This window comes from Phyllobates terribilis, unplaced genomic scaffold (assembly GCF_046119375.1).
Source record: "Phyllobates terribilis strain yellow unplaced genomic scaffold, ASM4611937v1 Scaffold_7__3_contigs__length_470593459, whole genome shotgun sequence".
NCBI lineage: Eukaryota > Metazoa > Chordata > Amphibia > Anura > Dendrobatidae > Phyllobates > Phyllobates terribilis.
In genome coordinates this window covers 61,991,911-62,136,089 of record NW_027362767.1, presented here as the reverse complement: position 1 = coordinate 62,136,089, position 144,179 = coordinate 61,991,911, and the positions used below count along the sequence as shown (strand labels likewise).

Genomic DNA, 144,179 nt, shown 5'->3' with positions numbered 1-144,179 from the left:
GAAACATCACTGTTAATAGAAGAGAGCTCTAAAACTGAAGAGGACGTCAAATTTGCCACCAAAGAAGATGTTAAAATAACGCTATCTGTCAGTCATGAACCATTAGTTGTCACCACAGAAGATACAGAGGTTGACCAAGTGGACATTTCTGTGAAAAGAGAAGAAACAGTAGAAACATCACTGACTCTAGAAGATACTTCTAAAACTGAAGAGAAAGTGAAAACTGACAGTACAGAGGAGGCTGTAATAACGCTATCTGTCAGTCAGAAACAAATAGTTGCCACCACACAACATACTGAGGTTGACCAAGTGGACATTTCTGAGAAAACAGAAGAAACAGTAGAAACATCACTGTCTCTAGAAGATACTTCTAAAACTGAAGAGGAAGTGAAAATTGCCAGTACAGAGGAGGCTGTAATAACGCCATTTGTCAGCCAGGAACAAATAGTTGCCACCACACAACATACAGAGGTTGACCAAGTGGACATTTCTGAGACAACAGAAGAGACAGTAGAAACATCACTACCTGTAGGAGATACTTCTAAAACTGAAGAGGAAGTGAAAAGTGCCACCAAGGAAGATGCTGAAGTAACGCTAATTGTCAGTCAGGAACCATTAGTTGTCACCACAGAAGATACAGAGATTGACCACGTGGACATTTCTGTGAAAACAGAAGAAAGTTTAGAAACATCACTGTCTGTAGAAGATAGCTCTATAACGGAAGAGGAAGTGAAAATTGACACTGCAGAGGAAGCTGTAATAACGCTATCTGTCAGTCAGGAACAAATAGTTGCCACCACACAACATACTGAGGTTGACCAAGTGGACATTTCTGAGAAAACAGAAGAATCAGTAGAAACATCACTGTCTGTAGAAGATAGCTCTAAAACTGAAGAGGAAGTGAAAATTGCCAGTACAGAAGAGGCTGTAATAACGCTATTTGTCAGCCAGGAACAAATAGTTGCCACCACACAACACACAGAGGTTGACCAAGTAGACATTTCAGAGGAAACAGAAGAAACAGTAGAAACATCACTGTCTGTAGAGGATACTTCTAAAACTGAAGAGGAAGTGAAAAGTGCCTCCAAGGAAGATGCTGAAATAACTCTATTTGTCAGTCAGGAACCATTAGTTGTCACCACACAACATACCGAGGTTGACCAAGTGGACATTTCTGTGAAAACAGAAGAAACAGTAGAAACATCACTGTCTGTAGAGGATAGCTCTAAAACGGAAGAGGAGGTGAAAATTGACACTACAGAGGAAGCTGTAATAATGCTATCTGTCAGTCAGGAACAAATAATTGTTACAACACAACACACAGAGGTTGATCAAGTAGACATTTCAGAGGAAACAGAAGAGACAGTAGAAACACCACTATCTGTTGATGATAGCTCTAAAATGGAAGAGGAAGTAAAAATTGTCACCACAGAAGATGCAGAAATAAAACTATCTGTCCTAGAGGAAGAAAGATTTGTTACCAAACAATATACAGCTATTAGCCAGGCTGACATTTCAGTGAAAACAGAAGAAACAGTAGAAACATCAGCGTCTGAAAGTGATATCTCTAAGACTGAAGAGGAAGTGAAAACAGACACCAAAGACGATGCTGTAATAACGATATCTGTCAGTCAGGAACCATTAGTTGTCACCACAGAAGATACAGAGATTGACCACGTGGACATTTCTGTGAAAACAGAAGAAACTTTAGAAACATCACTGTCTGTAGAAGATAGCTCTATAACTGAAGAGGAAGTGAAAATTGACACTACAGAGGAAGCTGTAATAACGCTATCTGTCAGTCTGGAACAAATAGTTGCCACCACACAACATACTGAGGTTGACCATGTGGACATTTCTGAGAAAACAGAAGAAACAGTAGAAACATCACTGTCTCTAGAAGATACTTCTAAAACTGAAGAGGAAGTGAAAATTGCCAGTACAGAGGAAGCTGTAATAATGCTATTTGTCAGCCAGGAACAAATAGTTGCCACCACACAACATACAGAGGTTGACCAGGTGGACATTTCTGAGACAGTAGAAACATCACTACCTGTAGAAGATACTTCTAAAACTGAAGAGAAAGTGGAAAGTGCCACCAAGGAAGATGCTGAAATAACGCTATTTGTCAGTCAGGAACCATTAGTTGTCACCACAGAAGATACAGAGGTTGAGCAAGTGGACATTTCTGTGAAAACAGAAGAAACTGTAGAAACATCGCTGTCTGTAGAAGATAGCTCTATAACGGAAGAGGAAGTGAAAATTTCCAGTACAGAGGAGATTGTAATAACGCTACCTGTCAGTAAGCAACAAATAGATGTCACCACACAACATACCGAGGTTGACCAAGTGGACATTTCTGTGAAAACAGAAGAAACAGTAGAAACATCACTGTCTGTAGAAGATAGCTCTAAAACGGAAGAGGAAGTGAAAATTACCACTAAAGAAGATGCAGAAATAAAAGTATCTGTCCTACAGGAAGAAAAAGTTGTTACCAAACAACATTCAGTTATTAGTGAAGCGGACATTTCAGTGAAAACAAAAGAAACAGTAGAAACATCATTCTCTGAAGAAGATATCTCTAAAACTGAAGAGGAAGTGATAACCGCCACCAAAGAAGATGCTGTAATAACCATATCTGTCAGTCAGGAACAAATAGTTGACACCACACAACATATAGAAGATACTTCGAAAACTGAAGAGGAAGTGAAAAGTGGCACCAAGGAAGATGCTGAAATAACGCTATTGGTCAGTCAGGACCCATTAGTTGTCACCACTGAAGATACAGAAGTTGACCAAGTGGACATTTCTGTGAAAACAGAAGAAACTGTAGAAACATCACTGTCTCTAGAAGATACTTCTAAAACTGAAGAGGAAGTGAAAATTGCCACCACAGAAGATGCTGTAATAAAACTATCTGTCAGTCAGGAACAATTAGTTGTCACCACAGAAGTTACAGAGGTTGACCAAGTGGACATTTCTGAGAAAACAGAAGAGACAGTAGAAACATCACTACCTGTAGAAGATAGCTCTAAAATGGAAGAAGAAGTGAAAATTGCCGACACAGAAGATGATGAAATAAAAGTATCTGTCCTACAGGAGGAAAGAGTTTTCACCACACAATATACAGATATTAGTCGAGCGGTTATTTCTGTCAAAACAGAAGAGACAGTAGAAACATTACTATCTGTAGCAGATGTCTCTAAGACTAAAGGAGAAGTCAGAATTTCAACCACAGAAGATGCTGAAAGAAAAGTATATGTCCAAAGGAGTGATTTGCAATTAGAGTCTCTATTGGAAAAACCATCAGAAAAGTTAGAGTCTGTGCACATCGATGTGACCCTCATTTTACCCACAGAAAGAATCAAACTTGAGACTGCAGAAGAGCTTGTTGAAGAAGTAAATAGTCCAGAAGAGAAACTCATTCTGCCTGAAAAGCAGCCATCAGTTGAAGTAGATGATGATGAAAAAGAACTAAGGGTTGAAATGACAAGTGACATAACAGAGGTTACTAAGGTTAATAAACAAATACCTACAGAAGAAGGTGTTCAAATAAGGAGTAAAGCTAGAAAGCAAAGGAAAAAGATCACAAAGATGGAGAGAACAATTAGGACTCTAACAAGTTCAGAAACAGATACAGTAATTTCATCAATAGAATCCGATTCATCAGTCTTTCAATCCAAGAGTGTACCTGTAGAAAGTCAAATCAAAGAAATATCTCCAGATGCTGAAATAAAGGTATCTCTCCAACAGGAAAAAATTATTGTAACCACACAAGATATAGATGGTGGTCAAGTAGACACTTCTGTGAAAACAAAAGAGACAATAGAAACATCACTATCTGTTGAAGACAGCTCAAAGACACAAGAGGAAGAGAAATTTGTCAAAGAACATGGTGAAAAGTCCTTACCCACTTTCCAAATTCCACTGTTGAGTGGATCAGAAGTTAAAACCGAGACTTCTACACAAGAAAGCAGTGAAGTTACTACACATTTGGAACTCACCACCAAAACTGCAACAGTATACCATGAAATAAAAGAGTCTCAAACCACGGAAGCAGTTCTCGAAGATAGAGAAAAAAGAACACAGACCAAACTTGATATATCACTATCAGAGGTTGAGGGACTAAAAGTCAAAGAAGAAGAAAATGTACAAGAAGAACCAAATTTCAGTTTCAAGATGGAACTGCAAAGTTTCCAAGTCCCTATCCTCAGATCAGTTGAAGACACTTTAGATGTAGTTTCTCAAACAATTTCTGTCTCAAAGGAGATTGAAAGGAGTGAATTGCAATTAGAGTCTCTATCGGAAAAACCATCAGAAAAGTTAGAGTCTGTGCACATAGATGTAACCCTAATTTTACCAACAGAAAAAATCAAACTTGAGACTGCAGAAGAGCTTGTTGAAGAAGTAAAAAGTCCAGAAGAGAAACTCCTTCAGCCTGAAGATCAGCCTTCAGTTGAAGAAGATGATCATGAAAAAGAACTAAGGGTTGAAATGACAAGTTTGATAACAGAGGTTACTAAGGTTGATAAACAATTACCTACAGAAGAAGGTGTTCAAGTAAAGCGCAAGCTCAGAAAGCAAAGGAAAAAGAAAACAAAAGTGGAGAAAACAATTAGGACTCTATCAAGTTCAGAAACAGATACAGTAATTGCATCATTAGAATCTGACTCATCAGTCTTTCAAACCAAGAATGTACCTATAGAGAGTCAAATGAAAAAAATACCTCCAGATGCTGAAATAAAGGTATCTGTCCAACAGGAAGAAATTATTGTCACCACACAAAATATAGATGGTGGTCAAGTAGACACTTCTGTGAAAACAGAAGAGACAGTAGAAACATCTCTGTCCGTAGAAGATAGCTCTAAAACGGAAGAGGAAGAGAAAATTGCCACTACAGAGGAGGCTGTAATAACGCTATCTGTCAGTCAGGAACAAATAGTTGTCACCACACAACATACCGAAGTTGACCAAGTGGACATTTCTGTGAAAACAGAAGAGACAGTAGAAACATCACTGTCTGTAGAGGATAGCTCTAAGACTGAAGAAGTGAAAATTGCCACTACCGAGGATGTTGTAATAACGGTATCTATCCATCAAGACAAAGAAGTTGTCACTACACACGATAAAGAGGTTGACCAAGTGGACATTTCTGTGAAAACAGAAGACACAGTAGAAACTTCACTGTCAGTAGAAGATAGCTCTAAACCTGAGGAGGAAGTGAAAATTACAACCACAGAAGATGCTGAAATAAAAGTATCTGTCCAACAGGAGGAAAAAATAGTCACAACACAATATACAACTATTAGCCAAGTGGACATTTCTGTGAAAACGGAAGAGACAGTAGAAACATCTCTAAATGTAGCAGACTTTTCTAATGCTGAAGAGGAAGTAAAAATTGTCACCACAGAAGATGCTGAAATAAAGTTATCTGTCCAACAGGAAGAAATAGCTGTCACCACACAAGATATAGATGTTGGCCAAGTTGACATTTCTGTGAATACAGAAGAAACAGTACAAACATCGCAATTTGTAGCAGACTTCTCGGAAACTGAAGAGGAAGTGAAAATTTCCACCACAGAAGATGCTGAAATAAAACTATTTGTCCAACAGGAGGAAATAGTTGTCACCACACAAGATACAAATTTTGGTCAAGCGGACATTTTTGCCAAAACAGAAGAGACAGTAGAAACAACGCTATCTGTAGAAGATGTCTCTAAGACTAGAGGAGAAGTGAAAATTTCCACCACAGAAGATGCTGAAATTAAAGTATCTATCAAACAGGAGGAAATAGTTGTCAGCACCACAGATGTTGGTGGAGTGGACATTTCTGTAAAAACAGAAGAGACAGTAGAAACATCACTGTCTGAAAAAGACAGCTCTAAGACAGAAGAGGAAGAGAAATTTGTCGAAGAACATGGAGAAAAGTCCTTACCCACTTTCCAAATTCCACTATTTAGTGGAACAAAAGTTAAAACCGAGACTTCTACACAAGAATGCTGTGAAATCACCACACAAAGCAATGTTGTTCTTACACATGTGGAACTCACCACCAAAACTACATTAGGTTATGCAATAAAAGAGACTCAAACCACTAAAGCAGTTCTTGAAGATAGTGAAAGAGGAACACAGACCAAAGTTAATATTTCACCGTCAGAGGTTGAAGAGCAAAAAGCAGATACAAAAACAGAGTCATCAGGATGGAGACCGACATGGTTCAGGCTCCCCAAGTTCTCACTATTTAGCTCATCTGAAGATAAGTCGAGAATTGATTCTGTTATAACATCCCAAGAAGTAGACACTGTCACAAAAACTGATCAAGTAACCGCTGAAGTTTTAACAACCAAAATTGACAAAGTTGATTTTACAGAGCATACAGTAAGATCTAAGAAAGATTTAGATACAACAGAGGTTCTGCTAAAAAGTGTGACAGTCAAAGATGGAGAAGAAACTTTACAAGAAGAAACAGATTTAAGTTTCAAAATTAAACTACAAGGTTTCCAAGTCCCTCTCCTCAGACCAGTTGAAGAGACAGTAGATGTTGTTTCTCAATCAATTTCAGTCACAAAGGAGATAGAAGGGAGAGAGTTGCAATTGGAGTCTCTATCGGAAAAGCCATCAGAAAAGCTAGCATCTGAGCAAATAGATGAGACCTTCATTTTACCAAAACATTCAGTGAGCTCTATAACAGTTAAAGCCAAACTTGAGACTGCAGAAAAGGTAGTGGAAGAAGTAAAAAGTCCAGATGAGGAAGTCATTTTGGCCGAAGAGCAGGCATCAGATGAAGCAGAAGACTATGAAAATCTAAAGGTTGAATTGACAAATATCATAACAGAGGTTACTAAGGTTGATAGACAATTACCTACTGAAGAAAATGATCAAGTAAAGAGCAAAACTGAAAAGCAAAGGAAAAATATCACAGAGGTGGAGAAAACAATTAGAACTCTAACAAGTTTTGAAACAGATACAGTAATTGCATCAATAGAATCTGATTCATCAGTCGCTCAAAGCAAGAGTGTAAGTACTGAGAGTGAAATCAAAGAAATATTTCAAGATGGTGAAATAAAGGTATATGTCCATCAGGAAGAAATAGCTGTCACCACTCAAGATACAGATATAGTGGACATTTCTGTCAAAACAGAAGAGACAGTAGAAACATCTCTGTTTGCAGAAGACAGCTCTAAGACTGAAGAGCAACTGAATATTGCCACCACAGAAGATGCTGAAATAAAGGTATCTGTCAATCAGGAAAATATAGCTGTCACTACAGATGTCGACCAAGTGGACATTTCTGTCAAAACAGAAGAGACAGTAGAAAGAATGTCTGTAGAAGACAGCTCTAAATCTGAAGAGAAAGTGAAAATTACCTCCACAAAAGATGCTGAAATAAAAGTTTCAGTCCATCACAAGGAAATAGTTGTCACCACACAAGATACAGATGTTGTCGAAGCGGACATTTCTGTGAAAACAGAAGAGGCAGTAGAAACATTGCTGTCTGTAGAAGACACCTTTAAGACAGAAGAAGTGATAATTCCTGCCGAAGATGATGGTGAAAAATCCTTACCCACTTTCCAAATTGCACTGTTGAGTGGAACAGAAGTTAAAACCGAGACTTCTACACAAGAAAGCAATGAACCCATTTCACAAACCAATGTTGTTCTTGCACATGCGGAACTCATCTCTAAACATGCAATATTAGACCATGAAATAAAAGAGTCTCAATTCACTGAAGCAGTTCTCGAAGACCGTGAAAGAGGTATACAGGCCAAAGTTGATATTTCACTGCCAGAGGTTGAAGAGCAGAAAGATGTAGACACAGTAACAAAAGTAGACACCATCAGAAAAACTGAGTGGGTGACCACTGAAATTATAACCAGCAAAACTGACCAAGTTGATTTGACTGAGTATGCAACAAGAGCAAAGAGAGATTTCGATACAACAGAGGCTACGCTACAATGTGTGACAGTCAAAGATGAAGAAACTTTACAAGAAGAAGCAGATTTAGGTTTCAAGATACAACTAGAAAATTTACAAGTTTCTATCCTCAGATCAGTTGATGAGACAGTAGATGTTTCTCAAACAATTTCTGCCTCAAAGGACGTTGAAAGGAGTGAGTTGCAATTGGAGTCTCTATCGGAAAAGCCATCAGAAAAGTCAGATTCTCTGGATGTCACAGACTTTGTGGAAGAAGTAAAAAGTCCAGGTGAGCAACTAATTATTTCTGAGGTGCAGCCATCAGTTGAGGAAGATGACTTTACTCAAGCACTAGAGGTTGATACTTCAAAAGTAATAACTGAGGTTACGAAGTTTGATAAAAAATTACCTTCCAAAGAAAGCGTTAAAGGAAAAGGCAAAGTTAGAAAGCAAAGGAAAAAGATCACAAAGATAGAAAAAACAATTAGGACTACAACAATTTCTGACTTAGATACAATATTTCCTTTAAAAGATTCTGATTCATCAGTCTCTCAAACAAAAAGTGTAGTTTTAGAGAATCAAGTCAAAGAAATGTCACCAGATGATGAAATAAAGTTATCTGTCCATCAAGAGGATGTAGAAGTCATCAAACCAGATACAGATAGTTGCCAGCTAGACTTTTCTGTCAGAACAGAAGAGACAGTAGAAACATCACTGTCTGTAGAAGACAGTTCCAAAACTGAAGAAGTAAAAATTGTTGCTGCAGAGAACGTAGAAAAGTCCTTATCTACTTTTGAAATTCCGCTGTTGAGTGGAACAGAAGCTAAAACCGAGACTTCTGCACGTGAACTCGGTGAAACCACAACACAAACCAATGTTGCCCTTAAACACGAGGAAACTAGCACCCTAATAAAAGAATCTGAAGAGGTTGTTTTACAAACTTTCAGCGTAAAGGAGTTCCAAAGGAGTGAGTTTCAATTGGAGTCTCTGTCTGAAAAGCCAGCAGAAAAGTCTGATTCTGTGCTCTTGGATGTGACCCTTATATTACCAACACACTCTGAGAGCTCTATAATAGAAGAAACCAAGTTTGATACTGCAGATGAGCTTGTGGAAAAAGGAAAACTAAACACCCAGACTATCATATCAGATGATGAAAGAAAGGAGTCTGAAACTTATTCTACAGGTCTTAAAGTCAATGATAGCAGATCTCATACTACATTTGATATTTCCCTGGAGGTTGAGGAGAAAACAATTGACACAGAAGGAGATTCGTTAAGAATCACAAATAAAAAATTAGAAGTATTTGAAGAGAATGAGGATAAAAAAGTTATTTCCATTGAAGAGATTTCTAGCAAAAAATTAATTTTCTCTGCAGACAGTAAATCTTCTCAATCGGATGTTGTATCTTCCGATAGACCACGCAGAGTCTTGATATCTCAGCAATCAATCCCAGGAGTCGGTGTAACTGTTCATCAGGAAAGTATTTCTATTGCTGATGATGATGTACCTCCAATTGAAATGTGGTTAATGGACAAATCTGTGGATGTTTCTAAGGATGTTTTGAATAAAACATTACAAAAAGATTTGTTACCTGAAAAAGATGTGCTAGAAGATGACACAACACTTACCATTAAGACATCTGAAAAATATGTCCTTGAGACATCTGCTGAAGAATCAGAATCAACACAAGTTATAATTCAGGATCCCAATATTTCCATTCAGTCTCCTACGTCACCAAGATCTGGAATAGTTTTCCCTAAGTTTTCAACACGAAAACTCAGTATTTCTGTTATTGAAGAAAGCATTAATATTGGAGCTGATGAGAATATAAAATCTTATGTTGATGAAAATGCTTCAGTAGAAGTTGTAGCAGAGCAAGAGTTGAAGACTACTAAAGAAAGTACTGAATCTCAAGGATGGAAATTCCAAATTCCAGGACTAAAAGGTCTATTAAAAAGTAAATCTGAGAAAAAATCCAGCACTACTGCAGATTGTAAGGAAATCATTCCTGCTAATGAGGACAATGTGTTGAAGATATCTAAAGAAGACATTTTAGCAAACACGGACAGAGAAACCACATTTGTGACTGAAGAAAAACCTAGAAATCCATTTAAGTTACCATCTTTTAAACTTCCTTCTATCAGTTTGACTACAAAGAAAGAAAAATGCATTGATTATAGTGTTACGGATTCATCAACTATAGGAAATGAAGTGGAAGCTAATAAAATGTCTTCCCAAGGTGAGATGTCTATTGAAATAAAAAGAGACAGTGATGTTCGTAAATTAAAAGCTGATGTTATTAGCAGTGACAATGAATTTGAAGTTAAAAAGGAAAAGTCAGGGTTATTCAGCATAAAAGATCAGTCAAAGATTAAATTTCCTAAACTGGAACTTTCTAAGCCTTCAATGAAAAGTTTACCAGACAATAGTAGCCTCACAGTTGACTCTTCTAACCTTGAGCTATCTCAATCTAATGAAAACAAGACTCTAGAAATTATTATGGAACAGAGAACGACTAAGTTGCTTTCATTTGATACTACAGTTGACTTTCAGAGAAAAGATATTTGTGATGGAAAGGAAACTTCTTTTGAAGAAGAAATCAAGATCAAATTTCCTTATTTTAAAACACCTGCGATTTCTGCTATTACTCCACAAGAAGTCTGCGCTGATGCTGAAGCCACAGAACAGGACTTACATCCAACGGTAGAGGCAACAGAAGATGTTTATGAACAGGTTACTATGAAAAGTTCTAAAGTAACGCTCATTAAAGCAAAAAATGTGGACATAAGTAAAAATTTGGAGCGTACACAACATGACACAGTTGTCTCTGAAATAAAACTTGATTTCCCTATTTCCCCTACACTAAAGAGCCCCGAGTCAATAAGCAAACTGTCAAGAAAAGGTTTTAAAATATCCCTCCCAAAAGTTAAGATGCCAGTTTTGGCACTGTCTTCCTCCAAAGATGAAAAACAGAATTTTGATATCACTGCCATTCATGATGGGTCTGGCTTCACTCTTCCTGAGTATGATCTATCTGGTGATACAGACTTGGGAGGTGTGGATATTAGCTGTGTTGCTAATAAGTCAGTTCAGGACATAACCGAAGCTGTAGACCAAACAGACTCATTAAGTGACCAAATTATTGATGTAACTAAACAATCTGTTTCAACATCATCATCTGAAAATACTGGAATTATTGGCAATGTACACACCCAGGCCACTGAAATTAAGGAAAACATCAGTACTACAACCAGTTTAGAATCACATGTAGAAAACATTTTGATAACATCTAACCTTGAAAGTCAGAAGAAAATAATCAGAGAAATTCAAGAGACTGACATGTCGCTTAAGGAACATGGAAATAAAGACATAGAGGATACACAAACAGTCAAATTGTCCCATATTAGCTACGTCAGTTTTCCATCACCAGATGCAACAATAGAGACAATAATTCAAAGTGATAAGGAATTATATTCAGACAGCAGTTCAGTAGAGATTCCAAGTGAATATGATAATGTGTCACCAGAAATAATCAAGACAGTTGAAAAGGCTACATTTTCTTCTGGAATTGTGAAAGAATATGAGATATCATCTGAAATACAAACTCCATCTTATGGTTTTGCACTTCTCAAGACCAACTTACCAGAGGTAAGCACTACCATTAGCACTCATAGTTCAACAAGTCAGAAAGGAGAAGAAAAAGGTGACCAACCAGTCATTTCTGAACAACATTTCCAGTCCACACAAACCAGGTTAGATGAAACCATTAATGAACCTCATACAAGTGAACATGTTATGGTTTCTAAGGTCCATGTATCACAGGTTAAGACATTTACATTAAAGTCACCCAGCCAATCAACAGTTATTCATTTCCCTCTACATTTAAAAGATTCAGAAGTCGCGAAGACTACAAAAGAAGATCCAAATTCGACAGAGGAACTAAAAATTACACAAGAAAAAGAAGTAAATCAGAAATCACCGACCAGGTTCAAGTTCCGGATTCCAAATATTGGTTTTTCATCTTCAGGAGATGAGACTGAAAGCGATAGACTTAACCAGGGAGAGGAAAAACAGATCGATAGCAAGTCAGAAAGAGACTCAACAGCTAAAGACAAAGGTTCTTGGTTTAAATTTCCCAAACTTGGATTCTCTACTGAAAAGCAAAAATCTGTTGAGAAAGAAGTAACAGAGAAATCAGAGCTTGTAACAGTTACCGTAAAAACAGAAAATAAAGATACAGAAGAAACCTCAGCAGAAAAGGCAAAGGCACCTTTGGCAGAACCTGAGATCTTCAATATAGATGACAAACACCCTGGTGAAAGTTCTGCCAAGTGATCTAAGAAACTGTGAGATAAATGTTGTAATTTTTGCTTTAATGTTTCCTTTATTGTTCAAATGTTTTGACATAAAACAGACATATACAGGGTTTATGTAAATCACAATACTATGAAAAAAAAATCTATTTTGCTGACAAAATAAAAACAAGTCATAATTAATCATAAAAAAATTAACCTACATGACTGGCTGCTAGAGCCATTAATAATAATAATAATAATAATAATAATAATACTCGGCTGTAACTTCTTAAGGAACGTAGCAGCAAGTGTTAAATTCCCTTACAAATTCCACAATCTGCATTCTGGCTCATAGCTGGCTCTTAAGTAGTCTCAAATAGGAAATATGGAAATAGAGTTCTTAAAAAAGGACAATCTGGATGTCCGTATTGCAGGCCGTAAATGGACCAACATATGATAAGCAAATGAAAAAGGTTGCCCCAAAATTTATTTAGATAATATATTTATATAAACTTAAAAAAAAATCCTGTGTTTTAGTTGTACAAAATGGATTACATAAAAATGGGATTGATGCAAATTTTTGGCACTTAACTTGATCTTTTTTGCATATATAGCTATGTATACAGAGAGAGAGAGAACAACAGAATGAAAACATGGAATCTTTGCATCCTCAAAAAGCCCCACAGGAGTTTTTATAACTAACACCTGCAAAAAAAATTGGTGGATTTATTACTTACAGACCTAATAATTGCTTACAGACCTAATATCCCCTAATAATTGAGCCATGATCTTATGATTCTTACCTTTCCTTATCATCTCTGTCTGGGATTTTAAGTCCTATTTCATGTGTCCTCTTCACATACAGAGTACTTTGCGAAGGAGAGAACAGTCCTGTAGCCTTCCATCACTCTTTGCAGTATCCTACTGTGGCACTATGAGGGTTTGGATGTATGTATGATGGTATGCGTGGCACGATATGGTCTCTATGCTTTTTTTTTTTTACAACTTGTGGTGGATTCTATGAAGATGGGTTCATTGTTCCTGCTCGGGATGATTGTTCCTATCACAATACCTCCCACCATTGTTAAGTAAAGGTCTCCTTGGACATTCTCGTGCTGTGTGTCATGTTTGGATGCTTCCCTCTACTTACGCCACCGGCAGACCTGCTTTTGGTCAGTAGTGACTTATATCTATCTCAGGAGGTTTTCTTACATTAGCACTACTCTGTATTGTAAGATGACGCGTCCATTGGGTTTCTGAATTCGTTTTTACCTCTTTTTTTCATCTTTTCCAATTCCTGCATATTTTTTTTGCACATTTTTCTCTTATATTCAGTCGTTTGAATGAATATAGTTCTTTTCATCCCTTACCATGTGTGGATGTTCCTCGGTTTAAGTAAATCCTTACATTATAGCAATGAAAGGGAGGAAAACGTAGCAGAATTGTCCAAATTCATTGCGAGCCACACAAGGCATTTTTCCGCAAAAAAATACCCTTTTAAGATTGTGCATAAGGGCCAGCAATGTCACTAATCTACTGCTCCTTGTGAGCAACCAAATATGACTTTGGAGTCCTATCCTAACAGATCCACTATTGTCTATACCGGTGTTTCCCAACTCCGGTCTTCAAGAGCCACCAACAGGTCATGTTTTCTGGATTTCCTTAGTATGGCCCAGGTGATGGCAAGAACTCCATCACCTGGGCAATACTAAGGAAATCCTGAAAACATGACCTGTTGTTGGCTCTTGAGAACTGGAGTTGGATAACACTGATCTATATAAATTACATCTTAGAATTTGACTTTCGAGAAGTCATAGTCACACCAGAACTTTCTTTAGGTCTGCACTAGATATTTGTCCATCTTCTCTCTCTCTGTGTATATATACACATATAAATTACTGTGAGAATTTAAGAAAAAAAATAGTAAAGCAAAAAAACAAAACAAAACAAAAAAAACACAACCAAGACTTATATATGGAAAAATATCCAGCCGGAAGCTTTCTTTTGACAATAATTGCAACAATGACATCAACAGATTAAAAGGTTGTATAAATAGTACAAGAAACACAAGTAAACATAATAAAAATTGATAATGTGTTTCTATGAAAAGTTGACATTATTTTGAAGAGAAAGCTGTAAATATATACAATGCACAACGTTTCAATTGACTGGGGTGTGGAAATCTGAATATCTTTAATTATTTCTTTATGCAGGGCAAGTAGAACAACTTAACATGTAGGACACAACGTTGAAGGGATTGTCCACTTTAAAAAAAAATAAAAAATCTGGAGTAATCTTTTATATATCTTACTGATATACTTGTATTAGAAAAGCTTTACCGATGGGATGGTAATCGCAGTAATGATGTGCAGTTTTTCTCTACATTGTCAGGCACAGAGCTGGAAGTAAATATCCTGGGATCAGCAAAAAAAAAAAGTGTCGCTTTAGTAATATAAGTGCCTTAGTAAGTAATATATAAGTACACCTGACACACATATTTTTTGTAAAGTAGACAATCTCCTTAAACTTGTGCAGCTAGATGTAAACTTTCCATTCAATGTGAATATAAATCTACCTCTCAAGTTATGGTGGAATGTAAAATTTCGCCAAATCATACCAAAGATATTTAGCAAAGCAAGGGTAACAATCGACAGTGCTCATGGTGCATTTCTTCCAGACTTCCATTTCCTTTAGGTACTGATGAGACATAGGATGACTATCGTCTTCTGGCATCAGATGGTAGTCTATGAGTGCCACCGCGCAATCCCATATCAACGACATGGGTGGGATTCAGCACCTGCTGGACTTTTTTGGCCACTCGTTATTGTTTTCCCCTTATATTAGCCCTAAACGTATTTCCAGCATACGTATGGAAGGTTTATTGAATAGATATGTCATCAGTGTCTGGTTGGCAGGAGTCTGACTGCTAAAACGAAGAACCAGCAACTCTTGATAAAACCAGATTCACACATCATGGCCTGTGTCGCGGCCATGGGTCTCCTGGCCCGAATTTGACAGGGTCATATATACCTATTAGGCAGTTGAGTTCAGGTCAGGAGACCCGCGGCTGGTCCGTGCGTCACACACAGATGTGTGAATGTAGTAGCTTTAAAGAAGTTGTTCACTACTTATACACTTATGCCCTATCCATAGGATAGGACATCAATGTCTGATTGGCCAGGGTTCGACACCTGGGACCCCCGCCAATCAGCTGCCATCGGTGTTGGCGGCCGCCGGGCGGAAATACTTACCTGCTGAGCTTGGCCGTCTAGTTATAGTGGCCGGGGCTGGGTACTGCACATCTGCTACCTATTCAATTCAATGGGAGGCAGATGTGCAATACCCCTCGGTGGCCACTACAACTCAGCAAGTAAGTACTTCAGGCCGGCGGCCGCCACCGATAACAGCTGATCGGCGGGGGTGCCAAGTGTCGGACCTCGGCTTATTAGACATTGATGCCCTATCCTACTGATGTGGCATCAGTGTATAAGTAGTGGACAACTTCTTTAAGCATAGGTGGCTTTTCTACATTTTTCCTAAACAGCAGCATATATATCTCAGTACCCAATTATGCGATTCCCAAAAATTCACTGCGTCAGCAGTGGCACTACAGTCCACTGTTTTCTTTTTTTACAGACCTACTGCAATCAGACATTGATGTCATATCTAATTAGTATATGATCAATGCAGCCACATCATCAGGAATATGCCATCACTTTATGATTGGTGGAAACTCAGCAATCCAGAGAATTAAAGGCATGCTCCTCTTGTAAGTTTTTGCAGACTGCTCTCCTTGCCATCCAGCTGTGCAGAGAATTAGTAGCTCCTCCCGATTCATACAAATGCATTTCCGTGCAGAGGGGGCGGCTTGTGTGCAACCTCTTCAACCACAATGGAAGTCTTGGCCACATGTAATATGCTTTTTTGTTACCTGTCAATGGGATTATGAGAAATGTCTTCCAAAAGAGTGTTGTATATGGCAATAAAGACAGCATACCTATATCTCAAGTGTCTATTACAAGATGACAAGGCACCCTGTGCTGCCGCTTGCCTATAAAATGTGAATGGTGAATGTTTTATGTTTGCCCTGTACGGCTCCAATTCTTTTCCTTTATTTAACCAAAGATATTATAATCCGATAAAATGGGCTGTGCCTAAGCTGTGACCTGTTATCTGAGCTTATCAAACAAAATATTCTGTATATACAAGCTTTAGGGAAGGTGTCAATGTTCTTGTTTCAATATTCTGTATGTCTTCAATATGAAATATTCTATCACTATATTAAAATAAAAAGCATATGTTTTATATTATTTGCTGTGCTTTGTCATTTGTTCATCACTGTGCTTTTATATTTAAAAAAAAAATGACGTTATCCCCTAGCAATAAGAAAAGGCTTAAAGGGGTTATCCGGTCCAAATAGCTCGGTGTGCAGTTACTCTGTGTGACTACAAACTTATGAATCCCCCCAGAGTGCGCTCTGAGTGCTGCGAGCATTCGCCAGTTTCTGAGCTGGGACCGGAGGGTATGTATGAGTTATACATACTCCCAGCCAGAACCCGTGCAATAGGTGCAGCCTCGCTCCATACACTTGAATGGAGCGAGGCTTCGCCCTCTAGTCGGTTACGCCCACTGGACGGCTGCGTCACTAGTCGGGGCATGGCCTCACTTAATACAAGTGTATGGAGCGAGGCTGCGTCCACTGGACGGGTTCTGGCTGGGAGTATGTATAACTCATACATACCCTCCGTTCCGGCTCAGAAACCGGCGAATCCCCACAGTTCACAGTGCATGCGCTGGGGGGATCCATAGGTCTAAAGTCACACAGAGAAACTGCAGACTTATCGATTTGGACAGGACAACCCCTTTAATAGAACCTGCAAAAAGCAGGCACTTTCCAATAAAAACACTGCAAAAAAAAATCTTCAAAACCTCTTCAGAGCTGCTTCAGAAAAAGAAAAAACTACCCCAAAAATTAGTGTCGTCTGGCTGAAAAAAAATGTGTGAACATAGCCTAAGGGCTTGCTCACACTTGCGAATAAATTGGATAAAAAAAAAAAATCAGATTGCATTCGGACCAATGTTATTCTATGATTGTGTGCTCATCTGCAGGGTTTTTTTCAGCTCTTATTGGATCGAGATCGGACTGAAAAAAAAACTGCAGCATGCTGCAATTGCATGCAAAATTTGGAACGCATGCACCCCTTCCAGTCTATAGGTTCACCCATACAAGTCTACGGGTGCGTGTGAAACATCGCACTGCACTCGGATGTCACCTGAGTGCAGTGTGATTCCTAAGAATGCCAGCAATGGGGAAGATGGAGAAATTACTTTCTCCATCTCCACCGCACCTGTGCTCCCATTCTCTGATGCGACGGGATCGGGTTTCAGAGCACTAACACTCGGCTCACGCTCGCAGTGGAATTTGAGCCAAGTGTCATTAGTATATCGCATCTGACGCTCTTCCATGCTTTACACTAGTGTGACTCCGGCCTTACGGTAACTTTACAAGTAAATGATCACCATTCACCAACACTGACCAAACTGAGACATTTACATACCATTTCTGCACTGCCCCAAAACATAGAGGATGCCCATTTTTCAGGATTGTCCTTACAAAATCAGGAAGTTAGCAAGCCTGCACGTTGCTGCAGTTGTGTAGAAGAAACCTCAAGCTCATTTTTTTTTTCATGCAACGCTACCAGCACAGTAACAACATGAAATAAACCACAATGCAAAGAGTGTGAATGGGATTTTTACCAAATCATGCAGCTGTGTTCCAGGATGATGTCTGTCCTCCATGCCTTGCTGCCCAGGCTCCGCAGGGCAGGTCCAGACATAACAGATTTGCTATACGGATTCCACAATTTCCATTACAATGCAAGTGGATGGTGGAGCGTGAAAAATCAGCATGAAAATCAAAACCTGCTGCAGATTATCACATCACTAGTCAATTATTGTCATATATTTTCATGGCGGATATCACTCTTTGGCATGTTTTGCATTGCGTTTGGGCAAAATCAGCTGCCAAAATTTAGACGAAACCCACGTGTTGCAATTGAGCATTTTTCCACAGATTTGGAGAAAATTTGTGGCCAATTCCGCATCACAAATGATCACACATTTGGATATTAATATACAGACACATTTTGATGTCTGTATTATGCTGTGGGCTACATTGCTGCAACACAAGTCGTGCCCCCAAACAATGCTGTATGCCGCTGGCACGTCACAGCATGGTGCAAGTGAATAGGGTCATATTGCGACCTGCAAGGTACCGCGACAAGCAAGTCACACAAAAATTGTTTGCAACTTACTTGTCACGGTCAGGATACCTTATGGGACTCCATTAACTTGCACTATGTTGCGATGTAGCAGCGGCATACAGCAATCTGTGGTGGCAGGATCTGTGTTGACGCATATCCCCAGCCATATTGATACATGATCCCGCTCCCTTTGGTTCTTTATAGATCTTAGGGGGCCCGTACTGTTATAATATGGCGCCTGAAACCGGCCCAAGTCATGATGGATCAAAACATGAAATATTATGTCCTAATTAGTGATGAGCGAGCACTAAAATGCTCGGGTACTCGTTGCTTGACCCGAGCAACGAGCCCAATGTAAGTCTATGGGAAACTCGAGCATTTTTCTGGCTGTCCCCCCCGGCGGTCTGCAGAGGGCCTAAAAATTGCCCAAATCGATGGGAACAGTGCTCAAATGACATGGGAACAGCATGGGGAAGACCCCTGGAAGCATCTCTGACTCCCAGATCACTGCTGTCAGCAACGTGGTCAGAGTATTACACCACATTTACGGACTCACAATAAAAAAAACAAAAACAAAATGGATTTTCCTGGGAAATATGTTAAGGAACATCCTTTCCAGGGTAATGACTTGTATAGAAGGCAAAATAAATAGCCAAAAACAAAAATACTCCTCCACACCTTGGGCTATGTTCACACGTTGCGTTTTTTATGTGTTTTTGCACTTTTGAATTGCTTTCAACCAAGACAAATGCATTCACCAGGAAATGTAATTTTAACATTTTACAACCTTATCTAGCCATGTGGTATGTGACACATCATTAGACACATGCATACAGTGCTGAAAATACATGGGAACAGCATGGGGAAGACCTCTGGAAGCTTCTCTGACTCCCTGGTCACTGCCTAAAAGTGGGCCCATCATAAGTGATCCTGACCGCATGCGAAGATGCCTCCCGCCATGCACCTGTCTTTGCAGACTTGCAACAATCACCATCCACGTCCTTGTCCCACTGCAGCGTTCAGTTGTCCCTACCCCATTCCTTGGAATGCAAGCGCAAGTATGCAGCCCCCCACCCACCCACAGGCTGCAATACTATACTGCCAAATTTTTTACACCTGCTTGCACTTGAAATGTGGCCTATTAAGCTCGTGGAGGCGGAAGCTTTTCACAACCTCATGCCGGCGGCGGCCGGTTGTCCATACTCGGTCCCCAGCCTCCACTATATTTCCCGGTATCGCCTCCGCCTTCCACAAGCATGGGTCGCATAACATTACCCGTGCCCTCCCCAGTACACTTACTGGGAAGGACCGCCTAACCGCAAACACGTGGACAGGTGAATGTGGCCAGGGACGGTACGGAGCCAGTCCACAACTTTTTTTGCTGACAGTTGTATATAGCTCGGTGAAAGGACTGGCATAGAGGGAAACCCTATCTAGCCTGCATGTCATTTCTCACAGGAAGTCCTGTAATGCAGCTTGTTGCAGAAGCAATGGCAGCCCGTCCAACATCAACTCGCCCTTGTCAGTGGTGCTTTGACACACACACATCTTTCTTTGCGCATTTAATTTCTTGAATACAGAGTTGGACAATGGCCTGATCTGTAATGCGGTTTGAGAAATAACATGCATAAGTATGGCCGATCCACATTAAAAAAGCAGCCATAGAGTGTCCGGGAACCTTCCCCCACAATTTTCTTAGCCAGGGCTGCTTTTCGGCAGGGTTGGACGGGCCCACCAGAGAACCGGAGACTCCTCCGGCGGGCCCTGGCTTCTCCTTCAGGAGACTTCATAGTGCCGAAGTGAGGCCATGATGATAATAGAGGCCACCATCTGCTTAGTTTCTGTTACTTGGAATGCAAGTGCAAGTATGCAGCCACCCACCCACCCACAGGCCGTAACACTAAACTGCTAGATTTCTGGGCAGCTTTTTGCACTTGAAATACGGCCTTTTAAGCTCGTGGAGGCGGAAGCTTTTCACAACCTCATGCCGGCGGCAGCCGGGTGTCCTTACTCAGTCCCCAGCCGCCATTATATTTCCCCGTATCGCCTCCGCCTTCCACAAGCACGGGTCCCACAAAATTACCCGTGCCCTCCCCAGTGCACTTACTGGGAAGGACCGCCTAACCACAAACACGTGGAAAAGTGAATGTGGCCAGCGACGGTACGGAGCCAGTCCACAACTTTTTTTGCTGACAGTTGTATTTAGCTTGGTGAAAGGACTGGCATAGAGGGAAACTCTATCTAGCCTGCATGTCATTTCTCACAGGAAGTCCTGGAAAGCTGCTTGCACTTGAAATGTGGCCTTTTAGGCTCGTGGAGGCGGAAGCTTTTCACAACCACATGCCTCATGTCTCGTGTCCATACTCAGTCCCCAGCCGTCACTATTTCTCCTGGTGTTGTCTCCGTCTTCTACAAGCGCAGGTCCCTGAACATTACTGCTGGTACTTTTCTGTGGGAATTTGCTTGCCTCCTACCAGCCTGGAATATTTCCAGCAAATTATGGTAGGACGCCATGGTATTAGCACTGCCCCCAGTACCAGAAGCGAAGCCATCCCCAATTTCCTTCTCAGGAATTTTATTTGGTAGACTGAGTGGCTGCCCAAATACATTTTCTCACAAAGGAGCTGAAGATAGAGTGGCAGCAGGTGCAAGTTTCTCCAGCCTGTTAGATACTAGAGGATGAACGGCAGCACATTGGATCAGTGGTTAGCACTGAAGCCTTGCAGCGCTGGGATCCTGGGTTCAAATCCCAGCAAGGACAACATCTGCAAGGACTTTGTATGTTCTCCCCGTGTTTGCGTGGGTTTCCACCTCAGTGAAAAAGCAGCCATAGCGTGTCCGGGAACCTTTCCACACACTTTTCTTAGCCAGGACTGCTTCTCGGCAGGGTTGGACGGTCCCACCAGAGAATCCTCTGGTGTGCGTTGGCTTCTACCTCAGGAGAGTTCATGATAGCGCTAACTTTGCAGCTGCTATTGGGCTCTTGAGCGGGGGAGAAAGGTTAGCCCTCAGAATCGAATCAAATCCTCTGGTGGGCACAATGTTTTTCAATCTGAAACAGCTTCTCAGTGGGAGTTGTATTTCACCACATATCCAGCGGATCGTCGATAAAATATAGCTTTTATTTAGGACATATAAAAGCAGCCATGTCACAAGGACAAAACACGGGATACAAATCCACAGAACATGATAGTCCCAACTCGTTTCAGCTATATGTTAGCCTTAATCATGCGATAAAGTCACTGTGAAACATAGTAAAATATATAGCTATGCATACAATAGTGGCTCCACCTAGGCACAGGTGGTAAGTGACTAATTGATAGGAAGGAGTAAATTTAAAAGTAACAGACTAATATAACAAGATATATAAGTAAAACCACTATATTGCACTATCATAGCAAAGAAAACAATTGTAAAAAGTATATGTGCATGAGTCATGAAACAGAAAAGTTAGAAGAATATGAGAAAAATACCCTATATAGATGAAATTTCTTTAGGAGATCTGGTTTTTAATTTCTGCTAAGATATTATCTATTCTTAGTGAGAATTTATTTAAGTAATCTCTCTGTAAAGGTAGTTTTTTTTTAATAGATTAAATTGCAGATGTATAAATTTTCTTGGTTAGAGGAGTGTCTCTTTATCTCAATAGATTCTCCCTCAGGGATATTTATTATTATATGTATAGAATGGCAGGAAGAAACTTGCAAAATAGTATTCCTAACCGTTGATTTATGTGTATTGTAGTATTAGGTCTTGTCTGATATTCAGACCTTGCGGTATTCTAGAAGCTAATCTGAAAATCCAAAAGGATTCTCTATTGAGAATTTTTCTCTTATATTCCCCTCCTCTAAAGGGTTTATATACTTTTTCTATGGCTCTAAATTTAAAACCAGACACATCTCCACCATGTATGCACTGAAAATGTCTTGATAAAGATGAACAATTAACGATTTTTTGGTTACTAGCATCTGATAGATGCCTCCTGATGCGTTTTTTCAGTGGCCCACTAGTACAACCAACATATTGCAATTTGGAAAGAAAACACTCTGCAAGATAGATAACATTGTCAGTATTACAATTCATGAAGGAATTAATGTTATAGATCTGGTTAGTGATGTAGGACTGAAAAGATGTGCTTTTCTGGGCATAGCCACATGAAATGCAACGTGTGTGACCACAACCATAAAAACCTTTTAATGTTAACCAGGTGTCAGAAAGATGATTTTTTTTCTGACAAAAAAAGGCTAGGGGACAAAATTGTACCTAAGGTGGCTGCTTTACGAGCTACAAACTGAATATTGGAGGTCTCCAAGATTTTGCAGAGTGTCTGATCTTGGTATAAAACAGGTAGATATTTTTTCACAATGTTGGTAATATCCTGATACTGTGGACTATATTGAGTGCAAAAACAATTTTATTGTCCGGAGTCTGATTTTTTACCCTTATTTTTCTAGTAGGATTTTTTAGAAGATCTGATCTATTAATTTGTGCTACAATATTATCTGCTCTACATAAGAGTTTATTGGGATAACCTCTATATGAGAGTCGTTTTTTAGCAGATTGAACTGCAGTAGTGTAGATCTCTTGATTAGAAGAGTGTCTCTTCATCCTAATGAATTCTCCCACAGGGATATTTTTTATTATATGTTTTGGATGACAAGAAGAAGCTTGCAAAATAGTATTCCCAGCTGTTGGTTTTCTGAAAGGAAGTATTGTGATTTTCTGGGTGTATTCATCACCAGTTAGAATAATATCTAAATAGTTAATAGTATATTTTTGAAGGCAGAAGGTAAATTTCAAATTGTAGTCATTCTCATTAAGATAATCCACAAACAATGGAACTTTGGAAACAGAACCCTTCCAAATAAACAGAGACTGCCTGGAACCAAGGCTATTCCGCTGTCGGATCAACCTATACAGAGCCTCCAGCTGCTAACCACCGGGTGAGCTGATTTCGTCCCCCTTCTCCCTTTCCTTTTTTTCAAGACTATTGTATTTCACCACAGCCATATTCTTTAGCTCGGTGAAAGGACAGGCATAGAGGGAAACCGTATCTACCCCGGCTGTCATTTCTCCGTCACCAGGTTCCGCCCATTGTCACACACGACCCTGCCTGGCTGTATGTTCAGCGGTGAGAGCCACAGATCAGGCAACAACTCTGCAGCGCTCGGCGGTTTGTCAATTAAGCATTAAGCATGTTATCTTCAACACAGCCTGTTGCCGCTTGGCCAAGGCAGTGCTGCAGTGCTGTCAGCTTGTGACTGATGTGGTCATTTCGGAGATGGAGGAGGAGGTGCATGAGCTGAACAATGTGATTACATTGTTGTTAAATTGGTGATGCTGTTTTTTATACTAAAGAAAGATCCTATTGTTTTGTTATTTTTAAGGTTTTTTTTAAGACAAATGCATTCACCGGGAAATGTCATTTTAACATTTTACAACCTTAGCTGGCAATGTGGTGTGTGACACAACATAAGACACTTCTTGTTTTATTTATGATGGAGGGACTCTGAAAGTCATAAAGCCTATTTTTATGGGGACATCAGATGGCCCTTACTATTCTTAAAAGGCTAGCAATCGGCCCTAGCTATTGTTAGAGAGCCATCAGCCGGCTATGCTTTGTTGTTCCCATTATTAACAAGTGGTTCTCCTATACTGTTATTGCGTATCCAGTGACTGCAAGGGCAGCCAAAAATTTGGACGCAACCCAATACCCCTTTGAAGAGACATAGAGGAGGGTCTCAGTAAAAAAAATGTTCACATTATAAAGGAGCGGGTCTCCTATAGTGGTAATGCCAATGCTGTGACTGCAAGGGCTGGCAAAATTTGGGAAAAACCCCACTAAGAATTTAAAGACACACGGAGCAGGGCCAAAGTAACAAGGTACGACATGTTGCCATTAGAAAGGAGAGGGTCTGCTGTACACTTATAGGGTATGCAGTGAGTCCAACGGCTGACTAATTTTAGGAAAAACCCCACTAAGAATTTAAAGACACACAGAGCAGGGCCACAGTAACAAGGTACGACATGTTCCCATTAGAAAGGAGAGGGTCTGCTATACAGTTCTAGGGTAGGCAGTGAGTCCAACGGCTGACCAATTTTAGGAAAAACCCCACTAAGAATTTAAAGACACACGGAGCACGGCCACAGTAACAAGGTACGACATGTTCCCATTAGAAAGGAGAGGGTCTGCTATACAGTTATAGGGTATGCAGTGAGTCCAACGGCTGACTAATTTTAGGAAAAACCCCACTAAGAAATTAAAGACACACAGAGCAGGGCCACAGTAACAAGGTACGACATGTTCCCATTAGAAAGGAGAGAGTCTGCTATACAGTTATAGGGTGTGCAGTGAGTCCAACGGCTGACCAATTTTAGGAAAAACCCACTAAGAATTTAAAGACACATAGAGCAGGGCCACAGTAACGACAAATTCCCATTAGAAAGGAGAGAGTCTCCCATAGTGTTGGCCTATGCAGTGAATGCAAGCGCTGCCAAAAATTTGGAGGCACTTCAATGCCCCATGGAAGAGACGTGGAAGAGGGCCTCATAAAAAAATGTTCCCATTAGAAAGGAGCGGGTCTCCTATACTTGTAATGCCCATGCACTAAGTGTATGGGCTGACAAACATTTACCCCTGGGGGGTATACATGAGCATACTGTATCCAAAAAAATTTTTATGGGCACCCTTTAAACACCCTTTAAAAAAATTAGGTGGGTGTTGCATCACAGACCACGGTCAGCCTGGTGATATGGTGGTGGAGGATGAGGAGAAGGAGGAGGACAAGAGCAAATAGCCAAAATCAGGAAGCGTATACCCACGTGTGGATATGAAAAGGTACATGGGAATACACCTCTCAAGAAAAGACACTGGATTGGAGTTTATGTTACGCTGCTATTGTGGCACCCCAGGGGTCTGGTTGCCACAGTGGTAGAAATACCATGTCTGAGAGCAGGCATGGGTTTTCCTGGTCAGGAGCAATATTGCATGCCACACCTCCCTCCCTCAGTCCAGGGAGGTTAGGAACCTGCCCTTTATAAACTGGATCTGGGGCGGGGTTAGCCAGTTAGAGCAGAGAAGAGTCTAGTTCCAGAGTAAGGGACAGAGCAGCAGCAAGGAGCTCTGTAGGAACCAGGAGCTGAAGACCAGGGACTGGAAGCTAGCAGAGCTCGTCCTGGCAGAAAGACGCAGAGAACCGGACACTGGGGTCCGAGGCTGTGAGGATTTCTACATCCAGCAGCAGAAACCACCTGGCAGGGGATTTCAGGTCCTCTGGCCATAGAAAGCCCGGAGGCTCAGTCACACGCAAGGGACCGGCACCGCCATCGAGGAGCGGAAGGAACCAAAGGCCCCAAGTCACCAGCCATATGGGTGAGCACCACACGGTACACTCAGGGACGTGGGCTACTACACGACTACAGCAGGGTAGCCAAGAAGAGTGCAGTCAGACGGGAAGGCCTACACCTCCACCTGGCCAGGGGGACTTTTGTTCGCTCACAGACTGACCAGGCCTCTAATGTTAGCCAGTACTCCCGGCAGGGCCTTCTTCATTACCAAATGTAAAGACCCTGAACTGCACTGCACGGACTCTGAGTCATTTCTGCTGCGCCCACGCACCACAACCCTCACCATCTACAGACGCTGCCCTGAGGCTATACTCCTCCTGTGGGGAATTATACTACCCTCTGCTGCGCACACATCAGCCTCAGCGGTCTGCCCCGCAGCGGCGGTTCTCAGTGACCGCAATCCACGGGTGGCGTAGTCGGACATTCAAACATTACAAAATCAAAGAAACAGATCCGCCACTGGTTTGACCACCCTGAGCCACGGGACCGGGTCGCCGACACGGAGACTACAACCCCCAGCATTACACAGAGACCCGGCTTCGGGTATTCCCCTACACACACGGCCCCGGGGGCGCGTCACTATCATTCGGTGGTGTTGAGAAGTCTGGCCCAATCCAGCCCTTGTTCATTTTTATAAGAGTCAGCCTGTCAGCATTTTCAGTTGACAGGTGGATGCGCTTATCAGTTATAATTCCACCAGCAGCACTAAAAACCCGCTCTGATAAAACGCTGGCGGCAGGGCAGGCCAGGACCTCCAAGGCATAGAGAGCCAGTTCATTCTACGTATCCAGCTTGGATACCCAATAATTATAAGGCACAGCGGAATCACGGAGGATGTTGGTACAGTCGGCAAGGTACTCCCTCAGCATCTTCCCAAACTTTGCACTCCTTGTGAGAGTACCCCACGCCTCAGGGCCTGTGCGATGGGAGGATCTGAGAAAACTCTCCCAGAACTTTGACAGTGTTCCCCTGCCTCTGCTGGATGGAAGTTGTGTCTCTCTCGCCTGTACTCCTTGGTTGTCCAAGGAAGTGTACCCTCTGCCACCAGCATTTTCAGATGGGAATTTTTTTAATAGTTCCGCAACAACAGCCTTCTGGTACTGCCCCATTTTTGTACACCTGTCCGCCTAAGGAATAAGAGATATAAAGTTCTCCTTGTAGCGTGGGTCTAGAAGTGTCACCAACCAGTAATGACTGTCATACAAAATTTTGAGAACGCCAGGGTCATGGGAAAGGCAGCGTAACATAAACTCAGCCATGCGTGCCTGACTACTAACAGGCAAGAATTCCATGTCCTCACCAAGAGGATGACTGACCATGCTCTCCTCCTCCTCCTCCTCTCTGTCCTCAGGCCATCCACGCTGAACAGACGGTATGACAGCTGTGCAGGTAGTACCGTCTATAGTGCATGAAACTAGCTCCTGTCCTTCCTCCTCCTCCTCTTCCTCATTGTCACCCAATCCACGTTGGGATGAGATGAGGCTTGGCTGTGTGTAATCACCCTGTATGGTTCCTTGCTCCATCTCATCGTGCTCCACCTGCAATGCATCCTCTTTGATTGTGAGCAGAGAGCGTTACAGAAGACAGAGAAGTGGGATGGTGACGCTAATTATGGCGTCATCGCCGCTCACCATCTTGGTGGAGTACTCAAAGTTTTGGAGGATGGTACATATGTCTGACATCCACGTCCACTCCTGAGGTCTTATGTGTGGAGTCTGAACTGAATACCGACGGCCTTGTTGATGCTGGTACTCAACTGCCCTCTTCTGCTCACAAATCCTTCCCAACATCTGCAGTGTAGAGTTCCAACGCATGGGGACATCACACACCAGTCTGTGAGCCGGAAGCTGCAAACGCTGCTGAAACACTGCAAGGGGGGTGGAAGCTGGAGCTGACTTTCTAAAATGGGCACACAGGCGGCGTACTTTAACAAGCAGATCCGGCAGCTCCGGGTTGGATTTGAGAAACCACTGAACCACGAGGTTAAGCACATGGGCCAGGCATGGTACGTGTGTGAGCTCTCCTAGTCTCAGAGCCGTCACCAGGTTCAGGCCATTGTCACACACGACCATGCCTGGCTGTAGGTTCAGCGGTGTGAGCCACAGATCTGCCTGCTCTTTCAGAGCTGTCCACAACTCTTCAGCATTGTGTGGTTTTTCACCTAAGCATATTAGCTTCAGCACAGCCTGTTGCCGCTTGGCCGAGGCTTCCAGCTTGTGACTGATGTGGTCATTTCGGAGATGGAGGCTGAAGAAGAGGAGGAGGCTGAGAAGGATGAAGTGCAGGAGCTGTAGACCGTGGGGGCAACCCTGATTGACCTAGGGCCCGCAATCCTTGGCATCGGGAGGACGTGTTCCGTCCGAAGGTCCGACTGGGTCCCGGCTTCCACTATGTTATCCTAGTGTGCCGTCAGCGAGATGTACCGTCCCTGCCCACAAGCACTTGTCCACGTGTCCGTGGTTAGGTGGACTTTACCGATAACTGCGTTGTTGAGAGCACGGCTAATGTTTTGGGACACGTGCTTGTGTAATGTGGGGACGGCACACCAGGAGAAATAGTGGCGGCTGGGGACCGAGTACCGAGGGACGGCCGCCGCCATCAGGTTGCGGAATGCTTCCGTCTCCACGAGCCTAAAAGGCAACATTTCGAGCGCAAGCAGTCGTGAAATGTGAGAATTTAGTAGCATTGGCTGCATATTTGCGCTTGCGTTCCAAGGACTGGGGTATGGATAACTGAACGCAGCGCTGGGACAAGGACATGGACGTGCTTCCTGATGCTGCTACTTGAGAGTGTGCAACGACAGGTGCAGGGCAGGAGGCATCTTCGCATGCACCATTGACAGGGGATTGGCTTGCATCCACAACAGCGGAAGAAGCAATGGTGCCACGCGCAGACACTGTTCCTGGACCCTGGGGTTCGGCCCACAAAGTCGGGTGCTTTGCTGCCATGTGCCTGATCATGCTGGAGGTGGTCAGGCTGGTCATTTTGCCACCCCTGCTGATGATGGCCTGGCAGGTGGTGCAAATGGCCTTTTTAGGGTTATCGGCAGAGTCTTTAAAAAACAACCAGACTCGGGAAGACCTAACAGTTGTACTGGCAACTTCCTTCATGTTGGTGTTACGGGGAATGGTTGCCTGCCTTCTGTCTGTGGCCACCACACTGCTTCTTCCTGCCTGTTGGGGAGCTCTGCCTCCCTCCCCTTGTGTGCTGCTGTCCTCGCTTTGCATGTCCTCCTGCCAGGTTGGGTCAGTTACTATATCGTCCACCACCTCATCTTCCATTTCCACACGCTGGTCCTCCTCCTGACTTTCTGGCAATTGTGTCTCATCATCGTCCACCTCTTGTGACACTTTCCCACAGTCATCTTCGTGTGAACGTGGCTGCTCAAATATTTGGGCATCGCTACACGCGATCTCCTCTTGCCCCGCTTCAAGTGGACCAGGCGAGAGGCTCGAATCTATAAATGGAAAAGTGAATAGCTCTTCAGAGTGTCCAAGTGTGGGATCAGTTGTCTCTGGGTACTCGGCCTGGTGGGAGGAAGGAGGATCAGGGTGAGGAATATGCGGTCCAGACTCACGGCTACTGAGACTTGACCGTATGGAAGACAGGGTGGTGGTGGTGGTGGTGGCTAAGTGACAGGAAGCATTATCCGATATCCAACCAACAACCTTTGGACACTGCTCTGGGTTCAATAGTGGTGTGCTGCAGTCCCCTAGAAATTGGGACAGGAAGGTCAGGCGAGAAGATATGGGTGTTCGTTGTGGCACAATTTCGGCTTGTCCTCGGCCTCTGCATGCACCATTACCATCACGTCCAGTTCCCCGTCCCTTGACACGTGCCTTGCCCATTTTAAATGGAGGACAGTATCTTCCACGCTCACTACAAATGACTAAGTTTGCAACAAACTTATATGTGAGCCGTTTGACGGAGAAAACACAGTTTTAAATACCTGGCCTGTAGGTAAGTAGTTTGAACAGCAAACTGCAGTGAATTGCTTCACTGACACACTGAAAACATTTTTTAATGGAGGCCAGAAATGGCAGTAGTTTCTGAAAACGTATATGTGATCCGTGTGACGCAGAAAACACAGTTTTAAATACCTGGCCTGTAGGTAACTGTTTTGAACAGCAAACCAATGTCAAAAACTTTGCTGACACACTGAAAGAAATTTTTAATGAAGGCCAGAAATGGCAGTATTTTCTGAAAACGTACATGTGAGCCGTGTGACGGAGAAAACACAGTTTTCAATACCTGGCCTGTAGGTAACTATTTTGAACAGCAATCTGGTGTCAATTGCTTCAAGGACACACTGAAAAAATTTTTTAATGGAGGCCAGAAATGGCAGTATTTTCTGAAAACATATATGTGATCCGCGTGACGGAGAAAACACAGTTTTAAATACCTGGCTTGTAGGTAACTGTTTTGAACAGCAAACCAGTGTTAAAAACTTTGCTGACAAACTGAAAGAAATTTTTAATGGAGGCCAGAAATGGCAGTATTTTCTGACAACGTATATATGTAATCCGTGTGACGGAGAAAACACAGTTTTAAATACCTGGCCTGTAGGTAACTGTTTTGAACAGCAAACCAGTGTCAAAAACTTCAGTGACACACTGAAAAAAATTTTTAATGCAGGCCAGAAATGGCAGTATTTTCTGAAAACATATACCGTACAGACCAAAAGTTTGGACACACCTTCTCATTTAAAGATTTTTCTGTATTTTCATGACTTTGAAAATTGTACATTCACACTGAAGGCATCAAAACTATGAATTAACACATGTGGAATTATATACTTAACAAAAAAGTGTGAAACAACTGAAAATATGTCTTATATTCTAGGTTCTTCAAAGTAGCCACCTTTTGCTTTGATGACTGCTTTGCACACTCTTGGCATTCTCTTGATGAGCTTCAAGAGGTAGTCACCGGAAATGGTCTTCCAACAATCTTGAAGGAGTTCCCAGAGATGCTTAGCACTTGTTGGCCCTTTTGCCTTCACTCTGCGGTCCAGCTCACCCCAAATCATCTCGATTGGGTTCAGGTCTGGTGACTGTGGAGGCCAGGTCACCTGGCGTAGCACCCCATCACTCTCCCTCTTGGTCTAATAGCTCTTACACAGCCTGGAGGTGTGTTTGGGGTCATTGTCCTGTTGAAAAATAAATGATGATCCAACTAAACGCAAACCGGATGGAATAGCATGCCGCTGCAAGATGCTGTGGTAGCCATGCTGGTTCAGTATGCCTTAAATTTTGAATAAATCCCCAACAGTGTCACCAGCAAAGCACCCCCCCACCATCACACCTCCTCCTCCATGCTTCACGGTGGGAACCAGGCATGTAGAGTCCATCCGTTCACCTTTTCTGCGTCGCACAAAGACACGGTGGTTGGAACAAAAAATCTCAAATTTGGACTCATCAGACCAAAGCACAGATTTCCACTGGTCTAATGTCCATTCCTTGTGTTCTTTAGCCAAAACAAGTCTCTTCTGCTTGTTGCCTGTCCTTAGTAGTGGTTTCCTAGCAGCTATTTTACCATGAAGGCCATGAAGTCTCCTCTTAACAGTTGTTGTAGAGATGTGTCTGCTGCTAGAGCTCTGTGTGGCACTGACCTGGTCTCTAATCTGAGCTGCTGTTAACCTGTGATTTCTGAGGCTGGTGACTTGGATAAACTTATCCTCAGAAGCAGAGGTGACTCTTGGTCTTCCTTTCCTGGGGCGGTCCTCATGTGAGCCAGTTTCTTTGTAGCGCTTGATGGTTTTTGCAACTGCACTTGGGGACAGTTTCAAAGTTTGCCCAATTTTTCGCACTGACTAACCTTCATTTCTTAAAGTAATGATGGCCACTCGTTTTTCTTTACTTAGAATTTGTATTATGGCAAGAAAAAACCAACTAACAGTCTATTCAGTAGGACTATCAGCTGTGTATCCACCTGGCTTCTGCACAACACAACTGATGGTCCTAACCCTATTTATAAGGCAAGAAATCCCACTTATTAAACCTGACAGGGCACACCTGTGAAGTGAAAACCATTTCCGGTGACTACCTCTTGAAGCTCGCCAAGAGTGTGCAAAGCAGTCATCAAAGCAAAAGGTGGCTACTTTGAAGAACCTAGAATATAAGACATATTTTCAGTTGTTTCACACTTTTTTGTTAAGTATATAATTCCACATGTGTTAATTCATAGTTTTGATACCTTCAGTGTGAATGTACAATTTTCAAAGTCATGAAAATACAGAAAAATCTTTAAATGATAAGGTGTATCCAAACCTTTGGTCTGTACTGTATGTGATCCGTGTGAACAGAAAAAACACAGTTTTAAATATCTGGATTTTTAGTGCTGTAATGTGGAAAGGACTTGGCTGTATTCTGCAGTGCCAACAAGCAAATGGCACAGAAAAACGGGGTTCTGTGGATTGCTTTTTAACCCCTTTAAAGCTTATGATGTACTAATACGCGTCTGTGCCCTGGGACTTAAGAGCCTGACCCGTATTAGTACGTCATCGCCGCCGGGTGTCAGCTGATTGTCACAGCTGACACCTGGTACTATGTGCAGGGAGCGGTCCCGCACCGCTCCCGGCACATTAACCCCCGCAATGCTGCGATTGAAGTAGATCGCAGCATTGCAGTGGCTAAGGGGAGGTGATCGCAATACTCACCTCCTCTTCCGGCCTCCAGCGCTGTCTGCCGCGGCTTCCCGGGTGTTGCCATGACGACCCGATGTCGTCATGACAACATCCGGGTCACCAGACAGCAGGAAGATTTTTTGGTCATGCGCAGTGCATGACCAAACAATCTTCTCACTGTGCAGTGCTGACTGCCTGCATGGCACAGGGATGGTGCTCCATCCATATGCTATGCAGGCGATCAGAATAAAAAAAGTGAAAGTCCCAGAGTGAGACAAAGTAAAAAAAGTAAAAAAAAAAAACTATCAGAAAGTGAAAAAACATTTTTTTAAAAAAATTGTAAAAATATTAAAAAAAAAAAAATAATCCACCAAAAATAAAAATATAATGTACCCATCAATAAATATTATGAGAAAAAAAAAAAAACAATAAAAGTACACATATTTGGTATCGCTGCGTCCGTAACGACCTGACCTATAAAACTGTCCCACTAGTTAACCCCTTCAGTGAACAGGGTAAAAAATAAAAAAACAAAGCAAAAAACAATGCTTTATCATCATACTGCCAAACAAAAAATGGAATCACACGCGATCAAAAAGACGAATATAAATAAACATGGTACCGCTAAAAACGTCATCTTGTCCCGCAAAAAACAAGCTGCCATACAGCTCCATCATCCGAAAAACCAAAAAGTTATAGCTCTCAGAATAAAGCGATGCAAAAAAATATTTTTTTCTATAAAATAGCTTTTATTGTGTAAAAGCGCCAAAATATAGAAAAACGATATAAATGTGGTACCGCTGTAAATGTACTGACCCGAAGAATAAAGCTACCTTATCAATTTTACCACACGCGAAGTAGAATAAAAAAAAACAAAAAAACAACAATTTCTGAATTGTTGGTTTTTGTTTATTCTGCCTCCCAAAAGCTGGAATAGAAAGCGATCAAAAAATGTCACATTCCTGAAAATGGCACCAATAAAAACGTCAACTCATCCCGCAAAAAAAAAAGCCATCACATGACTCTGTCGGCCAAAATCTGGAAAAATTATAGCTCTCAAAATATGGCGATGCAAAAACTAGATTTTACAAAATGTGTCTTTTAGTGTGTGACAGCTGTCAATCATAAAAGCCCGATATCATTCTGGTATCTCTGTAGTCGCACCGACCCGAAGAATAAAGTCGTCTAATCACTTATACCACACTAGGAACGGTGAAAAAAAATAAACGCTAGGGCTGGGGTTTGGGTTAGGGTTAGGGTTGTGCTAATGTTAGGGTTGGGGTTAGGGTTGTTTTTTTTTCAAAAGTAAAAAAAAAAAAAAAAGATGACGATATGGCAACTAGTGTTGAACGCAAGTGCTCGCTACTTGAGTTTGCATCGGGTGCTCGGGTATGCACTGAATATCGCGGGTGCTCGAGTCTCCGCCCCATATGTTTCGCGGCCAAAAAAACTCTCAGGGATTGCCTGCCATGCACGAGCGATCCCCGCATGTTTTTTTTGGGTGTCTAATAACCGTGAAACATGCAGGCGGGGACTCGAGCATATCACTTGAGCACCCGTGATACATGGTGCATACCTGAGTACCCAATGCAAACTCAAGTAGTGAGCACTTGCGCTCAAGACTAATGACAACTTATTCAATATGATGACCTAATGCCATCAAATTCTGTGTCGTACCTCTGGGTTCAAAATGTTCACTATACCCCTTGATAAAATCCTTGAGGGGTGTAGTTTCCAAAATGGGGTCACTTGTGGGGGGTTTCAACTATTTAGGCACATCAGGGGCTCTCCAAACGCGACATGGCGTCCGCTCTCGATTCCAGCCGATTTTGCGTTCAAAAAGTCACACAGTGCTCCTTCCCTTCTGAAATCTGCCGTGCGCCCAAACACTGTATTTTCCCCACTTATGGGGTATTGGCGTACTCAGGAGAAATTGCACAAAAGTTTTTGGGGCCCACTTTCTCCTCTTACCCTTGTGAAAATAAAAAAACTGGGGCTAAAACATCATTTTTGTGGACAAAGTTTGATTTTTTTATTTTCACGGCTCCATGTTATAAACTTCTGTAAAGGACTTAGGGGTTCAAAGTGCTCACCACACATCTAGATAAGTTCCCTGAGGGGTCTAGTTTCCAAAATGATGTCACTTGTGGAGGGTTTCCACTGTTTAGGCACATCAGGGGCACATCCGCTAATTATTCAAGCAAATTTTACAATCAAAAAGTCAAATGGCGCTCCTTCCCTTCCGAACCCTGCCGTGCGCCCAAACAGTGTTTTTTGCCCACATATTGGGTATCTGCTTACTCAGGAGAAATTGTACAACCCATTTTGGGGTCCATTTTTTCCTGTTACCCCTGCGAAAATAAAAAAAATTGGGTCTAAATTAACATTTTTGTGAAAAAAGTTAAATGTTAATTTTTTTCTTCCACATTCCAAAAATTCCTGTGAAGCACCTGAAGGGTTAATAAAGTTATTGAATGTGGTTTTGAGCACCTTGAGGGGTGCAGTTTTTAGAATGGTGTCACTTTTGGATATTTTCTGTCATAAAGACCCCTAAAAGTGACTTTAAATATGATGTGGTCCCTAAAAAAATGGTTTTGTAAATTTTGTTGGAAAAATTAGAAATCGCTGGTCAACTTTTAACCCTTATAGCTCCCCAATAAAAAAAAATGTTGGTTCCAAAATTGTGCTGATGTAAAGTAGACATGTGGGAAATGTTATTTATTAACTATTTTGTGTGACATATCTCTCTGATTTAATGGCATGAAAATTAAAATTTGAAAATTGCAAAATTTTCAACATTTTCGCCAAATTTCCATTTTTTTTCACAAATAAACGCAAGTGATAATGAAGAAATTTTACCACAATCATGAAGTACAATATGTCACGAAAAAACAGTCTCAGAATCAGTGGGATCCGTTGAAGCGTTCCAGAGTAATTACCTCATAAAGTGACAGTGGTCAGAATTGTAAAAATTGGCCTGGTCATTAACGTGCAAACCACTTTGGGTTATAAAGGGGTTAAGCAAATTCTAAGGATTAAGATACAAAAAAAATTATTCCTGGCCCCTGAGACCTGGGCCTATTTCTAGAAATATAACAGCAGCAGAAGGCAGAATTGGAATGGAGCCTCTTGTGCTATATGCACTGCAGTCTGCTATATACACCGCCTGCCTATATACACTGCCTGCCTGCCTGCCTATATACACTGCCTGCCTGATATCTCTGCAGATGGATTAGTCCTCAGAAGGACTGTTTGTTAAGATGAATATGTGTAATGTACGGTTTTTCTCCCTACACTACCTAATACACAAGCAAATCTCTCCCTAGCTCAGCAGCAGCTCTCCCTACACTGTCTGATCCGGAGTGACTGTGACGAGCATAGCGGCGCCAGGTCTGATATAGACCTGATGACGCTGTGCGGCCAGCCAATCACTGTAATGCCCACAACCAACATGGCTGCGGCATTACAGTGCATGGCAGGCAATCCAGCATTTTCATTGGCTCTCTAAAGAGCGCCAAACATGCAGGGAGGGGACCCGAGTTCCTGCCCGAGCAACCCAGAAATACTTGCCGAGCACCATGATGCTCGGGCGAGTACCGAGTAGTGGCGAGCGCATTCGCTCATCACTAGTCCTAATGCATTCATAAGCAAGCTGCTCACTGATTTCTATAGTAAAACTGATTTTTTTTTCCCCGTGAGGTAAAATATTAACAAGTTTAATTTCCCTCATCTCATAGAGTGCTCTAAATATTACTTTACACATTCACTTCCATATCAGTTTCTGTGCAAAAGGCCTAGGCCATATTTTATATAATCAGCCTTGCTTTGAGTTGGTTGCCTAGAGCAACCAATCAGAATCAAGCTCTCATTTTTCTACCACAGGTTTGAATAAGAAAGAAAGGATCTGATTGGTTGCTAGGCAGAATCTGTGTGCTCTAGTGAATTGTCCTACAGGAGACACATTGCAAGATAATGACTGAAGTACTTACAGCTGACGCAGGTCTGGTCTGTGCGGCTACAAGAGAGCTCTGTACGGCATCAATATGTGATCACAATGACTGCACATCCATATGTGGTCATAATGGCTACAGTATCTATTGCAGGCCTTCTCACAGTTAAGATACACAAAATCATGGTGTGCAGGCATCTGCTAGGAAAAAACATTCAAACCCTCATCGGTCACTTAGGAGATCTGCATAAGATGATGATGAACAGATAATTTTAGGGTTGGCGCAGTCTTAACCTCTGCAGTACTCAATAAGCAGATGTGTAACGTGCATTAAAAGAGGTATTCCCATCTCCAAGATCCTATCCCAATATGTAGTAAGTGTAATAATAATATTATTAGCAAATACCTCCAATTAGAAATGTAATATAGTTCTTCTGATTCGCTATGTCGCTTAGCCCATGTACAGGGCATTGCAGTAGCTTTGGTATCCATAGTTACGACCACTAACAGCTAACTGTCACTACATGAGTGGTTGTAACCATGGATATCTAAGCTACTGCAATGCCCTGTACATGGGGAAAGCGACATAGCTAATCAGAAGAACTATACTACATTTCTAAATGGAGGTATTTGCTAATATTATTATTACACGTATTGGGATAGGATCTTGTGGATGGTAATACCCCTTTAAAAGCGGATTCCACCACAAACATTGGAAAGGTGAAATCCATGGCGAAAATGCACAGCTTTTCCACAGGCAGGATAAAACATTTGCAGTGGATTTTATGTTACCGCAACATGAGATCAGAGTGTTGAAAATACCCATCCATGCGTTTTGTACTCAGATGATCAAATTTATTAAAATTTGTTTCAGGTCTGAATTCGTACGAATCTGTCTAAAAACTCGATTCGGACTGAATTGATTTGTCACCAAACAAATGTTCCTCCGAAAAGATGTTTATTATTGGTCTGAGGTCGCTCTAAGCCCCAAAGCAAAATAAACAGTGTTACGGGTCCAGGTAGTGGAACCACTGTGCCGTGGTACAAGGAGGGACCAGAGGGGCGTAACTAAGTGCCAACCTGGACCAACCCTGGCTACACGGCGGCTTAGTCGACTCCGTGAACCAAGGAGGGACCGGGGAGGTGAACCAGGTGCCACTCTGGGACAGACCTCGTGTGAGAGCAGGCGACTCCCATGGGACTGACGGCCGAAAAACCCGGAGGACCAAAGATTCAAAGTAAACACAGTAGAACTGGGCGGGAAGCTTTGGCGCCAGAAAAGGCGATTTTTTTTTTTTAAACACCTTCCTGATTCTCAATAGACACCAGCAAAATGGTGACTGACCGGCTGCCATTTTACTGAATTTGTGCAAAATAAAAATCAGAAAAAAAAAAATTTCTTGTAAATCTGAAAATTTTTGTAAAACACATATGACAAAATAAAATAGAGAAGGTGAGTTTTTTTGCTCCTTTCACTTGGTGGTGGTGCTGTGTGGCGGCAAGCTCGGACTGGCCCACAGGTGAACGGGTAAATCCCCTGGTGGGCCCCTGTGCAGGAAGGTGTAAGCCACTAACCTTCCAACATAAGCATTAGTTGGAAAAATACATTTCGATTCTCTATGTACGGACAAAAGCAACATCTGATCACTCATTCAAACTACCTATTATATAGAAGCATAGGTAAATTTGTGAAAGAAGGTAATGTAATATTTTAATGGAGATGAACAGTGGACCCCCAGAATCAAAGTTACTAGTGGGCCCTTGCCACCCCAGTCCAACACTGCGTGGCGGCCACTGTTGCTGTAGTTTTGTGCTGGTGGGCCAATGTGGCCTGGAGTCATGGGGACTCACCCGCCCCGCTGTTGCACTGTCGCCAAGGCGGTGGTTGGCGTACCGTTAAGGCCACAAAAAGTTAGGGACCACCTGAGAGGTTCGCCGTGACATACAGTCTGATCAGAATGTTAAACCAAGAACTTATGTGCAGTTTTTTACATTTTTGGCTAGAGGAATTGGATCAACGCATGATTTTTGGATTGTCAGTCCATGTCTTGTTTTTCTACAGCTCTAGCACAAAATAAAATATTGATCAGAGTCATTGATGAAACTCGTCAATGAAGGTTTATGGGTCAGTAAAAAAAAAAAAAAAATCTGACAGCACTCAAATGCCATCCAAGTGGTGTCCGTTTGTTACAGACTGTGATAAGGGAAGCATGAGAAACCTCCATCTTTTTTTTTTTTTACATGGCAAAAACTGACAAATTGAACGGATTACAATCTGATCAAGAACACTGATAAAACACCATTTTTTTTGCGTACAAGAATAATCACTGACGTCTGCAGGGGCCCTAAAACCTATAGTAAATCAGTTGCCTATTTTCCGCTGCGGAAAATTTGCACTGGACATATTCCATGTTGATATATATACCCCTACTATTTGTTTCGGGACTTCTTTGAGTCCCATACCAATTGGCAAAAGTAAATAAAATACAATTTTTGCATGAAAAAAAGAATGATTTATTACATATTTTATGGAAAATTAGATAAAATAGTAAATCTATTTTGTCTCAAAAAAACAAAACATTACCACCTATGAACATAATGTACACAAAGTGAAAATAAATTACCAATCAAAATGAACAAAGGATTGAATCATGACAATTTTTAGATATCAAATATTGTAGTTTCGTTACAGCAGGTGGAGAGAAAAGAAATTCAAGTTTTACAGATTTTCTATTTTTTTTATTTTTTTTTATTATTTTGTCAGGTTGCATCTGTGAACCATGCAGCAAATGGAATGACCAGGTGAATAATTTCTGAAATTAAATACAGCAGCAAGACAATACAACCAGATGATGTTGCAATGCATAGCATCGCAAGCCCTCCTTTACTGAAGTGTGTATAGAGGCACAATATTTTCAGCATGGGCCACATCTAAACATTTTTTTTATTTATTTATTTTTTTAAATGTCACTTTTTTTTTTTCCTCTCTAAATTTTACACTATATTATTAGAACAACAGGTTTTGGATTTTCTAAAAGGCAATATACAGAGTACCGGAATGCATAAGCAGATTCGTCTCTCATGCGTTATGAACATAAACATTTATTCATTTACATAAAACACTTGTAAAGAATTGTCAATCTTCTACTGTTGTGCAATAACAAAAATACCACATTCTCATAGAATATTTTTTGAAGTATTAGTCAAATCATTCCATTTTTATTTTTTTTAGCTTTTTGTACATTACTCTTTAACTGATATTCAAGTACCCAGGATGAGAATGAAACCTAACGTGTCTAATACAATCACCCAAAGAAAAAAAAATTGAAAATAAAAATTACAGTCATTTTCGAATTAGTGCAAGAATCAGAAGACTAGAAAATTATATGAAAGGAGGAAACTAAAGCAAAATCAGAAGGACTTGTCTGAAGGCATCTCGGATGCAGAGAAAAGAAAAGACAACGGACTAAGAAAAACTTGTATAATGAAGCCACACGAGATGAGATTTTCGTCAGTGAATTCAATGCAAGAACCAATTATTAGAACATCATATCTTATCTTTAAAGTGCATTATTGAACTGCTGCATATGTAGGAAGTAGAGATAAGCAAAAAGATTCACAGGATCCTGATCCGGCATCCACATCTCAACACAGAGGACTTCCTCGGTCAGCATTGAAGTGCTGACATTCTGGGAACATCTATCGTTGTGACGTCTAGTCAGTTGGCCCCATGTAACACCATGAAGTGCGTTGTGCCGTAAAGTCATTATTTTGCAGGGCTTTATAAACGCCCGAGACGCCCAAAATGCCTGCAGTTCTCACTGCCCTGGTCTGGCTGCCATGGAGTACCAATGTGGCTTCGAGACTATGGTCTTACAAATCTTTTTTGCTCATCTGGGCAGAAGTCATTTTTCCTGACTTTCCAAAGTCTAGCAGGTTGCCAATGCACTAGAGCTCACAGCTCTAAATATTTCCAGGAAAAGTGGCATTCTTATATTTATACAGTGATCAGTCTCATTAACAAGAAGTTATTATGCATCCACGTTGTGCAGATGTGCAAGACAAAACTGCTAGAATTCTATGGGTCCATATCGTGCTGGCACATGGAGGAATGTGACAGTAGTGGCATAGTCAATTGCATGCCATATTACTGTGGAATTTTGTCCTAGAAGCATCGCTTTCAAGGAATAATATAGTGCCTTATGAGCACCAGACGTCAACACACCAATGGTTATCAGTCCATAGCCATAGGCACAATGTGTGTCTCCACTCCATATAGAGTCTATAGTTATGTGCATTAGCCATAAGTGATGATTTTAAGAGTTGGCCTAAATCAAACATCTCTTAGCTTCTACTGGTCGGCCCAAGCTGGAGTTGTGATTCTCAAGGACTCTTTGCGTTGGTGAGAACAAGCTAAAACACTTATAGAAATCAAAGACTCATACCCATTGAATTTGTCACTTCCTAGCCACAAAAATATAGAGCAATCCTACATTGCAGTTGCTCATAAACTGCATTGTGGGTCGCAAAAGCTCCATCGACTAGTGTTGCAAATGACAGTATACTAAAATTAGGCCCGTTTCACACGACCAGCATTCTTAGTTTGAGGACAGACCATAGTGGCCTGTACTTGGGCCACCAACGTCAATTGTGTGAAATTGGCCAAAACGGAAGTTCCATGTTGATACAAGGTATATAGTTCCTAACCATGTACTATTTTGCAACCGAGGAAAGTACCAGGAAGGATACAATCCATGGGCACTAGCTGAACAGACCTATGACTTATGTCCAGACCGGCCACGGGATTTCTGCCCCAAATTCAATGAAGCATACAGTTCATGCACACTAGACAAAATACACCCTTCTGAAGCCCTCTCTAAAAGCATGGTGTATATGGGTCCTGATATCTTACTGCCGTCATTTATACCACAAGGCCGGTTTCACACTTCCAACATTCACAGTGTGAGGACAGACCACAATGTCCCGATGGCCGCAGGACTCCTGACCCAAACTCAACAGCCCCAAACTCAGACGTGTGACACCGGCCTAAGGCTTAGCAAAGTTACTAGCAATGTGCAAACTGGCAAAGTACTCTACCGGTTTAGGCCTATACAATATTTGGTTCTGTTGATCTGTTGGTGAAGGCTGAACGGTTAATACAGAACTTGGCTTCCTATTCTAAAAGCTGAAAATTACAGGACGTTGTTGCTGCTCCATAGCTGGAAAATAGTGAAGCTTAAAATACAATCTTCTGATTTCGTCTTTGGCTCGGTTCCACTGAATAAACACAATGCACAGTAATTATACTTTCGAGTTAGTCGAAGATGCGCAACTCAACCATGATTCTACAGATATTAAAGGAAGGGGCAAGGGGGACATTTAATCACAGAGTTGTCAGTTAGACGCTATGTACAGTATATCTCGCACCCAACATTATGATAAACACCATTGGACCATTACATGTGTGCTTTAAGGTAATTCTATGGTATTGTCTTGAATTTGTAAGATTCCACCAAGAAAAGTTTGTAAAATAATTATACTTTTACCCGGGTTCAAACTGGAGAGTCCATGTACAGACCAGACTATGCCCGTACTGACCACAATATGTGTCTATCAGGCTGTGAGTCCTGGTTAAGAAACCCTCCCTCAGTCTGGGCATTGGGGTCCCTTTACGGACCTTGACATTTGCCCTTCTGAAGCCAGGATTAATAAAATTGAGATATTTGATGGGATTGTTGTTAAAAAAAAAAATAGCTTATTTTTTTGCACCAAAACAGTGCCACACCAGTCCGCAGGTTACAGTTGGCATTGTAGCTCAGCCCAATTTTAAATAGAGCTAAGCTGTAATTACCATGTCCACTGTGTTTCTAGTAGAAATCAGCCATGTTTTTCTAATCCTGTATAAGCTTATTTAACCTGACCAAAAAAAGATAGGAAAAAAACGATATAAGGATGATAAAGATATAAAATACAAGTATGGCACTTGAATAAAAATACTCAAAACATCTTGAATACTGTGACTGGTTTTAAATAAAAAGAAAGTTTTAAAATGTATCAAAAAAGGTTATTAATGACCACCATACTTTGGCAAATATCGGTCTAAAAAAATGTAAGCAGAAAATTGAGTATTTTTGGCAGAGCGTTGCAAATCTGTGGTACTACATGACTGCAGAGGAAAAATAGTTAAGGTGTTAACAAAAAAATCTAAAGACAAGTCTAACCTGCTATTGGCGGAGATGGAGGACAGGTGGACACAGCCCAAAGGCATTCTCACACTTTTGAGTTGGTATCTTCTGAATGCCCTACAATTTAAGACCTACATACATATTAGATGGAAGCTGGTCGAACGCTTCAATTCCAGCGAGACCAGTCAACCGTTTGGTGTGTATGGAAGCCTCTCGCCTTTTCTCCGACAGTTGTCAGGGGGAGGAAAGGTCGGGGGCTGTTGGAATTTCAATGGTTGATCCTTTTGTTTTAAAGGAGATAAAAGCCGTAGACAGGGGAGTCTGAAAGCACCTGTCTCCATTCTCCCTGTTAAAAACATATGAAAACTCAAAATGACCGGAGAAAGATAAACAGTCTACCCAACGAATGCTCGGCCAATAACTGTCTAATGTGTCTGGCTGGGTTTCGTTGATTACCTCCCAATGACAAGTTTTTTTTATTTTTCCTATTGGAAATTATGATAAAAATATAAGATAGACCTGTACCCTGGCAGTTACATGATGTTGGATCTAATTGACCTATGTGTTAACGGACATTAACATGCCTTGGGGAAAGTGTTGCCAGTCATGAGATGCTCAACACAATCGCTGGCTTAGTGGGCATAATTGGGGAGCCCCTCATGGACTGTTATAGTGTTCGGCACAGGCATGGGTACATTGAAAAACGATGTCAAATCATATTCATAAACACATCAGTTCCAATTTGAAAATCTCAAGTTTGACACCAATTATCCACATTTGATGAAGATTTTAAGAAGATGGTTAGGAAGGTTAGGAAAGAAGTTGTCCATGACCATCAATAAGGTGTTGGGATTTTTTCACTGTAACTTTAAAGATGATGGTTGATTGAATACTATGGCCACTAGTGTTTACTTGTCTTTTTTTTTTTACATAGTCAGAATACAATTATTTCACTTTTGTTTCGAGTACCTGAGACTGAATCTCACATTTTTTTTATACTTCCATTTATAGGGTTTTTTCCCACTGATTTATCTGCCCATTTAAAAATGAATAACTCATCAGATTTAACCCATCTAAAACTATTTAAATAGGCATACAGGTCATAGAACGGTGAACAAAGTGATAACTTTAGGTCTGTCTTTCATCTGATGCGTTGTTGCAGAGAAATCCTCTTTTATCTTGCTATGTAAATAACTTGTCCTGAACTATGGTCAGGTATGCCATTGGCTAGTAGATAAGTCTGCCTCCACACTTCATTTTCACATTTCGCAGCTCCCATGATCCCTTAGCTGTTCCTGTGACATCAGCAGCTGCTGAGGAAACCTTGTGCGTGTGCGCAGAAATCTCCTCCCCGCGCAGAAATCTCCTCCCCGCGCAGAACGCACTTGAAGCCTGATACAAGGAGAGGAGATTCCCTTGACAGACACTGATGTCACAGGAACGGAGAAGGGATCATGGAAAGTGTGAAATATGAACATGAAGTGTGGAGGCAGACTTCTCTATCGACTGATATCCTGCCCATAGTTCGGAACAAGTCATTTACATAGAAAGATAAAATAATTTCTCTGCAACAACGCATTGGATATAAGACTTAAAGTTATCACTTTGTTCATGATTCTATGACCTGCATACCCATATAAATAGTTTAGATGAGTTAAATATGATGATGGATTCCCTTTGAAGACGTTGTCCACTACTTTAGCACTGATTACCTATCCTTAGGGTTCCCCCGCCGATCAGTTGTTTTCGGTGTCGGAGGCGGAGGGGAAGGAAGTACTCACTCGCGGAGCAGGCTGTCTTATGGTAGTGGCCAAGGCAGGGTACTGCACATTCGCTTCCTATTCAAATCAATCGGAGGCGGATGTGTAGCACCCTGCGGCGACCGCTATCAGAAGATGGCCAGCTCAGCAAGTGAGTTCTTCCGGCCGGCGGCCGCCACTGATAACAGCTGATCGGCGAGGGTGTCTGATCGGACCGATCAGACATTGATGACCTATCCTAAGGACAGGCCATCAATGCTAAAGTAGTGGACAACCTATTTAAATATAAGTTAAAGTGTTCACTAATGCCTGGTAAAAGGACAGAAAAAGAAGAAACATAACGGACCTGACACTGCAATTTAGCAAATACATACAGTTTCACACTTTCAGGTTCGTCAAGTGCCTAATGAGTGGGACAAAGTATTCCAAAGTGCCGTAACTGATGGAAATCAATCAGCTCATGTATTTTCCAGCTTAATTTAGATAATGAAAGCAGAAACATAACTTGAAGCTCCAAGACTCCAATGCCCCCTTAGGTACCAGGGCACGGGTTTGACTGTTGCATCCCCTATAACTACACCTCTCTATTAAAGCAAACTCCTGATTTACTGCTGTTGGTTTACTGGATTTCTGGTTACATACGATAATTCTTGCAACTAAATGCAAATGTTTTGAAAGATTATAAAATCGAGAAATATCCGCTGTCTAAACCATTAAATTATATTAATTTTATAAAAAGTAAACAAAAAAAAAAGTTAAGGATTAATATTAGATCTATCTTGATTTTAACTCTTTTAAATTAAAGATATAATTATAAAGCTATGTGCAAAATAAATACAAAATATAAATAAAAGAAACCCAAGAAAAATCAAAGATTTTTGCTCACAAATCAACAATAACGAAAAAATGTACATTTGCAAACTAATACATTTTACAATTTGTTGGCCCAGAAGGAAATTCCTCCACCCCCTAAAACAGCAGCAAATATGATAAATCAGTAAAAAAAAAAACATGTAAAATTCTGTATAATGAGGTTGGCAAAAATATTTTTCATAGTTGGGCACTTCAACACTTGTTTTCCAACATGGAGAAGATAAGACATGACTCTCTATGACCCTGCTTAATATGTTAGAAACATATTATACCTTTACTAAATTACTTTAAAGTTACAGAGAACCTACCCTGGGTTCCAAAATCTCACAAAAATAACTACCGTAAAATTTAAAGGGATCTTTTACACTCAAAAGGAGTTGTGTCATGAAGACAAACCCTTCTCTAAAGACAGTCACCTATGATGCCGACTCATAGAACCTCATAGTGATCAACTGTTTTCAACGAGGTTTCGTTCAGTCATACATTTCCAAAATTTTTCCCCTGCTTACACCATACAAGTAAATAGCGGACCATGTAATACATAGACCGGTCAGTTCTACCATAGAGGGAGACACTTATTTAGCAAATGTTTAGGAAGGGGATTTCTTTAAGAAAATAATGATGGAAGTTTAAAAAAGAAATAAAAAATAAAACACACAATTAAAAATATAACAATCATTTTTAGATGACAATACCCCTTTCAAATATAGTAGTTATTGAAATATAAGTTGGTTACTTAAAGAGTTATTCCCATCTTAGGCCCCATCGGTGGGTGGAATTTGACCACCTCTCCACCGACAGCAGCGCACGCATTGAGGCCCAGTTCCCGAGATACATGTAGGTCCCATTGTTGGGGCATGGGAATATTTTTTCAAAACCTTTAAATTAGTATTCTTCATTGTAGGATTCAGAACAATTCTTATACTGTGCGAGACAATGGATAAAGTGATAACTGTTCTTTAACAGTTCTTAAGCTGGCCATACACATCAGATAGCCGTCGGCAGAATGGTTGTTTGGATGACTGCCATCTCTTCTGACCTCCTCGTTCACACGCATGCCCCTTACGTGTGGTTGAGCATATTTATGTTTTTATTTGGGACAGTGAAGTAAAGGCCCGCATACACATTAGACTGACGCCAGCCGAACACACTGATATCGATGCATTTGGCATAGAGTCTAAGGTGTATGAGGGCCCCCCGATTTCAAACTGCCGATCCTTTTATTCTCTAAGAGGAGGGCTGCCGTCAGACGACTGGCAGCTGCTCTCTCATAGAGAACACTGGAGCGCTCCTGTATATGAGGAAATCGGGCAGGACAGCTGCTGGCCGAGCGATGGTTTGGCCAACAGGTATCTAAAGCGTATGGAGGTTTAAGTCATGGTCAAACACCTCTCCTCGGGAACAAGAAGTCTGCCCATTGAAGAGCAACATGTCCAATCCTTCTTTCCCCTATCATCACCTGTAGGAGGAGCGTTAAGATGCATTTAAACTGCATAATTATCGGGAATGAGTGTTCCTTTCCTAATAATTCAGCAGTGTAAACAGGCGGACGATGAGCCGTCCAATGAGCAAAATAGTTGTTCTTTGGGTGAAACGATCTTTTTGCCTTGCTAAAAAGATAATCATTCTCATCAGCACATTGTCATGTGTAAAAAGAACACGTGCTGCCGAGAACAATGATTTTCTATGCATACAGAACTATCTATTATCAGTAGCTGATCGGCGGTTGTTAAATGCTATAAGTTGGGTGGTGTAGACCCATCCTTTGCAGGCTAACTCGATACGCAAGGCCAGATTATGATTGAATATTTAAGCAATGTGGTACCAGTGGTTTTATGAACAAGAAAAGTAGAAAAAAAATGAAAAAGTACAGTCTAAATAATTTACAAAATTACGGAAAGAAACCAGATCCGGAAGACAAAGTGTTACGCTTTCAGCTTAACAGGTCTTGTGATAAGGGGAACGACAGACCTTATGTAGAAGAACCACTAATGGGAATTTCTAAAATGTATCTAATAGCCATTGGAAGAAACAGAAAAAACATGAAATATCCTAGTACAAAATGTTGGGCCTCAAACATAACAAAAAACGTAAACTATATGTTTTATGGTAATGCGTTTTGGCAAAAGACAAGTCACTTGATTTTCTTGGTACTAGTATGACCCATCGATAACATTGTTTTTAAATCACAGAGAACATAACTAGGAAAACAATCCTGTAATTAAGTGCAATCTAGATACAAGAATAATATATGTGTCAGACCCAGGAACATGAACATTTACAATATGCAGGTCTTGAATTTATGGCACATTTTTTTTCTCTTAAGCAAAGTCAAATTCTATGTTGAAAAAAAGAAAAATAATATTCAAGTAAATTCGCTTCTGTGTGGAGCATGAGCTGGTAAACAGTGCGAGTTGTAAGAGTTAACTCAACATTCATTTGCAAAACACAGACTTTTGTGCATTTGTGAGAACAGAGAGTCCTGCAGACAAGCACATGTACGTAAGGATATCGTACCAGAAGCCACATAAACGTAGTTACAATAAGGGCTATTTATATTAAGAAAACTGAAAAACAAAAATGTAAAAAAAAAATGAAATAAATATATGAAAAAATAAAAATAAAGATCAAACAATATAGGCATCTTCCTCATCTCTACCAAAGCTGGATTCCGGTGATCTCGAAGAGCCCGAGCTGGACTTGTGTATGTAGTTTCTTATGCGGACTGGTTGATGCGACTCTGTTTTTGAAACAGAGTTATGAGTTCTAACTTGAGGTGTCAAAGTCTGAATGACAGGAGAGGTTTTCTTGTTAGGGATGACCTCAAGGTGTCCGTTCGGGTCAATAATTGCATTTATTACTGTGGGATGAGGAAAAAAAAGACCATTAAGACATTATAATAACCACATGCATGTAATAGTGACCTACCAACAAAAGGAATAAATAATGATAAAAGTTAGGTTCTGTTCACATCTGTGTTCGGCAGCCACATTAGTGTTTCCATCACTTCTGATCGTAATAATATGGCAGCACGCAATACTCTTTTTTTCCAATTAAAAGGAAACCTTGCAGGGGATTCCAATTAGCCCAATACAGGTCATTTGGGGCTATACACAAACACACACATATACAGCTCTGGCAAAAATTAAGAGACCACTGCAAAATTTTCATTTCTCAGATTTTTCTCTTTATAGGTATATTTTTGAGTAAAATGTACATTGTTGTTTTAGTCTATAAACTACTGACAACATGTCTCCGAAATTCAAAGCTAAAAATTTTGCATTTATTTGTAGCAAATGAGAAATAGTCAAAATAATAAAAAAGAAACAGTTCTTTCAGCCCTCAAATAATGCAAAGAAAACAAGTTCTTATTCATTTAGAAACAGCAATCCTCATGTTTTAACTCCGGAAGAGTTCAGAAATCAATATTTGGTGGAATAACAATGATTATTAATCCCAGCTTTCATGCATCTTGGCTGCTTTCCACCAGTCTTTCACACTGCTTTTGGGTGACCTTATGCCACATCTGGCACAAAAATTTAAGCAGTTCTTCTTTGTTTGAAGGCTTGTGACTATCCATCTTCCTCTTGATTACATTCCAGAGGTTTTCAATGGGGTTCAGGTCTGGAGATTGGGCTGGCCATGACAGGGTCTTGATGTGGTGCTCCTTCATCCACACATTGATTGACCTAGCTGTGTGGCATGGGGCATTGTCCTGCTGGAAAACCAGTCCTCAGAGTTGGGGAACATTGCCTGAGCAGAAGGAAGCAAGTGTTTTTCAAGGATAACCTTGTATGCGGCTTGATTCATACGTCCTTCGCAAAGATTAACCTGCCCAATTCCAACCTTGCTGAAGCATCCCCAGATCATCACCGATCCTTCACCAAATTTCACAGTGGGTGCAAAACACTGTGGCTTGTATGCCCCTCCGGGTCTCCGTCTAACCATTAGACAACCAGGTATTGGGCAAAGCTGAAAATTAGACTCATCAGAGAAGATTACCTTACTCCAATCCTCTATGGTCCAATTCTTATGGTCTTGGGCAAACTTCAGCCTGGCTCTCCTTTGCTTCTCATTGATGAAAGGCTTTTTTCTAGCGTTACATGACATGAGGCCTGCCTCTAGGAGCCTGTTACCAACTGTTCTTGCCGTGCTCTTCACCCCAGCTGCCATTTGCCAGTCCTTTTGTAGGTCACTTGATGTCATCCTGCGATTGCTGAGTGACATTCGAATAAGATGACGGTCATCCCGGTCAGTGAAGAGTCGCTTTTGCCCTCTGCCGGTCTTTAGCTTTGTTGTCCCCAATGTCTGCTGCTTGACCTTGTTGTAATGGACTGCCGTCTTCGAAATTTTAAGGATGGAGGCAACTGTACCCCTCTGCTAGTAAAGCCAGAATTGAGCCCTTCTTTTCCTCACTCAAGACTTTTCTTTTCAACCCCTTTGGCATGGTTAAAAGTTATTTTTTCATTCAAATTACTTTTGGGCTATTCCTAGCACTTGTTTTGCCGTCCAGCTTGTCCTATTGCAAGAGGATTGTGAAGACCACAGCAGTGTTTTTTATACTTTCCCTCGTTACATAAGATTTGGTTCTGGTGATCACCTAATCAGAAGCACATTAAGTAGAATGAGGTGGACTTTGGTTGGAAGTCAACTGACACTGGAATGGAAAGGCTTTCAGACATGTAGAGATGGGGATTGTTAGAAAACTCTGCAGTGGTCTTGCCAGAGCTGTATGCGTATATATACGGATGTGAAATCTTCTTTTACTTTATAATCATGTACAAAACACCCTTAGTCACCTTTGACTAATGAGCATGAGCAGTTATATGAAAAAGTTTGGGCACCCCTATTAATATTAAGCTTATTGTTTTATAAAAATTGGTGTTTTTGCAACAGCTATTTCAGTTTGATATATGTAATAACTGTTGGACACCGTAATGTTTCTGCCTTGAAATGAGGTTTATTGTACTAACAGAAAATGTGCAATCTGCATTCAAACAAAATTTGACAGGTGCATAAGTATGGGCACCTCAACAGAAAAGTGACATTAATATTTAGTAGATCCTCCTTTTGCAAAAATAACAGCCTCTAGTCGCTTCCTGTAGCTTTTAATGAGTTCCTGGATCCTGGATGAAGGTATTTTTGACCATTCCTCTTTACAAAACAATTCCAGTTCAGTTAAGTTTGATGGTCGCCGAGCATGGACAGCCCTCTTCAAATGATCCCACAGATGTTCAATGATATTCAGGTCTGGGGACTGGGATGGCCATTCCAGAACATTGTAATTGTTCCTCTGCATGAATGCCTGAGTAGATTTGGAGCGGTGTTTTGGATCATTGTCTTGCTGAAAGATCCATCCCCTGCGTAACTTCAACTTTATCACTGATTCTTGAACATTATTGTCAAGAATCTGCTGATACTGAGTGGAATCCATGCGTCCCTCAACTTTAACAAGATTCCCGGTGCCGGCATTGGCCACACAGCCCCAAACCATGATGGAACCTCCACCAAATTTTACTGTGGGTAGCAAGTGTTTTTTTTGGAATGCTGTGTTTTTTTGCCGCCATGCATAACGCCTTTTTGTATGACCAAACAACTCAATCTTGGTTTCATCAGTCCACAGGACCTTCTTCCAAAAAGAAATTGGCTTCTCCAAATCTGCTTTTGCATACCTCAGCCGACTCTGTTTGTGGCGTGCTTGCAGAAACGGCTTCTTTCGCATCACTCTCCCATACAGCTTCTCCTTGTGCAAAGTGCGTTGTATAATTGACCGATGCACAATGACACCATCTGCAGCAAGTTGATGCTGGAGCTCTCTGGAGGTGGTCTGAGGATTGTCCTTGACTGATCTCACCATTCTTCTTCTCTGCCTTTCTGATGTTTTTCTTGGCCTGCCACTTCTGGCCTTAACAAGAACTGTCCCTGTGTTCTTCCATTTCCTTACTATGTTCCTCACAATGGAAACTGACAGGTTAAATCTCTGAGACAGCTTTTTGTATCCTTCCCCTGAACAACTATGTTGAATAATCTTTGTTTTCAGATCATTTGACAGTTGTTTTGAGGAGCTCATGATGCCACTCTTCAGAAGAGATTCAAACAGGAGAACAACTTGCAAGTGGCCACTTTAAGTAGCTTTTCTCATGATTGCATACACCTGGCTATGAAGTTCAAAGCTGAATGAGGTTACAAAACCAAAAAAAGTGCTTTAGTAAGTCAGTAAAAAGTAGGTAGGAGTATTTAAAACAAGAAAATGATAAGGGTGCCCATACTTATGCACCTGTCAAATTTTGTTTGAATGCAAATTGCACATTTTCTGTCAGTACAATAAACCTCATTTCAAGGCAGAAACATTACTGTGTCCAACAGTTATTACATATATCAAACTGAAATAGCTGTTGCAAAAACACCAATTTTTATAAAACATTAAGCTTAAGATTAATAGGAGTGCCCAAACTTTTTCATATAACTGTATGTCATCAGTTTTGTACTCTCTTATTAAATAAAAGAAGATTGCCCGTCCGTCGATCTGGATTTATCCTTCTCTTACCAATATTGCTGTGTTGTAGCAGAAACGATGTCCATTATCTGGGCTGCAGTGGAAATACAATACCAAGAAAAGTCCAGCTCACCGTTGTGTATTACAGAGATACAAACTTAGGGAGAAGCTGTTTCGCATGCATTCATGCTTCCTCTGGCCATGGTAGGGGCCGGAAGAAGTATAAATGCATGCGAAACAACTGTTGATTAAATTTGTGTCTCTAAAACCTATGATCGTATAAACCCTATTGGTCACATCAGTACTGAGTGACGCCTCTTTTCTTCCATCGGAATATTTTTTTTAGTAGTGCTGCAAATACATTTAAAAGAGATTGTCTCCTCTCAGCAATTTATGGCCTATCGTCAGGGCAACGCTTGACAATTTTTGGAACTTCCATAGAAATGAATAAAGCATATTCTCCACTTACAGTGGTGAGAAACGGAGCCTGTTTATCGACATAGAAGCGGTGAGATCTGCAGCTATCACACTTTTATAGCATGTCCGGTGGATATGCCATGAATATACATCATGATAATACCAGAGCAGAGATATGAGAGTATTCTACCTTTTGACTAAGCCATACCCAAAGATAATTGACAGTTCTTCTCACATGACAAACATAACTGGGAGTATGATTATGGATGACTTCTGAGTATAATATCTCTCTACCTTTTTATTCCTATTGATTTATTCCGTACTCTTTGCACTACCAAGTAATATACTTGCACTGGTTTTATATGCATCTTTTTTTTTCCCATTTTTCACATATCAAAATAGAAGATAAAAATTCTAAGAAAAAATAATTCTGCACCAACTAAAACACGTCTAATATAAATAAAGTATTTTTTCACATGGATATTTTTATGTTCTTACAAATAATCTAGGGGGAAATTATTTTAATGAGACGTTACTTCTCATTTGTGACGACAACCTCTCTAGGGGACCTACAAAAATCCTAATTATTTTTGCATAAATAAACAAAAAGAATGTTAACCCCATCATTGATTCCAAGAAGAAATTATTAGTATTCAAATAGTAGTGAGAGAAGACACGTACCTTCCAGTTGTTTCTGAACTCTTCGCAGAACTTTCAGAATAGAACTGATTTCCTTAAGGACAAAATATATAAAATAAGTTGAGTAAAATGAGCAAAACGGGCAAATTAAGAAAGTTTCTCGAGTCTTAAAGCAAACTCATCCTGATCTAAAGCCTGTTTCTACTTCATTACTTGCCAACTCTCTCTGGAGGCTCCAGAAAAAAAAAGAGGAGACCTCCCGGACTCTTGGAAGAGTTGGCAAATCTCCCGGGTGCGGCAGAAGTCTTGCATTCCACCATCTCCAAGCTCCTAGAAGATGATGTTGGGATGTATGCTCTACTTGCTGCATAATTATTCCCTTAAAGAGGTTGTATGAGATATCTACAATGCTGCACACAGTCAGCAGTAAAGTTAAAACAATGAAATAATATTTACTCGCCCTTCGTACCAGTATTGCGTCCCCACTGGTCCCCAATGGTAAACCATTTACATTGGCTGCAGACGTCATGGCATGTACACCCCAATCACTGGCCTCGGTGGTATAGGCCTGATACGGCTGATGCAAGTGATAGGTAGATGTCTCACGGGGTATACAGGCTGTGACCCCAGTTTAGACAATATACCGGCGTGGAGCAGAGGGGGGCGCAGCGCTGGAACGGAAGGCAAGTAATTCATTGATTCCCCTCGTCTGGATTGGTTTTCAACCTAAATCTGTTTGCTAACTTCTAATGTGAGCTGTTGCGAAAGTGGACAAAAAACATGCATGTCATAAACATGGCTGCCATCCAGGCAGTTCAGGCGGTACTGCTGCCAGGGAAATAGTCGAATATTTTCCATCTGACAATTCATGGGTTGAGCTCAGACAGGATTCATAGCACTTCAATTGAGTTTATGCATTTAGACTCCTTGCAACAGTAAAAGGCACACAGTAGGCTCCAACCATTTAAAGAGAATCTGTCAGCAGTTTTTTTCTTTTTCCTTACATAATGCTGCTGCCAGATTACAGAGAACCTAATTCCAATGATGTGTCAAATACTTTATTGGGTGAGGAATTGTGATAGAGTCACAGTTTTCTCTGTAGAATATCTAGCAGAGCTCAGAATGCTGAGCTCTGTATAACCCTGCCCACACCACTGATTGGCAGTTTCCTGTGTATAACCCCACCTACACTACTGATTGGCAGCTTTCTGTGTATAACCCCACCCACACCATTGATTGCCAGCTTTCTGTGTACACTGTAGATTGACAGAAAATGGCTAAATCAGTCCTGTAGTGATAATCTCCTGCTGATAAAACACTGATTTTACTCAATCAGCAAAAAACAGCCTAGCAAGTAACATATCACTGGAATCTGAGGTCTGGTTAAGACAGAAGTGCACAATAGGGCAATACTGCAAGAGAAATGAAAGAGGGTGAGTGATGGTAGTGCTCACCTGGGGTGGTTGTGTATGGACACAACACCAATAAGAGCCTTAAAATCCGTGGCTGCAGCCCCGTGGCAAGAGGAAAAATTCTTCCAAATAGCAATTCACCTTTGTAGAAGGATGACGGTATCTGGGCTGAGCTTACGGAAATGAAGACTCCTCAATGGTACAAAATGAAGGTGGTTATTACACCAACGCGTTTTGGTGCCCTTTTCTAGGTAAAGATTTACTATGAAAAAGTCACCTGTCCGGCACCGAAACGCGTTGGCGTAATAAAAACCTTCATTTCGCATCAGCAAGGATTCTTCATTTCTGCAAGCGTAGCCAAGGTACCGTGATCTCTCCACTAAAGAATCATTGCTGGAATCCGGTTCTTTGCCTCTACATCATGTTACTCTCAGATTACATAGCAAAAACCTAGTGACGGATTCCCTTTGACTGAATGGGGCCTTAAATTTCTAATGGCAGCTGAAAACATGGAGGATGGAGAGGAAGAGATGTTGGCTTGTAGTAGTCCTGGGACACTGAATCATCTGGGGCAACATCTTCTTGGAGTTGGCATGTTGATGATGATGGAGGTCCCGGCAGTCTTAGCCCTACCAATCAAGTAGTGATATTGTACCCTAGTAATATACCATCATCATCACTTATAATAATGGGAAGCCGCCTTTAGGAGAAGGAAACTTACCTTGTTAGATGTTTTAAGTATTGGCACTTCATTTTCAGAGTTAATTTTTGCCTCTATTTCTTCCCAACTTTTCTCTTTATTCAAAAATAAAACTCTAAAATAATAATAAAAAAAAATAACGCATTTTATTTCCAAAATATGCTCTGTATATACTGTATGGTCATGGTAAAAAAAGAAATAAAACCTACTTCATTTTTTCAGTGAGTACTTCAGTATTGAAACATATTGTTTGTGAGAGTTGTGATACAGGATTCAACATGAGGTTGTCGAAGATGACCTGCGACATAAGAATATCATAAGGTCACTTCACGTGATTACAAAATATCCAGAAATCAAATATCTAAAGATGTAGTCATTGAATATCCCATGCATATAATGATAGGAAGAAGGAAGAGGAGGAACTGGTCTATGGAGATAGACACTAACTGACCAGAGACAATTTCCTAAAGGGGTTCTTAACCAATCCGTCTTTTTAATAATGTGGTTACTGTTATCGGGGGTCCAATACGGTTATTTTTTTTCTAGGCAAAATTGTAACACAAGAACGTCTGTTACAGCCCTAAAAGTGACGAGAAATGCTCAGCTTGTTGGTGATGTTTGCCTAAACCCAAACATTTTTATGCTACAGTTTCCAGGACTGTCTCGGCAAAATTGGTATGGTTCACAAATATGTTTTTGGATCCTTGTTGCCAGTATTTGTGGTGACACTGCCTACCACTTACTTAAACTTTAGGTGGTAAAACTTATGACACAACTGGCACAATTGGGCACCCGAGGTCTCTTAAAAGGGGCTGTAGGCTTTTACTGAGAAGGGTCATCCCAGTTATGGCAGCGGTATTTCTTACTCTCTAATAGAGGCATCCAGGATTTGAGTAATCTGGAGCAGAACAAAGAGATTTCCATCCAGCTACATATGTGCATGAATATGCAATTAGCCTCCTCATAGAAAGAGAGAACAGGGTGTCTAGTGCCACCTATTGGAGAAAGTAATCATGGTCTCGAAAAAGTGAACACAATCTCTAGTGCCACCTATTGGAGAAAGAGAACAGGATCTCTAGCACCACCTATTGGAGAAAGACAGGGTGTCTCCAGCACTACCAATTGGAGAAAAAACAGGGAGTCCCTGGCACCACCTATTGGAGAAAAAACAGGGGGTCCCTGGCACCACCTAATGGAGAAAGACAAGCGGTCTCCAGCACCATTTAATGGAGAAAGACAAGGGGTCTCCAGCACCACCTAATGGAGAAAGAAAGGGGGTCTTTAGCACCAACTGTTGGAGAAAGAGAACAGAGTCTCCAGTGCCATCTATTGGAAAAAGAATATGGGGGTCTTTAGCACCATCTATTGGAGAAAGACAGGGGGTCCCTAGAGCCACCTATTGGAGAAACAACGGGGGTCTCCAGTACCATGTATTGGGAAAAGACAGGGGGTCTCTAGCACCAACTATTGGAGAAAGAGAACAGAGTCTCCAGTGCTACCTATTGGAGAAAGAATAGGGGGGGGGGGGTCTCTAGCACCATCTATTGGAGAAAGACAGGGGGTCTCCAGTACCAAGTATTGGAAAAAGAACGAGTCTCTAGCACCACCTCCTGGAAACAGTAACCTTATAAATTGACATTGACCCTTTAACCCTTTTCAAATCAATTTTTTGTATGATTTTTCAAAACACATGGCCCACTGAGAAGCAGACAAAAAAACAAAAAAAACAATCTGTTCTATCTGGTGGCTAAAGTCCGTACTCATCGGACATCTTCAGACATCGGACCGCAGCAGAAAGAAAAATCATAATGTCGGACAAGATCAGACGTTGGATCGAAAAGAGTTAAAAACAATCTACATATCGATTTCTACATCATGTCGGCCCATATATTATATAAAGACATTTTTTGGACATTTAAAACTTTGCTTAAACAGTTACATTAAACAGGGTTCAAGTTTTTGTAACGTGCTGTTTATCGTCTCTCCCTTGATTTGGATTTACCCCTTTGTCTGTGTGCAGTGATCCGTTCCACAACATATTGGCATCTCAGCCAAATGACCGAGTCCTGTAGAATGGATCACTGCTCACAGATAATAAGGGGGGCTCCAAGGCTGTTGGAAACAAACATATATATAATTTTGTTTCTTATTTGCGCTGTTTTTTTTCTTTTTTTTTTTTACTGTAAAAAGGACCCATACATAGAATATAGCATACTTACCTCCTCTCGGTTTCTAGCTCTTCTCTTTATGGGATCATCATCGCGATTATCGTTCATGTTTTGGTCAAAGTCTTTCAATCCAATTGAGCCTGGGGGAACTTTCTGATAATTTAGGCTTGCCTCTGGTATATGATGAACCAACTGGAAAATAGGGAAAAATATGAAGAACCGTACAACGTAGATATAAAGATGTAATAGAGCTTTGTCCTCTAATCTAAATCATTAGAATAGGAGTTTACATACTTAGAAGCCCTGAATCTCGTTATTGGCTTCTTATACATGCACCATCCTCATTGTGGGCCCAAATATACTACATTTTTTATAATATTGTCCAAAATCCTTTAATGGTGTGGATGCTTCTTACAAAGTGGTAAATAAGTACATCCCCACCCCATCTTAAATGTGCAAAATGAGTCAATGGAATTAAAAAAAAAAAACTATTGGCCCAATTCATCATTTGCATTTTTGTTTAAGTCACTTTACTTTTTTTTAGTGCCTTGTGGAATTTGTTGCTGTTTTTTTTGCATCAAATTCTTCAAAAACGGCACACACGGTACATAAAATTTTTGCGCAAAGTTAGAAATAGACTTTATTTTTCCTTTAACTTTTTTTTTTTTTTTTTTTTACGACTGGCCAGTGCAAAAAGTTACTCGTTTCATAAAATGGGACAAAATCTGTGGCATAATAACCGGCGTACGTAAAATCACATCAGGGGGGACTGGAGCAAATTTGTGACAAAATTTTACAACTTTTCGAAAATTCGCATATGACCAATCATTAGAAAACATTTGGAAAACAAAAACCTCATTCACAATCACAAACAAACAAAAAAATAAACTAAACAGGCGAGCACATATAATACAGACTTTAAAAAGGTGCAAATATAAGGGGTTGTCCTTAACAAATTTTTGTTTTTACTATGGGCCTAAAAGATAACAGGCAGGTAGTTGCTAACAGAGGCAACTACCTGCCTGTTCTATCCGACGCCGGCTCAGAGCGGTCACGGGTGATTCAGCTGCTATATATTAACAGAGCAGCTCTTTCTCTTCCGGGCTGCTCTGTCGATGGGACGGGACTGCCAGCGTCATGCTGACTGACAGCCGGCTCCCCGCAATTAGGAAGTTGAGCGTTTTACACTGCCAGCATATACCATGCCACTTGGCATTATCATTTTTGTACGTTACCTTAGATGCCCTTTCCAATTAGAAACCCAAACCTGCATTGTAGATCTATATATTTTTATTTTATTCATTTATGGGCCTTATCCATAACAATGGGAAAATAATTCTAAAAACAAAAAGGAAAATAAAAAAAAAAAACAGTCATGCACCTGTGATGGGTATGGCCTTTGTGAGGTTCTTTTAAGAATCTGTGATAAGAAAAAAAAAGATAAAATCATAGATGTAAAAATAAATAAAGTCAATGAAAATGGTCAATTGTTCATTCAAATCTAAATAAAGCAAGTTGCTTGTTTTTTCACAAGATTATACCATTGCTGATTATTGATAAAGGACAGGACTTCTAAATGGGGATTAAAAAGTCCTATATATGGACCCTCTGTCAGGGTATATACAGACATTGTATTGTGACCTGGGAAATCAAACTTACCGTTCAAGACTTGTGCAAGTATGTAGGAGAGTCACAAGTATGTAGGAGAGTCACTGCCACATCATTGGAGGCCTAATGAGCTACATTTCCAAGCAATGTTACTTGGTATGCATTATATGTGCAGTATGGCAGATTTTATTCTGGCGTACGTTTCAGATTTCATAATATAGTCGCAATACCTCAAACTTGCCCTGTCCTACAGAACCAGATTTACACTGGCCATATACTTTAGATAGCCGTCGGGCAAATATTTGTTCGGCCGACAGCTATTCCTTCAGGCCCTCCAACAAACAGGAATGGGAGGTCGAGCGTGTTCTTAATAGACAAGTAGAGTAAGCCACTGCCATACAGGTTTGGTGGTGGATTATCTCCCTTGAGAATAAATGATCAGACACTTTAATATCCAAAAGTTGGGACATCACAGTATACTTTAGATTGTCCGTTTCTACCAAAAATGGCTGATTCAACCAACATTCCTCCTGATGGCCCAGCTATCCTTACGCTGCCATATACCTCTCCTAACTGCCCCATTCACCGGAACGCTTGGCAAAGCTAAAAATTCACATATTCTCTAGGAGAAAGGTGATACCATAAAGACCACAGAAACGCTCCCCACCGGACAAGAGGATCAGGCAACTGAATGCAAACTGCCCAATCCTTATGTTTCTCAACATAATCTGTCAGGGAACACGAGAACACAAAAGGTATTAGATGCTCGTTCAAGCCCATCAAAAATGACAGTTTCTTTCTACTTTTATTTAATAATTATTGAATCGGTATGGGAGCCATAAAGAGGTTTTCCTGATTTTGGAAAACCCTTGTCGCCCAGCTGCAGTTTGTTTTTGTTTCGTTGAGTCTCCTCCACTTCTGCCAGTGTCTGTTATTGTCTGCAGTGCTAATACCACGTCAACAGCGCTGCTGTCAAACAATGAGCTCGGTGGCACTGAGTGGCTCATGCCATCAACTAGGGTAGAGCCGCTGAGCTCACTAATTAGCTGCAGTGCTATTGACGTGACATCAGCGCTGCAGATAATAACAGACATCAGGAGCAACAGTGGAGACTCAGACTTCAGAAACCAGAAAACCCATATAATGTGTATAGACACCTTTAGATCATCATAGGGTTCTATGATAATCTATGTCCCGTTCAGTAGAAGTGATCGGGAAGTTTGGATCTTATGGGAGTGTGAAAGTGGATCAAGTCTAATGCACCCCACTACAATATGGATAAGTGTCGTACACGACCAAATTTCGGTGTCCATAGCTTGGGTCAATACTGTAACTTCCATGTGCCTATCTTATATAGATGTACATAAGGCTTAATTCCCACAGATCTATAAGAAATCCATGAAGAACAATGGTGCTCTCCAATAAGAGTATTGTTTCTAGAGAATGTGGATTCCAATGGAGGGATTATATGGAGGCATACTGAGTCCACACAGGGTCAGTGGAGATGGCTTTGTACTTTGTATGAGACTTTACATGACATTAAAAAGTAAAAAGTCCCATATACAATCAAAAAGAGGAGGTAATTGCAGGGTAATGAAAGCCATTGCTTGTATGTAAACATATTTTTACACAATGTTTAATCCACTTTACAGGCCCTTTAAATAAGATCTATGATTTGCAACTTATTCTGCAATGGTCACGTGGCGTTTGTGCTTTTACTAGACAAAACACAGAATTAAAATAGCCATTACATGCAGGGTGTTGTCGGCACACAGGGACGGTAAGCTGTAATTCCAGCGCGCATGAATGCACCACTGTGCCTAGGACTTGTCTCCAGGCAAGTTACATTTTACTATGGGAAAGCATTAAACATTTTTTTCTCATCCATTTTCTTTTATGAAATGGCAGAACTTAATTCTTATTAACCTCATTAGTGAGCACAGCTTGGCAAGATGCACTAATTAGAGATTTCTGAGCCAGAGCCCCAACTCTGATTATACTGGAATTTCAACTATGTCTGCTAGTTAACAATACGCCACCTTTTCTTAGGTCTCATTCGTATAATATTATATATATATGGCTATCATTACTTTAAGAAATGAAGGTCAGTCAGTCCGAAAATTGGGCAAACTTTGAAAGTGTCCCCAAGTGCAGTTGCAAAAACCATCAAGCGCTACAAAGAAACTGCCTCACATGAGGACCGCCCCAGGAAAGGAAGACCAAGAGTCACCTCTGCTTCTGAGGATAAGTTTATCCGAGTCACCAGCCTCAGAAATCGCAGGTTAACAGCAGCTCAGATTAGAGACCAGGTCAATGCCACACAGAGTTCTAGCAGCAGACACATCTCTTCAACAACTGTTAAGAGGAGACTTTGTGCAGCAGGCCTTCATGGCAAAATAGCTGCTAGGAAACCATTGCTAAGGACAGGCAACAAGCAGAAGAGACTTGTTTGTCAAAAAGAACACAAGGAATGGACATTAGACCAGTGGAAATCTGTGCTTTGGTCTGATGAGTCCAAATTTGAGATCTTTGGTTCCAACCACCATGTCTTTGTGCAACGCAGAGAAGGTGAACGGATGGACTCTACATGCCTGGTTCCCACCAGGAAGCATGGAGGAGGAGGTATGATGGTGTGGGGGTGCTTTGCTGGTGACACTGTTGGGGATTTATTCAAAATTGAAGGCATACTGAACCAGCATGGCTACCACAGCATCTTGCAGCAGCATGCTATTCCATCTGGTTTGCGTTTAGTTGGACCATCATTTATTTTTCAACAGGACAATGACCCCAAACACACCTCTAGGCTGTGTAAGGGCTATTTGACCAAGAAGGAGAGTGATAGGGTGCTACGCCAGATGACCTGGCGTCCACAGTCACTAGACCTGAACCCAATCGAGATGGTTTGGGGTGAGCTGGACCGAAGAGAGTGAAGGAAAAAGGGCCAACAAGTGCTAAGCATCTCTGGGAACTCCTTCAAGATTGTTGGAAGACCATTTCCGGTGACTACCTTGTGAAACTCATCAAGAGAATGCCAAGAGTGTGCAAAGCAGTCAAAGCAAAAGGTGGCTACTTTGAAGAACCAAGAATATAAGACATATTTTCAGTTGTTTCACACTTTTTTGTTAAGTATATAATTCCATGTGTGTTAATTCATAGTTTTGATGCCTTCAGTGTGAATGTACAATTTTCATAGTCATGAAAATACAGAAAAATCTTTAAATGAGAAGGAGTGTCCAAACTTTTGGTCTGTACTGTATGTATAAAATGTCGTTTTATCCAGCATTTTCCAAATTTTATTTCCAAATTATTTACCCAACAGTTTGATCATTTTTTCTTGCCTACATTAACCTGCCCATGATCTTTGAATAGTCTGTTATTTAACTTATTAAGATGGTTGTAGCAGCCCAGGTACTGTGTTCCTCCATTAGCGGCTGCATCTCAGGTCCGGCCACCTCGTGTCTAGTCCTGAGTATTTGTAAGGGGGAAGACCGGAGTGTAAGTGCTTTCAGAGCAAGGGTTCCGGAACTGCCGGGGCCGTACCTCCTGTTGCAGGAGGGAGACAGACTGCGAGCACAGGAGTCATGTGACTGGGAAGTTGGGGGTGTGTCCAGGGACAGAGCTGGGAGGTCAGGTGATCAGGGAACTCCTGGTGTGACTAGAGAGAGGAAGAGACGAGGACGTTTTGCGCGGGAAAGTGGAGCAGTGTCCTGCGCAGGAGAACAGTGTGAGAGGGTCCAGGCTCCTGGCTCGAGTACTGGGAGCAGGAGTTGGGTGCAGCAGACCGGAGGAGTCAAGCCCGACTATAGAGACAGGGGACGCAGGGTCCGTGGAGACGAGGCACGTGAGGTGCCGTGTTATGGACTAGGGGCTCAGCGGGTAAAACCGGAGACCACCCGCTGCCGCCAGAAGACGGAACACTGTTTGGGCGGGGAAGCCTGAAGAAATCGTCACCTGCATCCGCTGGCGACTGCCTTGTGAGGAGCAAGAGTCAGCCAAGTGTAAAAACTGACGTTTACAACCGGTTCGGCTCTGCAGACTGTGAACTGTTAGTTATAGAGACTTTCACCTGCTATTTCCTTTGTTTCTCCCCCCATATTTTCCTTGTTGCTCCCTGCGTGGAGATTGACCTTGTTCTTATAAACCCCCACTGTTTATTAACCCCGTATTGGCTGCTCTGTATTTCTGTGTCACTGCATCTAAAGTACCCGTGTTACATATTTGGCACATGATGTTTCCGGTGTCAGCTTGTGTCTAGAGCAGTGTATGCTGGGTTACGGCCTGGCTCACTTTAATAACTAAGCCAACCCCCTTTCTTATCAATCTGAAAATGGGGCTGGATAAAATTCTGAGGGTCTCATAGCGAAAGTCCGTTCATGGGCCCCAAGCTGCCAGTTAACAACTCACTGGGTTTCTGTGATCACATTGTGGGGGCCCAGTGGGCTACCACCATTTAACCACTTAGATGCCACGGTTACTTTTCACCACAACATCTAAGGGGGTTAACCTGCTGCAATTAGAGCGGCTGGCACTTGCTGGTTGTGGTGTGGACTCAGCATGTGATCCCGATCCATACAAATCCTACAGACTTCTTCTGTGCACACACAGTGGATGTCAGGAGAAGCCGGCAGATGCCTGGCACCGGGTCTTTTGATAACAGGCTCATAGCAGTCTTGCCACCATTGCCGGAACACCACTAGGGCAGGCTTTGCTATTCAAGTAAGTAGTCATCCAGCCACTGCCCCAGTCACATGCTGACATATGAAACACTGTGTTGTGTCAAGCATCAGACTGAATGAGAGATGGCCGGGACCCAGAATGGAGCAGGTAGTAGAGAACAAGGAACCTGGGTTAATGAAACTATACCATTAACCTACTATTGAAAAGATCATTTATCTTTATAAGCCACCATTAAAGGGATGTTAAAGAAGCACTCCTCCTCCTCCCATCAAAGTTTTTATCCTCTTAATATATTGCAGTCATCATATTATATAGCATTGTGTACTTACAATTGCTCATTTCGCCTTTCTACCCAGCTAATTCTTCTCTTTTCTATGTAGACACAGGAAGTCTCTTTTGCCTGCATTTATCATTCCTCTCTTCAACTCCTGACCCAGATTCTCCCTCTTCCCCCTGCCAGGGACTTTTGCAGTGACTTATCACTCATGCAGGGAAAATTGACCTCCTGTTTCTACATAGAGCTTAGAAGGATTCAGCTAGTCAGTTTTTAATCACATGATGTCCTAGACTTAATCGAAAAGCAAAGAATTATCTGGGTAGAAAGGCAAAATGAGCAATTGTAAGTACACAGTGCTATATAATATGATGACTGCAATATATTAAGAGGATATAAATTTTGATGGGAGGAGGAGGAGGGCTTCTTTAAATTACTTTTATTAGAAGGACCCTGCACACCACAGGGGTGAAAAAAAACAATAATTTCGAATCTGATGTGAATCCCAAGAGCAAGTGTCCGATTTCCCCTAAAGGGGAAATGATGCAGAGAGTTTCTAAATGAGCAGCCCCCTTCTTTGACACATTTTCATACCCTCAGATTCTGATCTTGCATTCAGTTAGTTGCCTTTGTAAAGCACAACTTTTGGGATATATTATAACAGCATCTGTCATGGCAGAATCCAATGCAGATCCCTAGTGCATTCCCCAGATTCCATACCTTAACCCTCATACATGTGATGAATTAACCCAACGAGGGATGGCAGCTAAAAATACTGAATAGGAAAACTCTCACCTCTTCTCTTGCAGATATGATTGACGCTGGTGTGTTTGGTATAGAACTTATAGAGGTACTGTGTCCAGTCCCTGAAGAGCTCTGAGAATCCCCATCTCCGGCCACATCATGTATCTCCTTAGCTAAGCTGGCCACATCATTTACCAGGGTTTGACTCAATCTGTGGCATCAAATAAAACATGTTAGAAAAGTCTTCCAGTAAGTTCATATTAAATACAAAGAGAAAGAAATAAAAGAATATGTGCACAGCTAAGAACAATATTCAGATGTCTGCGACACTGAGTCCGAGTACGGGTCATGATGTCTGCACTGGTGCAGGTCTCCAGACCTGACCTCAACAGCCTTTTCTATGCCTATGATGCTGTTGAGGTCAGGTCAAGAGACCTGTGGTGGCAGATTCGGATATCACGTTCCGTATTCGTATCGCGTTTCACCGATGCCTGAATTCTGCCAAATTTAGGGTTGATTTTTGACATTAGTAACACGTCTATCGTGCATGATCATTTCAATGAAATTAGGGCTGGTTCTACTCAATATTTTGTGGGACATCAATGATAGGATCTGAAAGGTAGCCCACTCTATATGCAAATAGCAGTGCCCTCTCTGGTGATTGGCAGAAAAGGATCATGTGGCCTCATCTATGACTTAGACTTTAAAAGGGGCCTGTCATTGTGGCATATAACTTTTCAGCTGATAAATGTTGCTATGTAATTCCAGCCAAATCTAAAAGCTGCTTATATGCCTTAAGTTCCAGGATACTTTAGATGTAGCTGATGTCAGCCAAACGAGGGTCTGACCAAACGTTAAGCTTAAGCTGGGCGTTATGTTTCCTGATTCTCCTTACACTGGAGCGCTCACTCTGCCGAGAGTGCTCACTCTCTGAGAGTCGCTGCCAGACATCACTAATGGTGGACTATCTCTTAGAGAACAAAAGGATCGGTGGTCCGATACCGGACATGGCAGATCTCTTATCTCACCCTACATCATCTGTCAGGGGTCCTCGTACACATTAGACTGTCACTAGTGTTGAGCGAGTATGTTCTATTAACCCTTTCGCCGAGTATGCTCAGGCCGAGCTCCGAGTATTTACAGCTGCTCGGTGATAAGGTTAAATCGCTCCCGTGTGCATGATTTGTAACTGTTTGACAGCTTTATTACATGTGAGGAATGTCTATTTCTTACACATTCCTCCGATGTAATAAAGCTGTCAAACAGTTGCAAATCATGCACACGGGAGCGATTTAACCTTATCACCGAGCAGCTGTAAATACTCGGAGCTCGGCCTGAGTGTACTCGGACAGAACATATTCGCTCAACCCTATGTCAGTCGAATGCGTCGATATTGGCAGGTTTGGCCAATGATCGTCTAATGTGCATGGGGACTTTTAGGCTGTGTTCACGTTGGTGTCTCCGAATTTTGCTGTTCTGTCTGTCATAGAAGAATGGAAATAAAACCATTGCCTGATCCTTCACATTATGGATACCAGTGGCACCTAATAAACTCTACTGACCATGATGTTGTCCATTTGGTTTCCTTCACGGTGCCGCACTATTTTGTCTAGTGTTTTTTCTAGAGCACTGAGATAAAACAGATTAAAACAGAGCCTTTGACGCAGATGTAAACAGAGATTTGGATAGTGGGTAGCCGAATACTTGAGAGGGATATGAGCCACTGCCCAACTTTTTCTGGCAGTAGCTCATCTCCTCCAGGTAGAAATCCAACATGTCTGTTACTACTTCTACCCAAAATCTGCTGTTGGGAAAGAATCAAGACACCTCTGCTAATATTTGGCCTACTTACATCTAGTGAGTAATGTCATCTTACCTGTGGCTGAAGATCGCTTGACCAGACAATTCTATAAATCCTATAAGTCCTGTCTTAGAAGGACAATGGGCTTCCCGAGTTTATGTCATAAATTTAGAACTCACCTGGCAATTTCAGCTATTTCTTCTGACTGGGCCATGAAGTTATTGTAGACCTCTTGGTCATCGTCGTCATCACCATCAGGAAGTGCACTCTGCCGCTGGCGGACCGACCCATTATGTGTCCTAGGAGTCTGTGTGGCTGTTGAAGTATGGGATCGTTTGTGTTTAGGAGTACTGTGATTAGAGCCATATTCCTCCTCAGATGTAGAAATATAATCTGAACCCTGCTGTCTCCGTCTTGAAGCTTATATTATGAATTGGTTTTGGAGAAAGAGAAAGTCAAAAAGATCAATAATTTCCTAACACCGGTGAGACAGACAGGTAGGATTTATGGTGGCCAGTATACAAGTTGCTTGATATGAGAGCAACATCGCTGACTTTTTAGATTCAACTTCCAATGTTTTGCATCATAAATTGGTTTAGATGGTGTATCATGGATATTGTATCATCGAATTAAGAATACCCAAATGACTGCTGCTCTGGGTCTTCTAGAACATAGGAAATTTTGAAGGATGACCAATCTCCATGGTAACAGACTACAAATAAACCCTATTTAGTCTGATCCTGCAGTTCTACAGTTTCCCCATCTGCAATTTGCAAACCTAATAAACATATGCTATAAAGAAGTAAAGGACACATACAAGACACTATGATATGATCACACTTTGTATTTTTGAAGAGTTTTATTTTTCTGCACCAAAAAAGTGTTGTCAAGAAAATACAAAAGTTTTTGGCGTGCGTTATTTTTACAGCTTTTTTACTTACATTTTTCACCCATTCATCTGAATGGGTGAAAAATGCTACAAAAACGCAGAAAGAATTGACACGTTGCATCTTGGCAAAAAACACAGCAGGGCTTAAAATATGTGATCAAAAAAAAAAACATAGCCTGTGCGTGAAATTTCAGAAATCTCAATGATTATGCTGGTGCTGTAAAACATTATGTATTTTATGCACCAAAAATGGTGCAAAAATGTCACGTGTGAACATACCCCAAGACTTCTGGCAGGGCTAGCTTCATGCCTATGCGAGCCTTTGGTCGCTTTTTTGTAAAGACAACAACAATATCATTATAATTTACTTCTTTTTTTTTTTAAACATAATGTAGTGGCACAGATGCAGTACACTCAGCCTGTGAAGAAGGCAGCGCAGCCTGTGGGTCACTGCTAGGGTTTCCGCCTCCATTACATTTGGTTAAAAAATGTTAGTCCAGTGCAGTTTCTCCTACAGCCATGTGCAACATAAACTACACAGAACTTAAATGAAGACCAGAAAGCAGCATTGGGCCCTACTTCTTTTCACCTTCCCAAAATGCTGATGCCAGCCCTGACCACAGGATCAGACTAAATACACAGCGCTCGCTTGTGGTCTGTAACTATGAAGATGCATAGATCTGCATAGGAGTGGTAACAACAAAATAAATGGAACAACTAAAAAAAAAAAAAATATTTCAAAAGGGTACTCTAAAATGACCTTAAAGTTTTGCTAAAACTTAATATTTGAAGTTAAGGCCATTGATGTTTCTTGAGATGGGATTTGATGCACGGCTATCAAAACTTGTATTGCAACTTGTATATTGGCTAAAAATCAGTAGACAATTGATAAACATAGATTAATTAATAATTTGCAGGCCATATATATGTTTCTACTGTTATTTTCATTGTATGCAGTGTCATAGCTTTAGGGTCAATATTGAGTCCCATTGCTTGATGTGACCCAAAGCCCCACTGCTATTCCAAAAACACCAATATTATACATGGCACCTGGTAGGGGGGGGGGCATTTTCCACTGGAACCTGCATTTTGAGTATATGGGTTACCAATGCAAAGTGGGCAGCACTGGCAACTTCAGTTTAGTAACTATATAGGCACTTGGTATAGGTTGACAAGGATTTGGGAGGATAGATACTAGGGCAATTTGGGAAGGATTTGCAGTTATGCTTCAGCAGGGAGATGGCCAGGGTTTCTCCGATAACAATAGAAACATTTATAGGCACGAATAAGTCAATAGAGGACCTATGTAAAAGAGTGAAGAGACCACAATAATTCAATGATATAAAAATAAAAAACTTATTGTTAAAGTGGTGGGTTCAGCCACAAACACTTATGATCTACCCAATGGATAAGATAATTAGGAAGCCTTCCTCCCAGTATTTGGCTGTTTTTGTAACGCCCATGGTGCTCCATTCAAATTCTACCTCATAGTGGTTATGCAGTTTGTAGAGGAGCATTGACGGTGGTCCAGACCAAACATTATCTATCCCATGGAAAGGTGATCACTTTTTGCAGTAGAAGAGCCTTTAGATGAAAATATTGGTGGTATCTCACTCATCAATACATAGCTACTCTGGGAAATCGTTATACGTATATTGATCATTGACATAAAGAAGATGTACCAAAAGATGTATTTTAAAGCCCACTTAATGCACAATGAAATGATCTAGCGCGTCTTGTGTTATCGGAATTTGCTACTACAGTCCATCAATGATCCATCTATGAGAAGAGCTGATGCTCCTTTGACGACACTTCCAGTTTCGGTCCTTTGTCTTTTTGCTCAGTGTTAAACATAGAAATCAATCCAATCACGTTTTTTTAAGATTTTATCTCTATTAAAAAAGTGGAATCAGATTTAGTTGCCCTAGGTTGATACCAAGTTCCAAGGTAGAGGAAAAACAGAGGACATGGAGATCCAAACGGAGACGCTCTTCCCATTAGAGATCTGTGCCTACAGATTCTGATAACACAAGACTAAACACTAATAGGGCAATAGTACATCTCCTGGTAGTTCCTCTTTAAAAAGTTAACTGGGTTCTGATAGGAAAGTTATTCAATTAAAAATCAGTGCTATAGGTACAGACTTTAGAATAAAATGGTTAGTGTGCTATCCAGAGGGAAGGAAAAACCAATTCATCTGAATACAATTATTCTCTGTATTCACAATACTTCTTGTTTTCAGCCATTTTTCATCCAGACAGAGCCAACATTTTCCATAATTATTAATAGCGGGTCTCCTTAAAAGTATTCTCAAAAAGGAACATAAAGAAGTTTATACAACATTCCAAAAAAATGCACCAAAAATGTCTTTGTACCGTTTGACACTTCTCTGGACAAGTCCTGTCTAGTAAATGATTGTGTTATCCATCAACATAACATTTTTGGAGCCTCTTCTCATAGAAGAGTTCTGTTCCTCTGCTTTTTCTCCTGAAAATATATGAATACATTGACAACAGAGTAGAATTGTGCAAAAATATTTTCAGGACTCAAGTCCAGGGGCCATGTCGATTGTCCACGGCCGTCAAACCAGAGCACTACCAACCTCCCACTATCTGCAACATCCCCGATGCCACTTCTGATTAGTAGACCGCCGAGACGTCATGCAAGAGTCTCACTGTAATGTAATGACATCGAGGTAGTCTACTAATCAGAAGAGGAGCCGGGGTTATCGCAGGTAGTAGGTGGTTCACAATGCTTTGGTCCAGTCGAGATGGACTACCGACCAGTGTCCTGCTCAGATTTGTGCTTAACTCTACAACTGAGTGTTACCATTTTTCTGGACAAAGGGAACTGCCTACATACTCAATATTGATAGTACTAATTGGGCAGTGTTAGGGCGCAGTCAGACGGCCGTATAAATTGGACCGAGATCGGACTGCAATGCACAGACTGACTGACGGCTCTCCTGACCCCAAGCGTGAAAGCTTCATATATTTCTATGCAGCTGTCAAGCTTGGGTCGGGAGTGACGCCGGCCAGTCCGAACATTGCGGTCCAATCTCGATCCAATTTATACGGCTATATGACTCAGTCCTTAGGGTCAGGATCATACCCTATTGACAAGCACAATGGTAACGCAAGTTGTCAATTCATTCATAGATTTCCATGAGGAAGACAAACCCCTTTTAAAAAGGACAGGGATCCCATTGAATGCTGTGGTAAAACACGCCACTTTGCCTAAACTAGTTTTCATAAATTTAGTCAATAGGTAAAATGTCATAAAATAAAATAATAAACACAAGTCTGAGCCATGTGAAATGTATATGTAGGCAAAGAAAATACAGAAAAACTTACAAGAAGAAGAGGAGTACTTTACACTACCAGATCGCGCTCTAGTTAGTGGTTGTTTGGTTGTAGGCGCCACTTGTTTTTTAATAGGCTGTTTAACTTCGGCCATGGCTGGTTTTCGACTTGTATAGCTGTGATCACTACTACGTCCAGAAAACCCAGTACGTGTAGAAGAAGCCTCAGAGTCGCTTGGAACATTAAATGAACCAGTCCTCTTTCGTGGCATTGCCAAAATGTCAAGCCGGGAGAGCTTTTTTGATTCACTGCTACTTTTAGCTGATGAAGAAGCTTCTGAACTAATATTCACCCTTTCAGCATCAGCGCTTTCATTGTCAGATGCTTCTCCGAGACGAGCCCGACGTAACTTAGATGCCCTTGTTGGCCTGGGTGTTGATAGGCTATTTGAGCGTGTAAGAGCTTGCTGGACTTTCTGCGCATTTAATGATATCCTGCTGGTATCTTCCTTGGTTGACTGAGCAAAGGGTCTTCTTCTTGAGAGATTTCTTGAAGAAGAATTTTCATAATCTGAGGATACAGTATCAGGAACTGATATGTAGGGAAGACTTGTACTTCTTTCTTCATCTGTGAAATCCAAGGAACCACGTGTTCCAGAACTGCGCTTCATTTCAAACTTTTTGGCTACGTCTCTCCTGCTACTTCCATCGGCAGGACCTGCTCTCCGCTTTTCGGAGAGTCTCTCCCGGGCACTGGGTTGGTTGTAATGATCCTGAATTGAAGATGTAGAAGAGGACTTATCCTTATGAAGACCCACAACTCTGCTTTTTTGAGGATGACTTGGTACATTCTTATCGCTAACTAGACTGACGGTGCTGGCTGTATCCACGTCAGAATCTCCAGATAAGGAATCATCTGGCGGACACGGAGTATTTTCTATATCATCTATATGATTTTGAGAAAAGAGCTTAGCTTCGAGAGCAGCTAAGGCATTTTCAGTCTCTTTAAGGATCAGCTGTGTCTCTCGACTGTAGTCTGTGTTTGATTTTGTAACATTCATATCTTTAAGCAAGGGATGAGTTGAGATGTTTGGAAGTTTGTTGGGAGAGATGTTGCAGCTGGATTTTTCTTTGGTAAAACTTTCCTGCCTCACGAATGAATCTCTGGATTGTCCATTTTCTTTTTTTAATAACTGGTGATCTATTTTTGCAATAATTAAGGTTTCTTGCACGGTTTGTTGGTTTCCTTTTGGTTTTACCTGGATATCATGACCTTTATATGATTTGGGAATCTCTACATTGGGTAAAATGGAATTTACATGGGATAAACTTTCAATCTCACGGTCGTTTCCAACATAAAAGCTAGTAGACTTTGGTTCATTAGAAAGCTTATTTGGTCTCTGGACACTTTGTTCTTTACTACCAGTGTCCTCTCTCCTCCATTTACTTGTAGAAACTGTTGGAAGTTGGTCAGATTTTTTGCTGGACAGGGCACCATCATCAGACTTGCTTGCATCACTAAGACTATCTGGATCCAAATCCTCTTGTCTTAAGAGTAGACCATTTGGATCAGAGGGCATGGTTTTCACCTCATTTTCTATGATTAAATTTTTTTGAGGAATTTCTGAGTAAGACTCGGTACAGACCAAAATAGCTGGTGTCGGACTTTCAGATTTGTCGTTTGGCGGTAATTGAGGAAGAAGTCGTCTTGTTCTTGAAGGGAATGTAAGATCTGCCTCACCAGTGTTTTCCAAATGGTCATAGTCTAAAACCAGAAGGAAGTCAATAAGTTGGTGAATATGATATTCAAAGTAAATGAAGATGAGAAAAAGTTTGTAAGATTTGTTACATAAACTTAGAAAAGTCTCTGCATGATATTTAAACTTTCAGGGCCATGTAGGGAACTATCACAATCAGCATTGTTCACAACGGTTTCTTAAGAATAGACTGATAAAAATTCTTCTTCTAAAAAAAAAAAAAAAACCCCACTGTAGACCTTCCTAAAGAAGAGGTGAAACTTTAGTGATTTTCATCATCACTGATCTTCAGGAGCATACCGCTCCCCTGCCTCCCAGCTTACTACTTGCCAGGGGGCAGTGTGCTCCTGAGTAATTGACAGTTTGGACCAGCAGCATGGTCTGAACTGTATGCTCTCCGATGTTGCAAACAGAGGGCGGTTTGGATCTGCAGCACTGGAAGAGCACAGTGGCACTGAAGCTGGCGACACGAGCAACCAGGTCAGCTCCAGCAAGAGCTTATAAGCGCTACTCTACTTGCCTAGGAGACCGGCCAACACTGATAGGCAATGATCAGAATGCAATAAAAAAAAAAAAAATCCCTCCATACAAGCTAACTGTAAAGTATGCTTGTATAACCACTTCGGCTTTTTTAAGCATTTATGATGTTGAAAAAACCCTAACAAAATTTCTAATGGTGTCCTCAACATATTTTGAGCCATGTATAAAAATGGTGTTTTCTAAGGTGGCAGACAGGTCTTTACCTACATGGACCCATTACCTCTTCCCAACCTGAGCTACATTCTTGTCCTAAAGATCTGAGCTAACTTACCATCATTTGCCAGTAGTCCAGATTTTTGCCCATCTAGTGGCGAAGTTGGTGAGGCATCTGGATAACTGTCGGCAAGACTTGCCCATCTAGAAACCCATTTTTGTCCACCTCTACTGGAGCCAGATGATTTTCCAGCCTGCAAACATTTCCAACTGGAGTTAGAAGAACTAACTTCATATACAAGTAGAAGAACGGGTCAAGGAAGGGTGGTTCTTGTGCTTACCTGAACATCATCCAGAGGTTCACTGTTCATTTTGACAGGGTGACTTGTAGACAGAATTGCAGCCTTGTGATTCATTATGTTCTCATTTAATGATGTTTCTTCCTTTTCTAATTTGATGACTGGTCTGTAAATTGATGAAGAAATTTTGGAATACTCCTCGGGTTCAAAGAGGCCAAATACCTACATGTGACAATAGGATAATTATTCACCATTATTTGTATTATGTTTTACGCTTGTTTTATCCTGATCCTCGTGGTTATACGGACAGTTTAGTAACTATACTTATCGTTATGAAATTCTATTTATACAATTTACCACTTTTCAGTTATTACATTTTAGTAGAAACTCCAAGATCTGAAATTATAAATGGATAAACACGGTGTATGATTAGCAGCTTGAAAAATGTTGGATCTCTTCCTTTATGGATTATACCTTGAATGGGGATCAGCTGGACTACACACAACATGTGGAAAGGTGTAGCCTTTTTTGAAAGAAAGCTGCCATATTTTCTAATTATAACTGTTGTACGGCTATTTTAAGGTCTTCGATGGTTAAGCAACAGTCCTATATACAGAAGATCATGAAGGAGTCTTATAAAAAAAATAAACAAATGATAATTTATACTGACAGTAGTCTTCTTAAACATGAGTGACTATCAGCACATGATATTGACCTACAAGTGTTAACGTGCCTGTCCAGTGCTTGGAATCCCCATTGTTATTCCTTCCTCACCCCCTGCTTTAAAATGAAGCGCCTTGGAAGGCTCTGATAAGGGACATTGCCAGATGTAAGCACAAACCCAACCGGTTCAGATTAAAATTTCAGTATTATTATTTAAACACATTAAAATCCATGCCATGACAAAGGACAGGGCTATGTCCAAAACGCGTCAGTGCCACCTTCACATGTACCTGAATTTTAAGCTGTTTAAATAAAAACAGTGACGTTTTAATCCAAACCAGCTGGAGTCTTCCATCCATCGTGTTTGTATCGTGAGGCTAACAGGATTAATTATCGCCAAGTAGGTTGAGCTGGTGAACTGTGTGTCTCTGTAACATCGCTCAATGTGCCTCCTTGCTCTACTTACTAAGCCTGTGCATCATACACATCAAATGAAACGATGCCAGACCTGCTAATCCCAGTGGGATTGAATGACGATCTAATGTGCGTGCGGGCAACTCAACTCTTCTCCAAGGAAAAAGCTGGGGAAAAGATGGGTTAGGCATGTTGGATTCCAATATGCCTGATAATTTGCTCCAATAGAAGAAAAGCTGCCATCCTCTTCCTGTAGAGATAAATTGAGTTGAGCATGCATGTGAATGGGCAGATTTAGACTATTCCTTCCTAATACTGGAGAGAAGCAGTAGACTTGTTTGAATGGAGATGTTAGGTCTCACTATGGCTCCTCAATTTGGGATATTACAGGGACCATATTTTAGCATATAAGGAACATTTATTTGAAACGATAGAATGTAAAACCTCTGTGCAGATCGAATTTTCTCTTATTTAAGAAGGTAAGAAAAAAAAAAGATGAATCTTCACTTTTACCTGGTCTATCATATTCCGAGCTTCTTCAACCTCCTTATCTTGATTCTCGGTTTCAATAGTATACGTCCCAGCATCGCTCAGGCTGTCTTCCTCTTCGGCTTTCTTTACCCTCATTGGTATACATTCAAGAGGTGGTGTTACACATCGAGGAGCCGAAGGCCCCATTATGGAAGATTGTACTTGTTGGCTGGCAGGTGGCATGACTACTGATGATAACGCCAACGTCATAGGTTTTTCTACCGAGTCTTTTAAAACCTCGGCTTGCTCCCGCAGATACTCAGCCACAAACTCTTGAGCAAGCTTGGATTTCTTTCCAATGCTACCAAAGCTTTTCACTGGAGGTTTAGCCGTTACAGGGCCTGCGGTGCTTATTCGATCCTCAGTCTTTTCTCTCCTGAATGAATTGGATCTCTGTGGGAAAGAAGAATTTACCAGTGGTTTTGGAACTACAGGGGCTGTGGTTGTCCCATTAGTGGTCAGCTTTTCAGCAGCTAGAACACCTTTCCTTTTGTCATTCTTGCCTTTGTTGGCAGGGTCAGATTCATTTTGTGAAGAGTTTGCACTGTGTGTGAATGACTGAGACCTCTTTTTCCGAGGTGCATCATCGTCAAAGAATTCTATAACGAATGCTTGCTGATTGTGCAGCAGTTCTTCAGGCTCCCTCTTTATCTGCCGTTGAAGCTTGATCTGGTCAGACTGTACATTCTCCTTCTCAGGAACAGGTCCTGGTGGATCTTCTGAATCACTCTGCGTACCGTCTTCATGTCGGTTACCTGAAACAATGGATAGAATACAACATACATCACCAGATTTAAAGGGATTGTCTCATCAGAGATGATTAATTTTCCCTTGCATTGACTGTTGTAGTATTGTGCAGTGGTCCATCAAATGAGAAGCTGTCCATGTAATGCAAGGATGGCTCAAGTCCACCATAATGGGAGCTACTTTAAGACAACGTTCACACAGAATTTTTAGCACTGTTCAAAAATGACATTTTTTTTTTAGTGGAGACCACCTCAGAAAATACTACAATTTTTGGGAGAATTTTTTAAAGGAGTTTTACTTTTCTTCGAATGTTTTCTTCCTGAAGCTTTTTTGACAATTTATTTGACTTTGTGCTCATATTGGAGCAGTTGCCATCATGTGATGTACATTGTAATTTATTTTTTTTAAACACCAGTGTTCAGGAAAAGAAAAACATGAGAAAAAACTTTTTCTATGAACAGCAAAATGGATTTCCCATAAAAATAGAAAGTGGTTTTCCATGTGTTTTTAAGTGTTTTTTTTGAGGAGGATTTTTTAGTTGATCTGCTCCTAAAAAAAAAGCATGTGTGAACATAACTTACAGAGTGTCTCTTTTTTCTTAGGTGGGTACCAAGTAGTGGAAGTATGACTTCCAACAAGTAGATTGAGTTGTCTTACATGAGCTCTCCAAGACAGAACATTTTAGTTTTGTTCCCATCTACTAGCTGCTACGTCATCTACCAGCTGGACCGGTGGAGTTAAGATGTTAAGCTGCATGAGCTTACAAAATCTGTTTTCATGTTAAATGTTACAATTATCCAACAGTGAAGTCACAGAGGTGACTTAATAAGATTAGGAGTAGGTAAGGAGTGGCCACCAGGTCATAGACCCCATGTCTGGGGTCAAAGGGACTGAACCAACAGGACACTCTGCCATGGCCAAGGTATTTAGAGACAGGACTAGGAAGGTGATCTGAATCTTCATTCTTGGGGGAGGACTAGCTTTAACCTGTAGGAACAAACTAAATAAAAATCCATACGGAAAAGATCCCTGCCCAAATGCCCTACAGTCACATCATTTCAGTTATCCAACTTACCTTTGAGAATCCTATTGTGAATGGGAAGGTCACTTTTCGTACTGTAGACATCTTCCCTGGGAGATGGCCTTCTTATTAAACTTGGATCATTTTGAACCAGCCAGTCAGCTACTTTATTTTCAGCAGATATCATTTCATTTGGGGCATTTTCTTTCCCTCCTGCCCTCCTCTGTCTCATAGAGAACTTAGTGACATGGTCCTTAATCTTTATCCTCCCAGGTCGACAGTCATCAAACTCGATGGTGAAAGAAGCATGGCTCTGCATCACAGGGGGTGTAATGGTGTCTGTGTCTTTAGTAGGGATTTCATGGACTTGGGTCTCTGGAGATTTGGCTGGCTGCTGAAAGTCTTTTGTAGGAATTTCGAAGTAGCTGGGTTCTCTTCGGAATGAGTAGAGCGATTGGTCAGTGGGATCTCTGTATCCTAAGCTGTCGTTCATTTCTTCTTCGTGTTGAGATAATTCTTTTGGCCGATCTAAAACATAATAGAGAAGTAATGGCATGTAGATAGAAAAAGCATTTCCAACACCACTTTTCCTCATATAACAAGGAAATGCTTTCTGTTAGACGATAGAAGTCAAAATGCATCTTAGGACTATGGTTAGCTTAAAAGATTATACTCAACACTGATCTTCAGAAGCGCACCATTCCCCAGCTTTTTGGCTTTCTGGAAGGGGCAATGCACTCCCGAATGATTGCCAGTTTGGACCAGTGGCATGGTTGAACCCATGGCCTGAACTGTGTACTCTCCGATGCTGCAAACACAACCAGCTTTGCCTCTGCAGCATCAGAGGAGCACAAGAAGACGGTAGCTGACCAGATCCAGTGATTTTATCAGGTTAGGAGCAGCGCTTACAAGCTCTTTTGATCTTTTGGAAAGAGCATTAAAGAGCCGCCCTCCTTGCCTAGGAAACCAGACACCGCTGACACACTGGAGAGGTAACCTGGACAAGGTATGAGCACAAGTCTGCTACCTCTCCAACCTCTATTCCCTCGTTGGCAGACAGCATCCGATGGTAGATTATCTACTTTCAGACTAGGACATGCTGAGATATTGAAATTCAACATGCTCAATCGTTGTTTCCCTGCTGTCAGGAAAAAGTCAGAACACCTTAAAGCACATTCAACAGTGGGCTGACCACCTAAAGGGGTATCACCACCTCAAATTATGCCATGTATTAAGTAGGACCAAACAGCAGTAATCCTCCCAACTAATAAAATAAAAGAAGCCTCGCATTACTGGCAGACAACAAAGCTTTTGTTTATTGGATTTCTTTCCTAGTCACCGGCAATAAATGGGAGAAAGATAACTTTTTGCCTTTACAAAGCAAATTTCACAGATCAAAAGAACATATTGCCGAGCAACAAAAAGTAGGAAAAAGTATAAAGCTGTACATGAGCACCTACACCAAGGGAACCAATGTACTAAATGTGAACCTGGGTAGAAAAAATATAACTATGGTCTGGAGCCAACAATGATCTCAATAACAGGCACCATCGGCTTTGAGTGCCGCTGCTGCAGAACCTCTGTAAAATGAAGACGGGGCTTCAAGCAATCAATCAGTAACTGTCATGCAGACGGTCCTTTGTTTTATGGAAAGAGGTTCTGCAGCAGATGAACCACATATAATACAGTACAATGCCCTTGCAGCTACAGACCCTCTGATGAGAGGATCATCAGGTCAATTAAATTCTTTCCGCAAAACTTCTGATCTGAACTCCACAGTTTCATATATGCCCATGAGGTGTTGAGTTGTGCATCGATGTAACAGGCCTAGCCTAGGGGTTATTATCATGCACATATTTGGGAGGCCGGAGGATAAGGATCTCCTCTGTAGATCCTTCTGCTTTTTAGCACAACTGATGCTGCAATTACCATGATTGATGGTTGTAAATCGATATGCAGTTGGAATTGCCTATTGGAAATCCCCTTCAATAGAATCAGCCTGATGAATGAGTTTTCTGCTACAGAAGGATTGAGGGTGTGGAAAGTACCCAGCTATGGTATCTTTTGGCGAAGACCCAATACGTAAAATATAAAACCTATAATGACTCAAGATAACAAGCTATGTGGTCATTTACAAAGCAGGGATTAAGAAAACTGGTCACTTAAAAAAAGCAAGAAGTAGAAGAGTTAAGAGCTCAACGCAATTATAAAACCACCATCCATCAATGCTACAGAATGTAAGAGGGTCCGTTTTTGATGCGAGGTCCGTGATATTTGACTCAATACCACACTGGTGCCTTGACATAAAGGCAGTAAAGGTCAACAGGAGCAGAGCTTTACTAAGAGTTACCTAGTGTAGCCATTACAGTATCTCAGTGAGGGTACAGACTTGATGGTTGCACACAGTATTGAGGCACAGAGCTTGGAGGTTACACATCAGCAACAGGAACAATCCCGTACCACAATTCAGGATAACTCACAGTAGGTGGTGGTATGACTTCGTAGGCTAACTCATCACTGTTTCTCGTAATCCAGGGCATCTTGTCTAATCCTTGGCCGTGATACGGGCAAAAATCCGAAATTTGTTTTCAATATACAGTACAGACCAAAAGTTTGGACACACCTTCTCATTTAAAGATTTTTCTGTATTTTCATCACTATAAAAATTGTACATTCACACTGAAGGCATCAAAACTATGAATTAACCCATGTGGAATTATATACTTAACAAAAAAGTGTGAAACAACTGAAAATATGTCTTATATTCGAGGTTCTTCAAAGTAGCCACCTTTTGCTTTGATGACTGCTTTGCACACTCTTGGCATTCTCTTGATGAGCTTCAAGAGGTAGTCACCGGAAATGGTTTTCACTTCACAGGTGTGCCCTGTCAGGTTTAACAAGTGGGATTTCTTGCCTTATTAATGGGGTTGGGACCATCAGTTGTGTTGTGCAGAAGTCTGGTGGATACACAGCTGATAGTCCTACTGAATAGACTGCTAGAATTTGGATTATGGCAAGAAAAAAGCAGCTAAGTAAAGAAAAACGAGTGGCCATCATTACTTGAAGAAATGAAGGTCAGTCAGTGCGAAAAATTGGGCAAACTTTGAAAGTGTCCCCAAGTGCAGTTGCAAAAACCATCAAGCGCTACAAAGAAACTGGCTCACATGATGACCGCCCCAGGAAAGGAAGACCAAGAGTCACCTCTGCTTCAGAGGATAAGTTTATCCGAGTCACCAGCCTCAGAAATCACAGGTAAACAGCAGCTCAGATTAGAGACCAGGTCAATGCCACACAGAGTTCTAGCAGCAGACACATCTCTACAGCAACTGTTAAGAGGAGACTTTGTGCAGCAGGTCTTCATGGTAAAATAGCTGCTAGGAAACCACTGCTAAGGACAGGCAACAAGCAGAAAAGACTTTGGGCTAAAGAACACAAGGAATGGACATTAGACCAGTGGAAATCTGTGCTTTGGTCTGATGAGTCCAAATTTGAGATCTTTGGTTCCAACCACCGTGTCTTCGTGCGAAGCAGAAAAAGTGAACGGATGGACTCTACATGCCTGGTTCCCACCGTGAAGCATGGAGGAGGAGGTGTGATGGTGTGGGGGTGCTTTGCTGGTGACACTGTTGGGGATTTATTCAAAATTGAAGGCATACTGAACCAGCATGGCTTCCACAGCATCTTGCAGCGGCATGCTATGCCATCCGGTTTGCGTTTACTTGGACCATCATTTATTTTTCAACAGGACAATGACCCCAAACACACCTCCAGGCTGTGTAAGGGCTATTTGACCAAGAGGAAGAGTGATGGGGTGCTATGTAATAGTGGGGAAGGACGTAGCCTTCCCTAGGCACTGAAGTAATTAAGGAAAGTGTTCCCTTAATTAATACCCTCTGAACTGCGGTAGGCCAAGCTAAGGGGTTAGCTCTGGCATAGTTCCTTGTGGGCTGCAGTACCTGTAATCAGCCACAAGATGCCACTGTCCTGGGTGCAGATGTCAGGTTGAGTCTGCTAGCAGTGTTATAGACAGTGATGGGTTAAAGTTCTGTGATGACAGCTCACAGAGGGTGGGCACATTAGCAAAAAGCCTCTGTTTTAGTGTCCAGAGGGCAGTTAGAGATAGGACAGTGACCATTACAGGCAGCCTGAATATATGTGGCTGCTAGGGTAGACGGGAGCTCCATACCCTCAGACAGTGGGATCAATAGTGCAAAATTCTCCCTACGCAAGAGCAAGAGTCCTGTTAGCCGGCCGGAGAAGCTCATCAGAGTTAGTGAGAACCCGGGGCACTTCTAGTCTGCAGGAAGCAGAAGAAGACAAATAGGACTCCAGGCTAAGACGTGGGGGAGAGATATTGGATCTAGAAGAGTCTCTCTTGGGCTAGAGATTAAAGCCGCAGAGATGCTTCACTTAAAGAGGGAACCAGGGCTGAGGGAGTTACCAGCGCCTGTGAGAGAGATGATAACCTGTCGGGCCTTATCCATTATATCTGCCTGTAAATATTGTACATATTCCTCTTCCCCAAGTAAAGTCCAAGTTCTGGTTAAGAACCTCGTGTCCTCTGAATTTATTGCTGCCCTGGTCCCAGAAGAGAAATGCCTGGAGACAGCCGCGATCGGATGGCTTGAAGTAAGTGAAGAGCACCACATACACAGCCACACTTCAGAGGGAGGACACGTATTGTCTGTAGGGTGCCAGAGCGAGAGGGGGCTACAGCTCGCCCACGACTACCTCGCTGGGGCACCTTACATTGCTACGCCAGATGACCAGGCCTCCACAGTCACCAGACCTGAACCCAATCGAGATGGTTTGGGGTGAGCTGGACCGCAGAGTGAAGGCAAAAGGGCCAACAAGTGCTAAGCATCTCCGGGAACTCCTTCAAGATTGTTGGAAGACCATTTCCGGTGGCTACCTCTTGAAGCTCATCAAGAGAATGCCAAGAGTGTGCAAAGCAGTCATCAAAGCAAAAGGTGGCTACTTTGAAGAACCTAGAATATAAGACATATTTTCAGTTGTTTCACACTTTTTTGTTAAGTATATAATTCCACATGGGTTAATTCATAGTTTTGATGCCTTCAGCGTGAATGTCCAATTTTCATAGTCATGAAAATACAGAAAAATCTTTAAATGAGAAGGTGTGTCCAATCTTTTGGTCTGTACTGTACATCAGCAGAATAATAGTGCACAGCAGGTACATAGCTTCAGCTGTACAACCTTGATGGAGCTCAGGGAAACTACTTCTCTTAGCTGGCCCAACTCCAACCATGGATCCTCCTCACTGGTCTAATTAAGGACGGTTATGCCAATGACTGACTAAGAGATGAGCTAAACCACCTCTATCCATACTTTTTGCACCCAGCTAGAAAGGTACATGTGCGGCATAATGCTTAGTTTCTGAACCTGTGACCTCTGTCCAGGTAGCCCTTGCTTAATGGCTTCTTAGAGGCACAGTATACAACATCGTTTCTGACATTTGCAAGAAAACATATTACATATGAAGTGCAATAATAACATGGCGTTAAAGAGCACATATAACTCGTATAAGGAAACAGGACAAAGTAGAATAAGATAGCAAAGGCCACCAGTGACCTCATTGGTGGTCTACAGTAAAATTCCAGTATACATTTTGTAGGAGAGTGGTCCTCATTCATGCACCCCTGCTCCCTTCCCCCGTACAAACACAGGTACAGGGGCAGTTGCCTTTGGTCTCAAAATTCTAAGGGGAGCAAAATTTAAAAAAAAAAAGGAAAAGCAGCGGCACTGATAACACTGAAGACTTCGGGCTGGGAGCCCTGAATCTATAAGTGGACGGCATCACTTTAAACTGGGTCTGCATCAACATGACCCTGATACTGTTACACCCAGTGGTGGAGCAGGGAGATATAGGCTCAGTTTTCCACCTCTCGCCATCCTATAGGAATACAAGATGTCAGCATCCCAGCGAAGGTGACACAATGACGTTACTGCATTGCACCTCCTGTGACCGCTCATTCTATATGTGGAGGTCTCGGGTCACTCAGATTAGGCAACTGTAAACTTTATTTTATGGGAGGGGTTGCAAAAAGGTGGTATTGTTACTCTTAGAAAGGGCTCTTGGGAGCATCATTACTTCTTATTTGGACTCTAAGAAAACAATAGAACCTTCTAAAGCAAGGATGTCAAACTCAAACACACAGAGGGCCAAAATAAAAAACTTGGACAATGTCGAGGGCCAATCGGTATACAGAATAATGGGCCCCACATAGCCCTCCATACAGAATAATGGGCCCCACATAGCCCTCCATACAGAATAATGGGCCCCACATAGCCCTCCATACAGAATAATGGGCCCCACATAGCCCTCCATACAGAATAATGGGCCCCACATAGCCCTCCATACAGAATAATGGGCCCCACATAGCCCTCCATACAGAATAATGGGCCCCACATAGCCCTCCATACAGAATAATGGGCCCCACATAGCCCTCCATACAGAATAATGGGCCCCACATAGCCCTCCATACAGAATAATGGGCCCCACATAGCCCTCCATACAGAATAATGGGCCCCACATAGCCCTCCATACAGAATAATGGGCCCCACATAGCCCTCCATACAGAATAATGGGCCCCACATAGCCCTCCATACAGAATAATGGGCCCCACATAGCCCTCCATACAGAATAATGGGCCCCACATAGCCCTCCATACAGAATAATGGGCCCCACATAGCCCTCCATACAGAATAATGGGCCCCACATAGCCCTCCATACAGAATAATGGGCCCCACATAGTCCTCCATACAGAATAATGGGCCCCACATAGCCCTCCATACAGAATAATGGGCCCCACATAGTCCTCCATACAGAATAATGGGCCCCACATAGTCCTCCATACAGAATAATGGGCCCCACATAGTCCTCCATACAGAATAATGGGCCCCACATTGGAGTGGTGGTTCTGGTGTCGCGGGCAAAATATAATCACCCTACTGGCCAGATTTGGCCCACGGGCCAAAGTTTGTATGTTCTAAAGGGAGCACTCAGGAGACATTTTTTTGTTTTAAGACTTCACTCAAGGGGCATTATTACTCAATCTATAATTGGGTTAGGGGGCACAATACTTGCCTTGCCCCAGGCACTGGCAACTCATGCTATGCCACTGTTATAAAACACTTGCTTACCAGAATAGGGATCTTCTGGCCTCCGACCTTCATGTTGCTCATGCATATCATTATCCTCATCATCTCCCCACCAAGATGGCTGACCATAAAGAGGTGTGCGATAGATAGAAGGTTCTAGGGAAATAAAGTCAGCAGGTTATGTAATATGGTTGGATTATTCTGGATGTCTGTCACCTGCATACACATACATTATAAAGACTCATATGGACACATCTAATAGTCTAGACCACCATACAGGAGGTAGGGGTTGACTTTGGTCCACCTTAAAAAGCATTTTAGTGTAATCTCAGATGCTATACAGCCCATATCTCCTGATTATGGCTGCTTACCATTCAATGATAGAAAAATTAAAGTCTGTGCCAAAGGACATTTTTTGTGTATGTATCCCCAACAATGGCCATACCCCAAAAATCTAAAGACAATCCATTACAAAGTTGCCAACAGTCCCAAACTTACAGGACTGTCCAGAATTTGCAGAAACAATCCTGGCAAGTTTAGGCATATCCCATTCCAAAAAAGGGATGTATTTTTTTTTTAATACCCACCAAAAAATAGGTGTTCTAGCTCAGGATGGAAAATACTGGTGGAGTCATTAAACACTCTTCTTGAATTGGCCAAGACGACTTTAAGTGAGCCATTAGTCCCAAACTAAATAGCGTCCCAAATTGCAGTGCACATGCCAGGCTATGCCAAAATGTGACACAGTGGTATCACCTTGTAGATATTCCAAATAGATGTTATCCAATTTTTCAAACAGGTTTTAAAGCATTAGAAAAACATGGCGGCCTCCTTCCAAAAACAGCGCCACACCTAGCCATAGGTTGTGTGCGGTACTGCAGCTCAGCTTCATTTACTTCAAGCTGAACTGCAATGGCAGTGAAAACTTAACCTCCTTTACCTTCCATTGTAGTCAAACTCCGTGCCCAAACGACGACAAGGTCACCAGGTCAAAAATGGGCTTTTTTTGCTCTTATTTTATTTCTGCTGATCCCCTTTGTTTTTAGCATTCACCATACGGTTCCTGATATACAGGACTTTTTATTTATGGACTTTACAAGGTGGCGTGGCTCACAGGTTCCTCTGGGGCGTGTCTTTATGGTGATTTGCATTATTATCCTTGGAGCCACGCCTACTTGTCAAAAACAATAAAAATTAGCTCTAAATAATAATGCCCATATCTCTGGAACCGTATGGCGGATTTACTTAGAACAAAAATCGGAATACTCAGGGGATCGGCAGGAATAAAGCTGGATCCAAACCTGGCCACCTTTGACCTGGTGACAGGTCCTCTTTAAGTGGGTTGGAGGTGGGAACAATAAAGTTCTATATAGAAATATGACTACATAGATGTGACCTGTTCTAATAATTGTCTTCATAGATGTAGGACATATCCATAGGGGTCTATATCTACGATCCCATTCATTTGGCAGAGACACATAACCACTACAACTCCTTACCCCTCCCTCCAATGCATTGGAGGATTTTAATTTTAGAGTATATGGAAATATTAAAGCATATTTAGTTTTTTTATGGACGTTCCCCGTAATATTTTTAGCGAACATATCTGCAATTACCAAAAAGAGGCAATATCAGGACATAATAATCTGGTCCCCTAAACTGAGAATTAGTGCGGGGACTTTCGGGATCAGATGATTTTGTATCGGGCATTAATATGATCACTGGGGCCAGGTTCCTTCTCTGCTGGTTTTTATAGTCCTCATTAGCTCTATGGTCTTCTGTTTGGATCCCTTGATCTAGAGAAGCTTATTACAGAGGACCCCTTTATGTCTGCATTTTTGGGTATGCTTGACCCATCTAAGGGAGCATTTAGGTTTGAGGACCGCAGCCCTTAAATAACCATAGAAGATGTTCACAAGTCATTTAAATAGCCTGTTTACACAGGTCGACCGCACTTCCAAGCGCACAGAACGATTGTTAAAAAGATCGTTCTGTGCACAGAGGTTCTCATTGTTCTCGGCAGCACATGTACTATTTATACAGAAAGATATGCTGCTAAGAATGATGATTTGTAAAGCAAGTCAAAAGATCATTTCACCCAATGAACGCGCCTGTTTACACTGTACCATTACCGGAACGTGAGTGTTCCTAGGAGCGCTCATTCCCGATTGTCGGCGAGTGTAAATGCAGTCTTAGTGCAGATTGTGGTGATATTGTCTGTGTATATGGTATATGATAGGAGATAGACATTAGGTGCTCAAACCATCGGAAATGGCAGACACGTAAGTAAAGACATAAGACGTACCACTAGGCGGCGCTTTCTTGTCAGCCTTTTCCTGCTTCCCTGAAGTTGAATCCACTTGGTGTGGTTGTTCCTTGACATGCTCTGGTCTTGATGATACTGCCGTCTTTAAACTCATCTGAAGTTGGCTGGTGTATTTTTCGTGCTGGAGATAAAGATAACATAAAGCGGAATGCCTTTTTAATCATTTCTAAAACTGCATTTGCCACAATTGTAGTTTGGCTTTTGGATATTAGAATTACATAACAAGTTTAAAGAGGTTTTCCAGGGCTTAAAGCGGATATGTCAACATATTACAATACAGAATACAATACTACAATGCAGGTTGCTTTAAAAAAAAAAGGGGGGGGGAGGGGGTGAGTAAGATTTGATGGGGTTGTTGTACTTACCATGAAAATCTATGTTCGATTGGCTGCAAAATACTTTGTGAAGGTTTTCCCAACTAACACCACGTACGGACTCATAAAATGCTCACTTTAATGTTAGCTTTATACACAGATTCGGACATGGATTTTCAAAGTAAGTACACCAATCTCACCAGCTCTAGGATCCATTTAATAAGGTGTGTAGTTTGTATTATCAAATCTAAAGACAGATTTGCTTTAAATATTAATGGGAAAATACTTAGGAGGTGAACCAGGACAAGAGACCACCACTGATCGGCAGAAAGAAAAATCTGCAGTGCTCCAATCAGCACTGCAACCCCTTTATTGATAAGAGGACTTTGGTTGGTCGGTCTGCATTGCAGCTCAGTCCTATTGCTGATCAGTCGGGGTCCCGCGGGTCAGATTTCCACTGCTAAAAAAAATTGATGGTTTATTCTGAGGATATCATTAGCACTTAAGTTCAGGAACATCTAGAAATTGGTGGAATTTGGGAGTAGTGACCACCAATGACCAAAAAGAGGGGCTTTTACATTTGCTGCTGGGCCTAAAACTGAAGTTAACACACTACATGTAGTAACTGCAATGAACGACATTAACTATGCAGTATAATGAGTTTCTCTTTTTGAAGGACCATTTCACATATTATAAAAGCTTATCAAGTATGTTGTCCATTATTGAGGTACCCTATAGATGTTCACACAATAAAGGGGCTGTATAGGATTAGATTAGGATTAGTGCCCCATCTGTCTGCAGGTTGTTTGTGGTATTGCATCTCAGCTCTATTCACTTCAAAGGAACCGAGCTTCAATACCAGACACGATCCATGGATGGAAGTGAGGTTGTGTTTGCAATTAAGCAGTCATGTTTTTCTAATCCTATACATCCCCGTACCATAAAGCAAACCTACTGGCATCATGAAAAATTATGGGATAATAGGAGTTTACAAATCAGTAGCAAACAGAAAAGCTACTGGGTTAGACCAGACCACCATAAGAACCATGGTATCTTGTAATATGACTATGGAGGATGGGCCCTCAAAAATGTTTCTTCTCGGATACAGTCTGTGAGATGTTGGGTGAAGTTGACCAAGAACAGGTCTTTCCCAATGATCATGAGTTCTTCACCCAAACTAAAGGACCATCATACACATTAAACTAAAGGCAAGTTAACCTGCTGTTAATGACAGAATCAGACAACAGTCTAATGTGTATGGCGGCCTACCGACCGACTCTCCACAGATAGAGGATGTTGGAGGAGAGGAGGATCAGCCATGATGGATTTCCAATTGCTTATTCTTTACTTCTCCAGGAGATAAGCCACCACCATGAATTCCTCCCTCATAAAAAACACAGGAGAACTTGGCTGAGCTGAATGTATGGAGGATCCAGGAGGGATAGTGGTTCAACCAACGGAGATCTAATTGTTATGGAGGCCTTAACTCTATGCGTTGGTTTCAGAACTTCCCAAGATTTCCATATTTCAGCACTAGTTTTCTTATCCCAATCTAATTAGTTTCTATAATTCGTTTTCAGTCTTGGTTGGGTTCTTTCATACTAAGATTAGTTATGCAATTACCGACCTTTAATGCCTCCTCTGGGACCTTATGCTGAATCTGTTCCAACACGTACATATTAAAATGTATTGAGGTAGATAAGGAAAAGCCGTCAACATCGGGACTCATCATTAACGACGAATGGCCAACACCCGAGCTACCAACATAGAGACACAAACTCTGGAAGGAGACACTGAAGCATGGATCAATCTCCCTTTCCCTTATCGGAGCACGGTCTTCTCCTTTTCCAGCATACTCAATTGGTCACATCGTAACTTAGAGGCATTGAATTAATATCAAACCATATTCTGACTATTTAGGCATTTTCTTTCACTGTTGTAGAGTCTATACATAGATGTAAATCACTGTATATGGGATCGGTAAGAACCTGCTGTCAAACCCTGGTATCATTGCTGGTGAAAGTGCATCTGTCGTCATGTTATATCCCACAACGTCCTGCTAAACTTCTACATAAAGGAGCCATTGGCAATGTCGTAATGTCCCTCTGTATATCACAGTACCTCCCCCCCCCCAGAAGCAATGCAATATCTTAGTAAAAAAATAAGTAATTACATTTCATCTACAGCTCAGAGACGAGAAAAAGAAGTTTACGAATTCAGGGATTCACCAAATATTATTAAAAAGTTACATATTTCATCTACAGCTCCTATGCAGAACTATGTGTCTCCATGGTTACAGACTACAAACAAACCCTGTGTAGTCTGATCCTGCAGTTATACTCCCTTTCATCCATCTCTTCTTGAAAACCCACTGAAGTTATAAAAAAAAAAAATGGTGACATGACTGAAGGATCAAACTACGTAGAGTTTGTAGTCGGTTATCATGGAGACACATAGGTCTGCATGGGAGCTGTAGACAATACGCTAGTCATTGATTTATATATAGTACTAGATGCATTAGATCGATGGTCATACAGCCCCTTTTATGTAAATGTAAGTGCGTTCTGCATCTAGGACTCCTCCTAGGCTCCTGATCTTTAATGCATTCCTGCAGAAATCGGAAAAGCTCTCAGAAATTCTCCTGGCTCACGTGGCTGCGGAGTCTCTAATCTGCTTTCCTGTGACCTTGCACAAAGCGCCTGCCAACAGAAAGAACCGAGCCATAAACCCAGCTGTTAGTGCAAGAATTTACAAAAGGATATCGTAGCCAAAGCGAATGACATCGTTGAGTTTAAGGGTTATGTATTTCTGGTCCGGTATCCTCACGTCATTCACAAATGTCTGTAAAGAGAAGGGAGAAATGTCTTTATTAATGAAAAAATTGTAGCATTTAAAAACAATAAACCATCACGATGTTATCTGTCTTATCCCTACTTAAAAGGGATTTTCTGCTTTCAGAAAACCTCTGTCCTCAGGCAGTTTGTTGTAAAAGAGAAACATTGCTTTACTCCCCCTTCCCAGGTCCAGTGCGGAGTCTCCGCTGCTGCTCCAAGTGTCTGCTATTGTCTGTAGCGCTGACGTCACATCCTGGAAATTAATGATTGCTAGCTATTCCACATCCCCACCATTGAGTGTCAGCTTTCTTGTTCTGTACTGTGTAGGCAGAAAGCCGTCAATCAATATTGCCAGTGGGGTTAGAGAAAGCTCATCACTGAGAAGACTAGAAGAGCTGCAGCAGATAAAACAGGGATTTTAGCAAAACTTTAGCAAGAAGCCCAGTTAGAAACAATGCTCGTAAAATCAGCGTCTCAGGCCCAATTATAAGCTTCCCTAATGTGGTATTGTCACACACGTGGATCGTGGACCCATTGCTCCCGGGTTTACCCTAGCAGGGGAGTGGCTCAGAAGCCACCTGGTTTTCGTTAGAGATCCTGATGGTGGAGATAGGCTTGAGCTGCTGGTGACCACCAGGTACCACTCCAAGGGCAGTCCCCGTTACTGCTATAGCTGACCCCAAGGGTCAGGATAGCAGTCACTTACACAGACTCAGAGTCACTGGCACGACAAGATTCAGATACTGGTTCAGGCAGTGCAGATCCTGAAACATTTGACAGGATGGACACTGGTGCAGGTTCAGACAGTGCCACCGGAGAGGTCAGGCTCAGGTAACACGGATAACAGAAACAGGTTCAGAACGGACAGATAAAGCTACAGGTCCAGGTTCAGACTAAGCGGGTTCTACAACAGGTTCATAATGTAACAGAATAGGTTCAGGAACAGATTCAAGAATAGGTTCATGGACTTGACAACTAACTAGCAGGGACAAACAGAAACGAAGACTAAAGTGGGTATTGTAGAGGTACCTATCTAAATGGGAGTGTACCTTAAATACCTAATGCCTCCCAGCTATTGGCTGGTAGCATTTCCAAAGTGCGCACGGTGCCTCTTTAAGAATCGGGGAGCACGCGCACTAGGTGCGCCACTGGGAGACCTGTGAGACATGCGCAGGTCCAGGGAACCAGGAAGCAGTGCAGGGAATGGAGACACCACCGAGCCGCTGGGGCAGTAAGTATGTCGGCATCCCTGCAGGAAAGAGGGAGTGGGAACATGCAGGGATGCTGGCATTAGCATTACTGGTATAAACCTGGTGACAAATTCACTTTACCGTCTTCCTGACAACCACTGTACATGTACAGAGCAAGATGGGTACGGGAGCTCAAGAGCAGAGTCCACACCACACCCAGCAGATGCTAGCTGTATTACACAGACAGTATCTGCTTCTAACCCTTTAAATTCCGCTGGCAATCTCTGACTGCGGCATTTAAGGTGTGATGCGATTGGGGAATGCCAACTCTAGTGAAGGCAAGCCACAGGCTGGGCGTCACAGGAGACGGTGATTTGCACTATATATATATTGCAATCCACTGTGTAAGAGAAAAAGGTTATGCTTCTTGGAAGAAGGGAAAAAAAAAATAAACTAAATTATAAAATAAAAACTTGGCTGCTGATGGAAAGGGGTTAAAAACATGGGTACCAATCGCTGCAGCACTACTGAATATGACTGTCCGCACCTCGCGCAGCTGTTTGGAGTGCTTTAATAAGCCCGGCCAGACATTAATACCACGGCAGAGACTTTTCTATTACAAGATGCAGATTAAGGCGGCTATATTTATTCACAACGTTGCAGATCTGTACATTTATATATCTCAAAGCCGGGATATTATTTATCAGGGACTGTTTTCTGCTACGACAAAATGACTTTACTTAAAATTCTACACATGTAATTTTGTTTGTACTGTTAGAGCGAACCTGTTACTGGTTCATGCTGCTCGAACCGCAGACAGAATGAATCAGAACCTGATCCGGGCGGGGACTATAGGGAGAGATCAGACTAGTCCGGTGCGGTCCCCGTCCGGCTTCTCCCTCCCTGCTCCAGTTGATAAAGAGATATCTGTCAATCGACAAGAGCGGTGTGAGGAAAACCCGGCCGGTGGCAGCACACCGGACTAGTCAGGTCACTCATTATAGTTTGAAAAGCTAGCGGGGAACTACAGGCAGAAACCTGATTAATTCAATGCCAACCCCAGATGGCTTTTCTCTGCACCACTCCAGTTCATTGACTACTGACTGGTTCCCTTTAAAATTTAACCATTTTGCTATTTAAAGAAAACACTCGGTTCAAATTTTTATTTTTTTTTTGAAACAGCGCCACATCCACACAAAGGTTGTGTGTGGTATTGCAAATTTGCCTCATTTACTTCACTGGAGCCGAGCTGTAATAACAGACAATTTTTATGTAACCTCGTACACAAATTTTGACCCAATCAATCATTGAAGAAAAGTCTACCACTGATTGTTTTAATCCAAAAAGGTTTTTTTAGGGATATTAAACCTTAAAGGAATAACAATAAGACCAGAAAATAAGGGGTAGCTACAGCAGGATTTATAGGGGATGGGATATGAGGACTTTAAAAAAATAAATTAAAATAAAATACAAAATTTGAAATATTATATAAAAAAATGGTTTCGTATGATACTTAGGATACATAGAATCTGGTGAAAAGTTTACTCAAAAGAGATGTTCCCATCTCTAAGATCCTATCCCAATATTTAGTAGGTGTAGTAATAATAATAATAATATTGGCAAATACCTCCAATTAGAAATGTAGTATAGTTTTTCTGATTCGCTATGTCTCTTTCCTCATGTGCAGACATTGCAGGACCTTAGGTATCCATGGTTACGACTACTGATATAGTGACAGTTAGCTAGTTGCTAGTGGTCGTACAATGCCTGCATATGAGGAAAGAGACCTAGCTAATCAGAAGAACTATACCACATTTCTAATTGGAGGTATTTGCTAATATTATTATTACACCTACTACATATTGGGATAGGATCATGCAGATGGGAATACCCCTTTAAGTGTTGAAAATAAGTTTGTAATTTGGCATGTAATGACAAATTTACCCCATTCAGGCTCCCGAGGTCCTTCACGCGATGCTCGTCTTTTTCGCTGTCATAGTTGATGACGGCGTGCTGTTTATCCACACTGCGGGACTAAGAAGACACAGATCGGAAATTAATTCTCCGCAGAAAATGAACATTCATCAAATTTATGAAATTAACCAGAAATTAATTCAGAAATTAACCTCTAACCCTATTATTCCCAGTTCTTAACCCACAGACTGCAGACCCAACCGGGTGTAAAAAGACAAGTCCACTTTTGTGCACTTTACAACCCCCAAAATTGTCGAAATTCATGATAAGTTTTCCCCATTGTTTAATTTGTTCCTTTTTTTTGGACACTTTTTTCTGACAGATTTCAATTATTTTTAATGTGTTTGCGTCCGGGTCGTCAATTTTCTTTCCTGTCGGGAAATGTGGCGTTTGTTTGGCGGCAGCAATCCAGACTTCTCATTAATAACTTTTGAAAAGTTGAGAACTTTTAGCACAAACTACTGGTTACTACAGGCGTAACGTGGCAAAGAAAAAAAAATTACATCATTCTACCTGAATATAAAAGAAATCAAAACGGAGGTTTCTTGATGCACAAAATTCATTATGCATTTTGCACCAAAACGATAAATTATGCACATATATTAGAAAAAAAAATGCCACAAAAGAATAAATAAATGATGAATTTCCCCAATGGCTTTTTTCATGCTCAACCAAGAGAAGAATCTATCAAGGAGCCGACCAAAGTGAAAAGGAAGGATTGAGCTACCATTATAAGAAAAGTTTTCCAAAGAAACAGCGCCACCCTGGTTCATAGGCTGGCACTGGTATTGCAGTAGCAAGTATAGCACAGCATAATAAGCGCAATGTTCTATACTGCATTACTAGTTCAATCAAATACAAGACATAACTGTATCGTTAACCAGGTAACTCTAATCCGTGGTATCATTTATTATGTCACACACAGAGCACTGATTCTTAGACCTCTTTCAGAAATCCGTTTGTTTTTTTCCACGTATGAGAAAAAACTACCAATTTTTTTGCTGTCCGAGTCTCATCAGATTTTCTCGTATGTGAAAAAAAACAAAAAACAAAAAAACTATTCTTTTCCTATCTAGCAGTCCGTGAAAAATCAGACCACACTCAGATGGCATCAGAGAGCTGCCCAATTTTTCCATGGACCCGTAGACTTGCATTGCCGATTTTGATCCGACTTTCAAACATGTATCCGTGATTTTGCACTGACTGCTACGTCCACGAAAAGTCATGGACATATAAACAGCCCCATTCACCATTATAGATACGAGGGCTGTACGAGAAAAGCAGACGTCTGAATGAGCCCTTAAGAGGAAGTCTTGATCCCCTGCTGCTCAGAAACTTAGACATTAGCTTTAGATGCGCAATTTAAAATCTTGTACTTGAGGATGATCTAAGTTAAAGAGGACCTGTGCCCATGTAAAAATGTTAGAGGTTAAATATTCATTCACAATATACAGCTAATAGCGTAGTTTGCATATAGTCATCTATCAGACACCCTGACTGGCAGTCATAACGAAGTGGTGTGGAGCTAAAGGCAAAGTAGGCACTGCTTACCCCGAGGTAACAAAGGCTGTGGAGTCAGGGAAAAATGGATGCTTCCCGACGCGCGTTTCACATAGAATGTTCTTTTCTTTCTCAAGGGTAGTTGAGAAAGCAAAGAACCCCTTGAGAAAGCAAAGAACGCGCGTCGGGAAGCAGGGAGCATCCATTTTTTCCTGACTCACGGCCTCCCAGTTACATTGGTGTAAGCAGTGCCTACTTTGCCTTTAGCTCCACACCACTTGGTTATGACTGCCAGTCAGGGGGTCTGAGAGATGACTATATGCAAACAGCAGTATTAGCTTGTCATCTTCATCACCCTTTGTGCTTGGCTGTTTGGTTCCCTTTATGTACCAACTCTGCATATGTGGGATTCTGGGCTGTGCCCTTCGAGGCCTGATCAAGATTCGGGTTGTTCCTTTTACACACACATTTTAATTTTCCTATGTATTGTCCTTTATGTGTTACCTATTGTCCTTTATGTGTTAACTATTGGATTTAATAAAGATTTGTCATATTTTTATACCTCAAAAACTCCTTGTTTTTCTCATGATTTATATAATCTTTGGAGTGGTATTTTTAGTGGTGGTTTACCCCCGCTCTATACTGTTGGGGTACTTAACACCATTATGTTTCTGGGGGTCCAGTTTTTAAAGTTTTAGATGACGTAGGGGAACACCCCATCGAAAGAGGGATCTGTCACCAAAATTTACAATGCGAACGGCATACATTATTAAAATAGATCCTAGACCTTATGTGGCTGATGTATTTACTTTGAAAAACTTGTGCAGGAATGGCTATATAATTCTGGAATGAAAAGGAGTATTAGCTGGACTCTTTTTAATTTTAGGAGGGGAAACTTTCAAAAAGGAATATACAACCGGGTGTTGCGACATATGAATTGATCAATTTGTGCCAAAGTCCCTTAATTAATATCTCGGTAATCTATATGGCAGTAATGCAGTTTACATTTCATATAATCAAAGTTTGAATACATCTTGGCGCACACAGCGCGCTGCTTCCCTCTATGGTATATATTTGGCCAATTAGATATAAATTTTCTAAATAAGTACACCAGCCTCATCAGATCCATATGCAGCTTGCATTGTGAAAACTGGTAAAAAGAAGATTTTTTTTTTTTTCGGAAAGTTTCATGAAGGAAGAGTTTATAACATATAAAACAATCAAGTTATATCTCATAAGATTTATTATTCTATAGGCAAAAGACATGAGAAAAGCTGAAAGGTCCTGCTTAAATGGTCTTTCTGGGAATAGATGGTAATGGAGGGTAATGGTGCCCCCTTCTATGGCTCTGGCCAGGGCCGGCGTCAGCACCCGGCGCACCCGGGCAAATGCCGGGGCCCTGAGCAGGCAGAGGGGCCCACTGGCGGTCGCGCACCCCGCTGGGCTATGGGCGGAGGAGAGCGGTGTCAGCGCCCGCCTTTCTCCGCCGCTTGCTCAGGGCCCCGGCAGCAGGATACTTACCTCTCCCCGTGCCTCCGCAGATCCGCTGTCTTCCTGCTCTGCGCTTCCTGTGACGTCTCAGGTCAGAGGGCGCGGTGACGTCTTTACACCGCGCCCTCCCCTAAGCCGTCACAGGGAGCGCAGAGCGGGAAGACGCCGACAACGCTGGAGTTCGGACCCGAGCAGCGGGCAGCAGGTGAGCAGAAGGGAGGTGAGTATTTGATTTTTTTTTTTTAATGTATGGAGGCATGGGGCAGTAGAGAAGGGGGGACAGCCTGCATGGGGCATTATAAAGAGGGGGGGGGCATCCTGCATGGGGCATTATAAAGAGGGGGGGGCATCCTGCATGGGGCATTATAAGGTGGGGAACAGCCTGCATGGGGCATTATAAAGAGGGGGGGGACATCCTGCATGGGGCATTATAAGGTGGGGAACAGCCTGCATGGGGCATTATAAAGAGAGGGGGGGAGATCCTGCATGGGGCATTATAAAGAGGGGGGGGGGGGGGGGACATCCTGCATGGGGCATTATAAGGTGGGGAACAGCCTGCATGGGGCATTATAAAGAGAGGGGGGGACATCCTGCATGGGGCATTATAAAGAGGGGGGGGCATCCTGCATGGGGCATTATAAAGAGAGGGGGGGACATCCTGCATGGGGCATTATGTGGGGGGTAACAGCCTGCATGGAGCATTAAAAGGGGGGGGGGCTGTATGGGGCATTATGTGGGGGGTAACAGCCTGCATGGAGCATTATAAGGGGGGGGGACAGCCTGTATGGGGCATTATGTGGGGGGTAACAGCCTGCATGCAGCGTTATAAGGGGACCGGTATCCTGTATGGAGCGTTATAAGGGGACCAGTATCCTGTATGGAGTTTTATAAGGGGACCAGTATCCTGTATGGAGCGTTATATGGGGGCCAGTATCCTGTATGGAGCTTTATAAGGGGACCAGTATCCTGTATGGAGCGTTATATGGGGGGCAGTATTCTGTATGGAGCCTTATATGGGGGGCAGTATTCCGTATGGAGCCTTATATGGAGGCCAGTATTCCATATGGAGCCTTATATGGGGGCCAGTATTCCGTATGGGGCCTTATATGGGGGCCAGTATTCCGTATGGGGCCTTATATGGGGGCCAGTATTCCGTATGGAGCCTTATATGGGGGCCAGTATTCCGCATGGGGCCTTATATGGGGGCCAGTATACCGTATGGGGCCTTATATGGGGGCCAGTATTCCTTATGGGGCCTTATATGGGGGCCAGTATTCCTTATGGGGCCTTATATGGGGGCCAGTATTCCGTATGGGGCCTTATATGGGGGCCAGTATTCCGTATGGGGCCTTATATGGGGGCCAGTATTCCGTATGGAGCCTTATATGGGGGCCAGTATTCCGTATGGAGCCTTATATGGGGGCCAGTATTTCGTATGGAGCCTTATATGGGGGCCAGTATTCCGTATGGAGCCTTATATGGGGGCCAGTATTCCGTATGGAGCCTTATATGGGGGCCAGTATTCCGTATGGAGCCTTATATGGGGGCCAGTATTCTGTATGGAGCGATTCACCGGTTTCTGAGCTATTGTGGAATTTACAATAGATATCACTCATGTAATGTAAGAAGGGAAATCTTTGCATTGCACTATATATATATATATATTTCTCTGCGGTATCTCTGCATCATGAATCGTGGTATGTGTTAAAGGGGCCACTGAGAATCTTTCGCCCGGGGCCCAGAAAAACCTGGAGCCGGCCCTGGCTCTGGCTATATCTGCTTACTGACTGATCAGACAGGTCATTCAGTGGTTAATCGTTATGTACTCTTGGCTGCACATTCTTGTTTATCCAGACTCTTACTGATGACATCACCGGCCTTGTGAGGGCAATGATGCAAATAAGAACCTGGCGGCTGTAAGGTCCTGGAACGTATACAAAGGGCAGGGTACAATGGCAGCGGTGAGGTCATTTATTCTGTGGATTACTACAATAATTGCTATGCCTCCAAGGGGAACAGCAAGCTGGTACAATAGCTGAAAACCTTCCATATTATCTTCACTCAGCCTTATACTATTATTAACATGAGCTCATTTACAAGGAGCAGTGAAAGATAAGGCACTTTACTATTTACACAGTCACAATAAGGTCCACAGTGATCTGTGGAGCCACTCCCACACCATAAAACGGTGCCATATAAATGGGAATAGGGCATTAAGGGGTTAAGGGTGTCCAATTGCTTGTTTTAATCCTAATCCTAATAAAAAGTCCAAATCTGCTGCTAAACTAGATTTTCACACTTTTGACATGTTTAGGCAAGTTTTGTCAAAGGTGTAAACCTTAATCCTAAAAATACAGAACAATACATTGTACACGACAGTTTTTCTTTTAGACAGTTCATAACCGCCAACAATCATGATCTTTCATGGTTCAGACCCTCGAGACGATCCAAAAAAGGATGGAGTTTAAGCGAATTATACCTAAAGGTGAACGTTCGTTCCCAGGCGAGGATTAAATATCCCAAATTTCATCTTTGAAAAGGACGCATCACTCGCCATAAATATGTAATTTTTTGTTTACCTGGTGTAAATGCCGCTGTTCTCCTGAATCCGGAGATGTTTTTCTTTTGTTCCTGCTCCTCTCCGTTCCTGAGATATGGCCTCCTCTTCCCTGCATATAAATCTCATCTTTTATCCAACAGGGTGTGGTCTTCAAGAACACGCCCACAGAAAAGAGTTGAGCACCCCACTTGGCTAACAAGACTAGATTTATATACAAAAAATAAGGGGCCATATCTCAGGAAAGGAGCAACGTAGGAACTAAAGAAAAACAACGCCGGATTCGGGAGAACAGCGGCGTTTAAACCGGGTTAAAAAAATGACATTATGGCAAGTAGGATAGTTTTGATAAATGATGCCCACAGTTAAGATTCTGACAACACAGGATTTTATGGTGTTCTTATTTTGGTTTAAAGGAGTCACAGGAGACTATTACTATAGGTGATCATCTTTTTTTTTAGCAGAGTATATGTTCTCACTATGGTTAATAAATAACCTCACTGGCCTTTGTCACAAAGGACGATTAACCTAATACATGGAAATCTGAGGCAGACACTTCCCACTACACGAGCAATCCAACTCACAATATATGCTATCACAACAAGATCGCCATGTAATCTGCCGGTTTCTATGTGACTAATAATAAACTTCTGTGACTCAGCCTCCTACATTTCCAGACCAGAGTAATGCAAGAGACACTAGCCAAACCGGATAGGTGGCTCTAACAAAAAAACGTAACACCACAATGTCATACTACTTAAAGGGGATCTCTGCTTTAGAAAACCTATTTTCAAGTACTCTACTGGCACAGTCTATGGGTCCAATGGCATGACAGGTCTCCTGACCCAAACTATAAGCCTAAAATGCTGTTAGTTCTTGTCATGAGACCCATGGCCAGCTTGGATTTACAGAAAAATTACAAGACAGTAAGGCTGCTATACAGTCATGTGAAGTAATCATTAAGAAAGCAAAGTCCTTCTTTTAAGACCTCCTGTCACAGGTGTATCAGGTTTGACAGACAGTCATTCTGGATCCAGCTGTAGAAGGTCGCTGCGCTTGACCTTGCAGACACCTTTTTGATCCTGTAATCATCCCTCCCTCTCTAGGACCCAGTGGTGATCTCCACCTTCTGCTGCTAATTAACACATCCTTGCTGGATCTTTAAATACCCTCAGTTTCTCCAGAGAATCGCTGGTGATAGAGTAAATTCGTCTGAGACTAGTCCAGCTCCACCTCAGGTCGGCTTTTCCCAGCACTGCTAGCGGCGATTGACAGGTCTCTCCTATAGCGAGAGACCCCGTTAATCATTTTTAGCAGCGCTCGGAGAAGCTAACTGTTTGCCATAGCGTTTCAGGAAAAATCAGATCCTGTGGTTTGGGCAGCACGAATCTGGTGACAGGTTCCCTTTACTTTAAGACTTTTTGAGCCCCATTGAACTGGTTAGGTGATTTGTGATGATAAATGCAACTAATTTAACCAATTTAATTCATTAGCACACACTGAATGGACATTTGCTTGACCAGGATGACAGTAATGACTAAATTATTGTTTGTACTGAGTTAATGAATGACTGAATCTACGGATAATAACTAGTCAGTGTACTTAGTCACTAACTGAGCTAATAAGTCTATGGCCTTTAATATGGCTCGTGGGATAGATTAAAAAAAAAAAAAGTCTATAGACCCCCAAGATCTGAGTGCCCCCTACTAATCTGACATATCGGTGTGGTGCCATGTTCTCCCTCCAAGCATTCCAACTGAACAGGTGGCTTGGCTGCCGTTCTTCCTTCCCATGGCTTTTTGCTTTACATCTTCTCGGAAAAGTCCATGTTAGAAGTTCAGCACTGAACACGAACTTTACAGTTCGGGTTTGCTCATCTCTATCCACAACCATCTACACCTGGAGTTAAATCCCTGAAATCGAACTTACCTTGTGATTTTGAAACACTGAAATCCTCAGGTTTGGCTTACATGGCGGTCTCCACTAAACCTCTACCTGACGTCCCATCTTCCTCACTCAATCAATATCCTGCCCAAGAGCTTATGCATCCCTCCTCTTCGTATAGTTACCCCCAACACGCAGAGAATACGGAGTAGCACAGAGTATGCTGGGACATAGAGATTGAGGTGGTTGATTTTATTGCAATTTTTCATCAACTTTTTCCTTGATCATTTTTACGACAATTCTAAGATATGTGTTCAAATAAGTACAATGCCGGCGGCGGTGCACATGCCATAACATTTCACTCAATCGCTGGCATTGTAGGTATTATAAAAAGGTACCAAAAGAATCAACATGACTCAATCCTAGCTCCACCCTATCAAATAAATAAATATCATCATCTATGAAAACAGAATAGGGGAACACAATATACAATGACTGCTGTTGTTCTAGCACAGACTTGCTTAGCCTGGAGTAAAGCTGGCCGAACACATCAGAAAGCTGCCGGCAGAACCCTCACTGGGCTAACAGCCATCACTTTCGACGTCTCCATTCCTTCGCACACTTGGATTCGAAGAGGAAGAATGTGTTTTGAATAAAAGTGTTAAAAAGTTGAACAAAAATTGAACAAAAAGCTAAGTAAAAGTTCCCGGAGTGTGAAATGAGATCCGTTATAAAACAGGAGACATGATAGTAATGTGAACAGAGTTCAATTCTGCCCAATTTTCAATATATAAATCCATTTTAGGTCAATTAAAATTATTGATAAAAAAAAATTAGCACTTACTTGAAGCATGAGCTCACAATCCTCTCGGCCAACAAAGATCATCTCTCGAGGCAGCCGGTGGCGAGTGCCTGTGCTGCTCACCAGGAACCATGATGTGACGCTCATCTTGTTTCTTGAATAAGAAGCTACCATATAAACATCCTACACAGAAATAAAAGAAACTCAAGTAAAGTACAGGATGCTAAGAAAAGCAAGATGTTGTGTGCAAGATTGGGGTACAAATGGCGGGCCAGTTATAGAAAATACACAACTATGTGCGGCTGGTAGGGAACATAGACTGACTCTTAGGCTATGTGCCCACGTTGCAGAAATGAAGCAGAAAATTTCTGCTTCATTTCCGCATGTCCTCTCCCGGAAAAACGTTTGCGGAATTTGGCAAGTGTTTTTCGCGCGTTTATGATGCGTTTGCGACATGAGGAATTGCCTTGCGTCTTTTATTGCATTGACAAGGCAATTCCGCAGCATGGGCATTGAAATTGCGGATTCTCATTGGGGACCATGGGGGACGGATTACTAAGCGTTTCACAAGCGTTTACGCTGCGGAAATTCTGCAGCATATATGCTTGTAAAACGCTACGTGGGCACATACCCTTAAGGAGACATTCTCTGTATAGCGTATTATTGGGAAATCCATGCAAATTAGCTCTTTCTGGGAAGGCAAGAGAACCATCTTGTTTGTGATTACCTCCAATAGGTGGCATTAGTGGTATAGTTCTCTTAACTGCCGAGAGTTAATTTACAAAAAATACACAATACTGATTCAGCGCTTTTTAGGCGCCATTAGTCCAGATTATTAATACCTAGGACTAGTGATGAGGGAGTATGTTCTGTTAACCCTTTCGACGAGCATGCTCTGGTGCTCGCCGAGTATCTTCAGAGTGCTCGAGTGTTATTTTTTAGTCACTCAGTGTGCATGATTTGCGACTGTTTGACAGCTTTAATACATGTGAGGAATGCCTAAGAAACAGGCATTCCTCACATGCATTAAAGCTGTCAAACAGTCGCAAATCATGGGCACAGAGTGACTCAAACATAACACCCGACCACGCTGAAGATACTCGGAAAACACCCGAGCATGCTCGTAAATCTCGAGTAACGAGCATGCTCGCTCATCACTACCTAGGACCCTTTTAAAAAGGCACACACTTTCAGAGCAGATCCTATCAGCCAAGTAGAAACTCACCTACCAGCTTCACATATCAGGGTCAAAAAGTGCATATTAAATCATTAAAACCAATTTTCACAGTATTACAATGTACAGGGGGCAACGCTGAGCAAAGCTAATGCACCATTATGCCAGAACAAGTCCTGATTCCGTATGTATTAATAACACCAAAAAGAGAACGCTTGGGTGTCATACTCCGGAAAAAAAGAAATAAATTAGATGTGGATTAGGCAGGGATTCTCATCTGCTGTCAGCCCCCATACAGGTCACCCCAGTGATCAGCAATGGCTATGGAAGCAATGACTGCTCCTTGCAGATGTTATTGAACCCCTCAACCTCTGATCGGTTACTGCAGTCCAGTGAGTGGGAAACGGCGGCGGAGAAAAATCTGTCATCACCTTTGGAGCAGTTGCCGTCCACCGGGAAGGTCTGCACCGAATCCACGGGAGTGACCTCAGGAGAGTATCCCTCTGGGGTTTCTTTTAATAATAAATGGTCAAGATATATTTTTTTTATATTTTATTTTTAATATCAGACAACTTATGTAACGGCTTGGCACTAGTCATAACACATGGATCAGTCTTGAAACTGTTAGAATGGCGCTGATCTGCAATACCAGGCACAACTAATGGACAAAATAGGCACTATTTATTGGGGGGGGGGGGGAATTAGGTCACAATTTTTCTTACAATCTATGAAAAGGCATTTAGGTAAGAAAATTCAACATGCAAACTTGTAAATTTCCTCTGCCTGTACAGTTTCGGAAGAAGCAGATTTATAAGGCAGTATACCAAGCAGAATTAAAAAAAAGTAGGCCAGCGAAGACATGTGGCCAGACATGTCTTAATCAGGGTTTCTTCATTATTTTGAAGGGTATTTTTCAGGATTAGTTGAGACATTATATATGTCTTTAGTTGAATTCCAGTCTAGTCAGTATTGCACTTTCACCAGGGTCATACATGGCAATTCTCTATAAAGCAGATGAGAAGCTACATGGGGTGCGGTGGTAGCGGTGGCCCCTAGACTCTACTGACTCACAAGAAGATATTGTAACTGAAACATGGTAATCGGGATTTGGAGGGGACAGCGGGGCCGGAAATTTGAGTTACACCCAACAGCAAGGTGAGTTGGATATTTGTGTGGCACCTCAGCTATACAGGTTCCCTGCAAATTCCTTGCAGAATGGACAAACCACAAGAACCAAGCCTCTTCTCTTTCATATGCTAATCCACACCACACCTGTTCTACCAACATTCCCATGGTTAACATCACGTGAAACTAGACCGGTTTATTGCACTACAGATGTTTAGGTGTGCAAAGAGCCGGCTTTGCGTACAATTCATTGTGAAAGTATTTGTGCATTCAGGGTGATGTCTCGCTAAAGTGTTTGGGCCCATAGGCTTGACAACAATTTGGTTGGTCCAACCCTAATTTAGTTGGTGGAGGTTCACTCTAAAACACTAAGAAACTGTAGACACACACTAGTGAACGGGGAGGACAATTTACATTTTGACAATTGATTTTATCACTAGGGTTGATCCCTTTGTAATATTGGGATCTGGGGAAACTTGGGAGCCATCCAGGCTTGCTCCATGGCCCAGAAAGTATCCATGAACTTCTGCGAGGTTTCTTCTGAAGCCAACGTCTTTGGCTCTGCCATGTTGGACTAGAATGGCCGCCGGACAAGGATAGGATAGTGCAAATCTTTTTGCTCAATTCTATTACTGGTCCTTTGCCCTTTTGACTCAGTCTTAGTGATGTTGGGGCTTTTTCTGGTTTTGGAGAGGGCTTGCAATAGATTGATTTGTAGTCTACTTTTACTATGACCCATTCGATTTTTTTGGTCACTCGGTGGGTTTCAATTCTTTTTAAAAAAAATTATAGATAAATTTGAAGTCTTCTGCTTTTCATAGAGTGGAACGACTAGAAAGCTGGGACTGATTGCCTCTGCTAATTTGCAATACAAAAATGGCAGAACTTCTAATTACTAGTAATCATCACAGCTAGGGTTAGGATTTTAGTAATAGACTTCTATTGATGATGCATGGCATAACCGATGCTCATAAAATTTCAGTTATGCCAAGCATTAGTATTATTCTGTTGTGCGGCATTGTAATGCCAGTGTGAAGTTGGAAATTTGCTCCATCAATCTAAAGATATATCATTCATACATAACTATTGTGGTTGCCAACATTATCTCCATGATCGTAGAGTTGAATAGTTGAATACCAAGTTCCGATGAATGGCAGTGATAAAGAGAATACCATTGTGGTACAACTGGACATGACAACTCAGTTGGTCATAACGTCATGTATGACATTACAATATTGAAAAATTGGACGAAGAAAAACTTTTTTTTGGTCAGGACCAAGTTGTCAAGCTTCATAACGTGGTCCTCTAACAACTAATTAAGATGAAAGGAAAAGCCATATATAGGGTTCTGCTTGGGGTGGAAAGCTAAAAATGGAGCAGTCCTTGGGGAAGTGGAAGAACAAACTGGGGCTATTCTTGGGAGAAATACAAGAGAGGACCTATCTTGGGGGCAAGAAAGGTATATGGAGCCAAAAATGGGTCTGGGTTTTGGAGATGGGAGCCCAAAATGGATCTGCTCTTGGCAGAGAAGCAAGCTACAATGGTGCCACCCTTAGGAGAGAAAACCTCAAATGAGACCGTACTTAGGGTGACTAAAGCCAAAAGTGATGCAGTCGAGGGAGAATGAGGGGAAGAAAGGCCAAATTGATGAAGTCTTGAGGAGGAATCCATGCTCATTTTGTCTAGGGTGCAAATGCAGAGTCCTGAAAAATCCTTCTGCCATATATGACACCATATAAATGACCCATGGAACGTCGTGCTACTTCACCTTACTGATCTGACATTGAAGCCCATACCTTAAATCGAAGATGGTACTTTGCCCTGGTTCTTAAGGGATTCCAAAGGCAGATATGTGATATAAAATCCCCTACTATATTCTGCAGTTATGTTTTTATCTTTACAAGTGATTATATAGATTTACCAGTTGAGGCCCTTGTATAAATTATACATGGGGTACAAGAGATTAAGCGGCATTTCCATCTTTAAAAATTTCACAATGATGTTTAACAAAATTTTAAGAGCTCCTAATGGTGACAAAAATAGGTTTCCAGACATATGGGAAGAGCTTCACGGTGCGATAACTGTCAAGCGTTCTGCCTGCTTAAGCTCTCTGAAGTGCTCTGATGTGAGAAGGAAATCTTATTTTCCATTGAGTGTGAAGAGGTCATGCAAGAGCTTTTAATATTTTCATGATGCTCAGTGGTTAGAGGTTGTTCCTTAGTCATCTAAATCGTTGTGTCAAGGTAAGCGCAAATCCTGTTGGATATAAGCAGCAACCACAAAATCCTTGAAGAGGAACAAGAACATTTCTGAACCAACCCATTGAAAAAGGTCTTCCTTTGTCTCGCAGGCTATGTTCATACAGAGTTTTTTGAGGCATTAAAAAACCATGAGGTTTTTTTTTTTTTTTAAACTCATGATACGAACAGCAAAGTGGATTTCCCATAAAAGAAAAAGAGTTTTCCAAATTTTTAAAGCAGTTTTTGAGAAGGATTCTGCTCCAAAAATCTGTGTGTGAACATATCCTTAAGTGGGAACCATACCAGTTAGCTACACAAGTAAGTTGGGCATTAATTAGAGCTCTACATACTATGAAGGTGGCAATTATGATATGGTAGTGTAATGCACACGCCCGGACTGACTGGCGTGTGCGTGTTTATGTAGTGATTCCACTGTGCCATGAACCGGAGAGTGCCTGGAGGGGCGTAACTAAGTATCTGCCCGATCCGACCAAGGTCGCACGACGGCATACGACGCCAGTGCACCAGGGAGGAACCGAGCAGAGGAACCAGGGTCTACTCCAGGTCAGACTCCGGACACGGCTGTTGACCCACACCGGGGAATACTGGAACAGGCAGACTAGAGAGCAGGCTGGGTAGGGTCCAGTACAGACTGGGAGACAAATTCGAAACCGCAGATGCGGTGGACAGGGCCGAGCAAAGCGAAAACCGCAGACGCGGCGGACAGAGCCGAGCAAAGCGAAAACCGCAGACGCGGCGGACAGAGCCGAGCAAAGCGAAAACCGCAGACGCGGCGGACAGAGCTGAGCAAAGCGAAAACCGCAGACGCGGCGGACAGAGCTGAGCAAAGCGAAAATCGCAGACGCGGCGGACAGAGCTGAGCAAAGCGAAAACCGCAGACGCGGCGGACAGAGCTGAGCAAAGCGAAAACCGCAGACGCGGCGGACAGAGCTGAGCAAAGCGAAAACCGCAGACGCGGTGGGAACAGGGCTCTGTTCACACGGAACAGACTAGAAGGGAAAGGCAGAACCAGATACCCACAGGGTACTTGCAGAGAAGTAGCGAGTGGACCACAAACTCACAAACGGAAGTACAGTGACAACGAGCAGGAGTTAGGTACGAGTTCAGACTCTGCAGAAAAAGGAAGGGAACGGACATAGAGGCAAAACAGGTAAAGGATAGGAGAGAGTTCAGACTGGAACTGAGTGTACGGAGGAGACCGACACTGCAGCGGAATACAGGAGCGGGTCTGGGAATACGGCCCCCAGAAGGCGGGAGGAACAGGCTAGGAACGTGTTCAGACAGGACAGACAAGATACAGGAACGGATCTAGGTAATCGGCCCCTAGAAGGCGGGAGGAACAGGCTAGGAGCGTGTTCAGACAGGCCTGGAAATACAGCCTCCAGGATAGGCAGACAAGAGAACACAGACAGGACTCAGTTCAGACACGGGAACTGATACCGCAAGGCAGGAGACATAGACAGGACTCCGTTCAGACACGGGAACTGATACCGCAAGACAGGAGACATAGAAGGACTCAGTTCAGACACGGGAACTGATACCGCAAGGCAGGAGACATAGACAGGACTCAGTTCAGACACGGGAACTGATACCGCAAGGCAGGTAACATAGACAGGACCTGGCATGTCAGAGACAAAAGCCAACTGACAGGGCAAGATGCTCAGGCAACAGTTAATTGGGGCAGCTGATTTAAATACCAGGTGATAGACAGCAATAGGCTGAGGACGCACAAGGGGTGTGCCTGCAGCAGGTACAAAAAGCAGGAAGTGATCGGGCGCCGCCCTTAAGCAGCAGAAATAGACACAAACAGACAGCATGGAGGGAAGCCAGAGAGACACCCTGGACTGGAGATCAAGTACGCGCTCTTGCACAGTGGGAGATGGACCACTATGCAAGGACGCCGCCAGGTATGTTACAGGTAGTGATGAAGCCAATGAGTTCCAAGTGAACTCATGAGGTTATATAGTCTCAGGAAACAAGAGCTTGAGAGCAGACAGCCAAAAAAATAAATTTCACTGGTGTGGTGCTATGAATTTGCATTCAGCTCTCCATCAAAATCCATGCCAAGGCCCCATTCAACCTTCTTCTTAAAAAAATAATTATTACTGGTTAAAAAAAAATAAATATGCATGCCAAGTGTTCTGAAATGATATTACAACATTATAAGCCTGAGAACATGCCAACAACAAACACGCATTGTCTTCAGATCAATAAGGGACCCGGTGGAGTGAGAGACATACAGTACAGACCAAAAGTTTGGACACGCCTTCTCATTTAAAGATTTTTCTGTATTTTCATGACTTTGAAAATTGTACATTCACACTGAAGGCATCAAAACTATGAATTAACACATGTGGAATTATATACTTAACAAAAAAGTGTGAAACAACTGAAAATATGTCTTATATTCTAGGTTCTTCAAAGTAGCCACCTTTTGCTATGATGACTGCTTTGCACACTCTTGGCATTCTCTTGATGAGCTTCAAGAGGTAGTCACCAGAAATGGTTTTCACTTCACAGGTGTGCCCTATCAGGTTTAATAAGTGGGATTTCTTGGGTTATAAAAGGGGCTGGGACCATCAGTTGTGTTGTGCAGAAGTCAGGTGGATACACAGCTGATAGTCCTACTGAATAGACTGTTAGAATTGGTATTATGGCAAGAAAAAAAGCAGCTAAGTAAAGAAAAACGAGTGGCCATAATTACTTTAAGAAATGAAGGTCAGTCAGTCCGAAAAATTGGTCAAACTTTGAAAGTGTCCCCAAGTGCAGTTGCAAAAACCATCAAGCGCTACAAAGAAACTGGCTCACATGAGGACCGCCCCAGGAAAGGAAGACCAAGAGTCACCTCTGCTTCTGAGGATAAGTTTATCCGAGTCACCAGCCTCAGAAATCGCAGGTTAACAGCAGCTCAGATTAGAGACCAGGTCAGTGCCACACAGAGTTCTAGCAGCAGACACATCTCTACAACAACTGTTAGGAGGAGACTTTGTGCAGCAGGCCTTCATGGTAAAATAGCTGCTAGGAAACCACTGCTAAGGACAGGCAACAAGCAGAAGAGACTTGTTTGGGCTAAAGAACACAAGGAATGGACATTAGACCAGTGGAAATCTGTGCTTTGATCTGATGAGTCCAAATTTGAGATCTTTGGTTCCAACCACCGTGTCTTTGTGAGACGCAGAAAAGGTGAACGGATGGACTCTACATGCCTGGTTCCCACCGTGAAGCATGGAGGAGGAGGTGTGATGGTGTGGGGGTGCTTTGCCGGTGACACTGTTGGGGATTTATTCAAAATTGAAGGCATACTGAACCAGCATGGCTACCACAGCATCTTGCAGCGGCATGCTATTCCATACGGTTTGCGTTTAGTTGGACCATCATTTATTTTTCAACAGGACAATGACCCCAAACACACCTTCAGGCTGTATAAGGGCTATTTGACCAAGAAGGAGAGTGATGGGATGCTACGCCAGATGACCTGGCCTTCACAGTCACCAGACCTGAACCCAATCGAGATGGTTTGGGGTGAGCTGGACCTCAGAGTGAAGGCAAAAGGGCCAACAAGTGCTAAGCATCTCTGGGAACTCCTTCAAGATTGTTGGAGGACCATTTCCGGTGACTACCTCTTGAAGCTCATCAAGAGAATGCCAAGAGTGTGCAAAGCAGTCATCAAAGCAAAAAGGTGGCTACTTTGAAGAACCTAGAATATAAGACATATTTTCAGTTGTTTCACACTTTTTTGTTAAGTATATAATTCCACATGTGTCAATTCATAGTTTTGATGCCTTCAGTGTGAATGTACAATTTTCATAGTCATGAAAATACAGAAAAATCTTTACATGAGAAGGTGTGTCCAAACTTTTGGTCTGTATTGTATGTGTCTTGAATAATTTATACATTTGGCTATCTGACGGCTCTTGGCAGGGTGCACCTCCATGTGAGTCACCAAAGCAATGGACACCATGAGGGCTTTTTTCTTTTCTAATAGGGGATGTACAGGCTAATAAAATATGGTTGTCCATAGGCTGCTTAGGGCATTGCTGCTCAGCCTTTTTTATGTCAATGGAGCGGAGCTACAATAACAGACACAACCCATGGATGGGTATGGGGTTGTTTTTGCAAGAAAGCAACCAGGTTTTCTAATCCTAGGCACCTCCTTTGAAACAGTCTACGTAAATGATTATAGTCAAAGGAAAGAAGAAGGAGTCAGATGTGAGAAGCAACCAGAAAGGTGACCTGGAGATCTGGGTTTTAAGCAAATATCCAGTGTGGGAATAAACTCTTCTAAATGAGGTCACTGTCACCTTTACGATAAGGAGACTATAGATAACTGGGTGAGTAATCATTACCTGTCATTATGCTGATAGCACGTGACATTCTAGTATAGTCTACATCTCTAGAATACCATATAACCCGAGACACACAAATGCCTAGTGTGGCACCCTGCTGCACACAGGTACCACAGGACCCAGGGTGCATGGACGGACTTCTCCACAAGAGGCCCTCATTACATACAAACACCTCCACCCTTCCACCTCACACTACCAGAGGGAGCCCATTAGGGATATATATATATATCTATATGGAGGGTGGAGCCAGGCAGTCAGTCAGTTTTAGAGTTTAGTCAGACTGAGAGAGAGTCTGAGAGCGTGCTGACGCTGAGAGCAGTGAAGACGCAGCGCGTCTGCTGCTGAGTTCTGAGGGCCCCGAGTGTGGCCGAAGGCAAGAGGAGAAAGGAAAGAGGAGTTGAGGGGGCAGAGGAGCATCATAGGCTCACCCCTGTATACAAACCGGACACCGGGTCCGCGCCTACAGGGTCCCTTTATACCCAGTAGGGATCACCAGCATTCCAGGAGGACTACAAGTCCCTGGACGACCTGAAGCTAGACCCATTACAGGACCAGGAACCACAAGGCCCCAGCGTCCAGGGAGAGTAGTAACCAGCAGAAGGTCCTACTACCGAGCGACAGGTGAAGGAACAGCATGACACATAAGCTAGGCCCAGTTGCAGGCTGGCCAGGAGCTTAGAGAGAGGGAGACACGGACAAGGAGGCCTTATACCCGCTCACTGGGGAGAAGTCCTGAAGTGCACCCATCCTACTGAGTACCCTGGACCGTACCTGACATCCGCACCAGTAAAGGTATTGAAGCGAATCCCCTGTCTGTCAGTTACTCCTGCTGCGCCATCCCGCCTGCACTACAAGTCCCAGCATCACCACCCACCATCAAACTCCACACTGCCCCGGGGGCCCGCTCCACTTGTGGGGAGCAGAAACACCTCAGCTGCCATCCCATCACCTCCCGGAGGTCTGCAGCAGCGCTGGTAAACCTTACCAGGTACCACAGGTGGCGTCACAAACTATTTATTTTATTTTTCCCATCCAAGTTACAATCCCCCTTTTTGGTTGACCGCCCTGGGCCACGGACCGGGCCTGCCACATATCCCCCACCAGCATCCATAGGCCCGGCTGCCGAGTACCCTACAGCCCTGGGGGCACGTCACTAGTAGTTCCCTACTATACATGGACTCTTTCTGCACGTTTAAGGCCAGCTCCAGTTCAGTGCTCCAACAAGGTATCCTGAGACAGAAGATCGCATGGACCGGATCATGTGCAAGGACACATCAGAATGGAAAAATCCAACACTGCGATCTTCATTTGAACCTAATCAAGGTCCTTAGTAATAGAGAAGCTAGCTATGTCTTAGGACCAAGATTAGGCAGAAAAATGTAAGCGGCTTTTCCATGCGTCTAAAACATCACACATCATACGTAGATAGTAATCACTGGAGAAGGACATCATGGTCAGAAGACTAGAAAGAACAAGGCAAAGAGGAAGACCAGCAACCTGATGGCTTGATACTATCAAGATAGCGGTGGAGAAGACCCTGGTGGACCTATCGAAGCTTGCACAGGATCAATCTTCCTACAGAACATTCATCCATCAAGTTGCCATGGCTCGAGTTTGAGCCGAAGGCCATAAAAATAAACAAAAAAATAAAAACACCTCCATAAAGTTCTGGTTTTATGAGGTTCGCTGGATTTTTTTTTGTTCTGACATTACACATGCAGGTTTCCCTCCATGAAAGACTTTGTCCAAGACTGGTAACCTCTATTCATTTGCCCTATTAAGGTATATGGACATCAAAGTGGGGCCCCAAGAATGCGAGATTGTGAACCCACTCTAGAAATCCATTCTGTAAGAAGAGCTCCTGGCCTGGCGAACCTGGCACACATTATATGGACAGACATTCTTTTAAATGGCTATGTAGTGCTACATTTCTCTTTATACCTGCACCGTGTTGAAGATTATGACACCACCATAGAGTTGTTATGCTGTAGAGGAAAAACCCAGGGGAAATTGAAGTATAAATTTTGCTGAATAGATCATCTCTGATTCAAAAACTTCATTATCAGTTTACATTCCCAATACTATTGATTATAGAGAAATTCCCATAAACTGCAAAGAACTACAAGAAATTCTTGAATCTTCCAAAACAAAAACATGATACAAAAATATTCAAGTAATAACACATTTAAGGCTGTGTTCACACAATTAAGATTTGCTCTAGGCATATCTACAGTCATGGCCAAAAGTATTGAGAATGAGACAAATAGCAATTTTTCCAAAGTTTACTGCTTCATTTTTTGCAGTGGCAATTTGCATATACTCCTGAATGTCAAAGAGTGATCAGCTTAACAGCAATTACTGTACTTGCAAAGTCAATATTTGCCCAGAAAATGAACTTTAACCCCCAAAACACATTTCAACATCATTGCAGTCCTGCCTTAAAAGGAGCAGCTAACATCGTTTTAGTGATTGATCCATTAACACAGGTGTGGGTGTTGATGAGGACAGGGCTGGCGATCAGTCATGATTAAGTAAGAATGACATCACTGGACACTTTAAAAGGAGGCTGGTTCTTGGTATCATTGTTTCACTTCAGTTAACCATGGTTATCTCTAAAGAAACACGTGCAGCCATCATTGCACTGCACAAAAATGGCCTAACAGGGAAGAGTATCGCAGCTACAAAGATTGCACCTCAGTCAACAATCTATCGCATCATCAAGAACTTCAAGGAGAGAGCTTCCATTGTTGTCAAAAAGGCTCCAGGGCGCCCAAGAAAGACCAGCAAGCGCCAGGACCGTATCTTAAAACTGTTTCAGCTGCGGGATCGGACTACCAGCAGTGCCGAGCTTGCTCAGGAATGGCAGCAGGCTGGTGTGAGTGCTTCTGCACGCACTCTGAGGCGGAGACTCTTTGAGCAAGGGCTGGTTTCAAGGAGGGCAGCAAAGAAGCCACTTCTCTCCAGAAAAAACATCAGGGACCGACTGATATTCTGCAAAAGGTACAGGGAGTGGACTGCTGAAGACTGGGGCAAAGTCATTTTCACTGATGAATCCCCTTTTCGATTGTTTGGGACATCTGGAAAACAGCTTATTCGGAGAAGAAGAGGTGAGCGCTACCACCAGTCTTGTCTCATGCCAACTGTAAAGCATCCTGAAACCATTCATGTGTGGGGTTGCTTCTCAGCCAAGGGAATCGGCTCACTCACAGTCTTGCCTAAAAACACAGCCATGAATAAAGAATGGTACCAGAATGTCCTTCAAGAGCAACTTCTCCCAACCGTCCAAGAGCAGTTTGGCGCCCAACAATGCCTTTTCCAGCATGATGGAGCACCTTGCCATAAAGCAAAGGTGATAACTAAATGGCTCATGGAACAAAACATAGAGATTTTGGGTCCATGGCCTGGAAACTCCCCAGATCTTAATCCCATTGAGAACTTGTGGTCAATCATCAAGAGACGGGTGGACAAACAAAAACCAACAAATTCTGGCAAAAGGCAAGCATTGATTATGCAAGAATGGACTGCTATCAGTCAGGATTTGGTCCAAAAGTTGATTGAGAGCATGCCAGGGAGAATTACAGAGGTCTTGAAGAAGAAGGGGCAACACTGCAAATATTGACTTGCTGCATTAACTCATTCTGTCAATATAACCTATTGGTACTCATAATATGATTGCAATTATATTTCTGTATGTGATATAAACATCGGACAAACACTAATAAAAACCAGAGGCCAGCAGATCATGTGAAAATATAATTTCTGTGTCATTCTCAAAACTTTTGGCCATGACTGTATTGTGGCTTTTGAAGATAATCCGCAAACGAAATCCACAGCTGAAAAAGAGATTGGTGCATAGATTATCTATTGAAGTTCAGAGGAGCTAATCTGCAGCTTTTCAGCAATTATCTTTCCTGAGGCATGTAAAAGGGCCATAAAAACCCCAATCACATGTATTTTTAGAGGAAACCTACATATCATATGGGACGATGATGTGGCTGGTATAAAACTTTAGAGAAAAGGGCTGATATCGGGTTAGTCACATCCCCTTTGTTACTGGATAGTGTGAACTGTTAGAACTGTGAACAGACCTCTTAGGCCTCATATACACAGACAGACAGACAGACCAAAAGTTTGGACACACCTCATTTAAAGATTTTTCTGTATTTTCATGACTATGAAAATTGTACATTCACACTGAAGGCATCAAAACTATGAATTAACACATGTGGAATTATATACTTAACAAAAAAGTGTGAAACAACTGAAAATATGCCTTATATTCTAGGTTCTTCAAAGTAGCCACCTTTTGCTTTGATGATTGCTTTGCACACTCTTGGCATTCTCTTGATGAGCTTCAAGAGGTATATACACACACACATACATACATACATACACTGCTCAATAAAATAAAGGGAACACTTAAACACCAGAATATAACTCCAAGTAAATCAAACTTCTGTGAAATCAAACTGTCCACTTAGGAAGCAACACTGATTGACAATCAATTTCACATGCTGTTGTGCAAATGGAATAGACAATAGATGGAAATTATTGGCAATTATCAAGACACCCTCAATAAAGGAGTGGTTCTGCAGGTGGGGACCACAGACCACATCTCAGTACCAATGCTTTCTGGCTGATGTTTTGGTCACTTTTGAATGTTGGTTGTGCTTTCACACTCGTGGTAGCATGAGACGGACTCTACAACCCACAGAAGTTGCTCAGGTAGTGCAGCTCATCCAGGATGACACATCAATGCGAGCTGTGGCAAGAAGGTTTGCTGTGTCTGTCAGCGTAGTGTCCAGAGGCTGGAGGCGCTACCAGGAGACAGGCCATTACACCAGGAGACGTGGAGGGGACCATAGGAGGGCAACAACCCAGCAGCAGGACCGCTACCTCCGCCTTTGTGCAAGGAGGAACAGGAGGAGCACTGCCAGAGCCCTGCAAAATGACCTCCAGCAGGCCACAAATGTGCATGTGTCTGCACAAAAGGTTAGAAACCGACTCCATGAGGGTGGTATGAGGGCCCAACATCCACAGATGGGGGTTGTGCTCACAGCCCAACACCATGCAGGGCGCTTGGCATTTGCCACAGAACACCAGGATTGGCAAAGTCGCCACTGGCGCCCTGTGCTCTTCACAGATGAAAGCAGGTTCACACTGAGCACATGTGACAGACGTGACAGAGTCTGGAGACGCCGAGGAGAGCGATCTGCTGCCTGCAACATCCTTCAGCATGACCGGTTTGGCAGTGGGTCAGTAATGGTGTGGGGTGGCATTTCTTTGGAGGGCCGCACAGTCCTCCATGTGCTTGCCAGAGGTAGCCTGACTGCCATTAGGTACCGAGATGAGATCCTCAGACCCCTTGTGAGACCATATACTGGTGCGGTTGGCCCTGGGTTCCTCCTAATGCAGGACAATGCCAGACCTCATGTGGCTGGAGTGTGTCAGCAGTTCCTGCAAGATGAAGGCATTGAAGCTATGGACTGGCCCGCCCGTTCCCCAGACCTGAATCCGATTGAGCATATCTGGGACATCATGTCTCGCTCCATCCACCAACGTCACGTTGCACCACAGACTGTCCAGGAGTTGGCAGATGCTTTAGTCCAGGTCCGGGAGGAGATCCCACAGGAGACCATCCGCAACCTCATCAGGAGCATGCCCAGGCGTTGTAGGGAGGTTATACAGGCACGTGGAGGCCACACACAATGCTGAGCCTCATTTTGAGTTGTTTTAAGGACATTACATCAAAGTTGGATCAGCCTGTAGTGTGATTTTCCACTTTAATTTTTGGGGTGAAAATCCAGGCCTCCATTGGTTAATAAATTTGATTTCCATTGATGATTTTTGTGTGATTTTGTTGTCAGCACATTCAACTTTGTACAGAACAAAGTATTCAATGAGAATATTTCATTCATTCAGATCTAGGATGTGTTATTTGAGTGTTCCCTTTATTTTTTTGAGCAGTGTACATACATATATACATACATACACAATCTCCCCCCATTCTGACAGTACATGAAAATCGAACCACACTCGAATGTCATCTGATTGCAGTCTGATTTTTCATGGACGCATAGATTTACATTACAGATTTTGATCTGACCCTTGGATCAAAATTGGTCACGTCTCTGATATTTTAGACGGACCACTCGGTCCGAGGGAAAAAAAGAAAATCGGACAAGTAAATAGTACTTATATTTGTGATAGCCCCATACACTATCTGTGAAAAACACGGATAGCACGCGTACATCTGAATGAAGCCTTACAGAGGAACCACGTTCTTAGCCAGAAAGAGTGTAGACAGTACGCCCTTTTGGCCAAGGAAAAGCAATGGAGAGAGAAAACAACCCTGATTTTCTTGTCCTAGTTAAAAAAAAGTTGGCACCATAATGGGGGCCCATTTAGTCACTGCCATGTGGCTCCATCTCTTTTGTATACTGATTGTTTTTCTACCTCATGACTTGGAGTTACAAATATCTACTGTAGCACAAAGTGAAAACGAAGGATTTGAATGACCCTTCCAAATCTCCTCAAATGACCTATGACTGTCGACCAACATGCATGGAATATCACATTCTGTACACCGATCAGCTCAACAATCTCACTGTGGACATAAGAGCTCCATGGATGAAATCAAAAGCCATTATCTACCCACACAGAGGATATTTGATAGGCGATGCATCAGACCACTCATGTCCCAAGTGTGCCTCCTCCATACATACCTTCTACAATGTCTTCAGAACAGAATTAATGGGATTCTAGCAGAAAACCTTAACCGCTATTGTCCCAATAATGTAGTTTATTTTTTGGCCTACCACCCCAACTCCATATAGCAGCAACAGATGTAAATGGTAAAAATATTCTTCTGTACTTCATTGACTACTCTACAATAATCCTACATGTTTTCCCAGAACCATCTTTTTTATTTTAGACATATTGGGTGGAAACGACCCTTCATAAGGAAAATAGAGTCATGAAGTTCTTACAACTAGATTAATAATTTACTACTTGACAATATTAGAGACTAACAAAGCTTCGGCCTTACAAGTAGACAAAAAGACTATGCTTGTCCAACACTAGGCAGCCAACTTCCCCTTACCCCTCAATGAACCTATAAAGTCCACCATCACTCCAGCTTTTGCATCTATGCGTTAGGCTCACCTAGTGAGATAGATCCACTAAGCTGAAGGATGGAGTGGAAACATGGACTAAGGGCACTGACACGGCGGTGAGGACCAGGACAACAGGCACTGCTGGACTGCAAGCAAGCGGAGCATAACACACCAGAAACCACAGGAGATTGCACAGATGATTGCAGCGTAAGGTCAATAATGTCTAAATAACAGTTTGTGATGCTTACAGCAAACAATGGTTTGACCAGAAGTTGTAGAAACCAAAAGGAGAATGTACAGATGATTGTAGCTGAAAAAAATGGAAAATGGCAAACTCCAAGCAAACAGCAACAAAAGACAATACTGACAGAATACTCAGTCACCCAGGTGTGCATAAAAGGACCTCAAAAGCCTTCGGATGATGATGATGATGATGATGAGGAGGATGATGATGATGATGATGATGATGAGGATGATGATGAGGATGATGATAATGATGATGGATAGGCATTTGCAAGTAGTGAATCCAAGGTGAAGCACAGCAAAGGGTGGCAGCCATAGGGGAAGGGAGCAGAACCTGACCCTGGAATCTAGATAGGTATGTAGCACCATGCTTTCTACTTTAACTGTATATCCAAACTAGAATAAGAACTTCCCTTTCTCTTATGAACACAAAAAGCTATAGTGATGAACAGTTAAAACTAACCATATTGAAATCCTATATACGGCAGACCTTCCCATGGTCATTTAGGACCATATAGCAAAACATCCTGGACTTCTACCACCAAAGGAGCACTTGGTTGATCACTAACCACTTGGTGTTTTAATGTCCATGAGTATAATATAACTACTCATATCCCCTCTCCATCCTTATTGCCTTAAAGGGTTATTCCCAACCTGGCAAGTTATCACTTATCTGTGGGATAAGTAATAAATGGCCAAGGGTCAGACCACTGGGACTCCAATGATCTTGATAATTATGTTCTAAAAAGCCCCTTTTAAAATGGAAATGAGCACATGAACCGTTCTAAGGGGGCATTTTGGAATAATAAGCGATAACTTACCAAGTCGGGAATAATCCTTTATAGTAATAGGGATTGGGAGGAGGGTTATGAGCAGGCATTATAGTATGTAACATATATACATGTATAGATACATGCTGTATATCAAGAAGCGGAAATAATTGTGATAACATTACTTGTATGTGTGTAAACCAGAGAGCTTACGGCTTCATTATTATGTATTGATATATTCTACATAAAGCTTCATTGTGTTCCAACAAACAAGGGTGGAGAACAAAAACAGAGCATGATACATACAGGTAAAATCGCCCACACCGAGAAAAAAAGGCTAGTACTCTCCCTCAGTGAGAATTCACTCTAGATCATGGATATTCAGCATTTATCTGCGGCAATGTGGGCTTTAGGTCCCGGGGTGTTGTGCACAATTGGGGTCAATGTTACCCAAAAATCAGAACTTCACTTGAAGTGTGAATGTTACCATAAGTGCTGGGTTGTGCACGTGTCTTCTTGTGCAAAGTGGTTTCGGAGATAAGTGGCAGTTATTTCAGAGGCAGTTAGTCAGGGCAGGAGTCAGGTAACCAACACTTTGACCACTTACTCTCTATTAACTATGTTTCTGTTAGTGCTCACTTTTCCCTCTATAGTCCTCCACTTTCTATTAACCCCTCAAATCCTTACACCTAGTAGGAACTTTTCATCTCTCCCTCCACCCTCCCCATTCATCTCACCTCCTCCTCTGAATTATTCCTCAACATTCAATCCTGGATCTCCAAACACAGACAGCCACCTCATGCTCTCTCCTGCTCCCACCTGCTAACACTTTCTCTGCTCCTCCTCGATGCTGGAGATATCTCTCCAAATCCTGGTCCTCCTCACCATATCCCCACAGTTACTTCTACCTCCTATCCACGACCTTCCACAAACTGTCGCTACCCTTCTAACCTCATACCCATCCAACTAATACCCACTTCCTCAGTTGCACTAACAGGAGCTCTATGGAAGGCTCGCTCTGTCTGCAACAAACTTTCCTACATCCACGACCTTTTCATTACTAACAAACTTTCCTTCCTCACCATCACCGAAACCTGCCTCACCCCCACTGACACAGCCTCCCTAGCTGCACTTTCATATGGCGGATTCCACCTTTCCCACACCCCCCGCCCCAACGGCAAACATGGCGGAGGCGTAGGTTTTCTCCTGTCAGATACCTGCGCTTTCACCCAAATATCACTGCCACCCCCCCGTTACACTCCCCTCTTTTGAGGTGCACTGTGTGCGTATCTATTCCCCCTCTGACCTCCAACTGGCTGTCATTTACCTACCCCCAGGGCTAGCCACCACTTTCTTAGACCACTTCACCACCTGGCTGCTTCACTTCCTTTCCACTGACATCCCCACTATCATAATGGGTGACTTCAACATCCCCATTGACACTTCCCACTCGTCTGTCTCTAAACTCCTATCCCTCACTTCCTCCTTCGGCCTTGCTCAATGGTCTTCGGCAGCTACTCATAAAAGATGGCCACACACTGGACCTCATCTTCACCCGCCTCTGTTCCCTATCTAACCTCTCTAACTCACCCCTCCCTCTCTGACCGTAACCTCCTCACATTCTCTACCCTCTCCTCTCCAGGTGCACAATCCCCACTCCACAAACCTCAAACACCTTGACCTACACTCACTCTCTGAATCCCTCCTCCCTCTCACAGACATAAATTCCTTACACAATGCAGATGTTGCTGCCGCTTCATATAACACCACAATAGCTGCAGCTCTCGACTCGATCGCCCCTCTCACACACACCAAATCTCGCACAATCAACAGGCAACCCTGGCACACCAAACTTACTAAAGAACTGCGACGGGCCTCCAGGGTTGTGGAGCGAAGATGGAAAAGGTCTCACTCCATCGAGCACTTCATCGCATTCAAACAATCCCTCACTACTTTCAAGTCCGCACTCACTACAGCAAAACAAACCTACTTCTCATCTCTCATATCCTCCCTTTCTCACAACCCTAAACAGCTATTTAACACTTTCAATTCTCTCCTTCGTCCCCCAGCACCTCCTCCCTCTTCTCTCATCTCAGCCGAAGACTTTGCCTCATTCTTCAAGCAGAAGATTGACACCATCAGACAAAGCTTTTGCCTAAAGTCTGCACAACCCCTTCTCATATCTACTCAACCTTCCTCCTCCAAACCCCACTTTTCCACCATTACAGAAGGTCAAGTCTCCTCCTTACTCTCCAAATCACACCTCACCACCTGCGAACTTGACCCAATCCCATCCCACCTCATCCCTAACCTTACCACAGTCTTCATCCCAACCCTAACCCACCTCTTCAACCTGTCACTAACAACCGGTGTCTTCCCCTCATGTTTCAAACATGCCGCAATCACACCCATCCTCAAAAAGCCCTCCCTTGACCCATCCTCTCTGACTAGCTACCGCCCCATATCACTTCTCCCCTTTGCTTCAAAACTACTAGAACAACACGTCCACCTTGAACTGTCCTCCCACCTCTCCTCCTGTTCCCTCTTCGACCGCCTGCAATCTGGCTTCCGACCGCACCACTCAACTGAAACTGCCCTGACCAAAGTCACCAACGACCTACTAAACGCCAAATCCAAGCGACACTACTCCATCCTCCTCCTTCTGGACCTGTCATCTGCCTTCGACACAGTGGACCATTCCCTCTTACTACAGATTCTCTCATCTCTTGGCATCACAGACTTAGCCCTATCTTGGATCTCCTCATACTTAACAGACAGGACATTCAGCGTCTCCCACTCACGCACCACCTCCTCATCTCGCCCCCTATCTGTCGGTGTCCCCCAAGGTTCAGTTCTAGGACCCCTGCTCTTCTCCATCTACACCTTCGGTCTGGGACAGCTCAGAGTCTCACGGCTTTCAGTATCACCTCTATGCTGATGACACACAGATCTACCTCTCTGGACCCGATATCTCCTCCCTACTAACCAAAATCCCACAATGTCTGTCCGCCATCTCATCCTTCTTCTCTGCCAGATTTCTAAAACTCAACATGGATAAAACAGAGTTCATCATCTTTCCACCCTTTCATTCATATCCCCCATCTGACCTATCCATCAACGTCAATGGCTGTTCACTCTCCCCAGTCCCACAAGCTCGCTGCCTTGGGGTAACCCTAGACTCTGATCTTTCCTTCAAACCACATATCCAAGCCCTTTCCACTTCCTGCCGACTCCAACTCAAAAATATCTCCCGGATCCGTGCATTCCTCAGCAAAGACTCTGCAAAAACACTAGTGCATGCCCTCATCATCTTCCACCTCGACTACTGCAACCTCCTACTCTGTGGCCTCCCTTCCAACACTCTTGCGACCCTCCAATCTATACGAAACTCTGCTGCTCGACTAATCCACCTGTCCCCCCGCTATTCCCCGGCCTCCCCCCTCTGTCAATCCCTTCACTGGCGCCCTATTGCCCAGAGACTCCAATTCAAAACCCTAACCATGGCATACAAAGCCATCCACAACCTGTCTCCTCCATACATCTGCGACCTAGTCTCCTGGTACTTACCTGCACGCAACCTCTGACCCTCACAAGATCTCCTTCTCTACTCCCCTCTTATCTCCTCCTCCCACAATCGCATACAAAATTTCTCCCGTGCATCCCCCCTACTCTGGAACTCTCTACCCCAACACATCAGACTCTCGCCTACCATAGAAGCCTTCAAAAGAAACCTGAAGACCTACCTCTTCCGACAAGCCTACAACCTGCAGTAACCACTGCTCCACCACATTACTGCATGACCTCCTCTAGCCCCACCTACTGTATCCTCACCCATCCCTCGTAGATTGTGAGCCCTCGCGGGCAGGGTCCTCGCTCCTCCTGTACCAGTCGCTGACTCGTTTTGTTAAGACTATGTAAATGTTTTTGCTATGTATACCCCTATCACATGTAAAGCGCCATGGAATAAATGGCGCTATAATAATAAATAATAATAATAATAAGAGAGAAATTGACTCATTTTACTTGACAGCGATCAATCATTTACAGTTTCCTATATTACAGAACTGTAATGTATCCGTAAAAATCGGATGCCTAATGATGGTCCGTATGGCATGAGATTTTTTTTCTTGCACCCATGAGATATTGCAGTGAAATCGCAGCATGCCGAATACAGCTGAGATTTTTGTCATTGGATTGCACTTATCTGATTTATAAGCCAGTGTGAGCGAGCCCTTATACAGATCCCCATAGACTTCAGAGGCAGAGTCTGATCTGCAAAACGGATGAGAGTAGGACTTGCTCAGAGCTTTATGGACTGGAGACACGGATCCGTTTTTACAACTTACAGAGCAATGAGACTCTAGAGGTCCATGTATGATCAGCAGAAGTATAACCATTAGGGCTCATGCAGACAGATGTATTTTCAGTTCTAGTGCGATCTGACAAAACATCGGATCATACTAGGACCAATGTTATTTAATGAGGCCACGCACATATCCGAGGAAGACTACATCAGGGTTTCCGTCGGAATCCCCGAAAAACTGTTTTCCGTCGGGATCCTTGACAGAGCCATTTACTTGAACAGAGCCGATGGAGTCACTGCATGGCGTCCGTCCTGGCAGTATTCGAGGTTATCCCCATATTCGTGCATGTCAGAGGGGAAGTAAATGAATTTTGACATCCCTCTTGGCCCCTTTGAGAAGAAAGGAGGGGGGGGGGTTTGAATTTTTGGTTTGTCCTCCAGTGCTAGGATGAGGGTCCTAGAATGATCCTGCTCCACAATACTTCCATACATCCATGTGTTGCATACTGCAGACCTAGAACTATTTTATATTGGAGAAGAGCACACCTGCCGCCATCTTTAGACTTTATATACATAGTATGTGCGGAGCGATGCATCTAGGCACAGGGGAGAACATCTTCATAACAAAGGGGTCCACATATGAAACTGGAGGCATACAGATGTCAATGAACATCATATTATGGCTGTGTAAAACTTGGGGTGTGGATGAGCAGAAGTAGGATGGCCTGAACCTTACATTGGCACGATGTGATAGAACATCCGGCTCCACAATACAGGAAAAAACAAAAGTCGTCCACATCTAGCAAAGTGCAGATGTTCCATTTTCCTAGTCCCTGCCAGTATAAAGCTATGATTATCCCATAGTACTTGTCTCATTCCATTATTAACAGGCCGGAGCCTACAATCATTTTGGAAACCGCTGCTAGGACTCTCGGCATAAACAATCCAGGATCTTCCTAACAACCACAACACACGAGGCCTGTGCTGGAATTCCTGAGGCACCGGCAGCCGCTGGGAGGTCGGCAATCGCAGGTCCATGGAGATTAGGTATCAGACGCTGCTTTTATCTTTTTTCCTGCCAGATAAGTCCATCATTTTGTATCCAGAACTGCACTACAAAGTTAGGGATGAGGTCTTCTAAAAGTGCACCTCTAAGGCCATGTTCACACATTCAGTATTTTCCATCAGTATTTATAAGCCAAAATCAGGAGTGGAACAGCATTATAGAAACATTGTATTTCTCACTTCTAATTTTGGCTTACAAATACTGATTGTGTGAATGCGGCCTAACACGTAGAGCCGGCCTGACATATACGATAAGATCGGAAGATCTACGATCACTAAAAGGGACCAGTAGGGCCATGTCCTTTAGGATCTCCTAAGACAAAGTTAATGGTGCCCATATACCTGTCAGCAGACAGCCCTCTCTCCCAAATTCCCACTCACACGTACACAAGGTTTGGCCAAGCGTACATGTGTTTTCAATGGGTTGAGTGGAGTAAGTTAACGCTCCATGGAGAGAAAAAAAAAGGAAAAGAATAGGGCATTGAAATCCAATATTCCTCATTCATCGCTCCCCCAGTATCATCTATTGGGGGGGCAGGGTTGAGAAGTCCTATATATGTTAGATGCTCAGCTCCTCCGCCGAAATCTGTTGATTTAGAGGACTTTTCTCTAAAGCCTCAATCAGAAGTCCATTTTGCACGGGTAGAACTTGCTTCCATCGTATAACTCAGACTAGTGCCATCCTTATATTATTCTTTGGGGCTGTGCACATGTGCGATTTTTTCTTCGGACCAAGTGGTCTAAGGGAAACAAAAAAAAAAATTGCAGCATGCACGATTTTCCTCCGAGATTCGGATGGCACCCGTCAATTCATGTCTATGCATTTGTGAGCGAAAAAAAAAAATCAGACTGCACTCAGATGACATCCAAGTGAGGTTCGATTTTCAGAGACTGACTGCATGGAGAAAGGGGAGAAACTTTTTTTTTTTTTTATCCACCTCCGAAAAAAAAATTGGATCCCACTCTGATCAGAGTCTGATTAGCATAATCAGACTGATTTTGTCGGATGGAGAGAAAACGTTTGTCTGCACCTGCCTTTATACTCCATGGTGCTCAACACGTGTCCATTTTTTTTTTTTGGAGACTGTGGATCCACAATAAAAACAAAACATGGAGATGTGTCTGTTTTTAATCCAAGTCATGGATCTAAACCACCCATACAAGTCTGTGTGTCCGCGTAAGTATCGGAGAGCACACGGATACAAACCACGCGCAATCCGTGTTCTGTCCTTTTTTAGGATTGTAATGAGTAGGAGAAGCTTTACTTTTTTTCAGCATAGAACAAATCGCTGATGCTTTGTATGCCAATGTCTGTTTTATTTTGCACTTTCTGACATGTCATAGGTAACATCAGTTGGGGTCCATACGCTGTGACACCATTTTAATTTCCAGAAGAATGGCCACGGGCTGTGTGACGTGCCCAACTGCTTTAGAGTTTGCCCATAAATACAGCAGCTGTGCCACGTGGACGGCAACTAGAGGGAAAAGGCGGCACACATGTCACCAACAAAATTAGTACTAAACCTGGATGCACCTTTTGTCGCACTTATCGACCATGCAGTTAGAACAGTGCAAAACCGCTGTGTGTGAATAAATCCATAGGGCTCCGTGAAAAGTGATAGTACTGTTCAGTGTCGGACTGGGTTGGCAAAGCCCCACCAGTAACATTGACTCTAGGGGTTCACTGTTCAGCTACATGCAAAAATAACCTGACCCTAGTACACAAATTTACTTTTGCTTCTATGTAATATTCACTCGGCTAGCATGTTTAATGAATGATTAGGCGATACCTTTTTCTGCAAATTGTGAATCAAATGTAAGATCACTGCTCATCAGCACTTCTTCAGAGGGGCCTACTGGAGGATTCTCCGATTCTCCTGTGGGCCAGTCCGAGCCTCGTACTGTACATGGACTCACAGAAGGTTTATGATGGAGCACAGAATAAAACAGTGGAACTGTATCATATAGGCGGCGTCTCAGATTAAAAGGGCTTTCCAGGACTTGGTATTGACGACCTCTTCTTAGGGCAGGTCATTAATATCAGATCAATGGAGGTCCGAGTCCAACACTGCTCCAATGTAAAGAAATATACAGTAGTTAGCACCTAAGGATAAACCTTCAATATCAAAGTCCTGGACAACCCCTTTAAGGCCTTATTCAGACAGCCACATACCATTGTTTTAGATCCAACTTTCATGAGTGTATGGTCACTTTTTACCTTCATCATTTCATCGGTGATTTTCAGGTATGAAAAAGAATAAAAAAAAAAATAAAAAAAAATCGCCAAGGCTCTCTTATACATTACAATGTCAATGACATACAGCGCAGCAATGTCATCCATGGGTTGTCCGTGATCTTCACAAACCAATAGACTTGTATTTTGTGTCCGTGAATCCAATAAAAAAAATGAACATGGTTTTGATCTTTTTGCGGACACGTGGTCGACAAAACAAACAAACAAGAAAAAAGACCAGACAGGCAGTTTCGGACTGCGATGCCAAGGGCCCACCAGTATCCAACTCCAGGGCCCCACTTTTCAGCTACATGTAAATGTGACATTATCCTCAATCACAAATGTATATAACAATGAATTGGATAGATTGGTAAATGAATAAGATGCAGCCTTTGTCTGTACATATTGATTGACGTATATCGTGCCAAGAACTACTCATAAAAGAGGGTCCACCGGAGGATTCTCCTGTTCTCCTGTGGGCCAGTCCAAGCCTGATCACAGGTACAAGTGCTATCAGTGAAAACCACAGAGAGCACTCATATGAAAAACGGATGTCTGAATGAGGCCTAAGAGAAGGAGCAACCTTCCTCGGCATTATATAGGGATATATGACCCAAACAATAAGGTTTATCATAGGGAACTGCTGTATAGGCAATTCTCTAACACGCAGGCGTAGATCCATCTTTGACTCACCAAGGGTGAACCTACTCTACGAAAAGGAAAAAAAAAAAAAAAGTAAAAGTGACAACAGACCAAGTGAGATGGAAACACAAATGCCGGATCTGGCAGCGGTATAAACCGGCGTTTTTTTCCCCCTTGAGTGGGTGGGAAAAGCAAGACGGAGCTTGGTGAGCGGCAGCTGCCAAACAGAGAAGTCAAAGCCGCTCATCTCCCCCAGAGAGAATTAAAAAAAAAATAAAAAAAGCCCAGGACCCTGCAGTGACCAAACCCAGCTTTATCATCTATTATTCAGAGCCACAGACACAATGTAGCAAAAGACAGAAGCGTGCACGCAGATACACACAAGGCGGAGAGCATGGAGAATCCTACAGCTGTAATGCAGCTGTCATTTTTTTTATCCCTTTAAAAAATAAAAAAGGGAAACCACCGCCGGGATTTCGCCTTGTCAGAATGTAATCATTAATCCTTTTTTTTTTCCCCGTCTCTGCTGCTGAAGAACAGTGGAAAAGGGGATGAAGTGGGGGAGGGGAGGCTGATCAACACAGCAGCAGCAGCAGCATTCCCAGTCTTGTAGGGGTTAATATGTACCCAGGATGGGAAAGATGACTGCAAGAATAGGAAACCACAACATACAATGTATCCATCCAGAATGTAAATAACACTGCAAGATTGTAGCAAGGGATCAGCCTGAGGCTGCAGGCCAGAATATGGATGATCAGCTGCTTCATGCCATCCATTAGCCGGGCACCTACCTGTCTGAGGATCTATGTCTGCCACAGCCTGCAATCCTTATGGAGAATCTTGGGAATCAAGGAGCAAATGCTTCTTCCTTTTCTCAGCTGCAGATCTGAAGGTGTATAGAGCAGGTAATGGCTACACACAAGCTACACACCCTCTCCCCTCCTGCAGACACCCTTCTCCGCCTGCACTTGCACGACAGGTTCATGACATCACCAGCCGAACCTCCCTCCCCCTCTGGCTTACAAATCCAGGATAGGTGACATTTTTTTTCCCTCCTTCTGTAATGGAGACTGCAAACGCCATCTGCTGGGTGTTGCATAAAGCTGTCACCCTCTACCTGAAGCCTGGGAGGAATAGACACTTTCTTTTTTTCTTTTTTTTTTTTTTTAAAAAGACAAGGCTCCTTTAAATTTGAGCAGGAAATAAAATGACAATAGAAAATAAAATGATGCATTGAATTCTGGAAGTTCAAGTTATCCTGAAAAAAAGAACACTTTCCTTAGACATGGCAATAAAATTATGTATATCTAAATTAGATTATTTCTATACCTTTTTGATAATATTAATAAATAAATATATAAAACAATAATATATATATGAAAAATAATAATATGCAAAGAAAACAAATATATATATAAATAATATACCGTATATATATATATATATATATATATATATATATATATATATATATATATGAAAAATAATAATATATAAAGAAAACAAAAATAATATTATATATATATACATATATATATATAATTATTATTTTTTATTAATATATATAAAAATAATAATTATATAATATTATTTTTGTTTTCTTTATATTTTTTTTTGTGTCCTAGTAGCCCAGGTTTGCGACCATCATGGATCATTAAAAGGTGAGTGTGCTGGTGTGCAGTTTTTTTTTTAATTATCTATGACAACCCCTTTAATATAATGATCCATGATAGTGGCAAGCCTCGGCTACTAGAACATAAAAAAAGTAATAATAATTATAATAATGTATATGTATGCATATATATATATATATATATATATATATATATAATTCTTGATATATTTTTTTATGTCCTAGTAGCCCAGGCTTGCAACCACCATGGATCATTATATTAAAGGGGTTGTCAAAGATAATTAAAAAAAGAAAAAAATAATCTTTGACAACCCCTTTAATATAATGATCCATGATGGTCGCAAGCCTGGGCTACTAGGACATAAATATATATATATATATATATATATATATATATATATATATATATAAAGAAAAACAAAATAATATTATACACATATATATATATGTACATACATAATTTTTTATTTATTTTTTATATGTTCTAGTAGCCTAGGCTTGCGACCACCATGGATCATTATATTAAAGGTGTTGTCACAGATAATTTTTAAAAAACTGTACACCGACAGCAATAACGTTACATAAATCAATTATTTTATACTAAACCTTTTACTCCATTCTCCAATTGTTTCTGCAGGTTTTCTCTTTATGTGACCTCTGCAGACAGTCACTGGCCTATAATGGTACACTCAGGGGTGTAACTACAATACGTGCAGGTGCTGCAATTGGGCCCTGGAGACTATGGGGCCCAAAAAGTCCCTTTAGCCTACATAAAAAGACTAATTCTATTAAAGACTTGCAATAATTGGGGGCCCAGTTAGACCTTTTGCATTGGGGCCCACGAGCTGGGACTTGACATTTGCAACATGGTAAACAAGACGAGCAGAACTCTAGGATGTGGTGCTGGATTGGCAGGCTAAAAAAAGGGCAAGCACATATTAAAGCAGCCCTCCTCCTCCTCCTCCCATCAAAGTTTTTTATCCTAATATATTGCAATCACCATATTATATAGCACTGGGTACTTACAATTGCTCATTTTGCCTTTCTACCCAGATAATTCTTCTCTTTTCCATTAGGTCTAGGGCATCATGTGTTAAAAACTGACTAGCTGAATCCTTCTAAGCTCTATGTAGAAACAGGAGGTCAATTTTCTCTGCACAAGTCATCAATCACTGCAAATGTCCCTGGCAGGGGGAGGAGTGAAGCAGCTGTGTCAGGAGTTGTAGAGGGGAATGATAAATGCAGGGACAAGAGACTTCCTGTTTCTACATGGAGCAGAGAAAAGAGAAGAATTATCTGGGTAGAAAAGCAAAATGAGCAATTGTAAGTACACAGTGCTGTATAATATGAAGATTGCAATATACTAAGAGAATAAAAGTGTTGATGGGAGGAGTGCTTTTTAACAATTTTAGATATACTTCTGTCTGAATGAAGCTTTTTCATAATTTTGGACAAATCGCTTTCTGAAAACCCCTGTTCTCAAATTGCAGGTTTTTTTTAACCGCGCCTTTCTGACCCTCCCCAGGTCCAGAGCTGATTCTCCATCACTACCCCTGATGTATGTTATTGTCTGCAGTGCTAACGTTGCATTGAGATAACTGCAGCCAATAAGTGAGCTTAGCGGCTCTGTACAAGTTGACAGCACCAGACATTAATCTCAATGATTGGCTGCAGCGCTATCGATGTTATCACTGCACACAATAACAGACACCAGGAGCAGCAGCAGAGACTCAGCACTGGACCTGGCGAGGGTGCCTAAAGCATAGTTTGTTTTTTTGTTTTCTGAAAGTGTAAAATCCCTTTAATTGTATAGAAGTATGGTTTAGACATAGTATTACACTGTTTTTAATTGTAAATTTTAATTATTTGAGCTTGGTATAGCAGTGTATATTATTTTTGCTGTGTATGGTGATGTCGGCACGGTATAGCATCATTTTTTGTTGCCAATGTATGGCACCATATTTTATGATCAGAAATTGTTTGGTATTATCTGCACAATCAAGTACCATAAGGGGATCCCAGGAGAATGTGCCGCACAGGGTGCCATCCAATGTAACACCTGCCCTGCAGGCGTGAGAAGGGTTGTCATATTGCTAGGTTTTGGTGGTCTACAGCTAGTGACATACAGCTGCGGTCCAATCACCATGTTCTTCACTGATAACCTTGTGGATCCCCCTAGGCTCCAGGGCCCGTGTGTGAATGCAACCTCTGCACACACTATAGTTATGCCCTTGAAAGGTGCAATCACAATATTTTTCAATATCCATAGATATTCGTTCATTAGGCTAGGTGCACACGGTAGTATTTTCTTTCATCCTAGAGAAGTGGGACAATTGTGAAAAACACACTCTGATCAGAATGTGATCCAATTATCTCGGATGAGGAAACATTTCTTCATCTTCTCCATTCTGTGAGGCCGTGAAAATGGGACTGCACTCAGATCTCATCCGAGTGCAGCCAGATGGTTTCCACAGACTGATTGACTTGTGTGGCTGAGTGCGATTCCAATATCGGATCAAACCAGCCATAGGCATGAGTACTTACTTAGTGTCAATGTCTCCAACAAGAACGTTGGGTCAGTAATCCCTGTTTTTAGGATCAGTGTAGTCCCAGAAGTCAGATCTTTTCAGTAGACCATGGACACTAGATCATCAGCTTATCTTTATAAAATCTGCCTGGGTCATCTGGATGAATCTACAGTATATACCAGTATATGGTTCCAATATGACGAGGGATCCATTAAAGGGGATGTTCAATAAACAATACAGTTATCACCTTTCCACAGGATAGATGATAAATGTTGGATCACTTGGGATCCTGAGAAAGGGGTACCCAAAGTCCTTTGTGAATGGAGCTGTAGTGAGCATGTGCGACCACCCCTCTACTATACAGTGCTCACTTCTGCCCAACTCATACAGGGGAATTTCAGACCCCCTTTTTTATTATCGGCGGGGGTCCCAGTGATCATACACATCCTGTGGTTATATGGATTCATCTCTTTGAAGTTTATATTCATAATGTGTGACAAATATGTCCAAATGTTTTGGAATGGAAATCTATGGAGTGACTGGACTAGTTTTTAGCCAATCAGTGGGGGTGCTGGGTCCTGGGACCCCTCCAATCTCAGATTGATTGCCTGGATCCTAATGGTAGGTCATCAAAATGTCAGTCCTGGACAACCCCTTTAAGTCCAAATATTATTGTATATGTTTGATTGCTAATTTAAAGAAGTTGTCCTGAATTTCAAAAATGTACCTTAATATCATATTTACTAAAAATGAAAAAAAGTATAATATTAACCTTAAAAATCCACTGCTGCTCTAATGATGCTTAACAGTCTTTGTTATTTGTCCTGCAGTGATGATGTCACGTTCATCCACATGATTGATGCAACCAATCACTGATTTCAATACATGCAGGGAACACCACCGAGGCCAGTGATTGGTTGTGGTGGTCTCGCACATCACTGCGGCACCAAAGTACATAAAGACCAACAAGGACCCCTGTAATGGTGGCTTTCAAAGGTGAGTTATGGATCATTTTTTATTTTGTTCTTCTTGGCTCTAGAATACGTGTCATGGCTGTGACCTCAAGATACATCTCAATCACCAATTATGCTGTAATTCGACAGGTGCAGTAGGAAATAGGAAACTCAAAAAGACTGAGGCAGGACATAAAAACTCCTTAAAGGGACGCTATTATCAAAAATTACCTATTGTTTAAATCAGGTGTTTTCTGCTTTTTTTTCATATCACAATGTTTATTAAAAAAAGCAGAATTAGTAATCTTGCAATTTTCACACTGGTCACTAGGGTTATAGACACATACTTCCTGTTCTTTTAGGAAGAGTTTTCAGTATCTCATTATCATCAGAGGCAGGATTAGAATGACAGGTAAAGCCTCTACACACAACTGATAACACAGGATCCACCAATCCATCAGGATCACAGCTCACCTCCTCCTCCTGTATAATGACTGATAACACCTCTATGTACAGTAGATAACACAGGATCCACCATTCATAATAAATGTCACAGCTCACCTCCTCCTCCTGTATAATGACTGATAACACCTCTATGTACAGTAGATAACACAGGATCCACCATTCATAATAAATGTCACAGCTCACCTCCTCCCCCTCCTGTACAATGACTGATACCACCTCTATATACAGTAGATAACACAGTATCCACCATTCACAATAGGTGATGTCACAGCTCACCTCCTCCTCCTGTACAATGACTGATACCACCTCTATATATAGTAGATAACACACGATCCACCATTCACAATAGGTGATGTCACAGCTCACCTCCTCCTCCTGTACAATGACTGATACCACCTCTATATATAGGAGAACATATGAGTATTGCGGCAGTAAAATCATCATTTTATTAAATACAAATTACATGATAAAATATACCAATAACTTCATATAAATAGGTGACAGACCCCCGGGAACTCAAAACACTACCATGTCATTTTCGTGTGGTACATAATTGTGATCCGCGCACGTTAAAAATACGTGGCATAGACGTGGTACATTTGGGCTCCCGGGGAGGAAATGCCAAACAACTCTTGGCCCAAAAGGAGGCCAGATGGATTACCATCTTAGATACCATGGCCCCGCGTGGCCTAAATGAGAATTTGGGATTCTCATCTTTCCTATAGGGGTGGTTCGTTGCTTTTGTGCTCTCCTGCTCTCCCCGGCCCGGATTTGGTCCCTATGTGGTGTCATTTTATGCTTGTTGTTGTTTTTATCTCGGTTTTAATTTTCAATTTTCTGTTTATTCATATTCTTTAATCAGTGCCAACCTCTTGACAAGCTCGTTAGTGCCTGACTCTAGCCGGAGTTGTACTATGGAACTCTTCCTGACCATCCTGGAGGACGTTGGGGTGATACCTCCCTTCCTCTTCCTTTGGACACGTTCGAATTGAATTGGACATTACTGATCCTCAAGTTTATTGTAGTAACAATTATACAATGTTTGTCTATATGTAATTTTATGTCCGATGCACATGTTATCCTCTGAGGATGTTGGGGTCCCTTAATATCTGTTTACCTGTTTTCTTGAGATGCAGCTGCATTATTTATATATTTTCATTATTGTATATAGAAATCTATTTACTTGTATACACCCACCTGAATGGTATGTCCCCCACATGCAGATAGGCCTTGTTCCCCCCTCATTCCCCCCCCCCTCCGGAATAGTTACCATCTCCCCTACATGCGACTTGTGGCAGCGCGTCCCCGCCACTATAGTCGCTCATCCTGGAGGGGGTGTGCGCGTGCGTGGCGGTCCTCCGTTCCCTCGTGCCCGGCTGTCTCTATGCTGCCGGCGCGTCCCTGCGATGTATCATAGATGCATTCGCCGGCGCGCACGCGGTGGGCATGACGGCCGGGACTCGTGCAGCGGGGGGCAGGGCTCCGGACGCACGCGCCGCTAATCCCCCAATAAGTGGTCATTATTGCGGTCACATGCCTATGTAGGGGTGTACATTAGGAAGGTCCTTGCGGCACTCTAGCACACGCGTCTCTTGAAGAAGGCAGACGAAACGCGCGTCGAGTCGCGTCTGTTCTTCTACCACCTGCACACCAGGGATCCTTCTGGATCAGAGGGCCTTACATTTTGAACCATTTAGGTGAGTGGAAACGCCGGGAGTAGGAGAATAAGGCACGGAATTTTCCATATGCCCTGGTCCATTTGGATCTTTCCAACTTCAGGAAATGCTCCTGCCAGTGATGCTGCATCAATAATAACCTCATTCATTTATAATTATTGCCACACATCTCTGAAACTTCAGGCTGTGTGTCCCTGGTCTGCTAGGCACCCTGCACTTTATAGTTCCCATAATATTTATATGAAGTTATTGGTATATTTTATCATGTAATTTGTATTTAATAAAATGATGCTTTTACTGCCGCAATACTCATATGTTCTCCTTTTTTCTTCTATATTATGTTTGAGTAGGCTACAACCGACCCATGTCCTGGCATTCCTAACCAGGTATCATGGTTCGTCTTATAGATTGAGGTGGGCCCTTTTTTGTTCACCTCTATATACAGTAGTAGATAACACAGAATCCACCATTCACAATAGGTTATGTCACAGCTCACCTCCTCCTCCTGTACAATGACTGATACCACCTCTATATACAGTAGATAACACAGGATCCACCATTCACAATAGGTGATCTCACAGCTCACCTCCTCCTCCTGTACAATGACTGATACCACCTCTATATACAGTAGATAACACAGGATCCACCACTCACAATGGGTGATGTCACAGCTCACCTCCTTCTCCTCCTGTACAATGACTGATAACACCTCTCTATACAGTAGATAACACAGCATCCACCACTCACAATAGGTGATGTCACAGCTCACCTCCTCCTCCTCCTCCTGTACAATGACTGATAACACCTCTATATACAGTAGATAACACAGCATCCACCATTCACAATGAGTGATGTCACAGCAGATCTTGCTCCTCCTAACTTCACAATAACTTTTTTACACGCTCATTAGATGCTTCAATACAAAAGATAGGGTCGTGGTCTGACCATTCTTGCTATATACATGTGTTGTTTCCTGAAGCAAGAAGTTAGAGTCTAAAAAAGCCCAAGTGGCCACTGTAAAAATTTCTACATTTCTATTTTTTTATTTTTAATACAGATTGTGATAAAAAAATTGCAACAATAAAAAAAAATACAAGACAACAAAAATAACAAAAAATACTTATTTAAACAATAGGTAATTTTCTGATGATGGCTTCCTTTTAAATATGGAGGATGAACAACGAAAGGAAGGGGAGAGGCAAATCATAGCTGACAAATACCATTATCATACAGTCTCTGAAACAATCCCGGCTAATTGTTCTGCCTTATAATGAGCTGCTTAATTTATCTCAGAATGTCCTGTCATACTCGGATGTCATGTCTCCACCTCATTAACAAATGAGAGGTTTTATAAGTAGGATGAGCAATACAATTGCTTCCCTATCAGTCCCGCTGCTGCCATGTTATATATAGCTACAAACAGACTGACACCTCTATGACGGATGGGATATTTTCCCGTATGACTACAGAAAACTACCACACCCAATCTCCGCATGTAGCAAAATACACTACAATGAAGAGTAAAGCACACTTTGTGGTTTTTAAAGGGTAAGTTGTGGATAGGAAAACATGGCTGCTTTTGGGCTGGGTCTAGTACTGGACCCAGCCCCTAAGCAAGGGTGGCTTTGTTTCTGGGGAAAAAAAAACGGCCATGTTTTTCTTATCTCATGTCCCAATAAATAGTAATTGCCAACTTTTTGGAATGCTTTTTGGGAGGACATTGATGGCAGTGTGAAGGTACTCTTCTAAAAATGTTTCCCATTAGCCATGATCCTTTTCAGTCTACCCTATTCCACCCTCTTTGTGCGTCACGGACAAGAAACTTTCCAGAGCTGCTGCTTTCTGGGAGACTTTGGGAGAGCGTCTCAGATAGGGGTATGTTTAAAAGTCCAGGGGGGCCCCATAGCGAAAGTCAAAAATGGTCTCCAACACAGCGTTCCTCCGCAGGCATTAAACATCCCATCTGGTTCCCACAAAAAGGTCGCAGGGGCCTATGGGGTCTTCTCCAATGTCTTACCACCTAGAGGCCATGGTCACTATTCGCCAAGGCATCTAATGGGTCAAACTGCTGCAATCAGAACTAGCTGCAATGTTGGCGGTTGTCTGCTGTGTAAAACAGCTGGCACCCGCGAGTGTAGAGTGGGGTCAGCCCGTGAGCCCACTCCATGCAAATCCTCCCTACTTTTGATGTACATAAAAGTCATATGTTGGGAGAAGTTGGTGACACCAGGCAAAGGGTGGTCCAGTTTGGCACCAGGTGTCCTTAGCTCATGGGCCCCATAGCATGACCTCCATTTGTAGTACGTCACTTCTCTTAGATATTTCTGGACAGCTTGCCCCATTAAATTGGGGGCCATGTTGATAATTTCTTTTAAATTCCCAAAACCAGACAGAGGCATGTATATACACACTTTTTTTTTATTTAAAGTGAAAATACTCCTTAGAGGAGGTTTCAAGGTTTTTAATGCATGGTCTACCCTTAGGATACACCACCGGGATACGATCAGTGAAAGTCTGATCCCCCAGTATTCTCATCAATCAGAAGAAAAAAGGAGACACAACTGAAATCAAATTGGTGGCTATTTGGCCATTTGCAAAAATATCACATATCATGTAGGGTCTTACAGGTAGGGGTCAGGCCACTAGGACCTTCTGTCCCAGATATCAACGGAGAAGATGTCCTTCTGGATGGGAATTATTATAAAAAGATTACAGAGACCTCTCTAATGGGGTTGTCCACCATGATAAATACATGGTGACTTTCTTCCCACCCCTTTAACTATTACATTAGGAAATTCCATAATGAGCAATTCCCCTTTTTTATGTTAGTATTTTATTAGGTATCGTTCCCTCTATAGACGTGAGTTGTGTAGACGGTAATAAAACATTAGCATAATGCGATTACCTCCATTACGATGACAGATAAAAGGAAGGAGATTGTGACTCAGTACCGGATGACATAAAACATGTATGCCGCTCCGCCGGTAGAGAGGGTTCCTTCAGCTCTGATGGAAGTGTGTAAATTACAAGTATTATGTACTTAGGTTAATGATGGATTTGCTCAGTTTATATACAGTAGGTTTCTTCAGAACATAAGATTTTCTTCCTCTCCACAGAGGTCAGAAGTGATAAATGTTCTGTGTCTGCCAGTGCTGTACTATGGTAGAGATGCCCTTTGTTGAACTTTCGCATTATGACTGTAGTCCCTAAGTGATACTACTCTGCAGAGGGCATGAGGGACCACAGCTGCCCTATACAACATGCCCTAATGGCAGTACTGGCCATTGAGATGTCCTTATTGCTCAGCTAATTCCTTGGGGTTTTACATAACTCCTGTATACATCAATGTTCAGCTGTCCACCATAGAAGAATATGGAGGACGGATGGCCACTGGCCAGCAATCAGCAAATTTGGATTAACAGGTCCTCCCATAAGTCAGAGGTTTCATAAGGGCCTACAGCTATAAAGGCAATTATGACTTATTCTGTGGATATGTCATAAATAACTAATATGGGACCCCCCATAAATAACTAATATGGGAACCCCCCCACCCCTCCTTTTGCACCCATTCCACACAGAAATGCCCCTTTTAGCATGGATATCTCATAAATGCCTAAAATTTGAAAACCTTTTTTGGACAGCCCCCATTCCTCCCAGAAACGCTCCTCTTAGCATACATCTCATATCCACATAGTGGTTTCTATGTAAATGCACATGCCCAGGTGGGGGGCTATGGACGATGATCTCGTCATGACCAATGCTGTATGGTCACACTGGCACCATTATATGCGTGCCCCCCTTTTCATTAATCGGGCAAACGGATCCAGGTTCTCCAGAGTAGACAATTGGGTTAAAGTGAATGTGTAACCAGAATATAACCTATTAAAGGGGTTTTCCCACAAACAAAAGTTAGTTTTAATCAACAGATCTTGGAATGATAACTTCACCAATTGAATGTATTTAAATAAAATGTTCCTGTGCTGAGATAATCTTATAAATGTGCCCCTGCTGTGTACTGTGTAATGGCTGTATCTGACCGTACAGGAACATGGTCCGATCATACCACATCTGAGCAGGGGAGGAAGCAAAAGAGTATACAGACAGGACAGTATGGGATCACAAATATTTTTTTCTTTGAAGTAAAACATTGTTTTAAAACAAGCAGGGAAATGTTTTACCTCACAGAAATATTTGTGATCCCCTGCTGTCCTGTCTGTATACTCTTTTCCTTCCTCCCTTGCCCAGGAGCTGTGGTATGATCAGACCATGTCCCTGTACAGTCAGACACAGCCATTACACAGTACACAGCAGGGGCACATTTATAAGATTATCTCAGCACAGGAACATTTTATTTAATCACATCCAATTGTGGAAGTTATTATTATTCCAAGATCTATTGATTAAAATCAACTTTTGTTAGTGGGAAAACCCTTTTTTTTTATCATGGTTTTTTTTTTTATATTTTGATTTTTTTTTTTCAATTTTCCATATCATTATTTACACTAGACTAAATTCCCACGATGAGTATTTGGGAAGTTTTCGATGTTGCAGATGCTCTGCACCATGTCTGCAGCTATTAGCTAAATTAGATTACTTGTGTATTTTTTTTCATTACTTTTTTCAGTGCATTTTTTGCATGGCATTTTATCACTTTTTTTGATGCAGCGTTATTTTGTATCTTTTTGGTACGTTGGGTTTTAAAGTAAGCTGCTTTGTTTTTTAATACTTCCTGGTATTTGGCTTTTGATAAAGCTTTATTGATACGGTAAAGTTTTCTGCATCTGCTTCAACTCTATGGGTAAAATCTGCATAAAACTCAGTGTACCAGCCAGAAAATTGACATGTTATGAATTTCAAAAAACGCCCCACAGGTCAGATTACGCAGTGGGGAAAAAAAGCACAGTGGGCATGACATTTCTATAAATCCTATCCCCTTTGCTGGAATTGTAAGACATTGCCTTTTTTGCGCAGTGAAAATACACAGCTTCAAAAATTCACCAAAAAACTCATCGTGGAAACTTAACCTTACAAAAATCAGAAGTCCTGCAATTTTTCCACTAGGCCTAATATTAGAATGACACTTCCTGTTCTATACATAAGATTTTTCAGCACTCTCATTACCATCACAGACAGGATTACAATCAAAAGTATACACGGTAAATAAATGGGTAATAGACACACTCACAGCTCAATAAATACTTCAATACAATTTAGTGGGGTCTGAGTTAGTCTATTGCTGCTAAAGTCCATGGTCCCACATGACATAGGCGTCTATGGCTCAGCGCTTAGCACTGTTGCTTTGCATCGCTGGGGTCCTGGGTTCAAATCCCACCAAGGACTTCATTTGTAAGGAATTTGTATGTTCTCCCCGTGTTTGCGTGGGTTTTCTCCTGGTTCTCCAGTTTCTTCCCACATTCAAAAAGGCATACTGATAGGGAATGTAGATTGGGGACAGTGATGATAATGTCTGTAAAGCTCTGTGGAATTAATGGCACTATAAAAGTGAATAAAATAAATAGTAAAGCACTGTGGAAATTAATGGCACAATATATGTGAGTAAAATATATTCCGATAAATAATATTAGTCCTAGTGGCCAGTGTGAAAATTGCAAAATTTTTGATTTTTAAATAGAACAATAGCAAAATAAAAAAAAATAAAAACCAAAAAATATTTAAAAAATACATTGAATAAAACTAATAATATTAAAAAATATATAACAAAATACTCAGCATAAATCTCTGATTTAAATAATAGGCCAATTCTTAATGATACTTTCCCAGTCAGGTAATTTTAAATTATATCTGTTTCTGGAAAGGTTGTTTGGCTGTCGTTGCTGCTCTCGTGTTCACTCATATTTTCTAGTTTCCTAAATGACAAGCCGATCTATTATTTTCATTTTTTTTATTGCATATGAAAGCAGATTTGCTGTTCTGTGAATGTTAGGTGAACACCCCGATAGCAGTGATGGGGGTCAATTAACAAGGAAAACAATGATTTTTATATAGATGGATATTGATAAGTAATAGTTAGCCGCACTGGATTGTACAACGGATGTGTAATAAGGAAATAAAAGCTATAACACAATGGGCTGTTTTCAGAATGGAAGTACAACAAACAAAGAGAAACAATTGTATTTCATATTGTTACTAGATAAGACACATAATGTACCATGGTATCAGGAAGAAAAAAGGGGAAAAAACCTGCACAACCCACATCTCAATTTCCGTATCAGTATGCTGGTTCAACCTTGCATCATTTGTGCAATCATATTAAAGTGTATCTGAAAATAAATTATTTCGAGCTCCTTAGCCTTAGCGTTGGCAAGCAAAGTATGATCGATGGGGGTCCAACTTTTGGGACCCCCTCCAATTAGCAGAATGCAGATCACCGATTCTTTCAGCAGCCACTTTACAAGTGTGTCTGTGTTTGGTACTGAGGTGGAGGAAATGTAAGTGAAGGGGGATGAATAGTTTACTGCATCTCTTTTACATTGATGGCCCATCCTAAATCAAAAATTTAAAGGGGTTGTCCATTTGCAAAAAAAATACTTCTACATATGTTCATAATAGGATTATATGGAAATGAGTAATATGCTTTTATCCTTGACGGGACATTATTTTCAGCTATAGCCCTTTTTCTTGTGTCATAGCATCTCCACGTCCAGCCCTGTGTTTGACACAAGAAACAATATTCTGTGCTAGCTGATCTGAGCTGTGTGTGTTGGGGACTCATTCAAATAGCTAAGCCAGCCCCCCTATCTGTTTATGCCTCAGCTGTGACACAGAAGGTAAGGGTCGGCCACAAGCCTATAGTGGAGTTGCCAAGACCATGGAATGGCACAGGCATATTCAGATAGGGGCATCATTGTTAATTAAGGCTAAGTGCCCATGATGCAGAAATGCTGCATATTTTTTCTGCTTCTCCCTGGCGGGAAAAACACATGCGGATTTTACATGCGTTTTTCCTGCCAGGTAGAAGCGTTTGTCAAGCGTTTTTGCATGCAACTTGGTCACACTATATAAATCCATGCAACCGGCATGGATTTATATAGTGTGACCAAGTAATAGTTAAAAAAAAAAGAATAACAATGCTAAAAAATTAAAAATAAAGATTATACTTACCTTCCGATGGCCCCCGGTGTTTTCTCTGCTTCGTCCGGTCTGTTGTATGGGTCGCGGTGATGTGAAAGGACCTGCGGTGACATCATTGAGTCATGTGACAGGTCACGCGACCGCTGACGTCAGCGGTCGTGTGACCTGTCACATGACTCAATGACGTCATGGCAGGTCCTCACACCACCGTGACCCATACAACAGACCAGACGGAGCGGAGAAAACACCGGGGGCCTTCGGAAGGTAAGTATAATCTTTATTTTTTATTTTAAATTCTTTTTTTTTCACAGGTACTATGGTACCCGGGTCCGGAGGAGAGTCTCCTCTTCTCCAAACCCGGGTACCATCCGCACACAGAATCGCATATTAACCGCATGTACAAATGTACTGACACGGATATTATGCGTTTCAATGCAAGTCAATGGCGGCAATTACGCTGCGTGTCCACAAAGTTAATGGACATGCTGCGTATTTTTCCACAATGATAATCCGCAGCGGAAATTTCCGCAGCATGTGCACAGCACATGCGGATTATTATTGGGGACCATGGGGCACGTATTACCAAGCGTTTTTTAAGCGTTTTCGCTGCGGAAATTCCGCGGCAAAAACGCTTGAAAAATGCATAGTGGGCACGCAGCCTAAAGGACACTAGTGTTACTCACCTGGGCCGTCTTAAGCACCAGGCCTTGTTTCCTTCCCCTATGGCCAGCTTACTTTGTGCTAGTCCCTGCCATATTATTGTGGTATACACCTCTGACATCATCACCAAAGGCCTTTTAAGGGCAGCTCAGACAGGCATGTGCTGTCTGAGTATTGTGATAGCTTTGCTGTCATCAACCATGTGCTTGTCAGTTGTCAGGAGTTGTTTTACCTCCCGTTTAGCTCAAACTCCAGCCAGGTGCCAAATTATCTCCTGTTACTCCGGACTTCCGTTCAACTCCCAGTCTTCATTTCCAACTTCTGTCCAGTTTAACCTGGTGTAGCCCACACCTATTTCTCCAATTAAGTTTTCGGGTTAAAAGCTCCTTGTGTTTCCCCTCCAAACTATTTATATGCACATGTAGTTCTTTCATAGACTAATACAGCACTAACTTTACCTAGCCAAGCCGTTTCTCCGTTACTGAGAGCTCAGCGTTTGAATTGATATGAGGCTGAAGAGCTATAGTAGATCTGAAGACTCTGTCACTCCAGCTCTACTCTATATCCCGTCCTGATCCGCCTCTTCTTGCTTGACTAATGTCTCCTTTGCCTGAAATCACACATAATAAAAGATGGCAGTGAAGCAGGAGGAGGCGGCGCCTGCCGGGAATAGAGCTGTAATGTCAGAGGTTTCAGATCTACCATAGCTCTTCAGCCTAATTTGCATAACAATTAAAATGCTGATTTCTCAGTAACGGATAAACAGACTGGTCTTTTAAAAGTATTGCTGGACTTGTCTTTAAAATAGCTACATTTGCATATAAATAGTTTGAGGGGTGAAATCATGCTGACAGATTCCCTTTAAATAGTGGTCCATGGAGTACATAGACGGATTAAAGGGTATCTGTCACCAGGTTTTTGCCACCTAATCTGAGAGCATTATAATCTACAGACAGAGACCCTGATTCCAGCAATGTGTCACTTACTGGGCTGTTTGCTGTAGTTTTCATAAAATTACTGTTTTATCAGCAGGAGATTATCACGAGAGAACTACTAATCCTGCTGCCATGTAGTCTGCCCTATTTATGAGTGTTGTATAATCCCGCCCCCACCACTTATTGGTAGTTTTCTGCCTATGCATAGTGAACACAGAAAGCTGCCAATCAGTGGCGTGGACGGGGCTATACAGAGCTCAGTATACATCGAAATGGTAAATCTGCAGCAGATAAAACTGTGATTTTATCAAATTTACAGCAAGCAGCCCAGTAAGTGATACATCTATGGAAACACGGTTTCTGCCCCTACATCATGCTGCTCTCAGATGGTCTAGCAAAAACATGGTGACAGATTTCCTTTAAGTCTATTAGGCCACAGCCCCACTGTCAGTATTCGGACAGTACTTTTTCTCAGGAGTGGGAGCCAAAACCAGGAGTGGGTGATAAATGCAGAATTGGTGACTTGTTTCTATTATACCTTTTCTCTGATTGTTCCTCACCTAGTTTTGGCTCCCACTCCTGAGAAAAAATACTGACCGAATACTGACCAAATACTGATAGTGGGGCCGTGGCCTTAGAGTGGAAGTCACTCTTACAAAATAGTTATCTGTTATGATATGTAGAAGGGGCCCCGAGTTCAGGACCCCCTTTCCTTCTGTGATGTTCATTTGCTATAAAATGGCACATGGAAGAGGCTGTCTTTATAAAAAAAACACTTACCATTTATTTATTATGGTTACTTATATAGCGCCATCATTTTGCACAGCACTTTATAGTCATTATCATCACTGTCCCCATTGGAACTCACAATCTAGATTCTCCATCTGTATGTTTTTGGAGTGTGGGAGGAACTCGGAGAATGAAGAGAAAACCCACGCAAGCATGGAGAAAACATGTAAACTCCTTGCGGATGTTGTCCTTGGTGGGATTTGAGCCCAGGACCCCAACGCTGCAAAGCAACAGTGCTAACCGCTGAGCCACCATGCTGCTCTTCGCTTAAAAGTTTAGCTACATAAAACTGGGATTCCTATAATGGGGATTATCTGCTTGGAAAACCCCTACTTGTTTGGTGGGTTTCTTTTAAAGTTAAAAAGACAATTAGATGTAATCAATTTGGAAACTCAGTGTTAATTGTTTGCTTTTCCTGCAGCACCTCCACAGGGGAAATAAAGTATTGCACAATAGTTGTCTGTAATGTAAGATATGTCCTCCAGATCACAGGACACCCTCTATTAACTCAAAACTTAGGAAATAGGATGTATGACGATGGGTTTTATAAACCGGAGAGCCTCTTTGAACTCTCCTAAATTATGAGATGTCCCTTGCATAGAAATTGTCAGAAGTTTTCCTTAGACGTCTTCAAGTCTAACTTCATTCCATCACTCGCTGTGCCAGCAAGGCAATGTGGAAAGTCTGACATGTCCATACACAGACACATAACGCCTGCTCCCACTTCCTGCATTCCCAGCTAGAAGCAGAAGATTGCAGGCACCATCCTTGCCCCCAGTATCACAGATACAGACAGTATTATTCTCACCTTTTCGTCTCTGCTGTTCTTCGCCACCACACCATCTCTCGCTGAGCATGCTCCAGATTCCTCCTCCTATTGACTAGTGAATCCTTCAGTCAGGGTGGGAACTGCTGGCGTCTCCAGAACACTTTCGCTTTTTGGGCTGCACTCAGCTTTGTGAGCCATGTATCCTTACCCTGTATAACATACATGAGCCTTAAAGGGACACAACCCAAAATTCTCAACTTACTAACAATTATTGACCTGTGTATGCGAATGTATCCGAACTGCAGATATAGGAGGTAAAGTATCGATTATGGGAAAAGGTTTTTTTTATGGACTTGTCATCTCTAATCTTCCTGAAGAACCCTGTAGCCGGCCTCTTAATTGCCTAAATGGCAGATCACAGGGAGCAATAGCGCACATGCAAATAACTGGTGTCTGTGTTTTTCGTACGTATTCTGTATTTTTTGATACATGTACTCATTAAAGTCTACACATGTGCTTGATTTTTTTTGTACCAAGTGTCCACGAAAAAAAAAAATTACATGTCCGTTTTTGATCCGAGTCAAGGATCACAAATGTTCTATTCAGATCAATTAGTTTGTGAAAAAAGTTTAATAAGTAGAAAAAGGTTGGAGAAAAAATATATTAAATTGTTTTGGATATGAGAAAAATGAATGCCGTACTGATGATATAAATTGAGATATGTATTGTAAGGCGGCGGTGTTCACACCATGCAGTAACTGAGGCAGTGACCCAAGCAAGTTCAACATAAACAGCTTTATTCAGCAACTCACGGGTAACAGAACAGTCCTCCGGTTCACAGCCGGGTTAACATCAGTCCATAAACAACGGTTGCCGGGGGCAACGGCTGCGCTGGGCCTCTCAGAGCCTGATGGGTGCAGAGCCTTCCCAGGCGTGGGTTCAGCCACCCTCA

At 42.0% G+C, this 144,179-nt stretch overlaps 1 protein-coding gene across 4 annotated transcripts; it reads right to left on the bottom strand.

Annotated features, from left to right (window-relative positions):
- Window positions 1-46,434: 46,434 nt before the first annotated feature.
- Window positions 46,435-126,846, bottom strand: CEP170B (centrosomal protein 170B). 4 transcript variants are annotated; one of them, XM_073638651.1, is made up of 20 exons: window positions 126,519-126,846; window positions 100,493-100,633; window positions 92,187-92,276; window positions 88,981-89,059; window positions 87,846-87,904; window positions 85,884-86,025; window positions 83,621-83,734; window positions 76,514-76,987; window positions 74,674-75,446; window positions 73,126-73,305; window positions 72,903-73,038; window positions 70,387-72,099; window positions 66,324-66,564; window positions 64,395-64,554; window positions 58,422-58,460; window positions 57,092-57,232; window positions 55,082-55,170; window positions 54,894-54,987; window positions 52,803-52,854; window positions 46,435-48,068 (listed from the first exon to the last, which is right to left on the bottom strand). In XM_073638651.1, the coding sequence occupies exons 2-20, from the start codon at window positions 100,622-100,624 to the stop codon at window positions 47,836-47,838; spliced, it is 4,941 nt and encodes a 1,646-aa protein (XP_073494752.1). In that variant the 5' UTR covers window positions 100,625-100,633; window positions 126,519-126,846; the 3' UTR covers window positions 46,435-47,835. The 4 variants fall into 4 exon arrangements, with proteins under 4 accessions (XP_073494752.1, XP_073494750.1, XP_073494749.1 ...); XM_073638649.1 differs by lacking the exons at window positions 88,981-89,059; window positions 92,187-92,276; window positions 100,493-100,633; window positions 126,519-126,846 and having other exon boundaries at window positions 66,324-66,459; window positions 87,846-87,962; XM_073638648.1 differs by lacking the exons at window positions 58,422-58,460; window positions 88,981-89,059; window positions 92,187-92,276; window positions 100,493-100,633; window positions 126,519-126,846 and having other exon boundaries at window positions 87,846-87,962.
- Window positions 126,847-144,179: the final 17,333 nt, after the last annotated feature.

Bases quoted from the DNA above. Each gene is read 5' to 3' on its own strand.
- CEP170B (XM_073638651.1), bottom strand. From the start codon at position 100,624: ATGGTAGCTTCTTATTCAAGAAACAAGATGAGCGTCACATCATGGTTC. The intron at 92,277-100,492 runs GTAAGTGCTAAT...GTGTCTTCTTAG, and splicing joins ATTGTGAGCTCATGCTTCAA to TCCCGCAGTGTGGATAAACA. The intron at 72,100-72,902 runs GTAAGTTAGCTC...TTCTGGTTTTAG, and splicing joins TGGACTACTGGCAAATGATG to ACTATGACCATTTGGAAAAC.